Source organism: Onychostoma macrolepis, chromosome 23 (genome assembly GCF_012432095.1).
Source record: "Onychostoma macrolepis isolate SWU-2019 chromosome 23, ASM1243209v1, whole genome shotgun sequence".
NCBI classification, from domain to species: domain Eukaryota; kingdom Metazoa; phylum Chordata; class Actinopteri; order Cypriniformes; family Cyprinidae; genus Onychostoma; species Onychostoma macrolepis.
In genome coordinates this window covers 9,631,777-9,762,999 of record NC_081177.1, presented here as the reverse complement: position 1 = coordinate 9,762,999, position 131,223 = coordinate 9,631,777, and the positions used below count along the sequence as shown (strand labels likewise).

The window sequence follows — 131,223 nt, the reverse complement described above, 5'->3', positions numbered from 1 at the left end:
ATATATATAATATAATATAATATAATATATATATATATATATAATATGTTTGCTGTTATATCTAAAAAAATAATTGTAATATTTTTCCTACTGAGCCACAGTTTTTTTTTAAAGAGGAAAATGTGTATTTTCAGGGAGATCCAAGATGTGAATACTGCAGAATCTCAGCAGACGATGTACAGATATCTCCCAGCATTCCCTCCTCCAGCCCTTTTGGAGGTAAGTCATTATTATTACTTTAATAGAGTTTTACTGAAAGTTATGTGTACTTTTGAATTTCTAAGCCATTCAATTAGACTTTTAATCTTCACGATTACATGAAACAGCCAGTAAAAAAAATTCTGTTTCTGACATCGAATATGGGCAAACTTTACTCTAAACTTGCGATGATCAGTTTGTAAAACTATAAAAACAGCTGCTGATGAGTTTAAAGTTTTACATTTTTCAGGGCAACAGGTTTTGGAATATATAGCTATGACATTTGCATTTTTGTTTTTTTGTTTTACAGCATTATTTGATTCAACTGTTTTGGTTAATTTTTAAGAAATAAACAATTGTTTTTCAGTCAGTCAGTAAGTTTTTTTTTTTTTTTTTTTAAATCAGTCAAAACTGGACCAAACAAACGGACATTAATTTACTTTGCTTACATTTTGTGCCCTGAAGAATTACATACACTGCATCACTAAATGATAACATTTGGAGAAAAATGTTTAAATTTTCTTTCACAGCAGTCAGTGTTTAAACATACCAAAAGAATGACTTGTATTTGTCCATTTATTTAGAATTGTTTGTGACAGCACACACAGATTGCGTGATGTAGGATCATTACTCTCTCTGTTGGACTTGTACCTCCAGTTGTTCTGATAATTTCACTAAATAAAACAAGCTGTTGTGCAGTATAATCATTTGCAGCAGTTCTGGGAATCATTTTCATACCATTTTCTCGAGCCAAGCTATAAATTGTATATGTATGATTGTTCTTGTCAGCTGCTTTCCAAGAAGAGCTCATTATGATTCTCTGTTTTATGTTCGTTAAAGAGTCTGTCTGATGTTTTTGTCTGTTTTTAACTATGACTACATCTTCTCCAAGTCTTCTATATAAGCTGTACTAAATTACATGTGACTGTGAAATTGTTGTATTTGCGTTAGATACAAGCATCTACAATATTGCAAGTAGTGTTGTAAAAGCCATGCAAAATAACGTTCATTTAATTTACGCCTATAATGTCATTTACACTTATAATAGAGATTTACCCTTAAAGTTTTTTCCCCAAACCCTATAAAAGTATACAAGGGATTTCACTAGGTGTGAAAATAAATAGCTCATTAAGACAACAACAGCACATTTAGTGTTACTATATAGTAACTCCTCTCATTGGCCAGGTTGTGTACCTTGGCCTTGTCACTCTTTTGTAGGTCAGGAAACCCCAGAGGTTTGCCAGCATTATGTTCATGCACCGCATAATATTCAGATTGAGTTTGAAGCCAGTGAAGATCCAACATATGATGCCATTACTGTGTCATGGAACCCAAGCCAATACGGTAATGAAGACACATCTGTCTGTCTGTCTGTCTGTCTATCTATCATCTGTTTGATTCTCTCTATCTAATGTTTTATTTATAAATCTATTGTTCTATTTATCTAGCATTCTGTCTATCGTTCGGTCATTATATTAATCAAAATAAATCAGTTACAGAAACTCAATCGCAACAGGACACAGTGGCATTATTGGAAATGAACAAGCAGGCATAAAAGCACATAACAAATTGTGCACCGCAGCAAAATGGGCAAAATTGCTCCGGGTGTGTGTTCATGGTGTGTGTGTGTGTGTGTGTTTGCTACTCACTGCTGTGTGTGTGTTCACTTGGATGGGTTAAATGCAGAGCACAAATTCTGAGTATGGGTTACCATACTTGGCCACACTTCACTTTAATTGCTAAACAAGTTGTTGCAGAATGAATTAGTGAATGCCAAATACCACCCTCGGACATGAAGCTTTTAATCATCTAATGTATTAGAGAAATGGAGAAATCCTGTGGTTGGAAAAGATTCATCTACCCTCCTAAATCAAGGACTTATTAGACTGACTCATGGCTATTTATTGAAGGGTGAAGAAGCACCAAAACATCAATTCTATAGCTTGTCTATAAAGCATATACTTTTAGTCTGTCCAATTTTTAATGTTACAAGATGGCGATTTAAAAACAAAATTTTTTTAGGACGAACTTTTAAGGATTTATTTAAACTTTTACCGTTTTTATCAGTACATTTAAATAATCTTTTATAGATTTGTGCTTAATCTGGTCATTTTGTCGAATTTTATAAAATGTTCTTTTTGTTATATTGTATTTATGATATCATGTTGTTGAATGTTTAATTTGTATCTGCCATGTAATAGCTGATAAATAGGCAATAAATATAAATACGACCAACTATCATGCTGTCCATCTATCATTCTATCTGTCTGTCATTCTGTCTATCTCTGTCTAATAATTATCGGATTGATGTACACAGGTATCGAGTTCTTACGTGGATTTCAAGTAACCCTTCAGGCTCTTGGTGGATCTCAGATCTTATGTCAGCTCTTTCTCCTGGGTACCAATCTGTCACTCACACCTGCACATGCCCAGAGAGTAAGTAAAAAAAAAAAACTCTACAAATTAGGTAGCTTCTATTATTCCTGTTCAGGATTGTGTAATATTTCTCTAATTTCATGATGTACCACTTAATTTATCTAAATTATTAATTTATCTAAATGACCCCCCCCCCCACATCACCAAAAGATAAAGTTATTATTGTGTTAAATGAGAAAAACCTTTGAATAGATACAAAAAGTAGCTTTAGAAATAAATATTTTGATTCAGCATTGCATATATATATATATATATATATATATATATATATATATATATATATATATATATATATATATATTTAATATAAAATGAAACATGGATCTGGGCTGGGGTGCATTAATTGTGTTGTTAATTTTTCCAAAATTAATTGTACCAAATTAACGCATGAAATCGACAGCCCTACATCCTATACCTTTTACATGTTCAGCAACTTCGTGTGAGTCCTGTTTTTTCTTTATGGCTTTCAATTGCATGTGCCCAATGTCCAATTACTAAAGTCTTGAGATCATGTAACACATTTCCACAGGTGTATCGCTCAGATCCCTTCACGCATCTGTTTTTGGATAGAGAGTATGCCGTGACTGTCATGGCACTGCCTGTTCCCGAGCGGTGGGACCAGTTCTCTCGGAGGAAACCATTTTTCACACGCAGTGAGTTAAAAAAACAAACCCTGTAATTAATTGTATAGCTACTGCCACTGCTTGTTTAGGGAATCTGAGTTGTAATAAACCTGTCAAATTCTTCTTGTGTGTTTTCAGCATGTCCTGAAAAAAATGGTCTCGAAGAGTGTAAGAAAGGTGAGTGTTGTTATCACACATCCTCTGGGCTGGGGTTTTTTGTTGTTCTTGGCATCAGATGTGTGCATTCATGTATGTTCTATCAATCATTATAGACTGGTATCCCAGATACGTTGAGGTCCACCAGGAGAACCAGGGCGTTTATGTGACCTTTAACCTTGCACCTGAGAACTTCAAAGTCCGTCAGTATTTTTCATCATGTTTCGGAGGCGGCCTACGAAATTACACAAGCATTAAACCAGTAAGGTTTGTTAACAATATATACGTTTGTACAATATCTTTTGTAACATGTTAATTATTAAATCATGTCCTCCTAGGATTTCAGTCTCAATAAGACATATCACACATACCGACTGCAGAATCTCCAAGCGGGTACAAACTACACCTGCGAGGTGAGTCTTCATTTTGCTTTAGTGTACTCTGTTATTAAATCGTAAGTTATGTAATTGTATCCCTCATTCAGTCGCAACCATTTAGACAAACAGAAAACTCTGTGCCAATAGTCATTTTCTAAATATATATCTTCCAGCTGTTTTTTTTACAACAGCAATTTATTACGTGTTGAGTAGTTTTTGTACTTTTCTCTCTCCAGATTGCTGCTGATGTTGTGGATGCAGTCAGAAAAACATTCATTGTTGCAGTAAAACATAATTCTGAAGGTATGTTGAACCAGCAATCAAAAAATCGCAAAAAGCGATAAAGGCATGTTCAGTGACGAGGAGGAATAAACTCTCACATACACTGCTTTCAGCAAGTATAATAACTGCTTGTGGAGCAACATGCCAGGCAGCTTTGAAAGCGACAACACCCACTGAAACTATTACCTCAATGAAAAACAGTGTCATAATCGTTTTGGTATTTTTTCCCTCTCACGATCAGAGCCGCCGACCTCACACTTCATGGAGAGCTCTTCACTAATGGTGCTCTTGTCCATGGGAATCCTGCTTGCTGCTACAGCACTGCTCACCTTCATTGTTGTTTACAAGAAAAGACTCAAAACGAAAATGGTCCAGACCAAAATGAGACCAGGTTTGCATTTTATAATTGTACATCATACTGGTCATCGACAAAACTGTTTAGCAACGGTTCTTTGGGACTTTGTTTTCTACCCTTTATTTAGCCATATTGAAGATTTTGGGTTACACTTTATTTTAAGGTCCAATTCTTGCTATTAACAAACCATTAACTATGACTTTTGCCTAAATAAACTCCTAATTTGCTGCTTATTAACAGTTTAGGTTTAGTTTAAGTTTAGGTATTGGGTAGGAGTAGGGATGTAGAATATGGTTATGCAGAATGTGTGCTTTACAAGTACTAATAAACAGCCAATATGTTAATAATAAGCATGCTAATTAGCAACTAGTTAATAGTGAGAATTGGTCCCTATACTAAAGTGTTTCCAGATTTTTGTTTTCAAAGCAGGGCTATAATGAGGTGTTTTTTGAGAATTTCCAATAAAATGTCCATGTTGTTTTGTACTAATGGGGAATTGGGTTGTTTTTCTTATTTGTCAGTGATCATTGAACAGTACTATGACAAAAAACTGGATGAAGAACAGTGTGTTTTGCTGGACAGAACGACCCGTCCCCCTCGCCTCCTGATTTGCTACTCAAGTAATGATGGTCCTGCCCACGTCAGAGTCGTGCTTCAACTGGCTGCGTTTTTACAAAAGCATATGGGTACCCAAGTAAGTGTATCAAGATTAAATCAGACAAAACACACTCTTGAAAACAGTGATATATCACGCATTATTTTGAATATATAAGGAGAAAGTGGATATATTACCTTAAAGCTGCAGTCCGTAACTTTTCTTTGGTTAAAAATAATCCAAAATCAATATTTGAGCAAGTACATAACCAGCCAGTGTTCAAAACTATCGCCTTACTTTAGCCCGATTCACAACGGTTAATTTATAATAATGTTTTCTAATTTGAGTGTAATCATTGTAATCATTGACTGGTTCATTGTAATCCACAAAGGATTATGTGTTTATGAAACACATGTGAATGAAATCAAATTATATTCCAGTTTTAAATGTGCTTCTGATTACAGATAGCCTGGGATTACACAAGATTTGTATTTTAAAGAAAACCAGTTCAAAGGGAGCATAGTTTGCTTTTTGGGTTAAAAGAATTTCTTGGTATGAAATTCGAATGGCATGACAATTAGATATTAGACTGTACAGAAATTGAAATCTACACGTTAATACACACTATACTCATAGTCACGCAATGCTGATGTTGTTAACATTAATATTTTGAGAATAAAGTATAACAATAATAATAATTTGCACGGTTTGATGTGATATGAGCTAACTGATCGTTAGATTAAATCACCATTGGTAGCGCGATTTATTGTAATGCTTTTTTCCTCAGTTGGTCAGAACAAACGTGGCAGACTTGTTACTTGTTCAGATGACAGTATATGGTGAAAATTCTTATTTGGGTCATATATTCCAAGACGTAGGCTAGAATCTGTGATTACTAAATATAGGATTCACACCAGTGCGGTGACTGACAGCTACACATACTTCTCAAAAATTAGATTCATCCGCGCTGGAGCCGTGCCAGAGTACAATCCAGGCAATTAAGAAAATTCCGCAAGTAACTGCAATTCCAGGTTTTCAAACAGAGATGGCGACAAAGAGGCACAATTTACGGACTGCAGCTTAAAATAAAATAGTTTTACAAATGTTACACATTTAAAAATGTAATTAATGGAATCCATTAAAATGGTGTCTATACAAGGTTATTTACATTTATTGTTAATTCTTTTTTTTTTTCTGTTTAGGTGCATTTGGACTTGTGGGAGGCCTTGAGTATTATGGAGGAGGGGAGTATGGGGTGGCATTGCAGGAGATTGAATGAGTGTGACTTTGTGTTGGTCATCTGCTCACAAGGTCTCCTTCAGAACCAGAAGCAGCAGTCTGAGGACGAGGAACCATTAGAGAACACTCCTTTGGCAATGGTTTCCATGATTGGAGAGGAGCTGTGCCGTGCCAAAGCGATGGGTCGAGACCTCTCCAAATACATGGTGGCCACTTTTGAGTACTCACAAGAGTCTGATTTCCCCACAGCACTTGGTCTCGCTTCAAGATACACCTTGACTAAAGATCTGCCCTTGCTCTTCTCCCATCTTCACGCAGTGGCTTTGCAGAAGCCCGGAGTTTACCTACAGGTGGAGAACATTTCAGAAAGTGGGTACTGTAAACTCCCAGCTGGGGCTGCACTACAGCTGGCCATCCAGGAGGCCACAGCACAGTTCTCTGAGGAGCCGACTGAAGAGGAACATGTAGGAATTACAATCATTTCATAAGGACTTCAAAAACTGCATCAATTAATGGACTGATGAAACAAAGGGAAGTGTGCTATTTGAGAACAGTCCCTTAGATAGGTTAATTTATACTGATGGATTCCACCAGGACTTCGTTGTTTCTAGAACATGTCTAACTTTCCTGATTTACATCTTTTGAATGCCAGAATATAAAATGGGCAACAAAATCACCTTCTAGTTGTAGCTCAGTTGCATCTTGGGTGACTTTAGGTTATTGTGAAAAACATAACAGAGGGATTTTGAAGTATATTGAGGTAATCGAATGCTGTGAATGATTTTTTTCATATAAATGTGTATTTATTTTTATTTTTTGTTCTGTTGCTTATTTTCATGCATGTTAAACATCATGTTACGGTGAATATTCCTAGTAATTGCATGCACTTCCACTACAAATTATTGTAGTCTTTTTTTCTACAAAATGAAAAAAGCACACTTGATTTATTGCTGTGAATGTCTTTAAATTCTCTAGTTTGCCGACCTGAAATGTTATTTTTTTCAATTACATTTATTATATTGTATGTAAGGTCAGTTTCTCACAATTTTATTGTTTTGCAACAGTCTTTATTTGTATGACATGAAGGGAAATAACTACATTTTAATGTGACAAAATGCCTAAACAACAGTGCATGGTCCTACACTGTAATAATGCAAGGAAATTCAGCAATTAAAAACAACCATTTCTCAGTGAGTTGCAGGGCAGGAACATATCTCTGTATAAGCTAATGCATTAATCGTTAAATAAAATGTTTATGAAACTGTATGAATGCATGATATTTTACAAATAAACTTTCATTATTTTTGTAAAAATCTGGGGCTATTTTGTCCGACTGATATATGATGTTTTTGTATCGGTATACAATCTGAAACAGCTGGCTCGTCACAAACAAAATACCCCTATTAGAAAGCCTTGATTTATGAATATGAAACATCAAATTTATTGCATAAAATGTTTCTTGCATTTGATCATTGGCAAAGAATTCAAACACCACATCTTTCCACAATACAGTAAACCAGTAGTAAATTCCATTGCCACTAAATCTTGTTATATATTGCCAAAGCTGTTCAGAAACTTGGCAACACCAACAATGAAGAGCAAAGTTAAAGTTTCAGCGTTACACACACACACACACACAAACTGATGCAGATGTTATTTTTTAAACTTTCACCCTTATTGTATTGTAGAATAATACTTAAGGTCAATTTCAAATGAAATCTTTTACCTCGGGCTGCACTTTCTCAACTATTCCAGTCACAGGAGTCCCATTGGAGAAATAATCAGATTGTTTCTACAACAATATGCCAAGCTTATGGATCAATTTAAATTGGCAACAACATGGAACAATTAACATAAAAAACATCTTAACACAGATACTTTGCTGGTCTCATCTGGTCTCCAATCCTGGTCAGGCTGATTTGGCTGAACTAGGCCAAGCAGGGGTGCCTTTTCAAACTAAGTCCAGCAAATCACCTTAGGCTGGTTTTTGTATAGCAGAGATGGAAATTCTGTTTGAGAAACGGAAACTGGAAAATGATCAAAACATTCTTGATAACTACACATTGAACACCTTCAAAATGATCTTACCAACCAGAAGAATGTCATAGTCAAGCCATGTTTGAAGGAATATAGCTTTTCTTATAGAGCATGCCATCTATAGGCTATATTATATAAACACTTTCTTATAGACAGTGCTGGGTAACTGATGACATGAAATCTGGATTACGTAATCAGATTCCAAAAACTAAGTATACTTGTAATTGCATTATATTAAAATACTTTTTTATTGATTAAATGATTTAAACATTGACCAAAAAATTATTCATAATTTAGCTAATGATTCTCCCTAAATCTTCGATTTCATCTTTTAAATGTTACTTTATATATAAAATTATAAAATATTATACTGCTTATATACATAATTATATATTTATTCTTTTTAGTAAGTGTTTTATTTTGATTATGTTATTTTTTTTAATTAATTTTGCATTTTTATGATTTAAGTATTTAGCTTTTTATTAAACTCACAAACTTGACATTTGTTTTGTTTACTGCACCATGTTGTTAATAACAATGAATGGAATATATTTTCTTTTTTTGTTTCTTTTTTTATATCAACAAGGTTATACTAGTTTAATCAATGTGATAAACAAGTTAAGTTAAAAGTAGTAGATTATTTGACCTAAAATATGGTGGCTGAGAGAGCTCAACGCGCTGCAACTTAAGAAAACACATGCAAATAGAAAAAGCACCAGCAAAAAAAACATCTTCATCAATTTGACAGCAGGTGCTGCAAATGCTCACAACACAAACAAATAAAGAATTTTATTTGCAGCGCGTTTCTTTGTTTGGTTGTGTTGTGAGTATTTGCAGCACATGATGAAGTTGTTTTCTTAATTTGCAGGTGTTTTTTTCTATTTGCAGTGCGGTTTCTTTATTTGTTTGTGTTGAGGGCATTTGCAGCTAGTGTTTTGTAAAACTGACAAAGTTGTTTTCTTAATTTGCATGTATTTTTTTTATTTGCAGCACATTGAGATCTCTCAAAGTAATAAGATGTGTAATGGATGTAATGATTACTAAATACAATTCTTGTAATGTAAGTTGTAATCAGTAAAGGACTAGTTTGTAAGTAATCTGTGGTCATATGAAATATTTATGTAGGCTAAACCAAAACCAATCCAAACCTGTCAATAAAAAAGTGGCCTGTATTAATCATAACCTGTCAGCTTTATCTAGTAAAATACAACAAAATAATAAAATATCAATATTGACTCGTAGGAAGGTTTTAGTACCATGTTATTAGAGGCAGTAAATTGATGGCTGCTGAGCCAATTCACGAAAACCACTATGGTGAAAGCTTGGCTCATAAATATAAATGAATTTAGGCGTGCTGCTCCAGGAAGGTTACCAAGCAACGTCGGTTTAAAATACTTAATATTCATTAGCTTAGCGTACTTCGCCGCAGCAGCGTGATGAATATTCATTAGCAGCCGCTCTCTAGCGCCTCCCCTCCCATAGTCCTTCACACTTTCCATATTCCTTTCCCTCATTCATCAGCTCTGCACACCTCGTCCACAGGCATCATGGTGCTCGATTTAGACCTGTTTCGCACCGACAAAGGCGGCGATCCTGAAATCGTGCGGGAAACCCAGAGGAAACGGTTCAAAGATGTCTCTCTGGTGGATAAACTGATCGAGGCGGACACAGAATGGAGGAAATGTGAGTAGCGGCTAACGCTAATGCTATTGAAACACATGGCAGCCTGTGAATAAAAACAGATTGTGACACGTATACCAGATCTGTTCATTAACATTAAGCCTTTACAATGTAAAATATACGTTAATTGTACTATACCACATGATAAAGTTCAAATTAAAAGTGTATAAATGTTCAGAAACCGCATTACCGGTGTACTGGAGTAGCATTGACGCTAATAGTTATCACAGCTGTCATAGCGTGCTTAACCTTTTTTTTTTCTTCATTTAGTGAAACTAGTATGTGCTGTTGAGCCTAATATATGTTGATATGATATGTTATTTGGAGAGGTGTGAGTATGTATTGATTAAATGTGTCGCCGCAGGATCTGATGCAATCTCTGTGTCAGTGAAACGGGAGGAGCTGCTGACTGCCAGTGCTGGTGTGTCAGTGTTTTACCATGTTCTTGACTTTGCAACTAAAGCCAAAATATTAGAGAATGACAGGTTGCCAATTTCATTTAGTATTCATTTACATCCATCTAAAAGTCTAACAAGTAAGAGATTTGAGCTTGGTATGCTTTAACACGGATCACATAGAAGCAAGTGAGCCTTCAATGAATTGTTTTATTCTTTAGATAACTCTGGTTATAATGCTTTTGGGTGATTCTTGTGAAAGCTGGCAATAATGTGTCCAGGATAAAATCTAAATTATATTTTGAAGAAATTAAATGAATCCTTTACAGTTAATTGTTTGTGACATTATTTTTTTATGACAGTTAAGCATCCCACCAATTCTCTTTTTTGTAATATAGAGAAATAAGGAAATTGCAAATTATGAATACATAATTGTCATCTTTGTTTTATGATGGATTAGAATTATTTATATAATATTTTAAGAGTTTTAGTAATTTCAGTATTTTAACTTAAACTTATTTTAGTTAGTTGCCCAGGCAACATTTCTAATATTCATTTCAAGTCACCCTGAAATCACTTTTTTTTTTTTTTTTGGGAATATTGTATCTGTTATAAATGATTTTTTTTTTTTGTAATTCACGTGCCTTCGTAATCTTTAAATAAACATGTTTAATTTAATTTAATATTAAGCATTTAATAGTTATATTTAATCGAAATAACAATCCTCCCTCTCGCAACGACTTCTCTTATCTGGTGACATGTTTCTCATTTCTTTTTCAAGAAGCTGCTACACTCAGAGTCAGAAATGCATCACATTAGGGAAGAAAGACTATCGACTTTTAATTTAATATTCATGTTTTATTTCAAGTTTATTTCAGTTAATAAATTGTGTTGTTATACAATATACACCTTTTTGTTTTGTTTGGTGATGTTTTAGTTTTATATCTCTTAATGCTCTTTGTTGGTTGCTATTTCTGATGTTTTGGCTGTGCAGCACTTGTGGATTTTAAGGTGCTATATAAATAAACTTGACCTTGACCAATATATTATATTGTGTTCCTTATTCTACTAGTGAAAATATGCTAATACAATATATTGTAATACAGTTTGATTTTTATAAGTTGGTGCCAGACTCCAGAGTCATACTTGATGTTATGAGAAATACAACTACTGAAAAATAAACAAAATTAAATGCATTTGGCATAATTCCACATTTACTCTCTAAAGCAAATTTACTCATCCAAAGATCTTTCATCTTCTCCAGGTGATTTCAAAACTTCAGACAGTATAATTATATCAGTGACATGCATTGATGTTATAAATACTTCTCTTTTTTTTTCTTTTTTTGGCTCCAGGTCGCTTCACTGCAGATAATCTAAACAAGGCCAAGAATCTGTGCAGCAAAGCCATCGGGGAAAAGATGAAGGTATGTAAATCACCTGTTTTGATCTGTTATCACTGAGTAATATTCTGCTTGATGGTCTTATGGTGATTTACTGTTTTGCAGAAAAAAGAGCCAGTTGGTGATGATGACACTCTTCCAGAAGAAGCTCAGAATCTAGAAGACCTCACTGGAGAAACATTATCAGTGAGTCAAGCAATAGCGACACATTAAATTGATCAAAAGTGACAGTAAAGTCATGTGACACTGAAGACTGGATTAATGGCTGCTTTGCCATCTCAAGAATTAATTCCATTTTAAATTGTAATAATACTTCACAATATTACTATTTTGCTGTATTTTTGATCAAATAAATGCAGCTTTGGTGAGCATGAGAGAGATGTTTTTCTAAAGCATTAAAAATGTTTTGAATCTAAGTGCATTCATATTAAGTAAAACTCATCAAACTATCATCCACATCTGTCTCTGACCAATATTTCTCCATCCTGTCCCTGTTAGCCCCTCACGGTGACTCAGATAAAGAAGGTGAGGTTACTGGTGGACGAGGCCGTGCAAAAAACAGACAGTGATCGGTTAAAGCTGGAGGCGGAGCGCTTTGAGTACCTGAGAGAGATCGGCAACCTCCTGCATCCCTCTGTGCCCATCAGCAACGATGAGGTGAGATTCAATCATCAGTCACAGTGTGTGTTTTTATTTAAACAGTACGTTGGGCAGGTCCTGCAAACCTGCAACCACTTATAAACCTTCATGGAATTAGAACAGACAAATGAACCATATTATGTTGTTTAACCAATTCATCTGGAGACTAAGTGTTGTTTCTCTTTCCCAGGATGCTGATAATAAAGTGGAACGCACCTGTGGCGACTGTACGGTGCAGAAGAAGTACTCTCACGTGGACCTGGTTGTCATGGTGGATGGATATGAAGGGGAAAAAGGAGCCATAGTGGCTGGAAGCAGAGGATACTTCCTCAAGGTTTGTTTAACCCTCTGGTATTGTTAATTTGGGAGTCACACTTGTTGTTCATAGTCAAAACTGACCAGAGGCCATAATCGTGTAATAATAATAAAACTTTTTAATAATAATAAAAAACTAGAGTTTTTTTTTTTTTTTTAAATGAATATACTATATTTAATTTCAATGATGTTGTTTTTTAATATTACTAAATATTTATATTTAAATTATGGACTTTTCTGTATAAAATGTAAAAATCATTTTATATAATTTTTCAATTAATGCAGTATTTAATATGAAAATAGAGCAAAAGTATTTAAAATCTATTGAATTGAGGCAGATTTGTTCCACATTGTGGAAAGAAAATCATCTGTCATATCTAGGGCTGTGCAAATAATCGAATGCAATGATCACGTGCATCTAGTCAGTAAAGCCGGTTCTGTGATTACTAATAAATCTCCTTCATGTGCTTTCAGAGGGAGCGGCATTTAATAGACAGAGCCGTAGTTCACTGACAAGCTATGCAATTCGCTCTCATAATCGCAGATGAATCGCCTGCCATAATGAACGTTATATTGCGTAGCTTGTCAGCCTATTTCCCATTTCCTATGGCGGTCATTTTTGCCTGCGAACAATGCAAGTGCGACTATTTTTTGAAGTAGCGGTTTTTAAAATTTCACAACAATTTTTCTCTGCCTAAAATGACCAGAGGATTAAATTAAAATGACATTTGTGCATTGTTAAACAACGCAAGTATGTGAACCAAAGGAAAACTCCACTGCTAAACTCTCAATATTTAAACCAGTTCCACTGCCAGTTCTTCGAAACAAACTACCCAAAAAGCCCTAAACACCTTTTTGTAAGTATCATGGCTGATGTGTTCTATTTCAGGGGCCATTAGTTTTTTTGGAACAGGCTTTAATTAACTATGCGCTGCGGATCCTGTACAGCAAGAACTACAACATCCTGTACACACCCTTCTTCATGAGGAAAGAAGTCATGCAGGAGGTCGCTCAGCTCAGCCAGTTTGACGAGGAGCTCTACAAGGTTTGATCTGCATCTGTTACTTTATTTAGCCATTAATTTGACATTTTGATTCGATTTAATTATTTTTACCCAACAAAAGTATATAAATCTGATGTGAGCAATGGCAGAGTATTTCAAAATCTCACACCATCAAGCTAGAACCAGTTAATGCAATTATTAAAACCAAAAAAAATATATACAGATATTATTTTATATAGGATAACATAGGGCTGGACAATAATTCAATATCAATATATATCGCAATATTTTTTTTTTCAATAACGGTGATATGATTTTTAAACACATTTTCGATATTTCAATTTTTTTTTTTTTTTTTATATTTCGATATACATAACAGCATTTGTCACTGACTGACGTTAGGCGCGCAGCTGTCAGAAAGAGCAGAACACCATTGGCTACTTTCGTGATGACGTACACCGCAGAGTCACGCAACCAGTGCTCAGCACAGCAGTAGTAGGCTGATCTCCAACGCGGCAAATTTTAGCTACAAAATGAGCGCCCCTGACCGCAATACAAATGTGACTGAACGAGCTTCCACAAGTGAGGAGAAATCAGACGAAATGGTTGATAAGAGAGGAAAGACTAATTCAGTGGTATGGAAGTGGTTCGGCTATTTGAGATCTGATAAACTTCAGGTTTCAGCGTGCTGCAAAATGTGCCGGAGAGTAGTGCCGACTAGCAGCGGGAACACATCAAATCTGTTCCACCATCTGAAGCAGTTCCACCCGATAGAACATTCTGAGAGTCAGAAGATGAGGCACCATAAAAGTTTAAGCCAACAACCTGTCCCTCAAACAACACCACCATCATCATCCCCAACACCAGTTGTGTCAAAAGAGAAACCCATGCAGCAAACGATTGCTGCATTCATGCCTTATGACAAACAGTCTAAACGTCATAAAGACATTACAAAGGCTGTAATATAATCAGCCTGTTATTGTTTAAAGATAAATATATTAATAAGGTCAGTCTGAGAGTCTTATGTTTATTTCACTTTTCTTGTTCGTATAAAGGTTAAATACAAATAAAAGGTGAACGTTCATTTATTTGTACCGTTTTTATTTCTAAAATATTATGTAGTTTTATAGGAGGAGGTTTCATAGACTTGGCAAATTAATTTTAATTTATTATTTATTTATAATTTTATAATTAATTTAAAATGAATTAACCTCAGAAGATTGTAGGTACAGACATCCATTTTGGGCGTTATTGGCAGTTTTCTGAGGCTTTTATATTGTTCATATCGATATCGAAATTATCGTATCGACCGAAATTAAGAAATATATCGTGATATAAAATTTGGCCATATCGTCCAGCCCTAGGATAACATAATATTTAAAATATTATTTTGTACTTTATTTTATATATATCAATTTTATATTATGACAAAAACTAAAAAATATTTACAAATTATTTTAATTACATGTGACCCTGGACCACAAAACCAGTCTTAAGTCGCTGAGGTATATTTGTAGCAATAGCCAAAAATACATTGTATGGGTCAAAATGATCCATTTTCCTTTTATGCCAAAAATCATTAGTATATTAAGTAAAGATCATATTCCATGAAGATATTTTGTAAATTTATACTGTAAATATATCAAAATGTCATTTTTGATTAGTAATATGCATTGCTAAGAATTCATTTGGACAACTTTAAAGGTGATTTTCTCAATATTTAATTTTTTTTGCACCCTCAGATTCCAGATTTTCAAATAGCTGTATCTCGGCCAACTATTGTCCGATCCTAACAAACATACATCAATGGAAAGCTTATTTATTGATTTGTGATGTATAAATCTCAATTTCGAAAAATTGACACTTAAGACTTAAGTTTTGTGGTCCAGGGTCACATTAGGGGTGTCCCCGACTAAGGATTTTCATAGTCGAATCGAATTTTCGAATCATGCCGATAGTCGACTGATAGTCGAATCATATATTTGGGGGCGGGGCAAAATACATTACCCAGAGTCAAGTCAGACGTTCGACAGTCATAAATGCACGGGGAAAATGTGTAACGGACGCCTCGCAGATACAAACGGGGTAAATAATGTTTTGTTTTGATTAAAAGATAATTAACATTAAAGTCAGCGAAACCCTTAAGAATTCACAAGATTTTTTTTTACAATAGTGCTCTCATTATAACGTTATGTATATGATCGTAGTTATAAAGTTCTGCATTTCTGTTTTGAGCTGCACGCGCTGAAGATGACCAGTAGAATGAAGCATATGATAGCAGGTTTTAAATCAATGGGATTTAACTCATTTATCTCACATAGAATACGCTTCGTTATTTATATAACATAACGTTAATATTACAACTTAAAGGCTATCTGCACAAAATGCCCCGAATGCACATGAACGCGTCTGCGCGGCTCTGAATGAACTCCTTTTGTGGACGCGTTCTTCACGCAATAACATGCAGAAACACAACTAAACACTAAAAAAAAAAATTCACAGCGTTTTATTATAATAGTTTTCTCATTATAATATTATGTATATGACAGTGCCAGTCATAGTTATTAATATTCTGCATTGTTGTTCTGCTCGCACCGCGCGCTGAAGAGATAATCACCGTATGTATAGTAGGCTACTACAATGAAGTGCTTTACTGCAGCGTAACTCAAACAAATGCATTTTATACAAGATAAATAATATATATACACGGTATAAATAAACCGACTGAAACGTTTTGAAATCACTTGTTGTACCCTACCTGATCGAAAAAAAAAAAAAAGTCGTCTTCCACTCTGCCTGTGTCAATTTGTGTCTCTTGTTAAAGATTTAAATCCCTGCCGCCAAGAATGCTCCTCTGTCGGTGACGGATTAGAAAGCGAAACTTTAATCTATAGGGGAAGTTGGATTTATTCACGCATGTTAAAATATTTATTTAAAGCTTCTTTCTTTTAAGATTCTCATTTACAGCATTATCATAATAGGCTGTATATTAACTTATTGGGAGAAAACAGGTAGTTCGATGTGAAATCAGACACTGAGCACCCCCATATAGCCAAAATGGCATGATCATAACACCCCGCGAATATTTGACTGTGAGATTGGGAGTCGAATCAGGCTCATCGAATCGTCGACTATTCGGGGACACCCCTAGGTCACATATTACAAAGTAAATTTTGTTATCCTGTATATGTGTGTTAGATAAAGGTGCGGGAATCCTGTAACTGATACATTGAAATAAAGTGTTCAAACAAACAGATTCAATTAGATGAATCAGATAGTTGGCCAGCTGCTTTGAAAGATGCTCTACAGAGTCTTAATTCAAACCCACAAAGAATTACAGCGTTTCATGTAATGTGTTTGTTCAGGTGATCGGGAAGGGGAGCGAGAAGTCTGACGACAATACAGTTGATGAAAAGTATTTGATTGCCACATCGGAACAGCCAATCGCAGCCTTCCTGAGAGATGAGTGGCTGAAGCCAGAGGAGCTTCCCATCCGCTATGCCGGCATCTCCACCTGCTTCAGACAGGAAGTGGGCTCTCACGGCAGAGACACACGTGGGATCTTCAGGGTCCATCAGTTTGAGAAGGTCCGAGCTATTTTAATCACTGAATTAATGAATGAACAATGAAATATTAATGTGCATTTAGATGACTTGATTTCATTGCAAGAAAAAGAGACCACTAGCCAAATAAACATATTTTGAAGAAATTTCTAGTATTAATGAGAAGAACAAACTCTATAGTAACTAATTCACAACCTCTCTTCATCGCTTTCCAGATTGAGCAGTTTGTCTACGCCTCTCCTCATGAAGGCAAGTCCTGGGAGATGTTTGATGAGATGATTGGAACTGCTGAAGAGTTTTATCAGTCATTAGGAATCCCCTACCGCATTGTCAACATTGTGTCAGGTTGGTTCACTTTACCCTTTATATTCATTGAGAGCGCAATCAGGCGCCTTTTGTTGGAAAGCAATAAAAGCTTTTCACAGCTTCCCATAACAAAGCTTCAAATCTATTGTTTGCATTTATTTCACAGGTGCTTTGAACTATGCAGCTAGTAAAAAGCTGGATTTAGAGGCTTGGTTCCCAGGCTCCCAGGCTTTTAGAGAGCTTGTGTCATGCTCAAACTGCACAGACTACCAGGCTCGCCGCTTACGAATTCGCTACGGGCAGACCAAGAAAATGATGGACAAGGTACAGTGCTACTCCACAGTTCTGAGTAAGGATTCTGGGTAATCTGTATTCACTGTATCAAACTGGTTTCATTGGTCATTGTGTCTGTTCTCTTAAAGGCTGAGTTTGTGCACATGCTAAATGCCACCATGTGTGCGACCACTCGTGTTATCTGTGCTATCCTGGAGAACTATCAGACAGAGGAAGGCATCATTATTCCAGAACCCCTCAAGGCATTCATGCCTCCAGGTGAGTGTCACTAAATATGGATCTACTAATCTTGATTTGGTCAGGTTTGGCTCAATCTTATACTAAATGTATGAAAAAGTTCAGTGTTTGTATATTATGTTTTGTCTTATACGATATACCAGCTGTCTATCTCAATATTATGGTGTCTTTACTCAGGTTTAACAGAAATGATCAAGTTTGTGAAGCCAGCCCCCATTGACCAGGAAGTAACCAAGAAGCAGAAGAAACAGGAAGGAGGGAAGAAGAAGAAACAGCAGGGTGGTGATGCTAATCTAGAGAACAAAGTGGAGAGCATGTCAGTCAATGACTCCTAGACCTCCTTCAATCCCAGCCAATCATAATGGTTCTTTACAAGCCCTCTACTTTGTGTACCCTATTCACAATCATTGTCCACTGAAACTGTCATGTCCCTGCCTCAGTTTATTTCCTAATCCTTAAATAATCTTATCTCAAGTCATTCTCAAATCAATTTCCTACAGGGGGATCATTGAAATCTTCAATTAAAAATGTATGGTGACAGACATTTAGCCATTAGACTGAAATGCCTTTATGGCAGTGTAATTACCTGAGGCATTGTATTATAATTCTGCTTTTGAATTAAAGGGAACATGCATGGTCAACAGTTAGTACTAGGATTATTCTGCATCAGTGCCACATTAGAGGTGGGAGTTTTAGGACATTCTGAATGGAAATCGGTTATGGATAACAGACAGACCTCTTTCAATATCCTGTCTTACAATTAACATTTGCGCTATACTTAAAGGTAATTACTGATTACTGTGCACTTACTATTCACATTTTCACAAAAGTCAAAAATGCAGCTTCCTCTCATTCACGTCCATGTTTTTCTTCATAGAAACATTACTACTTGTGATTTGTCTGTAAAACAAGGGAATGTTATTATATGTACAGTACTTGCTTATTATGATGCCTTGTGTGTGGAGTATGATGGCATTTGAGAATAAATCAATACCTGAAGGACAACATTGTCTATCTGAATTATATTTTGTGTCATGCATTTGTTGAAAGCATTTGTTGTCATGCAAATATTGTGTTATGGGTGTTAAATGTAAAATGTTAATAATCTCTCATATCTGGTAATTATAGTAGATAGAAAACAAATGCACACTTGTATTTGAAGTGACAAAATTGGGAATGTAAGAACAAGAAGTCAACAATATACCAAATTAAGCATCTGATTACAAGCAGCCAACATTGATATTAGTGATTTAGAAAGCTTGTTTATTTATTGTGCCTACAAAATTGTTTATAAAGCAGTTTATATTGTGATAAAAACAATGCATTATCCTCTATACAGAGTTTGATTACAAGCAGCCAACATTGATATTAGTGATTTAGAAAGCTTGTTTATTTATTGTGCCTACAAAATTGTTTATAAAGCAGTTTATATTGTGATAAAAACAATGCATTATCCTCTATACAGAGTTGTAAAGAGACACTATATGCAGTTGCTATAAAATGTATTTTCCATTTAGCCTAGAGCATGGGGTCCATTTGTTATTGGTTGACTTTGTATTACACCAAGAATCAAAGTAAAACACTTTATTTTGTGTTTGTCTAGTTTATCTAGTCACTTTGTAAACAGGTAATAAAAAAAGAGATGTGACTACCTATCTGAAACATTTGTTTAATCTCTTGCAAGAAATATTACTCCCACCTGGGCTTTTGGAAGTGATTTCGATTAACAACTGAAGAATAGCCTCAGTCATTTAACTCAATATTTAGATAATATTAGACCTCTAGTTTTCACAATTAATGTGTTTGTTGATAGAGATAAACCTTGCAGGTCGTAATTTAAAACACTCCAAATAAACAAAGACATTTTAATATAAAGTACACTTCAAACCAATCTTATAGTAGGTTATTATTATTTTTTTAATTTTAATTATTATTTTTTTTATAGTAGGCTATTTGAGTGGATGAGTGCAGACTAACTTGCGCGCTAGTAAAAAGTTAGCCTTATTGACTACAACTCCCAGAAGCCTTTACTCCCGTCGCCGATATATCCTGAAATTCTATTGGCTTATTGCACTGTCGTTGGCCAATAATGTTTCAGGATACTGCCCCTCACAGACTATCAGTTCCCAACGGTAAGATGCAGATCTGTCAAACATATCGGCGTGTTTACACAATAATTTGTGTTCATTTCAATTAAAGCGTAAAACTATATATCTTATATTAAAGGTCCATTAACGGAGCAGTAGCAAAAAGCGATGGGATCCGGAGAAAGCACGAGCAGGAGAGTTTCTTTCGGCCTAGATGAGGATGACAGGGTGAGGATTCTGCGTGGAGTGAAGGTAATCCAACACATACTTACCACCTACCAATCATACTGGTTTACAATACGATAATATCTGTTTTCGTGGGACTTTTGTTGCGTGAATCTGCCGTCAAGTTAGCCAAATGTCCTTCAGTGAACGGGTCGTGTTTGGGAAAACAGGGTACAACATTGTTTCAGATGTCTGTCATTTCACTAAAACATGAATATAGACATTTTTGTCTGTAATTTAGACCACACATGATTGACAGACGGGCTGTGGTTAATGACAGTCGAGTCCTCGGGGTTTGAGAAACCCTCCTTTGGCAGTTGTGTGTTGGACTGGTACTTTGCTAATCTGTGCCCCTCAGGTGTGCAGAAGTGTAATTGAAACCAAGGGCAGGTGTATAGTCCTGTAACGTTAATCTTGTAGTACTCTTTAAAGAGAGTGGATTACAGACTGGAGAGTTTGATTCTTCGAGTGACTCGAATCTTTTTTTTAATTTTTTTTAGCTTGGTCACTTAAAGATTCGTTCAGTGGCTAATGCATTAGGTCAGTAGGTGAGGACAAATGAGTCTTTTAATTTTTATTTTTAAAAGTCATTAAATCATTCTACTAATTCGTTAGAAGAAACACTAAGTCAGTAGACTGAAACAAGTTATTTTTCTTTATTATATTTTGCATGTTTACAAATCTGCAAGGCTGCTCCAGAATGAACGATTAAGATTTATCCTTTCTATGTGTCATATTTTGTGTTATATTGAGTATGCATTTGCTGGTTCCTAATGGTGGGAAGAATTGTATGAAATATGAGCACTCTTATAAAACTTAATGGCCCGGTTTCACAAACGGGGCTTAGTTTAAGCCAGGACTAGGCCTTACAGTAGTTAAATTAAGATAAGCGACTTTTACAAAAATGCCTTAGAAGAAAACATTAAGGTGTGCATCTTGACACAGAACAATGACACTGACATATTTTAAGATATGTCAGAGTAAGATATTTTCAGTTGAGACAGCTCAAACATGCATTTTAGTCTGGGTCTAGCTTAAGCCTTGTCTGTGAAACCAGGGGTATAAGCTTGTTGAGGACGTCTGTATACCTTCTCCACTTTTTTGTCCTTAGCTGTCTGAAGACGTCCTACAGCGCATGAGGAATGCCAGTGCTGATCCAAGACCACCTGTCAACAATAACGAAAACCTAGGTATATGCTACAATATTTTCATAAATGTTTGCAGTTTATATGCCTATTGTGCGAGTTGCAATTAGTGAGATAATAATTTGTAATGCAGGTTGGGGATAATCAATTAAATTTTTCTGACCTTGCAGGCCAGCAGACTCGAACATCCAGCACGTCTGACCCACAATCTCCAAAAACACAGCCTAGGACGACTTTTCCTGACACTAAAGAAGAGCTCAGGAAGAGGTACTCTAGTCCAGCGTTTTCAAACTGGGGTCCAAGGATCCTCAGGGGGCCGGAAAAGAGTGCTAGGGGGTCATTGGAAAAGTTTAGAGCATTGTTCTCAAACTCAATTCCTGGAGGGCCACAGCTCTGCACAGTTTAGCTCTAACCAGCTCCAAATCACACCCGCTTGGAAGTTTCTAGTAATCCTGAAGACCTTGATTAGATGGATCAGGTGTGTTTGATTAGGGTTTGAGATAAACTGTGCAGAGCTGTAGGTCTCCAGGAATTGAGTTTGAGACCAATGGTTTAGAGAGAGAAAAAACCCCAGTGTAAAAATTAATATATAATAAAAAAATAAGTTAAGTTAATAGGAATTTTTTTTATTATTAAAAAAATTATATGAAAATGAATAATAAACTTTATTTATTTAAATAAATACAGATAATTAGATTAAAATAATCAGAAATATATTTTTATTTAAAATAATTAAATACAAATTAGATAAAAATAAGTAAGATTATAAATAGATAAAAGTATAAATAATAATTAACCAAATATTTTCTAAATATTATCCCAAATACTTTAATTTTGGTGTAGGATACTAATTTAAATCTAAAATTGGTCTTGTTCATGAAAACACATAGCTGCTTTATTAGTTCAAATTTTAGTATATAAAACTCCTGCTTTACTTTAGTATTTGGCATTGCACTTAGAGATTTAGGACTGAAAAACTATTTATATATCAACAATATATTAAAATCTCATAACACCGCGCCATTTTGAGCTGAGTCAACTGATCCAGTCAATTGGACACCACCAACATTATTTCCTAAACACAGATCCACATGACACACCCTTAGTTTTAGCTCTGAAGAGCCTTTCTAGCTCTTTCTGAATCACTCAATGTGTATTTTCAACCAATTCATCTTGCATTTTTCCCAATTAGGCTTATATGTATTGATGAAATATGACATGAATACTAAACATTGTAGCTCTCACAAGGGAAGAGACCTTAAATTAGAAGAGGAGTCATTTTTTCCTGGATGCTGTTCAAGTGTGAATCATACCGTTGAGGCAAGTTTAGGAGCAAAGGACAAAACACTGGCGCTCTGTGGTAGGATTGAGAACTGCAGTGAGTGAATCGTGGCTTGGCAACAGGCTTGCAAATAAAGCTGTATGTGTGTGTGTGTGCGCGCTTGTTCAGGTATGAGCAGCAGCAGGCCATTATTCAGGAGGAGTTGGCTCGCATCGCACGCAAAGAGAGAGAGGCAGCCCGGCAGGACATCACTCGAGCGGTGCAGAGAGAGCGAGTGCAGACACGGCAGGAGTCTGAGAAAGCCAAACAGCTGGTGAGACTCTTCTACAAACACTTCAGCACAGCACAATACTTAAGGACAGAAGTGTAAGGACGCATGCAAGTACACTCTAACTCCACTGTCCTCTAAGACGAGCAATGTAAATACTGTACAAAATGTAAATTTTTTTTTGTCAGTCATTGTGTCATGTAAGGACTTTCAGGGCAGTTCGGTAGCAATCATATTATCATAAAATTATCTTATGGCACCATGGTGATACTTTTTTTTTTAATGTGTGCCATGGTAATGCTATGTTTTTAGAAATGTTTTTTTACTGTTAGTGTTCATTACCATTCAAAAGTCAGTAAGATTTAAAAATAATAAATAAATTTAAAATTAGCAAGTGTGAATTACATTGATAAAAAAGTGGCACTGAGAAAATTTGAAAATGAAAATTTGAAATTGAAAAATTACATTTTAAAACGTATTAAAATAGAAAACAGTTATTTTAAATTGTAATAGTACTGTTTTGCTGTTATTTGTCTTTGTTGGACATAAGAGACTTCTTTTAAAACAAAATATTACCAATCACATACTTTTGGACTGTGTTGTCACAATATTTTTTCTAATGATTTTGATGACACTATGAAATTAAGCAATAATGTGTATATGCATTGACTTTAATATGCTTTGTATTTATCCATCAAGTTTTCTAAAGACAGTGTAATCAGGCTAATTTTGCAATTCTTCCTTGCCTGGAGGTGTGTTAAATGCATATTTTAATTTAAATAGCAACAGCATTACTTCATAATACTTCAAACATAATACAGCATAATGTTTCTTTGATTAATTTGTGAATCAGTTAATCATATCCAAATTCTGATTTAACAATTTGTTTGTGTTATCACTCAAGTATCGTGAGAGATTATGAGCTGGTTTTTCAGATATCTGCTGTTTTTTTTTCTTTTTCTTTTGAGTATTTAATAACATGCTTTATAAAACAGACAGGACTGACTCTAAATTTGGACTTTTTCACAACCATTTAAATGACTAAAAAGGAAAAAGGACACCCGTGACCCCAAATGTTAAAGGGGTTGTGAACTGAGAAACCAAAATTCCCTTTTGACATATAAGAGGTCATTGTACTATAAAAACATCCAACTTTCTTATTAGTCTAAAAGCATCTTATATTGAAGCCAATGTGCCAAAACGATAGCTTGTGAAATGTGCTGCTCTGTGTTGTAATAGAGTGGCTAAACACCGCCTCCGCAGAAGAAGATCAACGCCTGCTTCTACATCGCTGCCTTTTTAGCCCCACCCACTGATTTGCGCATGTGGCGTGTACGAGAGAGGCTAACGCGCAGTTCTAATGATAAAGATGCTCTGAAGACAACAAGACACTGTGCAGGGCCAAGTTGTGGGAAAACAGTATTTGCATTGCCTTCCTTCTGATCCCAACATTAGGAAAGTGTGGATTAACTTTATTTTTAATGAAGAACTCGGTCCTTTGTTCACTTAATTTTACCGTGGATTCGTTTACAAACAAGGCACAATTTGTCGCGGGATTTTTAGAAAGATTAAATCTAAAAGACAATGCTGTGCCGACTATATTGGATCTGACAGTAATGTCGCAACACACAAGTGTGAGTAACTGTTTTTATGCGTGATCACTATTACTTTCTGTTAAACAGATCGTTTGATATGAGTATTTATGCATTTTTAACTTAAATCACCACAGCGTCTATATGTGAAGGATGTATACTGTCAAACATACACAAGTGGTAGCCAATCATAGCGGTGGGCGTTTACTTCCGAGTCTACAATCCGCCATACCTATTCAAACGAAGCGTTCTGATGAGGGGGGGTCAAAAACAGGACAGAAAATAGCATATTACTTCTAAATTTACTTCTAAACTTCTTTATAACATTGTAAGTGGACCTCAGAGAACAGTACAAAATAAAAAAGCAGAGACAGCTCATTACCCCTTTAATGCATCGAGTTGCTTTTATAAAATGGTGGCGAAAAACCCCCCAACATATGTGTTCACAAATATACAAATATTTAAATAAATAAAAAATAATACTATATTAATTAAACTGAAGTCTTAAAATCATTTTAACACACAGCCTTTAGTGGCCTTTTGATTTTTTTTAGCTTTATCGAGCATTAATATGTGTTCAAACAGTCAAACTAGTTCACAATTCCACAATAAATAAATATAATTAAAAAAGAGCAAAAAAAACAAAAACAAACTCTATTCTTATCTTCCTTATTTTCCCAGTTTGAAAGTTTTTCTTTTAAATAAAGTCCCGCAGGGGAGGAACACTCTGCCTGGAACACGCTACTGCTCTCTTGACACGGGTGAAATTGGCTTCTTTGAATTCCACTCAGTTTTTTCTTTTGTCCCATCTTTCACTTCCTCTCATCCACTTATTCAGGTCATTTAGGGATTGTGTCCCTTCACTCTTGGGCCCCTGGAGGGGCCACCTTATCTAGTTTATATGAGTTATACATCATATGTCGTCGTCTTGTAGACACTGGATTGAAGGACTGTGTGTGTGATGTTGTACATGATGGTCTGTGCCCGAGGATCGTGTGGTACGTCTTGTTGGTATGTCTTATCTGAGCTCTGACATGTTCTGGACACTTAATAGAAAAGCTTCCCCTGGGCTCAAGCTTTGAAGAGTAAACGTGTGTGTCTATGTGTGTGTGGAGGCAGGTTGTGAAGGTAATTATGGCTCAATCCTCCTATTCATCCCTGAACATCTCTTTCGGTCTCTCTCTCTCTGTCTCTCTCTCAACCTCAGTGTCTTATTAGCAGATGTGTGAACATGGCCAGATGTCACCACAAGCCTCAGCTGTGATTCTGATGTTTGTGTAGAGTTTAGTATGGATTTTACACCAGGAAAAGGGTTTGGTTCACTACCAAATTTTGTATTTGACATTTTACTATTTCAGTGTTATTTATATACTTTAAAAATATTTATCAATATTTGAATTGGCTTTTATTTTGATTATTTATTTTAAGGTTTTAGTAGTTGTTACAGTAGTAGTTGTTTTTCATTTTTATTAGCTTGTGTGTTTTTTTTTAGATTTCTTTATTTCAGTTTTAGTTTGTGATTTTAGTGTTTCAACTTTAACTTCATTTAAACTTTAAACCTAATTTCAGTTAGTTGCAAAGATAACACTAATACTGTTATTCACCAAGGATGTATCAATTTGATCAAAAGTGATGGCAAAGACATGAATAATGTCTAACTCAAATAAATGCTGTTCTTTTGAACTTTGTATTCATCAGTAAAATCTTAAATGGAAAAATGTATTGTGGGTTCCACAAAAATATTGTTTTCAACGGTGAGAATATTAAGGAAAGTTCCTTTAGCAGCAAGTCGAAGAATTTCTGATCATGTGACATTGAAAGACTGAAAATTCAGGAATAAATAACATTTAAAACATTAAAATAGAAAACAGTTATTTTAAATTGTAATAATGTTTCACAATATTTAGTTTTCTACTGTATATTTGACTAAATTATTGTAAGCATAAGAGACTTTTTTTCCTTTTTTTTCCCCCAAAAACATTTAAAGCTATTTTACCAGCACCAAACTTTCGAATGATAGTGTAGGTCCAGATGTATGTAACATTATAAACATGACTGAGGAACATTTACAATGCATAAACAACAATACAATGCATAATATACAGCGGGTAAAATAAGTATTGAACACGTCAACATTTTTCTCAGTAAATATGTTTCTAAAGGTGCTGTTGGCATGAAATTTTCACCAGATGTCAGTAAGAATCCAAGTATTCCAAACATACGAAGAAAACAATTCAAATAAGTTCAGAAATTAAGTTCTGTGTAATAAAATGGAATGACCCAGGGAAAAAGTATTGAACACGCTCACTGAAATTGATTTAATACTTCGTACAAAAGCCTTTGTTGGTAATGACAGCTTCAAGGTATGGAGAAACTAGTCGTATGTATTGCTCAGGTGTGATTTTGGCCCATTCTTCAACACAAACAGTCTTCAAATCTTGAAGGGCTTCCATGGGCTTCTTCTATGAACTCTGATCTTTAGTTTTTTCCATAAATTTTCTATTGGATTCAAGTCAGGTGATTGGCTGGCCATTCTAGCAGCTTTACTTCCTTTCTCTGAAACCAGTTGAGAGTTTCCTTGGCTGTGTGTTTGGGATCATTGTCTCGCTGAAATGTCCACCCTCATTTCATCTTCATCCTCATCCTGGTAGATGGCAGCAGATTTTTTATCAAGAATGTCTCAGTACATTTTTCCATTCATTCTTCCTTCAACTATGTATTTTGCCAGTGCTACACCATGATGTTTCGGGTGATGTGCAGTGCCATTTGACCTCCAAACATGGTGTGTATTATGGCATCCAAAGAGTACAATTTATTTATTTTTTTTCTCATCTGACCAGACTATATTCTGCCAGTATTTCACAGGCTTGTCTAAATGTTGTGCAGCAAACATTAAACGAGCTTCAAATATGCTTTTTCTTTAGCAATAGAGCCTTGCATGGTGAGTGTGCATACAGGCCACGGCGGTCGAGTGCGTTACTTATTGTTTTCTTTTATACATTTAAAAAAAATTATACATGCTAATTCCAGGTCTTTCTGAAGCTCTCCACAAATGATCCTTGGCTCTTGGACAACTCTTCTGATAATTCTTTTCACTCCTCTGTCAGAAATACTGTGAGGAGCACCTGGTCATTGCCGGTTTATGGTGAAATGATGCTTTCCACTTCCAGATTATGGCCCCAACAGTGCTTACTGGTACATTCAGAAGTATAGAAATCCTTCTGGAACCAATGCCATCAGTATGTTTTGCAACAACAACGTTGCGAAGGTCTTGAGAAAGCTCTTTGCTTTTACCAATCATGAAATGTTTCTTGTGTGACACGTTGGTCATGAGACACCTTTTTATAGGCCATCAGTTGGGACTGAACCAACTAATATTAATTTCCACTGACTAGGGGCAGGATTGCTTTCTAATTACTGATAGGTTTCAGCTGGTGTCTTGGCTTTCCATGCCTTTTTGCACCTCCCTTTCTTCATGTGCTCAATACTTTTTCCCTGTGTCATTCCATTTTATTACACAGAACTTAATTTCTGAACTTATTTGTTTTGCTTTCTTTGTATGTATGGATCACTTGGATTGTTACTGACATCTGGTGAAAATTTCATGTCAACAGCACCTTTAGAAATATATTTACTGAGAAAAATGGTGATGTGTTCAATACTTATTTTGGCCAAATATTATATTACTAAGATTATTTAAATAGATTTTATTTAACAACAAATAGTATTCTGGAACAAAAGATTCTCCTCCCATTTGAAAATCGAAAAGCCCATTTATTTAGCCATTCTACTGATGCACTGTTATATGGTCGGTTGTATTTTATTATGTAAAGTGTATTATTTAAAAGTACAAACCTGCAACCCATCACTGTTTTACACCCTGTGTGTGGATCGTAAGATGCACACAGTGTCTCTGTCTGTGATGCCAGCCTCTGTGTGATGTAGATGTAATGGGAAGTCTTATCATTAATCAGAATAAAGCCGTAACGTGGCAACTCCTCTCTGTTCTGCTGATGCGTTTCAGAGCGCAACATCAAGATCTGTGCCTCTAAATATTCATGATTATCAATAATGTCCTGATCACTGGAGACCTCTCTTGTTAAACATGAGTCATGGTGAGATATCAGCTCAGCTGTCAGAGGAGGAATTGATCCTTTGCTATCTGTTTCATGCAAAAGGATGTTGAAATATTGATATGAAAGTGTTACCGTAATAAATATTAGAAGTAAATGTCTTCCAGTACATGATGACAGCATGAATACACCGTGATTTGGTATTTTTATTTGAAAACTGATTTGGCGTCTGTTTCAAAGTGAAGTTGAATTGAGTGTCAGTGTTATCTGTTGCTGTGTTGTAGTATATGATTAATCACCAGGCGTTTGAATAGGGTTTTCAGGTGTGATATTGGTGGAGTTGCATCTGTTCTTCCTGCTTATCATATAGTGTTTAGATTTGCAGTGGTTTATTTATGAAGTCACAGTGTTATAGTCCCAGGTTAGGAACAATTGAAGATGAGCCCTGTTTTACACAGAGCAAAACATTTACTTCAAAATTGAAAAATGTATTACTGTGAACCTATTCACTATGGCAGGGTTTCCCTGTGGCTTTGAACTTGAAGTGAACTGTAGGGGGTCTGTGAGTTAAAAGCAATCAAAATGAACCACTTACTAAAAATAATTGAAATGTTTGTTAACATGCATGTCACCATTAACCAACAGCGAAAAGTTTTTTTTTTTTTCTCCTAATTTAGTTTTTGTTCAATTCGACAGATTTGTTTTGCTCTTGATGGAATCGCTTTAAATTTAGGTAAGATAAAGCCTATTCAAACAAAAATTTTAGCGCAACGGCATTCCTAAGGAATCATTCACACTGAGGATGATAATTTGTCCATGGATTTTTTTTTTTTTAATTCTAATTTTTGTTTAGATTCAGTTCAGCGTTTATTCGGTTTGAATAGCTTTGCATTTGTGACACATTTTGTTTGTTTTGCTTTTTTGTTTTTGCTCTGTTTTGTTTCACTCTGTGAACACCTTTGTGATTTGTAGGGTCTTAGTTTATTTTTTATTGTTTCACTTTCAGGGGATAGCTTTGCATTTGCATTATCATTTTATCTTTTCATTACACTGATTTGTTTTGTTCTCTGTGAGAATACATTTGCGTATTGAATGAATGAACTGAACAAATTGTATAAATTGCTTTTCCATTTAACAGATTATTTGCTCTTAGTGTGAATGTTTTCCATTTTTTGATACATTTTGTTCTTTCATTCACCATTTATTTTTTATTTTTTAAGTGTGAACACCTTTACGTTTGTTTAGCTTTTTTGTTTCCCTCTCAGTGTGACAATCTTTGCATTTGTGATACCTTAAAAATTTTTTTTAGTCAGTGTGAATATTTTTGTAGTTTTGCCTTTCATAACACGTTTGTTTCACTACGTGAAATAGCCCTGTAAAGCTCCCACTTGTAGTGCTTTCGTAGCTGTTTTTGCATTCAATATTTGATAACTGCTTCACATCAAGAATTGCTGTTCTCTAAGAAATTGTCTTCCAGAAAGAGGACAGTACAAATGTATTAAAATGCAGTAATGTGTCACCTCCGCCCCTGCGCTCGCACTCAGACTACAGGAACACTCTTTCTGTGAAATGCACCATTCACGGTCTGTTCATCTCCTGCCTTACTTCCTCCATCCATCTGCCAGGGCCTGTGCGGATGCCCTCCATGAGCTCTCACTGTACATGACAAGCCTTCACAAGATTAATAAAAAATAACGTAGAGAGTTGGGGGATAAATGGAGAGAGAGGGGCGAACTGTGGGTAATTTTTTTTGCTCTTAAACGCATTAATGCCATTCCCTGGCCTGTTGGCGGGGAGAGGTGATAAGTTGCATTTGCATTTGGCACTCTCTTTCCACAGTTCCATTAAAAAGCTCGTCTCATTAACACCGCTTCACGCTCGCCGCCGAGCTGCCCGCCTGCTCCTCTAGCTCAGTTGTTACTTATGCATGAGAGATGCTAAAATAATCGGAGTGCTTCTATGCCTGGCTTATCTCTCTGTGATAAGGACTCTGATCCTTTTCCAACCTCTCGTATCTGATTTTGCGTCCGATGAATGATGTTTTTTAAATCTGCTTTTTGAGTGTACCTGTGATGGTGTGACATCATTGCACAAAGCTTCTCACTCGTGTGTGAATGGAGGCTCTGGGTGCTCACTTCCTGTTGTTCACTATAATCACTTTTACACTAGATTACCATAATTTATACATTCTCCTCATGAGTATTTTGGTGTTACACTAGTATTCCTTTGGTATCTTTAAATGTTGGTTTCTTTTCTTTGAAGATAATTCAGTGCATATAATAAAATAGTGTAAATTCAGTTGTTAGACACTAGATGGCGGAAAAAGTCTTTAACAAAATGTCAGTGTTTTAATGTCTGCCAAATCTCACTACAACGCCCAAGAGGTCTTCAGTGCTAATTGGTAATGTAAAATGTTTCTGGTACATTTATTACAGTATTTAAATTTGGAATAGTAGTCAATGTTTTTGTTACCACTATCTATCTTGAAGTGAGAAAACGGTGTGGTTTTAGCTCATGAGAGTAAATTGAAGCAAGACACACTTACAGCTGTCAGGTGTTGATTCATTTGGTTTGCCTGAGACTCTGTTAACATGAGTAGCTGCGCTAGATTTATAGGATCAGTTTTTGCCATTTATTTTCTTCATTTCTGATCTGGTCTGCTGTATAAAAAATATATATATTTACAATTTCCAATACAAGTTTTCTATTTGAACATTTTTAAAAATCTAGTTCATTCCTGTGACGACACAGCTGAATTTTCAGCACCATTACTCCAGCCTTTAGTGTCACGTGATCTTTCAGAAATCATTTGAATATGCTGATTTGGTGCTTAAGAAACATTTATTATTATCAATATTATGTTATACTTGCATATTTTTGTGGAAACCTTGATACTCTACCATTGAAAGGTTTAATAAAAAAAATAAAGTTGATACTTTTATTCAACAAGGATGCGTTACATTGATTAAAAGTGCCAGTAAAGGCATTTATAATGTTCGAAAAGTTGTCATTTCAAATAAATGCAGTTCATTTTAACTTTCCGATCATCAGAGTATCCTAAAAAAAATTGTAGCACAGTTTCTCGCACCAAATATCAGCAATTTAAATTCATTCAGAAAAGTTCATAAATTTCAGTTACATACAGTTCTTTATGTATTCATGTGTGTGTGCATTTACATGAGTTGTGATTTCCATTGTAAACGAAAGCTTTATCGCTTCATCATAGCTGTGAAACTCCAGCCTCGTGACACAACTCATCACAGACATCAACATTTCCCCCTCAACCTCCAACAGAAGATAACAATAAGCACACGCCGCACCTTGTGAACAATTCATTTCTTCGTTTATTTATTTACCTACTTTCATCTCCCCTCACCGTGCAGTTTATCAGAGAAGCTCAGTGTGAGTAATCCGGTGCGGCGGGAGAGAGAGAAGAGAGTCGGTCTGGTAGCAGAGTCCTATCAGTAATTGTAATCTCAGGCCTGACATCTTCCTGCATGCAAAGCCATTAAGACTCCCGCGCTCTCTGAGCTCAAGCCAGACCAGAGCTCAGGTAATTGCCAGCGGGGCCCGCGGCAGGCAGGTGGAGTGGATAGATTTTATCCCGTGCTCCTTGCACCGTTTCTTCCGTTCTAGCGCCGCTGTTGGAGCAGGAGTCTGGGATAAGAGGGAATTAGGTGCAGGATTAGGTCTTGTGTTGTCTCTGTATTTGTAAGTGTTTACTTATCACTCTGTCGGAAGGGCTGTTTTTGAGTGTGTCACAGGTTTTTCTGGTAAGCGTCTTTGTGTCAGTGGAGAATGATTTTCTTGTTTCCATGTCAACCTCAAAATGCCAGTGTTTATGACAAAAGTATGAACAATTTGTTATTTTGAACTTATTTTTTTAACTTTTTGTGACTTTTAATTGACCACAAAGTTATTTGTTGAAACAAATGGAACAAAACAAGGCTCAATACAGTCGTGTTTCCTAGGCATGAATATTGAGCATTTTACTATCTGTTTTTGGACTTTATTGACAAGAGGAAGAGGCTAGAAGTTATCTGGCAATATACAAATAATTTTAGCTGCATACAAACCTGTATGAGCACCAAAGCTCAACATGTATGAAATGTTTTTTTTCCTTCTAGATGGCCTGAAGAAGAAATAGAAAATTTGTGTGGAAGAGAAAATTTGAATGGATTGGATTTGAACTTTAATTTCGTATATGAGCACCAAAACATGTTTACACCACTAGCCATGTCTGACTTTCTTAAGGTTATTTTGAACATTTTAAGATAATTTTTTTTTTCTTTCTTTTTGTACTTTTTTGTCACTTTTATTGACCTCAGAATTTGAAATAGGAGTTTGTCTATCTGGACTAATTTTCCATACTTTAATTTCACAGTGAAATTAAAGAGGAGACAGGAAGTTATTTGGCAAGAGCCAAATAACTTTTGCTGCATTCAAACCTGTGTTTCCTGTATGAGCATCAAGGCTTAACATGTCCGAAACGTGCTTACCACTGACTAGGCTGCAACCAGGCTGCCAGGTGGAGTTCTAGAAAATTAGTTTGGAAGAGAAAGTTTGTCACTTTTATTGACTGCAAATTTAGAAAGGAAATAGGGCTGGAATTATTTGAGTAGAGGAAATGGGATTGAGAATATATTTGAACCTTCGTTTTCTATATGAACAAAGTTGAGTTTCTTTTTTTGGACATATTGCCGCTTTAGTTGACCTTTAGAAATGGGAGTTTGTCTGTTATTTTTGTTTTTTACTTAATTTGCCATCTTTATGAACCGTGAAATTAAAGACTGGCAAAAGTCATCTAAGTTTGTCTGCATTCAAACCTGTGTTTCCTGTTTGAGCACCAAGGCTCAACAAGTCTGAAACGTGTGCCACTAGGCTACAACCTTTTTTCCCAGGCTGCCTTGTAGTTTGAAAGATAAAGTTTATTTTTGGACTTTCTTTCACTTTTATTGACTAAGATTAGAAAGGAGACAGGTCAGGAAATTATTTGAGCAGAGAGAGGAAATAAGATTGTAACTGGATTTAAACCTTCATTTCCCATATGAGCACCAAAATTGCACCACATGTGATAACCACTAGCCCACATCTCAAGGTTTTACAGGTTCTTTTGAGAATTTTAAGAGAAGTTCAACTTTTTTGTTATTTTTATTGACCTCAAAATTTGAAATGGGGCAGGAAATTATTTTGGGAGAGAGAGGAGATAGAACTGGGACTAAACCTACATGTGTTAACTTGCTAGGCAACAGTGTTTCTTGAGCATTTTTAGAACAAAAAAGTACATCTGTGATTAGATGATGGAGAACAGTATCATTTATGGGCAGGTGACCCCTGAAGGCAGTTGGAATTATGAGTGCTAGCTGTACGCTTTACCCGCCATTCAATAAAGGAAGATGAGCATATTAAATTTTTATACCTCATGAGCACTTGACCGTTCCGGGCTGATTCCTGTGTCTCTCCCTCTGGTGCCGAACGAATCCCGACCCTCTGTCAAATAGTTCCTCTAGATTTGTCTTGTTGCTCTAATCTCTTTTCCCTCATGTCATCAATATCACGTTCGGGACCCTGCTCGAAAATGACATCGGCTCTCTCTGACACGGTGGTCGGATCGGGCTCAGATAAGAGGCGAAACGCCGGCAGAGAAATTATTCATGGCAACGGCACGAGAGAAGCAAGTAGCCCTTCCTTCTTCTCCCCAGACGACCACAGCGGCGTGCACTCTGGGTAGTCAGTTTGAATATTAAGTGCTAATTTATTGCGTAGCCGGGAGCTACGTGTTAAATAAACGCAGACGAGTAAATAGATGAGGAAAGCGGGAGGGGAGCTGTGCCCAGATATCAGATGGTAACACAGCACATCCAACCTAGAGGGGATGACGGAGTATAAACGCACACCGCAGGACACAACAGATGCAGCGTGTGTGTGTGTGTTTGTGCAAGAGACGAATCTGAGAATATGCGACAACTGTTACTCATGGCGAGTTTCAGTCACATTGCCTTGAAATTAAATTAAATTAAATGAACCTGAATCAGTTTTTCATATGACACAGGTTAATCAATAGCCGTCTGGTAAGACCATTATCTGGACGTTTCATACGGGGAGAGCATTTAATTGCGGATTATCATTACCAGAGGTAGTAATGAATAGAAACGAGCTGCTTTAATTATGTTTTCTAACGTGGTGACGGACTGAAACATTTTAACAACTAAATCTCATTTTCGTTCTGGAAACACGTACTGAAACTTTAAAGGAATAGTTCACCCAAAAATGAAAATTTGATGTTTATCTTCTTACCTCCAGGGCATCCAAGATGTAGGTGACTTTGTTTCTTCAGTAGAACACAAACAAAGATTTTTAACTCAAACCGTTGCAGTCTGTCAGTCATATAATGTCAGTCAATGGGACTCAGTCAAAAAAACATACACAGACAAAACCAAATGAAACCCTGTGGATCGTGATGATACATTGAGGTCTATAGACACAAAACGATCGGTCTGTGCAAGTCTGACTCCACAGGCCCTGAATGTTCACAGGAATAATCAAAGACCTCACGACTTCTCCAGATTTTTACTGCATAAGGATTGAGAATAAGGATTGAAAATAGTTTTCTACCCAAAGGTTGGCATGACTAAAAATGTAAATTCATTGTAAAAATGCCAATGAAGTTAGAAGTTTTTATTCATTTACATGACTTTTCCAGCTTTAGAAATCCCACTTCTCAGATTAGACTACCTCATATATCCAGGTTTTTCTAGACTGTGTAAATCCTGGCTCTTTAAAGAAACAAACAAAAAATATTTTTAACCAGGGTTATTATAGTTAACTAAAACCATAAAAAAACAAAAACATGTTTGATACTTGAAATAAAATAAACTTTAACCTAAATAAAATGAAATATTAAATTAAATCTACTACTGTTGAACTATTATACATACTTCAACTAGTTGCCAAGGCAGTATTTCTCTTTTCCATTTAGCGTAACTTGATGTACTAGAATAACTAAAATAAAAATTAATAAAAAACAATGTAGACATTTAATACACTAATAAAAATTTTACATTTGACATTTTTTCCTTTGTTGTGAAAAGATATTTAAGATTAAGATATTTAGACGGGAAGCGAAGTGGGAGAGAGAGGGTGGATGGGATTGGGAAAGGCCCGCAAGCTGGGACTCAAACTCGGGACGCCTGAAGCACAGCGGTGCTATATGTCGGCACGCTGCCCACGAGGTTACTGGCGCCGACTGAAAACGCAACAAAATTACTACAATTTTAAAATTAAAATGAACAAACTTAATTAAAAATATTAATAAAAGCCATAATAGTATCTCAGTGATACTAAAATAACACTCAAACAATCAAATATATGTTGATGTTTATTTATTTATTTTTGGTTTAAGTTGCTTTCAAACAACTGCTTTCAAAAAGCTTATATATGTATTTTTCTTCTCTGAAACGCACAAAGTCATTGGGGTCAAAAAACCCAGATATTTTTCCAAACATCAACCTTTGTGTTCCACAGATTAATTTTGTAAGCAATATTATTATGATTTACTCAAATATGTTTTTTTTGTTATGTTATTTGAGCTGTAGAGCAACTCCGTTCGAACTACATGCTGAAACTTTAGGTGTGATGGAGAACCGTGATAACACATTATAGCTGAGGTAATGTGTTCAGCAGCCTTCAGTTCATCATTCCTGCAGTCTCCTCACTTCTTCTTGAGCGTACGCCCTGTCACTTTGCATCTATCCTGGCCTGGATGCTGAGTTACAGCCTAACGCACACGCATGCACCATTGTTTACGGTAAACCAACTCCGAGCAGGGCTCATTTCTAGACTTATCAGTGTAATTCATGCTTGCCTGAGTATTATCAGCCTGCTCCAGATCCCAAACAGAGCGTTACATGAGTGCAGCACGCCCATCAGATTGGCTTTGTCACCACAGAGAATTTAAAGAGGATAAATAAAGAAATGACAAGGCGTGTGTGTAGTCAGGAGCTCTGTGTGTATGTGTGTGTGTGTGTGGCTCTCAACAGGCTCTGAGAGTTCTTTGAGACAGAGTGATGAGTTTGCCGTCATCAGACCAGCAGGGAGCAAACTCTTGATTTTTCAGCTAAGAGTTGTCATAGAGTCACTTTAAGTTCCTCGAGAGGCTATTTTAGGCTGTCTGCAGTCTGTTGGCTTCATGGTAACAACCTTTGTAGCTTTGCAAATGGCATTTTATAAATAGCTACCTATAAATGATTTTATTTAATAAAAATAAAAATAAAATGTCAATCTCCGGCATTAAACTCTTCCTGGTTGAGCAGCATTTAAAAGTAGCTTATTTCAAGCTACCTTTGTATTTCATATTTCAAAATAGCCAATATATTCACCCCTGTGACCACAAATCAGTTGAAATCTATATTAATGTTCCAATTTATATTAATAGCCAACAGGTAGGCTGACAAACTATATAAATTGACAGAAAAAGTGTTTATTGTTATGAATACATTAAATTATTTATTAAACATGAGTGTATTTTATCATATCACTGTTATCCTGTATTATGAAATCAGTAAATGCGCATTTTAGACATCTGCATAAAATGGTATGCAAACAGCAAGTCACCTTGACCTTAAAAACATCAACCTTAGATTAGTTTGCATATAGATGATGATGTGATTGCCTCAATTAATGTGCAATTAATTCTCATCAGTGATAATTTTAATATTATTTATATAGTATTTACCAATATGTTTATTGTTTTTGTAAATATATTGTCAGTTTTTATTTTAAATTTCAGTTTTTTGCTTTTGTCTTTTTAAAAAATTTTTTTTTAATAAATTATATTTCTGTTTAGCTTTAATTTATATTTATTTCAGCTTTAGTTTTTGCAATTGTAGTACTTCAACTTTAACTTAAATTAAGTCGGTCTAATTTTAATATTTGTTTTTATTTTAGCTTTATTTCAGTTAAGGAAACTTAAGTCTTAATTTTAGTTATCAACGCAGATTTTCATGAATGCAACAAAGAACAGAAAATGAATGATTAATTAATTTTGAGCTGATTTCTGTTAACAACATGTGCAAAATGAACCTTATTTGTAGGTCTCCTCTGATGCTCAGCTCTTGGTTTTAACTCAGCCTTTCCTTTTGCTTATCGCTGTAGATCCATGCGAGCCCTGGCAGTGTTGAGCACTTGGCTGCAGCAAGCAGACCAGATTACCCTCTCCTCCATGTTCATTAAATACGTGTGAAACGCCCTGCTGCTGCTCCTATAATGAGGAGTGAATTCCATACCACATAATACATTTGTTAGCACCCAATTTACAGTTGCAATTTCGGATCCCTTGGAGATTTGTGCTTAGCCTTTTACAGTCTCCTTTTCATGTTTGATATTTAACTGGTCAAGCACGAGAAGTAGATGTAAGATGTAGACAGTTTGTTGAAGTTGTCAGAGAATATTCTGTCCTATTTTAACTAAATTTTCTACAAAAAAAAAAACATTGCTTAAAGTCAACATTAAATCAAAACTGACCCCATTTACTTTCTTAATTAATGTCCTTGGGCATATTGAGCATGATTCATCAGTGCGTGTTGTTCTAAAAGTGTTTTCATTGCCTGAAAATGTCTTTTCTTTTTTGGTGATGTAACCAGATGAAATTCATCACTCATAAAAGTAGTATTTGGGCAAAATTAATTCTCGGTTTTAGCCGGAAATGAGTTTTCGGTTTTGGCTGAAACAGTTTTGAAGGGCTAAAATTATTAACTGAAACGTTGATGTTTAAGTAGTTATCAGCTGAATTAAAATTTTAATTTTGGTATTTCTGTAAAAAAAACAAAAACATTTTGGTGCATCATTAGTTTTAGACCCCTGACCTTAGTTCTAAGCAATAATAATGCAAAATTTGCCTGCCAACATTTTGACTGGCCCCACCAAAAAAAGTTTATTTTTAGCAGTGTATTTTCATGTAATTTCTTTCATAGGCAAGCACGTTGCTCTCCCATCAAGTCTCAATATGGTGCAATAGTCCTGCACCATAGTATTTCCCATTGAAAATGTAGTTTTCCCTAAATTAGCTCGTGTTTTTGCGAAAATGTGAAATTGAAATGCCCCACAGATGTGTTTTCATGTCGTCTTTAAACCTAACAATTCAAATATGGATGTAAATTTGTTTCAGACATGTCTTAATATGTTGAGGAACCATTTCCAGCCTAATTTTTCCTGTAGCTAAGTGTTAAATGATGTTTTCCTTCTTTCTTCCTTCTCTCTCATTCTCTTTTTCTCAAGCCTGCCTCCGAACTGGATGCCTGGGTAAGCATGGCCTATTCCACAGTCATTGTTACATTTCTCTCATTCACTCGTTCTTCCTTCCTATCTCTCCGCGTCTTGTTTCCTCCTCGTTTAAACATGGTGTTTTGGTTTTCATGCATTAAGCCCCGATTGTGAGCATGCAAACCGTGTCGGCCGCCGTGGCGGTTTCGGAGCTACCCAGCTAGAAAATTGCATATGATGCTCGTGCTGATGGAGGTGATTTACTGCTCGCTCGAGACAGGAGGCAGAGGGAAGGGGGTGATTATGTATGCCCGTAATTTGGGGTTGTGCTTTGTTGTGCACTGTTGTCTGGCTGCTACAGTACATGCGCCTCTCTCTCGGTCAGCGCCACGGGGCGTCTCTCCACCACAGCGTTCGTGCACGTGTGTCTATGTGAGAAAGCACGACTGTGTGAATGCTGTACCCCGCTGGGCTTAATGTATCTGTGCCTCGTACATAGTTGCGGAATGAAGGAAGCTAATTACAGGGGGGGATTGCGTGCATGTGTGCGAGCATGCCGCTTTCTGCGTTCCCTTGTTGAATATTGTTTGAATACTTGGTCTTTTTGCAGCTTTGAACTCATTTTTGTATGTTTGCTTGTGCTTGTATATCCCTCAATGCTGTGTTAAGTAATCGCTGCTATTGCTTTTCAATGGCACAGATGTTTGCATGCTAACAGATAGTCCATATCATCTCAGACAGTCAATCCCCCCCTGCTTTGTGCATGCAGAATTGGTGCCAAACGAGCCGATCGCATTCAGTTATTGCACACCTGTTTGAGCGTCACATGCATGGACGAAATCACCTACAAACTTGTGTACGTCGTTATCTTGCGTTCTCACTTTCTTTGTTTATTTTTGGAATCACTCCGTGTTGTAAATCCTCCTCAATGCTTTATTCGAGGGCTGAAAATCTTAGACCAGCTGTCCTTTTCCTAAAGTCTCTGGCAGAGTCGGCAGATCGGTTTTAAGAGCTTTTGGTCCATGCTGTTTGAGCGAAGCTGCGCTGTGCAACGTCCTGCGTCCGGCCTCTCTCGAGTATGGTCAACAGTTTTGGACCAGTAGGGACATATGCTGCCGAAAGCATTTGCTAATTCGCTGCCCAAAAATCGGAAAACCTTGACGAATCTTTTGGAAATGCCAACAAATAGTGAAATTCCAAAAAATGACAGTTGGACTTTCTATGTCCTAAGCTTATAAGCCTTATGGTATAAAAATGTTTTTGAATTTAATATCACCAACTAGATCACAGGGCTCGAGTCTGGGCAGTGTGTCATTTTCTGTTTTGCCACACATTTATTTTTAAGGAAGTTTATCATTAGTTTTTGGGCTCTAACGGTATTTATTTATTTATTTTTTTCTTGCTGGTTCAGTCAGGCAAGTAGTTAGTAGTTTTATATTTTTAAGATTTTTTTTTTTTTACTTTTTATGTACGTGTATTTATTTATTTTGCTAGAAATATTAAAATGTTAACATTTTTGTTCACTAAATTAATTAATTTTTTTTAGATTTTTTTTTTCTTTACAAAACAAATTTGCAATAAGCCTCTTAATTTTTGGAATTGGTCAATATTCAAGAACAATTGAATGACCACCCACTGAATAAAAATTATTTTTTATTTTTAGCAGTTTTTATTTGCTGGAAGTATAAAGCACATTACTTTTACTTTTCATAGGTTTTTTGTACTAAATTGTTTATTTAATTATTTGTTTATTTATTTTCATTTATTGCAACTGCTCTAGAATTGTGTGAGAAAGATGATCAATTTAATGACACGAAACTCTTCATTTACTTCATTGCAGGGGAAACAGCTGGATAAGAAAGAAGCGGAGCTGAAGGCGCTGGAGGCTTTCTACAAGGAACAGATCACACAACTAGAGAAGAAGGTTGGTGTCTTCCTGTCAGTTTACCCCAATTTATCTCTGTTATTTTTCTAATTTCATGACATTTTTTTTAAACATGCTAAATGCTGATAGGTTGAAATAGCTCTCAGATACTAATGCTTTTAGCGTGTAAATGCTCAAATACCATAGTACGGCATCTGTGGCATTTCTCGGAAAAGCTTTGAAATGTCTGGCTTTTAAGTTCTCTCTTCCCGTATAATTTTCACAGCTGATCCCTGACATTTTCGAGAAATAAAAGTTATGACGCAGAACATCAAAGAAAGGTATGCATAAGCAGAAGGCAGCCTCGAGATCAGTGGGTGGTTAAGAACTTGTTTCCACGCTGTTGTCAGTTTTTCCGCTTCACGCAAGGCTACAGTTGTTGAAGACAAGACGCCTCTGTTTGTACACAACTCTCGTTACGCCGTAATATTTGAGGATGAAAGCACCAGTTATCCTCTACTGCTGCGTTCAGTCACTTTCAGAGAGAGATAATGCCCAAACGGGCCATTTTCCACTGCCCTACCTTCAGCCATCTATGCTTCGTAAATGACTGGACCGAGATCATAATGGTTCATACAGCACTGAAGTGGGAATCTGAAGTGCGTTGGCTCCATTTGGATGGGCAGCAACGCCGACCGCCTTTATCCGCTGGGTTCACACCTTGATTGACCCCCATTGGTGTAAAAAAAAAGAATAAAGTTACGTTAAATGGAAAGGGCTTGCTCGGTGCGGCGAGGGGCAATGGTGCAGAAAGTGCTTTAGCCAAAGCCTCAAAACCATTCAGCTATTGGCAAATGAAGTCAGAGTCGCTCTCCAAGATTTGTGATTTTACTCAGTCCCCCTTCTCATTCGTTTTCTCTCTTTTGCCCTCCCTCCACCATTTTTCCTACGCTCTCTCTCTCTGAGGTCTTATCGACTGCATGCAGCAGGCAAAAAAAGCGAGATTTGCTTCTTTCCCCTCTTTACCAACATGCTGTAGGAAAGCAGCCCAGCGTGTAACAGTGGCCGTGTTGTATGGAAGTGGGTGTCCATAAAAAAGGCATTTTTTGCGTGGTTGAGTTACCTTATTTCCCAGAATGCAAAGCAGAATTCGAACAACTACCAACAAAGAAACATAGTGTAATAATGTCAAATGAATTTTGTTGACTTCAGTGGTGGAGTCACCTTATTTCCCAGAATGCAAAGCAATATTTGAAGTATCTCTGATAAAGCAACATTGTAACTAGTTGCTTAGTGACGTTAGACGAGTTGAATCCATTAAACAAATTTGACAGTCTATGGTTGTTGAGTCACTTTGTTTCCCAGAATGCACAGCAATACTTGAAGAGCCGCTGCCAATGAAATGTTTAACTTATTTGGTTGTTTACAGTAGTTAAATACATTTTCCAGAATGCAAAACATTGTTGCGTAGTTGTGTAGTAATGCTAAATGAATTTGGTTGACTACGGTATTTCAAATATTGCCTGTGCATTCTGGGAAATAAAAATGACTTGACCACTGAAGGCAACCAAATTCATTTGAAGTTACTAAACAATTAGGTTACAGTGTTCCTTTATCAGAGACTCTTCAAATAACGCTGTTCATTCTGGGAGGATTTTATAATAAAGCAATATTGTGTTGATTCAACTTATTGTCCAGCAATATTTAAAGAATGACTGTCAAAGAAAATATTTAAACTCGGTGCATAGTAAAATCAAATAAATTTGGGTACTGTGGTTGAATCATCGTATTTCCCAGAATGCAAAGTATTATTTTTTTGTTACCTGGTTGCTATTAGTGTCAGATGAGTTTGGTTGGATATATTAAACAAATTTGATTGTGTACTGTGGTTGAGTACTAGTAAATAGAAAACATATTTTGAATAGTATGTGCTAAATAATATTTATGACAGGTCAGCCCAGACAGAAGCTACAAGAGTTTACATTGATTTCAATGCTAGATACAGTTTATTGTGTAACAACAATACCAATATTACCCAGGAAGAAAAGAAAATCGTAATGTGGGACTTTAAATTAGAAACAAATCTGAAATACTCAAGGATTCTTATTTTGAAATGTATACTGTATAGTAGAAATGTCTAGTAGTTGAAATGTCTGCTACTATAAATGTCTACTATGCTTTGCTTTATAAACATCATTAAGTTGATATTGTCATCATAATTCATCAACAGTTGGTCATAAGCATCTGGCGTAAGTGCGCACTATTAATTGATTGTGAACTTTTCTGAAACCGCAAGCCTGTAGAACGTGCAACAGCGCCACATTTTGAAACGTGCAGCACTTGTATCCCCATATTTAAGTCATCTTAAAATGATAATGCATCTATTTGTTATGCAATTTTATATAATTAGGACTTAAGGACCTGCAGGGATTTGTTTTATTCACACACGCTCCTAAATACATTGTACAATTCACACGCTTCTATTTTTAATCACAAATGTGAGTGAAATGCTCACACTTTAGAGCCTTGTTGAATCACCTTATTTCCCAGAATTCACAGCAATGCTTGGAGAACTACTTCCAAAAAACATTATAACCTAGTTGCTTAGTAATGTTAAATAAATTTGGTTGTCGATAGTGATTGAGTCCTATTACTTTCTGGAGTCCAAATCAAATTCATTGGATGTTACTAAATAAATGGGTCACAGTTGTTCTTTTTAGGAGATTCTTTAAATACTGCTGTGCACTCTGGGACGAATCTCTGGTGAAAAAACATTGTAACGTACCAATATTGCGTTGAGTCACCATATTTCCCAGAATGCACAGCAATATTTAAAGAATGACTATCAAGGAAACATTTCATCCTAGTTGCGTAGTAACACCACATGAATTTGGTTGACTGCTGTGGTTGAGTCACCTTATTTCCCAGAATGCACAGTAATAATTGAAGCACCTCAGTCAAAGAAACATTATAATCTAGTTACGGAGTAACGTCAAACAAATTTGGTTGAATACAGTGTTTGGAACAAAACATTTCCTCCATTAATATTAATGTGAGGTGTCGTTTTTATATTCTGTGACTAAAGAAAGTCGCATTAGATGCAATATTTGTATTCTCTCTATCAAACGCTGTATTCAGAACAAGAGAATAACCCAGCCACCTTGACAGCTTTAGAGAGATAATTCCTCTCTATTTGACTCCCTCACTTTGTTCAGCTCCTCTTGCTTTGTTCATATAAGCTGTACTAAGAGGGTTGCTCACTCACTGGCTTGAAGAATTGCCTTTTTGTTTATTCACTTTGGGCCCAGTGATTCGGGGGAAGGAGATGGAGATGAATGTTTTTGGTACATGCTTCATTATGATGCGAAAACAAAGGATTGCAAAGGGAAATATTAACACTGGGACAGCATCCATGGTGGCTTTGCCGGGCTGATAATTTAACGCTTGTGTCTCTCAAAAGAGGGGATTTGTTCCACGGTGTACAGTTAACGTTGTTCGCACGCAGCAGATTTACACCCCATGGTCTTTCAGACTTAATTTACGTTTTATTTTGAGCCGAAGACAGATTTATAATACACTTCCAAGCAGCGTTTTCCATTTGTCCGTTTATATTAAATCTATGTTACTAATATTTCACTGGATGTTAACTGAGTCCTTGTATGGGAGGGTTTGGTGTGAAAACTGTTCATTTTGAATGAATACGGAGTTGTGTAGTAGTTAGAGCACATGATCAGGTAATGCATTCTGGGAAGTGAAGGGAAGTATCGTTCTATCCATCTGTCATTTTATCCATTATCTATCTTTCTGTTTTTCTATCCATTCTGTCATTTTGTTCCGTCATTCTATCTACTGTACGATAGATAGTTCTCTCTCTATCCACCTTATTTTTCCCATGGAAGCATGCATGGGCATTTTAACTTGAATGTGTCGAGACTTCCAGTCGAATCCACCTCCATTAATTTTTTTAGCTGTACAAAACTGATTGTTGTGCTGTTTTATATTGCAAATTGGTATTTCTTGTTATATTATTTTAATGTATTGCTGTAATTATGAACAGACTGGTTTGTGGCACCAAATGGTTTACTGCTATTTGTTATTCTTCTAGTTATTTTCCTATAGTGGCTAATGAATTTTTCACAGAAAAGAGCTTTCTTCCACACTGCAAAATAAGGGGGATTGTCCGTCCATCCTTCTATCCGTTGTTTGTTATGTCTATTACTGTGTCTGTCTATCGTTCTGTCTAGCATTCTATCTATTGTTCTGCCATTCTGTCTATCATACTGTCTGTCTACTATTATGCCTGTCTATCATTCTATCTGTGTTCTGTCTGTCTGTGGTTTTGCCTGTCGTTCTTTGTCTGTTCTGTCTATTGTTCTATCTTTCTGTCTGTCTATCATTCTATCTATTGTTCTGTCTTTTGTTCTCTGTCTATGGATTTGTCTGTCTATCATTCTGTCTGTCTTTTGTTCGCTCTGTGTATGGTTTTGTCTTTCCGTCATTCAGTCTCTCATTCTGTGTCTGTTGTTCTGACTATAATTCTATCTATCATTCTGTCTGTTTTGTCTATCTATAATTCTGTTTGTCTGTCTGTGGTTCTGTATGATTTTGTCTGTCTATCGTTCTCTTTGTCTCTGTCTAGCATTGTATGTGTTGTTCTTTCCGTCTTTCTGTTGTTCTATCATTAATTTATTTATTCATGTCTGTCTATCAGTCAATTTGTCTGGCTGTCTGCGGTTCTTTTTATCTGTCTGTCCATCTATTGTTCTCTCTGACTGTCTGCTGTTCCATTTATCGGTCTACCTATAGTTCTGTTTGTGTGTCTAATATTGTCTTAAGTTGTTTTTCTCATTTAAAAATGAGTTATAGGAAACTCTTTGCATTTCAGTTATTTGTAATTCTGCTTCCTTTCGTTCAAATTCGAATTACAGTCCTGCTGCTTGTTTGCTGCCTCAATTCAAAATCAATTCAAATTCAGGATGAATGGCGCACAGCCCTGACTTACAGTCTAACATTCGCTCTCAGACGGGCGGTATGGAAGCGGTTAACTAAATTTATGCCGCAAGTATTCCGTCAGGGCATGAGGGGGTGGTCCGCATTGTGTCAATCTCCGTCGCTGGCTCAGGGCAGACACAGGCTGTGAGGATTAATGGCGACCCAGTGCTAATTACTGTGCGATCATCATAAATAAACATTCTACATTGGGGGCCCCCCTCCCACCTGTACACACATACATACACACTGCTATCTCGCACGCATTGAGGTTACAGACGAGCTATCTTCTGTCTAATAGCAAATAGGATCAACCCAGTGTGTCAGATGCCCCAGTATTTATATTTACCTCATTACAAGGAAGCACCGTTTGCCAAAGGGATCAGAAGCTGGCAATAAAAGGCGCACAGAGTGTTTGCAGTCAGGCTTTACTTGCCGTATGACACAGTCAGACCACGGGAGTGGGATAATGCAGGCAGTTGGCATGTCTGCTCAGACTGCTGTTACCCCAGCAGGGGGGTTGGGATGGGTTCGGAAGGGGGGTATCTTCATGACAGACCTCTTAGAGGTGTGGCGTATCCATCCCGCTTCTCCCGTTTCCCGTCGATGGCAGGTGCGGCTGAAGAAGTCTATCTCGGCAGTGCAGACGAGCCACCGCAGGAACGTTCTCCACGCCGCAAGTGGCGAGCGCTTTTATCGCAGCAAACGTTGCATTTTTTTCCCTCCCTTCTTTTTGAAGGTAGCACACATAATCGCCTAACATCCATAAATTCTTCCAAAGACGGTGAGTTAGCGCCAATGAAAGCAAAAGCTGTAAACAGCAGCATTCCGCCACCGTTTTGAATTAGCGCTGGTGCTCCCTAATCCCGCTAAAGCTTCTCCACTCATGTCTGCGTCCCGCTTTTAGCTGCTTCGCACTCTCTAGACAAGATTTTTTTTATTGCCCTGCCGTTTTAGCCCCCCCCCCCTCGCTTCGCTCTTTCTCCCTTGTCACTAGTTGCAAAGCACTTTGAAGCACTTGAGCGTGGGTACGAGATAATAATCCTCCTGGAAACCTGGCAGCCGGGCTGACGTGCTGTCAACGGGAGCCCTCATTCTAGAAATTCCCTAAACGGATGCAGCAGGCTTCACCTGGACAGTGAGGAGAGTGGCAGATATCTTGCCCTCTCTGGCCTTGGGCACTAGCACTGGCGAATGTGAAATTAATTTACTTCAGAGTATTTAAAATTTCATTTTTTATTTTTTTTTAAAGCAGAATTATCCTTTTTTTTTATTTTTCATGCTGTGTTGGGTGTACGTTGATGTCAGGGGCTGCAGGGGTGTAATAGCTCGTTGACTCTGTAATGGCGAGAAGCAGGGAGGTGGAGCAGCATTACAATCAAGATGAGGACTTTTTTGCATGCATTTTTGCTGTGTTGCATCTTGGTATGGTAATGCACAAAGTAAGCGCTGATGCGTTGAAGAAACGTCTGATTATGTTGCGCCTGCTTATTCAGCCTTATCAAATTTTCATATTTATGTTTCTTGCTTGATTCGGTTATTTAATCGCCCACAGGAAGTCTGGACTTGGTTTTTAAGTTGTAAAAAAGGCCTTTCTGACAAATCAGTTTTTTGCTGTTCTAAGAGAAGACTGTCTCCTACACATTTGCAGGAGGGTCAAACAGATTCTGGCAGTGTTTTTAGTGTTTCCTATAGACTAGCACACTTATTTGTGGCTGCATATATATGCAAATTCATTCTCTGCCAGCAGGAGGCGCTTAGAGTGGGAGAAAGCAAATGTTTCCCCGGTAACGCTGTACACAAAGCAGAGCTCCGCTCAAAAATGCTGCTTTATCAGACATTACATGCAAGATGAAATGAAAATGAGATCCAAAATTTTCTGAAGAAATGCAGTGATATAAAAACACCCGTACCGGGTTTTGATTTTGAAAGGTGCAGTCAGTGCTTGTGTTTATTCGACGAAGACAAAGCCTTTTGGAAGATCTATTTGTGGCGGTCAGCTTTGATATTGTGGCGGGCCGCCACAAATAAATCAATGTATGGGAAACACTGTATTCAATTTTGTTACCAATCAGTTGCACACATTGTTTAAAACAGGGTTGCATTGCTGTTCATTAAGAACTTACTTAAAGTAGGACAAAGTTTATTTATACCATTTTAAACTTTTGGCGTTTGTAAGATTTTTCAGTATTTTCAAAAGTCTCTTTTGCTCACCAAGATTGCAATTTTTTGCAGTTATTTTTAGAAATATTAATGCAATTTAAAGTAACTATTTTATATTTTAAAAAGTAAAATTTGCATATTAGGGATGTAAATTTTCAATCATTTCCATGATCGACCGTCATTTACAATAACGACCAATTAATCGATGAACCGTTTACCTTAATACTGCGAAATGCATCTATTGTAGTGGCATATATTCACCGGCATGACCGGATGAACAAATGCCACTCAAAACACAGGCTTTCTCACCCGAATTAAAGGGGTTTTAGTCTAAATAAAAGGTTAGCAGCTGGACTGTAAAATTAATAGATGTGATTATGATCATTTGATAAAATGAAGAGAGAGCGCCGTAGTATGGATCATTTTACTTTGCTGGCTGTTTCAGATCCCGTCATTGAGGCCGCTGAACGCGCTTCTTTAAATGGTTTCATTGTTCTCGTTGTTGTGTTTTAAAACACAATCACAGTGTTTGCAATTGACATTATTGGCATTTAAAATTAAATTGTCCCACACGTAACTGCGGCTCGTGGGGCTGCGCCGCGTGGTCAGAGGACCGCTTCCACCGGCGGTGCTACGGAAAACACTGCTGCTCACATGAAACATTTTAATGTGAGTATGACACAAGTGAGGTACAAAGCTTTGTTTATAAGAGAAATAATGGGTTAGCAGGCAAATGTTACACCGTGACTGCGTTTGCATTCATGCTGTTCAATACTTGTACATTTAAAGCCATACGCGGCTTAATGTTATGTTTTGCCGGTTGGTCACAAGTTTCCAGGAATTTAATATTTATTGTTTCTTTTCCCAAATCCTCACCGTCTCACCCTCTAATTTCGCAGGTTTATTTTATTGTCGTTCACTTTAATCACTGTTTTCGCATCTCTTACTGTGGTAAACATGCGGGGGGAAATGAAAGATTTTGTGGCCATGAATTAAGAATTCGTTCATTTGACTTAATTCGTTCCCTTATTTTAGTTAAATCATGGGTTTTCTAGGGAGCAAATTAATGAAACAGACAGTGCCCAGAAATTAAGTCGAACGTAGAACGTCTTGTGTCCCGCAGCCCTGTCGAAGCGCAGAGCCTGGTATGAAACAATTATGTCTGGGGCAATTATAATTAAACATGACTTAGTTACTACATTTCAATACAAAATTAATTTATATTGTTTCTGTTTTAATGTACTTTTAAAGTTTGGATCACATTAAAAGCGTAATTGGTACGTTAGCGTATTATTTTTGCCTAAGATCCAGCTCCGTCACGTCACTCACAGCCGCTTGCATGTTTTGCGCACCCCAAAATTAAACTGCTTAATCGACCATCCATAGCTTTAATCGATTGCATCTCTTATCGACGATTAATCGATCGTCGATTGCTTGTTGACATCCCTAATATACATATATGTAGATATGTATGTGTATTTGTACAGTAACACAGGTTACAGTCTAGCATAATGGATGGTTAATGCTTTGGGTCCATTGACTCCCCAGTGCTGATCCCTGTCTGTCACAGGAAGTGCTCGTCCTTGGGAGGAAGTCTTGCAGCAAATGCACCCTGCAGTGAAGCATAGCTGCCCGATACAGATTAAAATGCTGATTGGATTAGAAATGCAGCGGCTGTGACTGAAAGGCGAGGGTGTCACTGACGGGCAGTGCCAGGCAAAGAGGAGAATGACAAAGCAGGTGCCAGCTGCGTGATTATAACGAACAAATCCCTTCCTGCTGCGAAGCTACAGGAAGGGCCGCTGGGCTGTAATGCATGCGAGGATGCAAGAAGGGTTATTCATTTCTGTAACCCTTATCTTTCCTCTCTATGATCTCATTTAGAGTCACTTGTTCATTTCTAGCATAAATCCATCCGGTGTCAACTGCTGAATAGTGGCTGTGATGATGGTCAGATATAATTTATCTTGCAATGAAGTCTTGGAAAATGTCATAAAGGCTTTGAAAGTATTCAAAGGCCCCATGCAAATCTCAACAGTTGCTTGAGATTTGTCTGTAAGTGTTTTTCATTTACAAAATTAGGGTCCTAAGCTCACTGGCCCTGACAGGAGAGCGCTTGTTATAGAGGATTAGTTTTGTTTTACAGCATTAAGTGTTTCCCGCTGGCATGAAAATGACCCTGAATTGAAGATCTGTCAGGGATTGCTCCATGAAAGGATAAAGGGATTCAGGAAATGTATTTGGGTCAGTATGTCGGTAATCTTGCTAGACTGCGTCATACTCAGAACAGTTTTCACTCTTTATTTTGCATATGATAATGGATCCTCCCACATGCTATTTAACACTTTATACAGAGTCCAGATGCACATAGAATGAGATTCAGTCCTTTTATGTTGCTGTTGATGTAGAAATTTTATGAATACATTACCGCATGACCGCCCACATTTACACATCAACAATGCTTATTCGATGTCCAAAAAAGTAGGCCCACCCATAGTGAATCGGTGGCTTGACGAATGCAGTTCTCTTTCTGGTGTTATTGTATTTCCTGTTGAAATGGGAAGTCAGGGTGGGACAGTTTTTACAGTTAATTCTGTTAACTTACTCACCCTCGGGCCATCCAAGATGTAGGTGACTTTTTTTAGTAGAGTAGAACAGTAAAGATGATTTTTAGCTGAAACCGTGGTTCTTGATGATTCATACAATCTAAAAATGCTGGTTTAAATACAACCCAGTGCTGGGTAAATATTGGACAGAACACCTGCTGGGTTGTTTTCAACCAACAGTTGAGATTAAATGTTTAACCCAACGTTCTGGCAGTAACCCAAGCGCTGCGTTCGTCCATATTTTACCCAATGCTGGGTTGTATTTAACCCAGCATTTTTTAGAGTATATAATGCAAGTCAGTGGCTGCATGCTTTTAAGAAAAAAAGCACATCAAGGAACACAAAATGAATACCCGTTGCTCCTAATGATATATTGAGGTCTTATGAAAGTTATATCACAGCCATGAAGCCAGATCAAGCTATTAGTCAGTTGCAGGTAAGTGGCTTTCTCATTCTAGAAACATTTGATTTGAACAAAAATTTCTAATGTGCAGGAAGAGTTATCAATAATTTTGTTCCTGTAAAAGACTGTAAATTAAATTTCTGTAAGCCTCATATGTGAAAGTACCGTTTACGTAGAGTTAAATGGTTCTTTTTGCTGCTATGCTGCTGTTCCTTCAATACAAAGAATCAGAGAGAGCATGCAAAATGATAAGTAAATGACGAAATAATGACTACTTTGGAGAAAAATACAGATGACTTCTTCAATACATGTTTAGTTTCTTGCAGGTATTGTAAATGGTTTTGTTTACGCATTGCATCACAATCTAAAACAGCTGTCTCCCACATTTGCTCTATAATACTGGTGCTTAACCCCTCATTGAAAACCTTTTAACTTTTTAATAGTAGTTATCATCTTGATCACTCTTAAAGGGATAGTTCAGCCAAAAATGAAAATTCTGTCATCGTTTACTCTCCCTCAAGTAGTTCCAAACCTGTATGAATGTCTTTGTTCTGCCGAACACAAAGGAAGATATTTTGAAGAACGTTTGTAACCAGGCTGTTTTGGGGCACCATTGACTTCCATAGTAGGAAAAATAATAATAATATGCAAGTCAATGGTGCCCCAGAACTGCTCTGTTTCCCACATTCTTCAGAATATCTTCCTTTGTGTTCAGCAGAACAAAGACATTCATACAGGTTTGGAACTACATGAGGGAGAGTAAACGATGACAGAATTTTCATTTTTGGGTGAACTATCCCTTTAAACTGCCAAACATTCTTCTACTGTAAGAGAATTAGAAAGTCGAAAAAGATTAACTGAATTTAAATAATTCAAGATACAGACTTGCTCAACTTTATTATTCATTATTTGGCTCTTTTCTGTTTCATTTTTGTCTTGAAGAGGGGAAATCAGAAATGTATACAAGAGTGTTCAGTGTCTTGATGTGACTCACACTTAACTGAATGATTTTTAAAAAAATGGTTATAGAGCACTGAGATCTTGGTAAGTGCACATATCAAACATGAAAAGACAGATTAAATTGATGCAACTTCAAATGTGCCATAATTGTCTTCTAATGATGCATTTTTCCTCTCTACAGCATTTTAAAAATACTTACACTACAAATCTTTTTTTTTTTTTTTATACAAAAATCACTTTGAAATCTATGTATTTCTGAAAGAAGTTGATGCTTTTGTACACTAAAGTGTACAACATGAGGTTGCCAATAATTGTAAATAATGGTCCATTCTATTCTATTCTAGAGCTCTGTGGTCATCAATCCTCTACTTGCATTCTAGAAGCCTGTTTATTGAGAGATTCATTTGAAAGTTTGTTATTGTTTGTGTTTCAGAATGAGGAACGCTTCAAAATGTCTGCTGAACAGTTCCACACCGCTGCAACCAGGAGTGAAGCCAATATCAAGTAAGAAGAGATTACAGAATTATCACTTATTTTAAATCTTAAAAATGTTTGAATTATAATTGAGCGCTAGCAACATCTACTTGTGTTCAAGGCAGGATGTAGCATTAAAGAAGAACAAGCAAATTATCCTACAACTGTTTTTTTTTTTTGTTTAATGATTAGCTAGAAAAATTGGTTACCTGAATTTGAAGACTTGGAAGAGATTTCATTAGTAAAAAGTGAGCTGAGTTTCAGGTTCCAAGTTCAAAAAGTTGATGCAAACATTTACTAAACAAACACGCCTGAAAATAAAAGTGGTTATTTTGTTCCGGTTGACAACAGCCTCCTAATAACCTTGACTTTCTTGAATAGAGATGAGATTTTTTAGTGCCTTGAAGATGTTTCATTAAATTAATGATCATGTTGGCGGCAAGGTAAGCCTTTCTGTGGTCTTCTAGTTTACTCCCTGAAATAGTCTATAATTGATGATAGGGTCAAAAGCGAGGCACCGTCATAGCCTTGCTCCGTTGCTTTCAAAGGAAGATGGCCTGGTTTCTATGGAGATAGGTCATTTCTGTCCCTTCTCTGCAAATGGTAGAATGAAAGTAAGTGCATGTGAAAGGAACAGAACATGTCAGGATGGACGGCCAGATTCTCATTAACGTAAATGCAACATCCGAGAAGCCATCCCCACAAACATTGATTATAATTCTTTGCTATCAACTTCATGTTGTAGTCGCTATCTGTCTTTCTCCCACCTCTGTGAAGCAGGTTGTAGAATTGGTGAGGTTGAATTGCATTTGAGATTCATTAAAGCCAATTTATTTTCTCCTATGCAGAAGAAACAGGCGTTTTGTTCTCTCTGGGTTCGAATGAATCTCCAGCTGCTGTAATTAATGCAGATTGTTTGTAGCTCACCATGACCCCATCGCCGCCCAGAGCTGCTCGCCATTCACTGAGGCTTAGGAACTTTAAATTTTTTTTTTAAATCGCGTCTCTCTCCTTCCCCCTTTTTCTTCTGTCTCCACCACAGTACTCTGTCTCTACCTCTTTCTGGCCACTCTAACAGTGTCTGTTCACATTTCAGCCGTCTGCTTTCTGGATGTATTTTTCCCTTTTTTTTTTTTTCCTTAGGCATTTTAGAAGATTCATTGAACAAATTTTATCTATTCCATTGTCACGATTTTTTTTTTAAGAAAAAGGTAAAACAAAGGTTTGAGACTGCATATTTAACATTTTTTCCAAAAAACAAGAGTTCAGCTAAATGTTTCCTTTTTTGTTCAGGGGTAGAAAAATGAATAGCTTGAATATTTGATTTCTATATGTGGGCGGCAATAAAACACCCCTTTCTGCTGTTCGGTCAGATGAAGATCAAACTGTGCCATTATCAGTTCTTGCTCAGTTCAGCACAGCAGAATAATAGTCTTCTGCTGCTGCAGTTGTACGGATTGTAAACGCGTTTATTGCAACTACATTTCATCTTTTTCTCAACAACAACCAGATAAATGAATGGCTTGACACAACTCGTACCGGGGTAGAGCCTAAACAGGGCTTTTTTTCTGTGTAAATTCTATGCTTTGCATCAGCTGAACATGGTAAGGTATGATATGACAGCTGTCATAGCCTACCCTGGTCCCCCAGTAAGTTTGTTTGTTTGTTTAATTAATTAATTACTTTTAAATTAAATATTTTAAACACTAATACAAAAAGGAAAGAATAATGCATTGACTTGGGTATATAATATGTCTGTAACATTCACGCAAGAACTGTCATTCTGACCATCTCTATTAAATATTAAATATTATAGATATTAAAATACACACTCTTCTGAGTTTTCTAATGTAGTCTTTTGTTTTATTAAAATTAATTGTAATTGATATCTCAAAAGGATATGCACTTCTACTGCTGCGCACTCGCACACAAAACTGCAATGCAAGATTTTCATAAATGTAATAACTTGCCATTTCGGTTTGTTTCTCACCAAACCTTACAGTATACTCGTACTGACCAACTTTTAAATAGTAGTGCATACTCTATCATTTTATTTATATATATAATTTAAAAAAAAAATTTTTTATAAATACTATTAATAAAAATATTTTTTTCAAGTGGTTTTACTGCCATAACATCCTTGCTTAATAAAACATTTGACTTAAGAATACACAGCAATTTTAAACCGCTGCAGCCTCTGCATTACCAAGGGTAGATGCATTTTTTTTTTCTTTTTTTTTTTTCCTTTTTAACCACAACATGCTTAAAGGAAAACGCCACCGGTTTTCCATATTCTAATATGTTCTTCCTTCAACTTAGACGAGTTGATGCGTACCTCTCCCGTCTCAGTGCGTGCACTTAATCGCTCTAGCGCATGGCGCAACTATGTTAGCGTTTAGCTCAGCACCATTCATTCCTTAGGATCCAAAAAGGAATGAATTTAGAAGCCACCAAACACTTCCATGTTTTCCCTATTTAAAGATGGTTACATGAGTAGTTACACGAGTAAGTATGGTGACACAAAATAAAACGTGGCGATTTTCTAAGCGGATAAAAAATGATAACTATAATGTATGGCGGAAGAGCATGTCGCAGTACTTCGACCTCGGCGCAGTAATATCATCATGCGCTGAGGTCGAAGTGCTGCGACGTGCTCACTTGAGTGATGATATTACTGCGCCGAGGTCAAGTACTTAGGTACTTCTAAGTACACACACACACACAACACACATACATACATACATACATACATACATACATACATACATATATATATATATATATATATATATATATATATATATATATATATATATATATATATATATATATATATATATATATATATATATATATATATATATATATAATATAATATAATATAATATTAGTGCTGTCAATCGATTAAAACATTTAATTGCGTTAATGAAAGTCATGGACTGTGATTAATCGCAAATTTAAAATACTAGGATTTACCTGTAAATGTTTAAGGAAACAGAACCTTTCACACTTCTGCCAGGTATGAGACATAATACTTATTCTTCAGTAAGGGTAAGATCTTTGCGTGGCAGAGGCAGCTGCCACTTAACCTGCCACCGCCAATTGCGCCTGCCACTGTTCTTTTGTTTTTATTCAGCCATTATCAGCCTTTATACTGGCAGTAAAACGTTTACCAAGCCACATCGCTTCAATCCCAGTATACATTTACCCAACTATTATCAAAAGTATTTCTAAATAAATACAAAAAAACATTTTCTTGCGACCTTACGTGAAGTATTATGACAAAATGCGTTATGAAGAAGAATTGGACCTGTTCTGTATGTGCATTATAGCTAATATTAGCATCATGCTACATAAGACAATTTATGAGATTAATAGTACACTTTTACTCAAAACTCACTTCAAACCACCATCGAGTGTTCGTAATAACTTCCTTTTGCGGTCACATGTGGAATTTGGTCTTTTACTGTTGTTAAAATATGCTATTTATAGCCTTTTATATCGCTGCACAAATTAGCATTTCAGATGTACACATTCATGTCAAGAAAATCACATACAAATATCCTATTGTAATCGTGTGTTTATTATCTAATATAATCTATAGTGGCTGTTGTCATGTTTATTTCTGCTGTGTAAAAGCGTTAACATGTATGCTCTGGCTGAAACTCACATTGTTTGTAATGTTAACTGCCTCTCCGTTCTTAAGTTGCCAGGGATACATTCCAAGTATAATACACATTAGTAAAAGGATCTATTTTAATTTTTATTTGTCTATATACACCTTGGGCGGCCATGGTACATTATAAAAGTAGCCCAAAAACAGCAACCCACGGCTCTGTAATTTTTCCCACGACTGTATTTTCAAAATAGCCCACTTGTGCCGTGACCCTGGTAACACTGGTTTGCTGTACTCTCATCACTCAATGATAGATAACCTTCTATCATTGCGGTTGGTCTGTTTTGAATGGTTTTTACGTAAAAATAATTTGGTCTATGGATATTTTTGAAAGCCATTTTCTTTTGGAACCCTTCTGTTAAGTCTGGCTGTTCATCCAAACCCCCCACAGAACAAAGAACTGTGGGTACTTTTGTGCGTTAGCTAATTTTTTTCAGTAAGGGCAATCATTCAAAACATTACAATCCTGAATTCACCAGACGACTCTTAAAAATACATTTATGTTTGACAATACAAAAATAACACTTTTGACCGTTAAACCTGCAGATGGCTTGTGACTAATTCTCTCCCAGCATGCTTTGTGCTAGATTTAAAGAGGGATTTGAAACCATAATCTCACAAGGCCGTCCCAGTGTGTGAGGTATCGTGTAGCGCGGCAACACGCCATTGAGCTCAGATCGTCAGATCGAGTGTGCGTGATTTACGTGTGTAAGTGTTTGTGTTAGCTCGTTTCCTCTTCTGTCCCTCTTGAGTCTCACAGGTTTTGTACCAGCTGTCGGTGAGTGCCAGTCGTAGGTGTAATGATGGCAAAGAGGCAAGTGCTTTGAGGTTATACAAACGATGTTGGCACCTGCGTAATGAGCTTCCCCCTAGGGACGTCTCATCTGCCAATCAGAGCACAGAAGAACATCTGTACATGACTACTTGAGTTTTGTGTGTCTTTGTTGGTAGTGTATGACCTTGTTCTTTTACTAAAACAGCCGAGCTGAAAGCAGACTAAAGCATCTCTTTAAAGTCGACATGAAATGGTGTTCGCAACCCTTTTTACTTTTGTAATGAGATGTTTTTTTTTTTGAGTGAAACGAGAGGAAAAAAGTGGGCGTTTCGTGACAGAATAGAGCCAGATGGCTGGAATTGAAAGGTTGACACACAAGGAGTCCAATGGAAAGTTGTTGCAGATTTTTTGATGAGAGATTCAGAAGTCTAAAAGTTTCAAAATAACCGAATCAAATCAATCCTGTGGTTGGTGAAAAATGTTAGGTCCATTTTGAAAATTGCTGGAACCGTATTATCTCCACCCGCTGTCAAATAGGCCACTCCAGACTCGCCCACAAGTTTTTATCAATGGGTGAAGATCCTCCTTTATGACCCTTATGTCAGAGTTCATTATCTGTAAAGTATATTTTGATGGACTGTGATGTCTTGAACTTTTTCTTTACTTCTTAACTTATCTTTACTTTTCAATTGACTTTTATGAAAATAATTTCAGTCAGACCAGCTTTTAAATGGATAGTCCACCCAAAATGTAAATTCTGTCAATAATTACTTTCCCTCGTGTTGTTCCAGACCTGTAAGACCTTCATTCATCTTCAGAACGCAAATTAAGATAATTTTTGATGAAATCCGAGAGCTTTCTAACCCTGCATAGACAGCAATGTAACTACCAAATTCAAGGCCCAGAAATGTAGTAAGGACGTTTTTAAAATAGTCCATGTGACCTCAGTGGTTCAACCGTAATTTTATGTGACTACGAGATAACTTTTTGTGCGCAAAGAAAACAAAAATAACGACTTCATTCAACAATTTCTTCTCTTCCATGTTAGTCTTCGACACTCATTCACGAGAGTACCATGACCACGACATAGACAGTTTGCTGTTTTTTGAGGGTCAGAAAGCTAAAAAATATCTTAATTTGTGTTCCAAAGATGAATGAAGGTCTTACGGGTTTGAAATAATGTGAGGGTGAGTAATTAATGACAGAATTTTCATTTTTGGGTGAACTATCCCTTTAAAGTTTTCATTGAAGACACACTTTAAAAAACTTTTATAAATGTTTTTTTTTTTTTTTTTACTTTGTTGTTTTATAATGTTTATTTATTCATTACTTGTTACTTATTTATTACTTTAGAATTAATGTTTCTATTTTTCACTTGGTTCTCACCATGAATATAGCTGTAATACCTGGCATGGCGCTAAATTATAATCCATCAATAGAAATAACATACACTGATGAATTGTACACAGAAAGACCAGAGAAGGAAAATTGGATCAGTTTTGATTTCCAGTTGAGTTAAAATTTGAAAGATTAGAAATTGCTAATCCCTTCTTTCCTAGTTTTTTCACTAGCTTACATACAGTTTGTTCTGTTCATCCAATCCACTTGTTGGCAGTTATATTTCGTAGAGCTTAAGCAAGCGTTTTTGCTTTTCTACCTGCGTGAAGCTGATGTTTTAATCCTGGTTTTAATCCCTGAGGGTACGGCAGCCTCCAGACCCCCGACTTGTGGAGCATGACAAGGCCGGCATTTAATCCCCACCCGCCTCATGAGCCTCGAGCGGTTCAGGATCCCTCTGTCGTTCGCCTCTCCAACACACGGAGCTGTGAGACAGCCACGGCCCCGCGGCCATCCTGCCCCATTCCCAAGCGAGGAGTGCAGTGGATCTGATAACTCAAATTGAAAACGCCTGCTGAGGAACTGCAATCCAGCCAAGGCGAACTACCGAACCTACAGGGCTGTTAAGAAACTCAGCTGGACCTGTCAGTCAGGAATATAGACTAGGCAGCGTAGATGAGGAGGGGTGGATTGGGTGCACCACAAGATGTTTGCTAATGCTGAGGTTCACTGCATGAAATTGTTGGTTATTCAAAGAGAAAACAAAATCAAAACAAAAATATATTATATTAATGTGTATGTATGTGTGTGTATGTGTGTATATATATGCACACACACTCACTGCACTTTGTTTGGTATACCTGTTCAACTGCTCGTTAATGAAAATACCTAATCAGCCAATCGCATGGCAGCAACTCAATGCATTTAGGCATGTGGTCATGGTCAAGGTGATCTGCTGAAGTTCAAACCAAGCATCAGGATGCTGAAGAAAGGTAATTTAAGTGCTAGTGAAAAGACTTTGATCGCGTCATGGTTGTTGGTGCCAGACTAGTCTCGCATAGTCAGACCTTCTGACTGACGGCTGAAGGTCTGGAATCCATGGCAGCTTTCATTTGCCATGGCCAGCCCGTGAGGCCGTTTGACCGACATGTCAAACAACCAATCACAGTTAATTTCGTTCAACGTCACGTTTCGGGGCATGGAAATGTCTCAAAATAATAGACTCTGTAAAACTCTCTGAACTATTTTAAAAATTCTATGCTGCGAACTTTAAATATCTCGCATACTTTTGAAAATCCAGCGTTTAGTTGATCCTGATAAGTGCTCATCATCACAGTTGGTTTCCAGGCGGAACATGTAAGGGATAATCAATGGCTAGCTGTGCATTAAATGTTCTTTTTAATGCACAGCTAGCCGTTGATTATCCCGTTTATGCCATGGTCACTTGCCAGCATTCACATATTAAAGATGTTAATAATATTTGCACTGCAATATTTGACCGGAACGATAAAAATGACGGTTACTTTCGTCTGTAACTTATTTTTCAACTGTAACTGTATGTTACTATGGTTACCAATGTTTATAGGAAGCGCATTAATATAGAACGTGATTAAACTGACCTGGAACTACCTGTGCAGTTCAACGAATTTAATCAACACCTGCCAGCCAATCAGAATCGAGTATTCAGACAGACCATGGCATAATAAAGAACACGACACACGTCTTCCAGAAATCCTGTATAATTCAACCAATCCGATGACGACTTCAAAACTCCTGAAGGGTTTCCACTTTTGTGTGCCATATGCATCAGACGCTCAGCCAGCGGTCCGTGGGCGTGACGTCTGAGGCTGAGACTAGTGCCAGACGGACTCGTCTGAATATTTTAGAAACCGCTGATCTACAGGGAATTTCACGCACAGCTACTAGGGTTTACAGAGAATGGTCCAAAAAACAAATATCCATGTGTTAATAACATTTTTATTAACACATAAAAATGTCTTCTTGATGCCACAGGTCAGAGGAGAATGGCCAGACTGGGTCGAGTTGATAGAAAGGCAACAGTAACTCAAATAACTACTTGTTATAACCAAGACATGTAGAAGAGCATCTCTGAAAGCACAAGATGTCAAACCTTGTCAGCAGCTGAAGACCTAACTGGGTGGTAGGGGTTGAATGAATTCAGATTTTTTAAATTCAACATTTATGTGATGAAATTCGAGTCGAAGTTGATTAGTCACTGATGACTTCATTAATGAACAAATAAGCCTGAACCTGCCCACATAGCTATTGCTCATATAACAGCTCCTTTTTATCAGTTCTTTTGTCTTTGGGTCGTTATATTTCTCACAGATTTCTGCTCGTTCTAAATCAGATACAAATAAAGATTACATTTACAGTATGCGATTGCGAGTGTGAATTCATTCGACCTGGCGGCGTCTTTGTACTAATAGTGAAGCTGTGGAATTTGGTTACTAAGAAATATATGCTAGAACTTTTCAGTTTCTAAGCTATTGAGAAATCATAGAACAGTGTTGACAATACATTTCCACGCTACTGAATGATTCTGTGTGCACGTGTTAAAATGCAGCAGTGCATTAGATTAGAACGACGATTTAACTTACCTGTACAATAAGCTGTTTAAAACCGTACATTCTCCGGTTCAATTTCGAACATCCAGATGGTACAATCACATGTCTTGTGGAGTGCTTTAGGAGTAGGCATTTATTTGTCATTTTAACTGTCTGGAAACGGAGCGTAAATGTGGACTTCAAAGATTTCTTATCCTGTTGCACCCTTTATAGGACCAGCGACTAGTCGACCTCAAGCTTAAAGCGTCATGGCAGAGCATTAAAGTCGACTAGTTGGTACAACCCCTACTGGGTGCCACTTCTGTCAGCTAAAAACAGGAAACTGAAGCTACAATTTGTACAGGCTCACTGAAATTGAGGACAGAAGATTGGAAAAAGGTTGCCTGGTCTAATGGCTCTAAATTTCTGCTGTGACATTTGGACGGTAGGGTCGGAATTTGGCGTAAACTACATGAAAGCATGGATCCATCCTACCTTGTTTCAACGTTTTAGGCTGCTGCTGGAGGTGTAATGGTATGGGAGATATTTCCTTGGCCCACTTTGTACCAATTAAGCATTGTTTGAACACCTACCTGAATATTGTTTATCACTGATTCATTCTGGAATGCTTCTGCTGCATGTGGCTCATAGACATGTAACAGTTAATCACGTTGTGGCTTTGTTTTAAATCTTATTTAATATATGAGATAAAATGGATAACCAGCCACAATTGCTATGAGCTGCAAGAGCTGTTCTTGAATTCCTCAGTTTTTGTGTTCCACCAAAAAAAATTGCATACAGTTTCGGAACAACATGAGGGTGAGTAAATAGTAACACAGTTTTTATTTTTGGGTGAACTACCTCTTTAAGAGAATGAAGCAAAGAAAAAGAAGAGTAGGAAATGCATCTGGTCAGCGTCATGGTTGATCTCCCTTCCCAGTAAACCTCCCTGCTCTATGGCAGCCAATTATATAGCCTTAGCCAAGCATTTGTTGTTGTTCTTTTTTTTTCTTTTGCGATGGATGTTGTTTGCGGTCTCTCAGAGGAAAGGCCCTCATTAGAGGAGCTGTTGGCTGGAAGGGTGGAAGTGTGGGATGACTAGACTCTGTGGGTCATGAGTTTTGCTTTAGCACAGCCACAGTACAGTACAGTATAAGTCTTGTGCAACCCAAATAATAGTAAAAACCAGCAGGGTATTTTTCCCCACAAGAAATATTTTTTCACACGTTCCATAGGTTTCTGGTTTGAATTTTGATGATAATTATCTTGTGGCATTCTCTTCTCACCATGCTCTCATCGCTTCATTTATTCAGATGAATGATGAACTTTATTTGACCATGATGAGTCATCGTCATCATGGGTAATTTATGTACTTTTTGCAGTTGCTTTGCTTTGAGAGTTATGCATAGGAATTTTAGAGTTTATCTTAACTTTTTCTTCTGTAATTGGGGGTGATGTGGCCTAGTAAGATCTGGGCTTTAACTGAAAGGTACCATCCCAAGAAAGAAAGTTTGTGAACGAATGTACATAGTGAAAATTGCTGCTTTGTAACCATGTTTTCAGTATATTCTTATTGCCGTACAGAGGTTTTAATGTTGACTTGTTTTTAGTTCCCGTTATTCTCAGTGGTGATTGGCATTACCAAAAAAAACAAAAAAACACTAGTACTTTTCCCCAATTTAAATAAGCATAAATCAACCACTGTAATGTAGAATGCTAGGGCTGTCAGTTTAAAGGGATACTCCACCCCAAAATGAAAATTTTGTCATTAATCACTTACCCCCATGTCGCTCCAAACCCGTAAAAGCTTAGTTTGTCTTTGGAACGCAATTTAAGATATTTTAGATGAAAACCGGGAGGCTTGTGACTGTCCCATTGACTGCCAAGTAAATTACACTGTCAAGGTCCAGAAAAGTATGAAAGACATCGTCAGAATACTCCATCTGCCATCAGTGGTTCAACCCTAACGTTATGAAGTGACGAGAATACTTTTTGTACGGAAATAAAACAACAATTCGGCACCGTAACGTCACCATAGCATTACCGTAGCGCCATTTTGGAAGAGTATGGCAGCACGCAAAATGCGTACACTCTTTCGTGTCAACGCGTACGCATTTTGCATGCAGCGATACTCTCCAAAATGGCGCTGCGGTGACGGTACGGTGCGGAATTGTTGAATAAAGTCGTTATTTTTGTTTTATTTCCATACAAAAAGTGTTCTTGTTGCTTCATAACGTTACGGTTGAACCACTGATGGCAGATGGAGTATTCTGACTATGTTTTTCATACTTTTCTGGACCTTTACCGTGTAATTTACTTGGCAGTCAATGAGTCACAAGCCTCCCGGTTTTCATCTAAAATATCTTAATTTGTGTTCTGAAGACGAACAAAGCTTTTACGGGTTTGGAACGACATGGGGGTAAGTGATTAATGACAAAATTTTCATTTTGGGGTGGAGTATCCCTTTAACCCTGTATTTTGTAAGACTTATATTAACATTAATATTAAGATACCAACATAAACTGCTTTATATATACGTGTGTGTGTATATATATATATATATGGCTCTCATCCTCTTTTCAGCCAGTTTTAGCCCTTGAAGTCAGGTAGACGTTATAGAGTTCCCCTAGCAAATAAAAATGTGTTTAAGAGGTCCTTCATCCCCAATGCAATTAAAATAATTAATTCAGCAACTTTTTAATCAAGCAGTGTGTAAGGCATGAACTGTATCCTTTAATTTTTTTTTATGTTATGTGTGTAACGTGACTAGTTATTGTGATTTTATTTTACTATGTATGTTGTTATTAATCTTGTTGTGTTGGTGATAGGGATGCAACGATACCATTTTTTCAGATCCGATCCAGAAAATTCTGAGTATCGGCCAATTCCGATCTGATACCAGCGCAGTGTTTTTTGTTTTTTTTTTGTTTGTTTTTTTAAATCAATGTAGAATTTCTATACTTCTGTTTTAGTCTTTTGTGTGTTAAACACAATCTATTAGACAACTTAATTTTAATGAAAAAATAACATGAAAAAATATATAGGGGCTGTGTAAAACATTTGGTCATGCGTTTTGTAATATAAATCCGATCGCTCAAACCACTTTAGGAGGTGGTCTGGGCCGCATTCCAGACGAAACTGGACATGTGTAAATGCATCTGGTTGTTGAAACCACATATGTAAATTTTACTCCTCCCAAATTGTAAAAAATAATAAACGTGTGAGACCGTGTTACAGGCTGTGACATTATCTGTATAGTCAGGTAATGCAACACACATCGTGTTGTTCACGGGACGAGTAGCTGAATATCTCTTCAAGCAGACGCGCAAACTGCTGCAAATGAAACTGAAAGTAAGACGCAGACGCTCAACACAATCAACTTCGTTAAAAGTAGTAAGACAAACTTATCTTTCCAGTGCTGATGCCGCACGCTCTCCTATTGCAGTCTTTGATCTTGAAATGAGCTGATAATTAATAAAATGCAGCGCTTATCTTTTGATTTCGTTGACGTGAACTTCGTTAAATTTAAATATAGCACGGGAATTGAAGATTTGGCCAAGTGTAAATGGAAACATTTTAACAAATCATATTGATATCCGATCAGCGAAAACGTGCATGAAATGACCAGGTGTAAACAGGCCATTCATAATCTATGACAAAAATACTATTATAAACTAGGTTAGGGGATAATTTAGCACCAAAAGTTATTCTAGAAAAATCATGAGTGCGCCGAATGATGCGCTTGAAGCAGCACGGATTCACAGCGTGCAGCTCCGGATAGAGAAGTTCAAAGCACAAAGGAAAGAGATATTGATGCGTAGCTTATTAAATCTGTGCGATTTAGTTTGAGCCTTTTCTTTTAACAGTTTTAAATTTTAGTTATTGTGCGCTCTTGGAGAGAGTTTTGTAGTCTTGTCTTAACCGAACGTGACACAGTTTAAATGCTGAACGGAGGATGACAGACAGACGCAGCGGAGAGAAGAGTTTACGTGACCTTGAGTTTAATGACTTCAATATTCATCTGTACCTCACATTAAACTATGGAGTGGCTTCAGAACACTTGGACTTTGACTTTATGGTGCTTTATAATGTTTTTGTGCTTTCGTGGGGCTTAAAAATAACACAATAGTATACACACAATATCAGATTTGGATCTGTCTCGTCTGACCGATACCCGATCCGCAGAAAATGCCAGTATCGGAGACGATACCGATCCTGATTATCGGATCGATGCATCCCTAGTTGGTGAGCCAAAGACAATTTTCCACTTAGGTGGGCAATAAAGTTATACTATACTATACTATATTAATAAAGACTGCAACAAAAGCTAGCTTGTATTATCATCATTTTTTTTTATTATTAAATATTTATTATTCATTACTTTTAATCTGAAATATCATCCTTTTGGACCTTTTATTACCAAATATTGATAAATGCAATTAGTAAGATTAGTTTATTTGTTTATCATGCAATGAAGTCAAGTAAACTATGGTCATCATTTGACATTACTTGTACAAACACACACACACACACATACACACACATATATACATTTATGAGTAGGAGCGGCTAATGGGGAATTCCAGTTGTATTGAAAGTTGGATTAAAGTGCAGATGTGTGATGATTTTATGTATTTTTTTTATTTAATTTTTTATTTTTTTCTGCACTGTTACTTTGTGACCTCCTGCCTTGAGGACATGTCAGACAGCTCCTGCACTCAACAACCCCTCACCTTGTCACACCAGAGTAACATCTCCTCTCTACACCTGTCTCCACGCAGCGGGCCGAAGGTTACAGAAGCGCACATGACTGTTGAGCTCCACACGCTGATTGACTAGAGGCGAGAGAAGTGACTCCTCAGCACTTCAGAGACCGTTACCCCGGAGAGAGGTGCAGAACTCTGGCCCGCCGGTCTAGCAAACGCGGACCCCGGCCACGGGAGTAATTATCAGCTTTGTCAGATCCCTCCGAGCACTTCTTTCCTCTTCTCTCTCTTTATCTCTTTCTTCCCCCCATCCTCCTCTCACCCTGTCAAGTTTAAGTGGGGCCCATCGCTACGAAAAAAACGCCGGCCCCTACAGGTGAGATTGGACAGGAGGGTGGAGGGATGTGGTCGAGGAGGAGAGGAAGCCCGTGCTCAGTCAATTGAAAAGCTGTCAGAGTGCGAGCGAGCACCTGGAAGGAGAGTCGACGAGATAAGACGAGGTTCTCATCTGCCAGCTGAGCTCGAGCGAGGTCAAGGCAACGGCGCTCTAATCTAGTTAATTTTAGACCCTCGGTTCGGAAAACATGTCGAGCCGAACTCTGAGCTGATAAAGCCTCGTGACCTACGTGTTATATCAAGTTTGATTTTGTGTTTTGTGTTCTCCTCTAGCTATTATTTGTTTATCTCGCTTTCTCAAGCATTCAGACGGTAATCCGAGTTGGAGTCGCAGCTCGCAGAGATTTCTGTAGTGCGGTAATTCCAAAGTCTTGTTTTCTCTTATCAACGAGAGCTGATTGGAAATAATTAATGAGCGAGCGGAAGCTAAACCTCGGCGCTGTCTTTGGTATCTACCAATTTTCAGCTAGCGCGGCTCCTTACCATCAGAATAATGAGCTTGTCTCTTCAAGTTACGAGCACATGCTCCTACTCACAGAATGTGTTTTAAGCTAATTTAATCTTTTGTAGTTGCTTTTTTCTTTGCATTTCATTTCCATATTTTTGAATTGCGCTTTGTGCGTTTCCGCCTCGGAAAGGTTTCTGAAGTCGCGCTTTGTTCTGTAGCACTCTGCTCCGTTAAGGAGATTACAAATAATAGACGAAATTCTGGTAATTAACATTTAATCTTTAAGCGCGGTGTTATTTATTTACAGATGTGAAATGAGGAAATGAGCGTCCCTTAAACAGGCACGGCTTGTGCTCTTCAAAGCAGAGCAGTTCGTAAGCAGCTCAGCTAATATTTTTATTAAAGACCTCACCTTCAATTTGGTTCAATTCAGTTCAGCCCGGGTTTGAGCAAGCCAATTTTCTGCTTCAGACTGCTTTAATAAACCCTCTGCTCTATCAGAAGCCTTTGCCGTTCCTGATGAAGGCAGTTTATTTTAAATTAAAGGAGAGTTTCTTATCTGCAGGAGCAAAGAATGTGACTACAGTAGTCGTTCTTCCTTTCGCAGGGTAATTAAAACAAAAAACGGTTTTGGCGGCTGATAAAAAAAAAAATACAGGATCTGATACGTAGCAGGCCTCTAACTTGTGCAGATGTGCTGTTGATGGAAGTTTATTTCCTTCGCTCTTCTCCGTCTGGTTTTCCCGAATGACGATAAGATGTACAACCCTGCTTGAAAAGGGATCGACGGATTGGCGTATCTCTACTCTGCGTCAGAATGATGGCAATCGTTGATGATTTAATTGAACTTGCAAGTGAAACCTAAGCCAGATTGAGCCTTTAAATCGCCTTTCAATTAAGCAGGATGTCAGTCGATCGTCTGAAAGCCGCAGTTGCGGTGAAGCTGGAGGTGGATACGTGGATTCACTTTGCTTAATCAGTCCAGTGATATTCGACATGACACCTGACTTTTCCAAGCTTTCGTCAGCTTGACGGCCAAAGTAATTAGCTTGATTGGATAAATTGCACTATAAAGCCCTGTTTTGTTGGTTTAGGATATGTTTTGAACAAAGATGCAGTACTTTTCCACAAACATTATCCATTTTATCAGTCAAGTCATCAGTAGTCAATGCATTTTTGTGGTTTGACGGCTAAGTAGCTCACTCTTTTTAAGTGTATATTTAATGGTATTGCTTTAGATTATGTTTACACTGAATGCACCACATTATTAGAGCTATCCGACCTACTGTGTGAATAACTTGATTGAGTAATCAAAATAATGAAAATGAAAGCAAATTTTATTTATTTTTTTTAAATTGTTTTAGATTATGCTTTTTAGTAAAGGTACAAAATTGTTGCACAAAATAAAATAATTTTGTATACAGTTTTATTTTATTGGTTTAGAGTATGTACTGAATATACATTATCAGTCAATCATTTAACATTTTAACAAAAGCAGAATGATTACATGTTATTAGTTTGGTGTGACGTAGTTAGAGCTATTGTAAATTTGGGAGTTAGTTTGACTATAAATCCAAAATTTTACTTTTAACAGATTATTTTATTTATTTATTTTTACTATTTTTTATTTTATTTTATTACACCACATATATTATCTGATTCAGTAATTGTAATAATCAGTTCTGCAATAGCTGTTTGGTTGTGCATTATTAGTTTGATGTGAGAACTAGCTAGTTAATCTTTTGTTAACTTGACAACCAGATTGATTAGCTAGATGGATATATCTTTTTATTAAACCTTTTGTGGTTGCTGTTTTATTTTATTAGTTTAAAATACATTTTGATTGGCACATACATTATCCAAACCCAAACTTGTATTAAAAAAATATGACAATAGCTTTCAAATTGACTCGCATGATACTTAATTAGCATGATATTGCTAAACATGCATTTTTGGCTTGTAGTACAAATTTCTTTGTACTCAGCGCATTCATTATTTGAGTCAATAACCGTCATTTAAACAGTCGTTTCAACAATGGCCGTTCGGATTTTGCATTATTAGTTTGAGTGAAGGTGTTTGTCTGAAGTGAGGATGAATGACAGGTTATTTGCGGCTCTTTTTTGCCTGCAGGGTCTACTGTACAGATGTACCGAGGAGTTTGTTGGGTCTGTTCACCCCCTCCACCTCCTTCCCGCTCGCTGGGTTATTTATCATAGTTGTTCTAGTCACTGCCACTCTTGACACTGGTGTTATTAATGAATATCCACTCTGCCGGTGATTCAGTTTAACCTGTCTCCCCGTATTCATTCATTCTACTAAACCATCCACAGGAAGAGCGGAATTGAGGGAGGGTTGAGAGAGAGAGAGAGAGAGAGAGAGAGAGGGAGGGAGGAAAGGAAATGAGTGAGTCATGCGACTGTATTTTACAGCTGAGTCTGTTATTTGGTTGCGCTTCATATAAAATATTTACTGTAACTGCATGCAGGATGTGCACAACAATATCCCTCTGCTTTTGCAGTTAGATGAAGTTGGATAAACACTTTTGCCTGCATGGTTCCCTCTCACTGACCTTTGACCTTTTTCACAGGCCACGTAACGTGGAGCCGGTGTGTTCAAACCTGCAAGCTCAGATCCTGAACTGCTATAGAGAGAACCGTGAGCAGACGCTTCAGTGCTCAGATCTGGCCAAAGAGTACATGCAGTGCATCAATGCAGCTAAGAAGGTAAGAAACCATAAGATTTAGGGGTAACGTTTTTGTTTAGAAGCATTTGTGACCTCAGTTAAACTCTTAGGAGCGCAGTCAAATTTCATTTATGTACTGTAATGTTAAAATGTCAGTTCAACATACTTGTCAGATATAGGCATTGAAAACTGATTTAAAATGAGTAAATATATATTTAAAAAAATAAATAAATCTTATAGTATGAAATACTAATAAAAATAAATATAAATATAGCACTAACATGCATTATAATTACTTTAGTTTACAAATGTAATCTAGTTATATGAAAATGTAATCAATTATGTATTGAAATGTGAATGTTAATTATTAATGTTCAAATGTTCATGATATTCACAATTATTTAAATCCATTTTGATCTATTAAGTATTATATAATGTTTGTCAATTTTTAGCTGAACTTAATAGTAATATAAAAAATATAATGTAAATATACTAATAAAATCTAATAAGGATGCATTTTAAAAATACTGTATAATAACTTTTGGTTATTTAAAAAAATATGATGCTTAACAGATCAATGTTTTGTTAAGTATTATAATATTTGGTTTTGTTCATTTCATCAAATTATTATGTGTTAACAAAATAAACTAATGAGAGTTTGTGTGCTCTAATGTTAAAAAAGTTGTATGAATTTGAATATTATTAATGAATATTAATTATGTTTATACAGTAACAAAAAAAAGCTTTCGGTGCTAGTAGGCATTCCTGAAGCCCAATTGGTTCGAGCACGGTGCTAGAAACACCAAGATCATGGATTTAATTCATTGGGGACACAAAAACTGATGAAATTTATCCCTTGAATGCACTGCAAGTCGCTTTGGATAAATGCGTCTGCCAAATGCATAAATAAAAATGTAAATGGCCATTGGCATCCACATTGAATTGCAGTGCATTTGCATAGAGTTGATCTCTCGCCAATGGTCTGTAGCTCATGTTGCCTCAAACCTCCTTGAAAGTGAGTCACTTTCTAGTTATTTTATTGTTATAAATCGCTGTCAGTGTGAACGCCTCCTAAACTTCAGAAAGAGAGGCTGGAAAATTTTAATTGCTACTGACACAGAATCATTGATTAACATAAAATGTGGACTTAAAGGTACAGTTCAACAAAATTTGGAATTATTTACTATCGTGTTGTTCCAAACCTGCATGGTTTTTTTCTTCTGTGGAACACAAAAGAAGATATTTTGAAAAATATTATTATTGTTTTTCAATGGAATCCAGTGTTGATTGGACCAGAATATTCTTTAAAGCAGGTGTAGGCAACGTCGGTCCTGGAGTGCCGCTGTCCAGCAGAGTTTAGCGCCAACCCTAATCAAACACACCTGAACAAGCTAATCAAGGTCTTCAGAATTACTAGGGCTACAGGCAGGTGAGGTTTTTTTCAGGGTTGGAGCTAAACTCTGCAGGACATCGGCACTCCAGGACCGACGTTGCCTACCCCTGCTTTAAAGTATATTAATTTTCACAACCTTCATTTTTGTATGTTCTACAATAGAACAAAACCATACAGATTTGGAATGAAGACATCAGGGTGTCGATGTCATGGGTGAACTATCCTGTTAAAAATAAAAACCTGGGTTCCAGTCGCTGGTCTTTTCTCAGACTTTACGATCGCTGCAGTGTTTCTTGTTGGTCCGCGCGCCCTCGCTGCAGCGCTATAGGTAAAGGTGTTAATTCTCCAGGAGTTTTACTTTTAATGTTCAGTTGTAGCCAGGCAACAGCAGAATAATGGCTCCACTCCATCACACCCCCAGTCTCAAGGAGAGAGAGAGAGAGAGAGAGAGAGAGAAAGAGAGTGTGTGTGGATGGCTTGCTGGCTCACTAGTACACACTGCACTCAGGGAGTGTGTGATAATCACTGCTATGGCAACGGCTCCCAGTACCAGGATGTGGATCTGGCATGCCGCGTGCTGCTGCCGGCGGGTTATCGCTCTCACTTCCTCATTCCCCTCACCTCCACTCATCCGTGCTGTATTGTAACTGTTGAATGCAAGTGTCGACTGTTGATTTGAACTCTGTTTAATTGCTATTACTTAGCAGCACTGGTACTCAATACGAGTTGAAAATGTCCTTGATGTTTGGCCAGTTTTTTGTTTTTTCTCGCCTTGAGTCTTTCTGAATTGAGAATGTTGATAAAAGGGTTTTCAATGCAGTTTGATCAAGCAATTTTGTGTGTGTGCAGTTTCATGCTGCGTCTTTGTCCAACTTTTCACATAAGCAGGGAATAGCTGTTGCTACAAAAGCAGGAGGTGGTAAACACAAAATCCAGATCAATGGTATTCGTTTGGCTAATCGAACATCGTTCTCTGTGTGCACAAAGCCTCAGGATATTTGTTCACTTTGTGGGCCAGAGGCAAGAGTGTACGGTATGTCTACATCTGCTGGAAAGAGAGTTTGGCTTTTAATGTGGCTTTCCCTTTTTTAAAAATTGGGTGAGCATGAAATCAAAATTGACCATAAAAAAGTGTGAGGTTATGGAAGTGAGCCGTTGACCAAAATTGGAAATTTATTTACTCCCCTTCATGTTCCAAACATGTTACCTGCATGACTTTTTTTATTTTTTTATTTATTTATTTTTTTGTTGTTGTCAAACACAAATATAGTTTAGCAAAATGTTATTGTTCTTTTTCATACAGTTCTACAGCAGAGGAGAATATTTTCAGTGATTTTAATGACTTCAATTCAGTCTTTTCCTCACAGAAAGCTTCGGTATGATATCATTGCATTCTGTGTATAAAAACATAAAATATCGTCGTATCTTATGTTTAAAGAAAATGCGAAATAGAACAGGTTATTAATAACACAAAGGTGAGTATATGATGACAGAGGTTTCTCTTTTTGAGTGAATAATTCCTTTAAATGACAGACATGTCAGTTTATATTATTAGTAACACTTGCTGAGGTGAGTCACCTCTAGATAATATTTTTTCTTAGCACAACACTTGTTACCTGTCAGTACTATTGAACAGAAGTTGCTTGCTAGAAGTGTGAAATATAACGCAGTCAACCTTGTTATAATCGAGCTGCATTTAATTAGACTCCAGCAATTAAACCGCAATTAAATTCTTGCTCTTGTGTGTGTTTTGAGGTTTTATGCACTATGGACACATTAAATTGATTAAAAAATTTACAGTAAAAACATTTAGAATTTTACAAAAGATTCTTATTTCTTAACCGTAGAACTACGGTTTTTAAGTCTTGATTGCAAGAAAAAAGTTATAGCTAAATATAAAATGTTTGTTTATAATATATACATATGTTTAAAGTAAATAAGCATCTGTAGCACATGAACCCGAATAGTGTACATCTGCAAAGTTCACTACTAAATGTCAGTTTAAGTTCAGTCTGTTTTTGTTGTTCTTATTTCATTTAAAAATAATATTTTTCCTATATTAAGTGGTAATGAACCTGCCTAATTTTCCAGTGCTTAAAAATGCCGAATGTGATTAGCCGACTAGATTTCCAGGCAACCCACCAGCTAGTCAATTTTGTAAATATGTAGTTTTGCTCATCCCAATTTTAAGCATAGATCAAAGCCGAGTCTTCTCATCATAACAGTTCCCAGACAGCTGTTTGAAGCTATAGAAGCCCTTATTCGAGAAACTCTCTCTTGCGCTTGACACACTTCACTTTGGGAAGGCTGCATGCCCTGGAATGAAGGGAGAGAAGGAGCGGGAGTCGGGCGATCCATTTGTGCCGGGAGCGAACCCTGCGCTCTGTCTTAGGGGGGCACCTACGCTTCTCTGGGCATTGTCTGGGATAATGACTCCAAGATTGGCTGATTCCTCCGTCCTGCACGCTCCACCCTGCTCCGGGATCTTCCGCTCATTTACGGCCAGGGCCAGACGCACCGACTTTGATGGTGATTGATGTTTTGAGCTCCCTTGCATTTAACACAGAGGAGAAGAAGAAGAGAGAGAGAGGCTCGTGGGCGACTGCTGAAGGAGAGATGGAGGGGAGGAGATATAGAAGGGATAAAAAAAAAAGAAAAAAAACACTACGATGGAGGGGAAGAGAGAGAGAGAGAGAGAGAGAGCGAGAGAGTGGGAGAAGGAGAAGGGAATAGGTTAGTTAGCCCTGCGTGTCTGGCGCTGGATTGATGCTGTGGGGCGGCAGGGGCTGTTGTGTCAAGGCTGAACTTTTTGAGAGGCTGCCCAAAACTTTTAATGCGGTTTCTCCCAGCGCTAAATTTGCCCCCAAAGCCCCAGCTCTGCCATCAGCATCAGTGCAGGCTCAAGGGCTAATGCCCCGTGTGTGTGTTGAGTACGACAGTTCAGGCTAGTGCGTGCTCTTGTAACATGTTTCAGAGCGCCTGTCCACGTATAGAATTACATCAGTACTCATATGAGCTCTGAGATATACTATAAATAATGTGAATATAGGTAGGGGAGTGCGAGAGTTTGCAGGGTGCTCTGCTCAATAATTGTTGCAGCTGCACCATAATGTAAATTATTTTCATGCAAGTTATTCATTCTTGATCAGGACTTCTAGAGACTTGTTTTAGACTTCTACCCTATAATTCTATTCTTTTTTGCAAATTATAATTTATAACAAACTAACTCTAACCCAAACCATGATGCAGTTTGCCCTAATACAATTTGAAGGTGTTATTTTTCAATTATTATTATTGTTGTCATTGTTATAACTTATTATATTTAATAATAATTATAATAAAATATAAACCACTAATGTTTAAATTAGTGCTGTCAATCGATTAAAAAAATTAACTAATTAATCTCACATTTTTCTGAAATTAATTGTGATTAATCCCACCTAACATTAAAGTTTTTAAATATACTTTTATATTGCAATAATTTCACATTCAATCTTCAAAGTAATGTACAAACAACATAAAGACAGTATATATTTTTTTTATATTTGTTTAATGGCATCTTTTTTTTGGACTGAAGGCCAGTATAACTGATACCAGTACTCATTTCTCTATAAAATTTACCCCCATATTTAACCATTGACTATAGCCATTCAACATTACAGTATAATTGAGAGCTATTTATTAAAATTATTAAAATTTATTAGACTTTAAAAAAAATAAAAATTCTAATTTAAGTGAACTTAAAACAATCTTCACATAAACCCATTATAATAAATGTCATATTTACCTGTGCCCTTCAGCGGAAATATACAGAAATTGAAATTGAAGTTATCAAACACTAAATTCTAAATGAATCCTTAAAGCTATAAAAGTAATTTTTTCCTCTTTTTTTTCTTTTCTTCTTTGTCCTTTGTTTAATAGACATCACAGCAGCTGGTTATTAGGTTGACAGAAGCAGCAGTTGTGAGTGGGGTGGCCAACCTTAGGCCTCGTCCCTGCATTAATGCGCTAATTTTGACACCACTAATTATTATAATTTTTAAATTAAAACACAAATTTAATAACAAAAATAAATAAAACTACTACTGATTAAATAATGTTATTGTTGTTGTTGTTATTATTATTATTATTATTACATCAAATTATTTGAACATTGGTTTATCATTGCTTTTGCCGTTTTATTAAAGCAATATGCTACTCAAGGCTGCTTTGTGTTGTACCTCCTTAATTGTGGTAAAAATCATTGTAATGCAAATTGATTTGCACATCATGTAGCTTCTTTCTTTATTTATTTTATTTTTTTCTCAAAAGCAGACTCTTGGCTAACTTCAGGGAACATTTCTAAGCAGATTTTCCCCAAAGGTATAGCTAGGTTAGAAACGTGCATAAACACACTTTCAGCCCCTAAAAAAAACGCGCCCCATCCTGTCTCTGCCATTCATCACCACACACTTGAGTCAGATCACAGAGTGTACATTTCTGTACATTTGTGTACAGCAACATTTCTCCAGTGAGGCCCAGAGATGGAACCTCTTTTCATTCGATTGGCTGAATGGAACTGGCTGGCAGGTGCTCCGAGGCCTTCCCATGACCCCCGCTGTTCCAACTCAGCTGTGTGTGTTAACGTTCTCAGATCAAGTGCTGCTGGAATATTGCATGACAGCTTGTTATTTATTTGGATGTAGAGCAAGACACAAATGCAGCGACTGGCGTTGACTCCAGGGTCCACAAACAAATCATCAATACAAGCATCACCAAAGAGGACGTTCAAATAAATAGTGCATTAAATTAGACTGCAGCAGACATTTCAAATAATATGAGATGTTTCTATTGTGTGTGTGATCTGTGCAGACCAATACATTGTCTGTTTAGCTCTTTCAATGAAACAAACTTGAAAAGCTGAGAACTAGAGACAAACTGGGTCAAGGTAGGAGGGCAGCCGCTCTGAACATTTATCAGCTTTGCTGAGAATAGTGTTTTGTTAGGACAATGAAGTTGTATCGTTTTCTGTACTGAATCATTGAGCAGTCCATTGTCACTGACCATGGTTATGTTCTAAAAAACACCCCAGATACAGAACACATCGGCCAAACAAAAAAAACGTATAGGCTGATGCTGATATTTGAAAAAAAGGTCTTGGCGATATATCGGTCGACCATAGACATGAGGGTGAGTAACTGATGAGTTTTAGTAAAGAATTTTTTGGGAATTACTTTTGGGAAAGACCAGGAACATTTATTAAGAAAATAAATAGCATGAATTTTGATGTTTGATGAAGTCTGATTGTTGTTACAGCTGCAAGGTCTGTTAGTGAAGCGGTGCTCCCTATGGACCGTCTCTTCCTCCAAAGCCCTTTTTACAGAATGTGAGAATCCGTGCACAGCAACCTGTTAATCACCCGTCACAACTCCGCCGCGGCTTATTGAATCACGACCGATGGCGTGAAGAGCTCCTCGTAGCCTAATTCAAATCCCTCAAGCTAAAGGCAGGTAGCTCAGATGTGACCATCTTAGGCTTTGACTGGAGTTTCCCCTTTTGTGCATGTTACACAACTGCACAAAAATATAACAGTTTGTGAATTGAATTTGTTCCTCATTTTAGTGCATTTGGAAAGAACTTAAAATTTCGGGAGAAAATGGAATTTAATATTTATACATTTAATAATAATTAAATGAATACATTTAAATGAATAAATTAGTAGCTTAATTGATTTGCGATTAATCTGTTTTTCCATAGTTACAAGTTTATTTATTCAATTTCATTATTCAATAATGCAAACAAGTTCACTTTTGTGTTAAATGTTTTAAAAAAAAATTATTCTTTTGAGAATTGATTGAGAATAACTTTTGTGTGTAAGCATTTTCTCCTATTATTCAGAGAAATCACACACAATATTTTTTTGTCAATAAAATAAGTAGAAAATTTCATGATGGTAAACCTGTTTAACTAATCGCATACGTTGACTTCTGCAGTCCTGCTAAAAATATATATTTTAGTGATCGACGGCAGGCACAAGGCTTATCATTCTCGATCTCTGCCTTTCATTTTTTTTTTTTTGCCCCTTTCTCATGTAAGACCAGACGCCTCGAGCCTGCATCCATCCATTCTTCACAGTGGGATTATTGATTTCATTTTCATATTGCTGCAGGTCCTTCGTTGTAAACAACCTTCCCCTCTTTTCAAAAAGTGAATTGATCCTCGGTCCGCCTGTGTTAGAAGGAACCAATCAAAGCGAACACCATTATCTTTCTTTTTTGCAGCCGCTTCCCTTTCTCTCCTCCTTTTGTGTCCTGAAATAATAGAGCTTGCATTGGCAAACAACATCAAGTATAATGGCGAGTTTGTTGGCGGCACAGATTTGGAAAGTTTTCCGAAAGTACCATGCTAAAGTGGTTTGAGTTCAGAACAAACTTATTGTTCCAGCAGCACATTTACACAATATAATAGATGGCGAGGATTATCTTGTTTGCGGTAATGGCTCGAAAAGCTTCACGCGGCCACGCTGAGAAAGACCTTGAGGGAAATGGATGGGCTTTTTCTTTATTTCATTTTTATTACGTGTCTATAGAAACGTGTGTGTGTGTGGGGAAAACTGTGATTTGCGCTGTATTGTAATATATACGACAGAGACCATTGCCTTGCTGTTTCTGAAAGCCTTTACATTAAAAAGGTGCACTGCTGCGGGGACCCAATTACACGTGTTAATGTATTCGGCTCTGGAGACGCAACATATATGCGTGGAGTTACGGCTTTCGTTCATTTAAGGCATTCTGCCTTTATCAAAGCTGTAGGAAGGAGTACATTAAAATTCATTGTAATCTTTCGTCTTGTGGGGAAACTAACTAAGATAAGTGGCTGTGTTGTTGATTAGCTGAACATGTGGATCTAGGCTGAAGACACACTCAAATGGGTTTTAGAAGCTGCTGTGCTTTACTGGCTGCTGTCTGTTGGCTAAAAGGATTATGACTACATTACTGCTTCTTACCCATGATGATCAAGGATACACAAAAGCAGAAAGGTTTATTTTACTGTCTGTTTTGCCATTTCTTTCCGTCATAGAACCCGAGGTGTTTATTTTAACATGACCTCAAAATTGACCCTGTTCACTTTATAAAGGTATAGTTCACCAAAAAATCATTTACTCACTCTCATGTCATTTTTCTACTGTGGAATGTAAATGAAAGTCAGTGGGGTTCAAAGAAAGTCATAAAGGTTTGGAATGACATGAGGGTGAGTAAATAATAACATTTTTCATTTTGGGATATTCTTGGTCTTATTGTGCATGTTTCTTCAGCAATAATGTGATGGCTCTATTAGAAACTCTATTCTTTTATGCTGGGGTCATCAAGAACACTTAATAATTTCCCCCAAAAATGAAAAATCATCAATGCACAAACATGTTATTCCAAACTAGTGTTATTTTTGTGTGTATAACAAATTTTTTTTTTTTTATGCATCAAAATGAATGAGGAGTTTTTAAAGGGTTAGTTCATCCAGACAGTGAAAATTCAATCAATTACCCGCATGAAACCTGAGGGATTTCTCTCTCTGTCATACCAAAACTTTGACGTGTCAAAAAGTTCATTAAAAAATCCATATGAATCAAGTGGTGTAATTCATGGCTGATTTATTTTCACTTTTGGCTGAGCTGTCCATTTAAACTTCAAAATGGACTCAAAAATCATCAATGTCAAAGTCTTTTGAAGTCTTGATAGGTTTGGGTGAGAAACACTGAAATTTGAAGGTTTTACTGATCATACCATCTTGTGAGCTGTTAACCACTGTGATTAAATGTTTGAGTTTAATTTAAGAATGGATTCAGTCTAATCTGATTCAGAACTGATTCAGTCTGAACAAATCATTCAGATTACTTTAACTGGATCAAATGATTAATTGAGAAAAGTTAAACTCGGAATGATTCTGCACTTGTGAAAAATAAAAAACTAATGTATTTTAACTACATTTATTTTGTGCTTAGTATACTACAAATACATTTACATATTTATGTGCTTAATAAAAAAATACCCTGCAACTGTACTAAACTGGTATAATTAAATCCTGCTAAATTGGAACAACTAATTTTGTGCTCAATGCACTTTAATTGTGCGGAAGTAGTGCTGAAGTCCAACTAAAGATAAACTGAAGTATATTTGATTGTGCTAAAGTGGAACTATTGCAAGTATATTTCAGGTACACTTTAAATATCTTGCATTTAAAGATTGATATAATACAATCCTTATTAATAGTGATATTAAAACACATTTTAGGCATACTATTAAGAAATGTGCACTGTGCAATAAAAAAAACTTTTATATCAGTAAGTCTTAAGTGATAAGTCAATAAATATGTTAAAGGATTTGAAGTATACTTATTATGAAATAAACATTTTAAATAAAATATGGCATGGTTGTTGTTTTTTTTTTTTTTTAAATTTTAACTTGGGTGATGGAAGGGTGGATGGAAGATTTTTAGCAACAACCTAAATTTCAGTCTGTTCTCACACAAAGCTATTGTATGACTTCAGAAGACTTTGGAATGTAGCTCGCAAGTTGTATGGACCAATTTTATGATAGTTTTCGGTACTTATGTGTCTTTTTTGAAGTTTGAAAGCTTCAGACCCCATTCAGTGTAATTGCATAAATCAAAATCTTTGATAGGGTTTATATCTTAGAGTTAAATCTTTACAGCAGTTTGTGTGTTGTTAGGCCTTTGTTGCGAAAATAGATTCAATTTGCGCCTACAGTAGCTCTTTTTGCGGTAGAGGGATATTGGAACCAAATGAGACAATACGCGGTGCTTGTAATACAAAAAGATCAAATCAAGAAAGGCTGACTACATGCTTGGCACACCGCTCTTTGTAGCCGTAATTCTCCATTCATCTTTCAATCTGTACCTCTTCTCTTGTGTCTTGCTTCTGTGCTTCCCCCTCCAATCGTTCTATCGCTATTGTCTGCACTTTGCGCTATCAAACAGCATATCAAACCTATTCTGAAGACTTCATTTTGGCTCAGGCGTGCCACATGGCCTATGAACATCCTCACAAAGCCCTGAAGCTGCAGTCAGCGGGGAACCTGAGGCCAAGAGCCTGAAACACAATGGCTGATGTGACCTTTCTGCAGCGGAGCCACAGTTACACCACTGTGCCTTCCTTCTGATAACCCTGAGTCCACCGACTGGACAGACATTGTTCTGCTAAAAAGTAGCTTCAAGACTTGAACTATACAATCTCTCTTTTTTTTTTGTGCATGGATTTCACTGAGTAACACTGCAGTCGACTCTCTTTTTTTCAACACTCTCCAGGTGTGATAAAAGTGCATTAGGAATGGCTTTCTTGCTTTGTTACCCCAAAAGCATCCGTGTGCTGTTTCCCATTTGGCAGTGGAACAAGGCGGTTCACTTTGTCTGTCTGGTCTCCAAAAGCTCTTTCCTCTGTTTTATTCTATTGAAGCTGTTAGGAGGAACGGCAAATACTGTTTGGACCGGCCATCACTCCATCCACAAAGGCAGGTTTGAAGTACCTCCACGGACTGACTTCAAAGACATCTATTTTTTCACAGTTGTCATCAGACATCACAAGGAGAGCAACCAAATTGTGGGTTTCTTTACCTACAACAAATAGGGGTTTGTTTGCTTTTTTGTTTTCAGAATAAGCTTATTGTGTTCCAGACCATTCGTACGGAAGAAATGGCTTCTCGTTTGAAAAAGCATTTTGTGAAAAGTGAATGCTCCCATCATCCAACTAGTGCAGGGATATTTTGTTTTTGCTGTTTTTTTTCTTGTTTCACCCCTCCTTTCTACAACCGGCGGTAAGAAAATTGTTCCTTGAGTACCAGATTGCCTGTCAAGCGACTGATATGATGGATCTCCAATTCAGACAAACCAAATGCAGATGGCGGGGAGCTGAAATCTATACTACACAAATTTAACTATTGTGTTCCCAGAATACATTTTTATTCGTTTACTTACTTAATTATTTTTAGATATTTATTTTGATTATTTTTAATTATAATTATTATATATAGCACATTTAATTAATTTTATTCTATTTATTTTATTTTTAATATTTTATTTTGCAACCTGTGCATAAACCGTAAAAGAGGTGTTTCCTTATTTATGGGTTCTTTTATGTCATAATTTAGTTTTTCTAATCTAACGTATTTCACTTTTTTGTTACATGACGGTCACATTAAAACCTTTTTAACGTGCCTTCGTAATTTGTTTTTGCTTATTTTCAAAAGTGTCAGTGAAGAGCAGGCTTGGGAAAAATCAAGGTAAATATCACATGTAAATTTAATGAATTTTGTATATTTAGGATTAGTTTTGGGGAGTTACTTTTAGAAGTATTGCATTATAACAGTGTTGGGGGTAACACATTACAAGTTACGCAAGTTGGGTAATCTTTTTTCATGTGACTAGTAAAGTAACGCATTACTTTTTCAATTTAGAAGGAAATATCTGAGTTACTTTTACAAATAAGTAATGCCAGTAACTTTGTTTTCCCATATATGGACTGACAACTCTCGCTTTCCTCATGTTGAGAGAAAGAAATCAGGAGTAAGTGCAGAGGCGTTGTGTGCGCTGTGTGAACATGATGTTAGTGTAGTTCTTGACTAAATGTCAAAATGCATTTACTCATCTCACCTGCACAAAAACAGATTCAGTGTTCCTAAAAATGAATAAAAATATGTAAATACGTTAAATAAAACAAATGTCATTTATGTATTTAATCCCATTTTATTGACCAATGTCTTTGCTACTGACCTTCGATGATCCAATTCAACCATACTAATAAGAAAAATGACACATTTGTGTTTCATTTTTTGTTATTGCTGAATAGTGTTGAACTTTCTTCTCCTGCGTCAGGTTCGCCCCCTCTATGGTACAGACGTGAATTAACATTTCCTTCAGCCTCAGGCGTATTCATTTCACTTTTGGGGTGAAAGAGCTTTTACATTTGTAAAAAAATAACTTTTTTATATTAAAAACAAACAAACAAGCAAGCCCTGCCCAGATTTAAAATGTAACACAAAAGTAATGTAACACATTACTTTCCATGAAGTAGCTAAAACATAAGTAACATAATTAGGGCTGCAACTAACGATTATTTTAATAATCGATTAATCTGTCGATTATTTTTTCGATTAATCGATGAAAAAAATTAAATAATTTAACAACGCTGCGTCGTTAGCGTTGGTATTGTATCAGACACCTGCACTTAACATTATATGAAAATCAAGCTCAAATGGAGTTAATAATGTTTTTGACCAGAGAATGACGGAGATGGAGTGTTTTGTCTGTCGTTAGAACGGCTGTAACTGTTATGCAGTGCATAAGTGCATTAAGTGCATTATGCTTTCATCAACTTTTACAGGTTATATAACTTTGATTGTAGCTATATGGGCGCTTAGTTTTTTCTTGTTGTTTAATACACTTGGCCAAAATCTCAAATTAAGCGCTTATGCACATAATGCACAGGATATTTAAAACGTATATAGACAGCAAATAACTAATTCTTCTCCACTCTTCAAACACACAAAACATTATCCTTTACTGACATAGTGTTTGAGTAAAGAAAACGCTGTACTATTCAAACACCAATTATTTATTCACCCTTGCATTGCGAAAAAGCAGAGATCTCATCTTCTCCAGGCTGTGCGCGCGCGTCAATCTGAACGGAGGCGGGTGAAGTTACGAGGTCTCGCTGAGAGCTCGATGATCCAATGGCGTTACAGTTTTACTGACAAGTTATTTTAATGCTTATCATTGGTTTACTATTTTTAAAACTCTCTGATTTAAAATAATAAAAACGAATTATAAGCGACTCAAGTTTGGATAATTTTTCACAGCACCTGACTGGGCTAGGGTATGGCAACTGCCATACTCTGCCATACGCAAACGCCGCCCCTGCTCCCACACCTTGGATGACTTGGGTCGCACGGATTTCTCTGCCTCCGCCATGTATCTTTCCTCTACCTCCGCTCGTTTTTTTTTTTTTTTTTTACTTTTTTTTTTATTTATGAGGCGCCAAAATCTGCTAGCATCCGTGCGCGAGAGAGACCGAGTGTGTTCACTCCGCTCCGCGCTCAACTAAAGTTTTTTTTTTTTTTTTTTTTTAATAATCAAACGTCTCCGCGTCGCGCGACACAACGAATCGATTATGAAATTCGTTGCCAACGCTTTTAGTAATCGATTTTTATCGATTTAATCGATTCGTTGTTGCAGCCCTAAACATAATTAGTTACTTAATATTGTAATGCATTACTTTTAAAAGTAACTTTCCCCAACACTGCATTACAATATTGCATTATGCCATAAAAAAGTAACTAAAAGCGTTACTTAGTTACTTTTTTATGGAAAGTAATGTGATATGTTACTTTTGCGTTACTGGGCTGGGCTTGATTATTTGTTTTTAATAACGAATAACCCAAACTTACTTGTCTGAAAAAGTAACTCCGATATTTCTTTGTATATTTAAAAGTAATGCATTACTTCACTAGTTACTTGAAGAGGAAAAATGACTTTGTAGCCTTACTTGTAATGGTACCCCAAACACAGTTTAGGATACATAACATATTAGCTTTAGCAAAACAGGAGTTGGTCATTTCATTCCAGACATGTTTAAAGTGTAATTTGCACCATAGAAATTTTTTAAGTATAATACATCATTTGACATGTGATGGAAATTACACAGTGGTGAAAATGGTCATGAAAAAAAAAAAAAAAATGGCAGAATTCCCTTTTGATTCATATGTCCACTGTGAAATTATTGGTAATGAAAGTAAATGTGTAAAAAGTCTGTTTAAAGAGAGTTTACTTTCTAAAAGTTCACAGGTCCATATGTGCTCATAGTTGAAGAAACACTTAAATACAGATCTTTGTTATTCAATAAAGAAGAAGGATTTGACTTATCTAAAAATAATTCATTTATATATATATACTCATATAGTCCTTGTGCCATACATCTTGTTTATTGAATGAATTGATATTGGATCAGTGCTGCAGGCTGAAAATTTAATATAGAGTTTCCTCTTGCACCTCATAGTTATGTTGTAAACTCAGTGTATTTTTGGGAGATTTTGGAAGTGTGTTTTGTTCTGTTTAGATGTGGCTTTTTTTTTGGATGACGATGATGTCATTAGATCAAAGGGCATTTCTAGCTTTATGTCCAGAGATGAAAAGGGCAGAGGTCATGCATATATTCGTTCTTCCTCACAATGTCCTGTCACACCAGACATGATGTAGTGGTCAGGGAGCTTGGGGTCATGAAACCCGCCTGACCTTTGCGAAAGAAAGTAACTGACATTGTGCTCGTGTTTGAAAGATAAAGTGTGAGTCTGTGTTTCTGGCTTCCACATGTTCTGATGTTCTGAAGAGTGCAATTTGTTTCATTGTCAGCTTCAGTTGTATGAACAACCGTTAAGGCCTATTCACACCAAGCATGGAACAAATGTTTGTTGTGAACAAGATTTAGAACAGAAACAGTGGGCATAAACCGAAGCATTGGTAAAATATCTTTTATACCAAGGTCTAAAGGTTTTGGGTCAGTAAGATAATTTTATGTATTTTTTTTTTTTTTTAAAGATGTCTCTTATGCTCTCCAAGACTGCATTTATTTGCTCATAAATGCAGTAGCAGCAGTAATATCATGAAACATTATTACAATTTACAATAAGTGTTTACTATTTTAATATATTTTAAAATTTAATGTATTCCTGTGATGCAAATCTGAATTTTCAGCACTATTACTCTAGTCTTCAGTGTCACATTATTCTTCAGAAATCATTCTGATTTACTGATTTGCTGTTCAAGAAACATTTCTTATTATCAATGTTGAAAACAGTTGTGCGGCTTAATACTTTTGTGGAAACTGAGATGCATTTCTTTGTTGATTAGCACCACCTATTTTCATGAGAGATAATTTAGTTTTAATGTAGCCTGATGAATATTCGTTACGCTTTTGATGTGAATAGACCTTTTGTTGGCTATTCGTTTTGCATTATAGTTTCACATTCGGTTTGAATAGGCCTTTAAAGTATTTTGTCCAGGTTGGCTCTTTTTTTGAGAAAAAATGACATACCTCAATGACACTTCCTGCCTAATGAAAGGTGAAGTGAGAAGGAGGTAGATCAGCTCTTATCAGGCTCATTAAATGCCTTATTCAGGACGTGCTTTATGCCAGATGTGTTGTGGAGTACTTCCTCTCGCATATTTGATTACCCGTGTCTGTGTGATTTATCTGATGCTGAAATGAAAGGAGCAGACAGATCAGAGAGCAGCACATCTGAAGTTGGTGAAGTTAAAATCAGCAGAACTTGCTCCTAGATTGAACTCACTGTCGCTGCTGGCGATTTCTTTCCCCTTTTTTCCCCTCATGTGCTCTGCTCATTGCAGAGTTCAGAGTCGAGCTCCCTCTCGGCCTTGTTTGTTTGTCTTGTTTGATCGTTCTTCTTCATCTGCTTCTCTCTTGTTTGCCATCGTAGCGACAGCAGCTGTCTCTCTCTGCCCTTAATGGAAAGGGGAGTTTAGACAAGACCTCAGAGAGCAGAACGAGACACTGGAAGCAGCTCACATCAGCCTGACTGTTTCTCTAGGTTACATCACTTTCTTTGGTGGACATCCAATTTGCTATATAGGTTTATAAAGGTACACAATGCTAGCCTGACTATGTCAGACTTCGTACTTCAGCTCAATTTCAGTTCGCTTTTGTACTCGGCAAAGCGAAAAAGCAGAGTTTGGTATTACCAGGCTAACACAATGCCCCAACAAACACCAATTACATTCACATTTGGGTTTTGTTGGATCAGTTTGTTAAACCTGAAACTAAATTCATACTGTAATCAAATGGGATATATATATATATATATATATATATATATATATATATATATATATATATATATATATATATATATATATATATATATATATAATATATATATATATATATATATATATATATATATATATATATATATATATATATATATATACACATATATATATATATATATATATATATATATATACATATATATATATACAGTGGTATGCCAAAGTTTTATATAGATAGATATTTGTATTGTGCTTTAAAGTCAAGCTAAAATTAATATATAATTTAATTTAATAGGCTTTATAATGATATACTTTATATGTTCATTACTTACTACTATTATGCTTTATAATTATAATATACTAATTATTATAATATACTTTCATTATGCTATATATAGCATGCACACACACACACACACACATATATATACACACAATGTTTTTACATTTGAAGTGTGTGTATGTATGTGTGTGTATGTGTGTGTATGTATATATATATATATATATATATATATATATATATATATATATATATATAATAAAATAATTTAATATTAAATTATAGTATATTTATTATAAATATTAGATATATTTGTATTATATTTTAAATATTTATTATAGATTTGTTTACATTTGAATTGGTTTCAAATTTAAAATGTAATTTATATAATTTTATATATATTTAGTCAAATTAGTCAAAAATAAGAGAAATCTATAATAAAATGTGTTTGTGTGTGTGTATATAAATTTTTTTAGAAAAAAATATATAATTTAATAATTTAATATAAATATAATTTTAAAAAATGTAATAAAAAAAAAAGTTTTCCACATATTACAGAGTCTTCCTTTGTGCAAAAAAACCCCCAGCAATATGATGCCACAAATAAAATCAATCTTACTCTGTAACTCTTGACTCATTTACACTCAAACACTCTTTCTTTCTTGCCAGCATTCGTCCTTCATGCATTGTGAGGAATCCTTCACAGCTGTGATATTGATCTATCAGCTGTCTTATTTGTGTTATCCGTTTCTTAGCTCTCAACCTTTTTTATGACACCCACTCCTCACCACACCGCCATCAACCACAAGTCAATACAGCACACTGGCACAGTTGGTGCGGTCGGTGTTCCTCAGGTCTCAGTGTTGGGCCTATTGTAATTATCTCTATATCCCACAATCTTAGTTCAGCCTCCCCTCCACCACCAGTTAGTTCCCTGTTTTGATCCAGGAGGTCCTCAGGAGGGTTATCAGAATTTGATTCTCTGCACAAACACTGGCTTTGGCTGCTTTCGACCACAGGGAAAGACAGTTCAATCGATAAGGGACTGAAACATATACAAGCCTGCTGAGCTGACAGTGGCCATGTGGAAGCTGTGGAAGGTGACCGCTGTGCAGCTTCTTTGTGATACTCCGTTATGTAGGTTGTGTTACTTATAGAGAGTGTGCTTTAGTGAATTAAAAGTATCTCTCTTCTTTTATGTAGCCTGTATTTAAGGGGTTTTATGTCCGGGGGGTTGAACTGATTCCCCCCCTCACACTTTTTCTTTTTGTTACATGAAGGTCACATTAAAACATCTTGGAAATGTTTCACCATGCCTTTTTTCCCCCCTACATTTCATGTGCTTTAATGCGTATATTTTATTATTTTATCGTAAAATATTGTTACATTTAAAAATGATGCTTATATACATATAAAATAAATATAATATTATATAATAATTATAAATTAAGTTTATTTGCAAAAACAGATAACTCAGTTTTTTTTTTAATTTTCAAAAATCGTGTTTTTGTTGTGTTTTATTGTTAGTTTTTTTTTTTTGTTTGTTTGTTTCTTTTGTTATTTTTAACCTAGTCAAAATAACCCGACTGCATTTTGATTGAGATTAATTGGAATCCACAATGAAAAAACAAGATTCAACAAAATAAGATTTGAGAATTGTTAAAAACGGAGTTATCTGTTTTTGCAAATGAACTCTTCAAATATATACTTTATATACATTAAATATGTACATTAAAGGAATCACCTTTAAAGTTGTCCAAATGAAGTCCTTAGCAATGCATATTACTAATCAAAATTAAGTTTATATATATTCACGGTAGGACATTTACAAAATATCTTAATGGATCATGATCTTTACTTAATATCCTAATGATTTTTGGCATAAAAGAAAAGTTGATAATTTTGACCCATATTTTTGGCTATGGTTACAAATATACCCGTGCTGCTTATGACTGCTTTTTTGGTCCAGGGTCACATATGTATGTAAAGCTGCTTTGCAACCATTCAGAATTGTGAAAAGCACTATTTGAAGTGTGGTTAAATAATTGAAAAGGTAAAGTTCATAACTATACAAAGTACTGCATCATTATGAATTATTATTATAATTATTTGCAACTCAAAACATTTCTTTTTATCAAAATAATTTTTATACTCAACTAGTAGAACTCAAATACAGTGTGTTGTATTGTACATTTAATCATAACCGGTCAACTGAAGTAAAATACAACTAAAATAAATTACTAAAATATTACTTCAATATTTAACAAATTAAATTGTTTTATTTGCAAATACACCATTGTTATATTTGTGCTGTAAGCAAAAGTTGTGTTTGGAAACTCTGCGCTTACAGCACCTGGTAGCAGAAACATACTGGATTTCAATTCATACCTCACATTTTCTTTGGTTTGCCCAAAAAGAAAATCTCATCTTAAAAAAAAAAAATTACTTTAAAATAATTTCATCATTCTCATATTTGAAATACATGGTGAGACTTGTCTTTAGCTGTAATGAGTTTCTAGACTCTAAAGATTTCTTCTGAAAAATGTACCAAGCCTGCAACACAGATTCCCAATAGAGTGCACTCTACCGAATTAAGATGTTTAGCAAAAGTACAGCAATACCGATTGTTGGTGAATTTCAGAGCTCATGAAAGTATAAGGTGAGGAGAGACGGACTTATCAAGCCCCCTTCACTGAACATACTGTAGCCTATATTTAGGCCGATGTTAAAATCACATTAGTAAAATACTTAAGACACTTTTAAGGGGTGAAGGAACAAACAAGTATCAACACACAGAATGTGATGTTGTCTCTCGTGCCATAGTCTTGGGTGAGAATACATACAGCGGCCTTGTTTACTTTAATGATATGACAAGATACAATACAAACAATCCCCACAGACATACATTATATGGCCTTCATACAGCTACAGGATCATAAGATGAGTTGCTTCATTCATCTCTTATCGACACTAGTTGTTGGGCTGAGTGAGCATGCACATGTCATTGGGTTTATGAAGTGGCGTCCTCTTTCAAAGGTTTCGTCGGTAACACTTTACAATAAGGTGTCATTTGTTAACATTAGTTAATGTATTAACTAACATGAACAAACAATGATCAATACATTTAGTACACTATTTATTCATCTTTGTTAACGTTAGTTAATAAAAACACAGTTGTTCATTGTTAGTTCACAGTGCATTAACTAATGTTAAAAAACGCAACTTGAGATTTTAATGATGCATTAGTAAATGCTGAAATTAACATTAACTAAGATTAATAAATGCTGTAGAAGTATTGTTCATTCTTAGTTCATGTTAACTAATGTTGTTAACTAATGTTAACTAATGAACCTTATTGTAAAGTGTTGCCGTTTCGTCCAGTTAGTTTATATGGGTATATATGTGTGAAAATCATTAACAAGTTTCAAACATGTTGTAGATGGAATTAAGAACCTAACTAGTGTACTTTCTTAAAGATGAATGTATCATCCTTCCCCAAATGCTTTTGTAAAAAGTATAGTATTTTACAAATTAATTTATAGTGCACTAAGTTTTTGCTTGATGAAAGCATGAAATAACTGCATTTAGAATGTATTTTCAGTTAGTATAGACATGTCAATCTATTTTTAGTATACTTATTATGTAACAAATATATTTTCATATGTGTATGTGTATATCTAAGGGATAATCAACGGCTAGCTGTGCATTGAACGATTTGAATGCACGACGTGGAGGCGAAGAACCACCCGACGCGCAGCGGAGTGCCTCCGCGAAGTGCATTCAAATCGTTTAATGCACAGCTAGCCGTTGATTATCCCGTTTATGCCATGGTCATTTCCCAGCATTCACATATTAAAGATGTTAATAATATTTGCGCTGCAATATTTGACCGGAACGATAAAAATGACGGTTATTTTCGTCTGTATTACTATTCAACTGTAACTGTATGTTACTATGGTTACCAATGTTTATAGGAAGCGCATTAATATAGAACGTGATTAAACTGACCTGGAACTACCTGTGCACTTAAACAAATTTAATCAACACCTGCCAGCCAATCAGAATCGAGTATTCAGACAGACTATGGCATAAATGTATTATGTATATGTATATATGTATGTATGTATATACAGGTGCTGGTCATATAATTAGAATATCATCAAAAAGTTGATTTATTTCACTAATTCCATTCAAAAAGTGAAACTTGTATATTACATTCATTCATTACACACAGACTGATATATTTCAAATGTTTATTTCTTTTCATTTTGATGATTAGAGCTTACAGCTCATGAAAGTCAAAAATCTGTATCTCAAAATATTAGAATATTACTTAAGACCAATACAAAGAAAGGATTTTTAGAAATCTTGGCCAACTGAAAAGTATGAAAATGAAAAGTATGAGCATGTACAGCACTCAATACTTAGTTGGGGCTCCTTTTGCCTGAATTACTGCAGCAATGCGGCGTGGCATGGAGTCGATCAGTCTGTGGCACTGCTCAGGTGTTATGAGAGCCCAGGTTGCTCTGATAGTGGCCTTCAGCTCTTCTGCATTGTTGGGTCTGGTGTCTCTCATCTTCCTCTTCACAATACCCCACAGATTCTCTATGGGGTTCAGGTCAGGCAAGTTTGCTGGCCAATCAAGCCCAGTAACACTATGGTCATTGAACCAGCTTTTGGTACCTTTGGCAGTGTGGGCAGGTGCCAAATCCTGCTGGAAAATGAAATCAGCATCTCCATAAAGCTTGTCAACAGAAGGAAGCATGAAGTGCTCTAAAATCTCTTGGTAGATGGCTGCGTTGACTGTGGACATCAGAAAACACAGTGGACCAACACCAGCAGACGACATGGCAGCCCAAATCATCACTGATTGTGGAAACTTCACACTGGACTTCAAGCAACATGAATTCTGTGCCTCTCCACTCTTCCTTCAGACCTTGATTTCCAAATGAAATGTAAAATTTACTTTCATCTGAAAAGAGGACTTTGGACCACTGAGCAACAGTCCAGTTCTTTTTCTCCACAGCCCAGGTAAGATGCTTCTGACGTTGTCTCTGGTTCAGAAGTGGCTTGGTAGCCCTTTTCCTGAAAACGTCTGAGCGTGGTGACTCTTGATGCACTGACTCCAGCTTCAGTTCTCTCCTTGTGAAGCTCTCACAAGTGTTTGAATCGGCTTTGCTTGACTGTATTCTCATGTTTGCGGTCATCCCTGTTGCTTGTGCACCTTTTCCTACCCAAATTCTTCCTTCCAGTCAACTTTGCATTTAATATGCTTTGATACAGCACTCTGTAAACAGCCACACCTTTCAGTAATGACCCTCTGTGACTTACCCTGTTTGTGGAGGGCGTCAATGTTCATCTTCTGGATCATTGCCAAGTCAGCAGTCTTCCCCATTATTTTGGGTTCAAAGAACAAGAGATACCCAGAATTTATACTGTAGGGATGGTCATTTATTCAAACTCAAATGTAAATATTCTAATATTTTGAGATACTGATTTTTTACTTTCATGAGCTGTAAGCTCTAATCATCAAAATGAAAAGAAATAAACATTTGAAATATATCAGTCTGTGTGTAATGAATGAATATAATATACAAGTTTCACTTTTTGAATGGAATTAGGGAAATAAATCAACTTTTTGATGATATTCTAATTATATGACCAGCACCTGTATATGTGTGTGTGTGTATATATGTGTGTATGTATATGTGTATGTATGCATGTATGTATGGTGTGAAAAAGTGCTTGCCCCCTAAATCTAATAACTGGTTGTGCTACCAATCAAGCGTTTGCGATAACTGGCAATGAGTCTGGGCCAAAATTCCTCCACAGCGCTGTGTTAACTCTTCTTTGCAGAATTGTTTTAATTCAGCCACATTGGAGGGTTTTCGAGCATGAATGGACTGTTTAAGGTCATGCCACAGCATTTCAATTGGATTTAAGTCCAGACTTTGATTTGGCCACTCCAAAACCTTAATTTTGTTTTTCTTGAGACATTCAGAGGTGGACTTGCTGCTGTGTTTGGAATCATTGTTCTGCTGCAGAACCCAAGTGCGCTTGAGCTTGAGGTCACAAACTGATGACCGGACATTCTCCTTCAGGATTTTCTGATAGAGTGCAGAATTCATGGTTCCATCAATTATGGCAAGTCATCCAGGTTCTGAAGCTGCAAAGCAGCCTCAGACCATCACACTACCACCACAATGTTTGACTGTTGGTATGATGTTCTTTGTATGAAATGCTGTGTTGGTTTTACGCCAGATGTAACGGGACACACACCTTCCAAAAAGTTCAACTTTTGTCGCATCAGTCCACAGAATATTTGCCCGAAAGTCTTGGGGATAATCAAGATATGTTTTGGCAAATGTGAGACGAGCCTTTGTGTTCTTTTTGGTCAGCAATGGCTTTTGCCTTGGAACTCTCCCATGGATGCTGTTTTTGCCCAGTCTCTTTCTTATTGTTGAATCATGAACACTGACCTTAATTGAGGCAAGTGAGGCCTGCAGTTCTTTAGATGTTGTTCTGGGTTCTTTTATGACCTCCTGGATGAGTCGTCTTTGTGCTCTTGGAGTAATTTTGGTAGGCCGGCCACTCCTGGGAAGGTTCACCACTGTTCCAAGTTTTCTTTGTTTGTGGATAATGGCTCTGACCATGGTTTGCTGGAGTCCCAAAGCCTTAGAAATGGCTTTATAACCCTTTCCAGACTGATACATGTAAACTATTTTGTTTCTCATCTGTTTATGAATTTCTTAAGATCGCGGAATGATGTGCTGCTCTTTAAACATGCTTCACTTTGTCAGACAGGTTCTATTTAAGTGATTTCTTGATTCAACAGGTTTGGCAGTAATCAGGCCTGGGTTTGGCTAGTGAAATTTAACTCCGCTTTCTAAAATAATGTGGTTAATCGCAGATCTTTCGTGATTTAATAGGAGGGGGCAATTAATTTTTCACATAGGGCCAGGTAGGTTTGGACAGCTTTTTTCCCTTAATAAATGAAACCATCATTTAAAAACTGCATTTTGTATTTACTTGCATTATCTTTGTGTAATAATATTAAAATTAGTTTGATCTGATATATGCAAAAAAAGTAAAAATCAGGAAGGGACATTCCATAGGCGTAATGGTTTTTATAGTGTACTTACTGTATGTGCTATTGTCCTACACCAACCCTACACCTAAACCTACCCCTTACAGGAGACTGTGCATGTCAACTTTCCCCCCAAAAAACTCATTCTGAGTGATTTATAAGCGTTTTGAAAAGTGGGGACATGGGTCAATGTCCTGAGATGTCACCTTCACCTTGTAATACCTATGTCATACCTTTGTCATTATACAAATCTATGTCCTGACTTTTCACAAAACACACACACACGCACACACACACACACACACACACATACAAACACACACACACAAAATATGTATACATTTTATTGTAGATTTGTGCTTTATTTTTTACTTATGTTTGAATTAAAAACACTATAATATTGCTACATTTATTAATTAGTTACTTTTTTCGTAAATATAATTTGTGAATGGAATATTTTTTTATTTTGCTTATTTTATTGAAACTTTTTTTTTTTTTTTTTAATTATGCAAAAATACGAAAACATTTAACTTCGGATTTAGGATACAAAAATTATTAGCTGTGACATTAAAACTTCAGCAAGGTGCCATTTTATTTAAAAAATATTTGAAATGTCATGCATAATTTGTAGATGTGACGTTGTGCAGCAAATGTTTATGACTTTAAGAAAAAATGTCAGCATTCTCCTGTAATCCTGTGTGTCTAGTGTTGGACTTTGTTAGTAGACAAGTTAAACTTGTGAGATTGTGGTGGAAGTGAGTTCACAGGGCCAAAAGTGTCCATAGTTGAAGAAACACCCATTGATGTGTGTAGGTTACATCTTTTTCATGATCTCTTCTTTTACTAAAACCCTTAACCCTCCCAGAAAGCCAATTTTACATTTGTTTGAATCTCTTCGAGGACCATGCACAGTAATTGGTATCAATGCTGCAGATTTCCTGACCCAGGCTGATTTGTACCTCTGGGTTGAAAAACATAAATCCTCTGAGGTTAAACTGGCCCTTGGTGTTGCTGACAGGTTGCGTTAATTAACTTCCACCCTCTTTGAGTGCAGCATCTTTGCTTTGTCTACATGGTATGCCAAGGAGCTTCAGAGGTCAAGGCCAGGATTCAGAAATAATAGTTGTGCGCGTTGCTTTGAATCTGAGTGATGTCATTGCAACGTCCTCCCTTTTGCCTGATTCTCTTTGTTTCTCTCTTCATCTCCCTCCTCTTCTCATGCCCTGTCCTCCCTCCATCTCCTCCTGCCCTCCTCTCTGGCACACACCCGCTGTAATGTATGGAGCACCTCTGAATGACTGGAATTAAGGGCCCTGACCTTTAGTGGGTGATGATTACAATGTAGTCCACCCCCTCGCTCGTGTGGACCCCGGTCCCACAGGCAGTGATGGCAGTGACTGTTGATTTTTTTTTTTTAAATGTAAACTTTTGCTTTTGCTTTTAAATAAACTGTGGAGGCTACATTGTGGTTTTAGCCTTATAATTAAGATATGTGAATATTAATGTTTTCCATTGTGCTCTATTTTATTCTAAAATGTGAAAGAAAAAAAAATTGTATGTATGTGTGTGTGTGTATATATATATATATATATATATATATATATATATATATATATATATATATATATATATATATATATATATATATATATATATATATATATATATATATATATATATATATATATATATATATATATATATATATATATATATATATATAATAAATTGTAAAACTAAAACACATTTATCTAATTTTTCAAATATTAATTTGGATGAATGTTACATAAATAAATACATAAATAAAAGTGAACTTAATAAAACTTAATCCAAACTTAATTTTTACGAAAACTAAAACTTTTGATGTTCCATTTTCATGGTAATGCAATGTCTGATTTTAAAATGCTTTTCAAAGGATGAATTTAGAGATTTTAAGTTTTCAATTGATATATAATTTCTCATGGTTTCTAAAGTGTGATAGAGAAAAAGGCAACGAAGAAGACTTTTTGCGACAAAGGTCAGAACTCCTGTTATGATGTAGATTTTTCAGGTGCACTCTTGCACACTAATGACTAGTGGGCCCACCGGTGGGCCAGTGACAGTTAACAGGTTGGACAGGACAGTAGAGAGATGACAGGAAAGCATTAGGAAGAGAGAGGGGAGTGGGATCAGCAAAGGACTTCGAGACGGTAATCGAACTCAGGTCGCTGTGAGCACAAATGCACTATATGTCAACACACTAACCATGAGGCTGTCGGCGGCAACGAAAATTTATATAGGATTTCAGTAATTACAATTAATGAATTTATTTTTAATTTTATTTTCTAAATGTGTGTGCATAACTTTGACAATGCATTGTAGTTTTTAAAGTATTAATTGTATTATTGTAATATTATTAATGTACATTTGACTATAAAATTTCTTTGTCTCTCCCTTTTTTTGTCAATCTCACCCTTTCTGAACAGAATCTGTTGGTGAATCACGGATAGAGAGCCGCTCATCTGTGTGTTGGGTTTCAGGGGCCGCTTCATCTTTAGCCTCTCCATCCAATTACATCTGATCCTGGGACTCAGAGTCGCACTCCAGTGTACTGAACAAGCTGCATATTACAGGCCACTATGAGTATTTCATTATCTGTAAAAGTGCTGAGAATGGGATCATAGACATGCAAGGCTTGATTTTTACAAGAGTACGCTCAGGAAATCCTGATACTTTTATTTGTCGGGATTTTATTTATGCATTGTATTTTGGCAAAAGCATATCTACATAAATGGATAACTGCCCAAAGCTGGTCCTGCCTTTGTCTTTTATTTTCCTTTTTCAAATACTTGAGATCATAGCCGCGGGAACATATTTTATCTGGGGGGTGCTGGGGGGTGCTGGGGGATTTTGACAAAATCCTATAAACAGCCCAAACTCTTATAGATTAACATACATATGAAGATGTAGCCTATATGCGAACCAATATACTTTTGTAATTTTAGTTCAAGAATTTTTTCTTTAATATTTCTATTATTTAAGGGGATTTTATTAAATATTAACATCGCTGATACGCAAAAGTTTTGGTCAATGCACTTTATCGAATTCTCTCATCACAAACAACAAAGTGCAGATGTAGCCTACCTACGTGCAATGTAAGAGATTAATTCATCATACACTGCAGACAACATCAGCGATTATAGCTTGTTTTTTTTAGAGTGCTACTCATGCTTCAGTAATATTCTTTGATAATGTAAATGTTCTTTGTTCGCTGTATAATTTGTTCGTTGTTTGAATAATAGTGGACATGCGCGTTATAATTAAACTTAATGTTTTTTTATTAAACGTGATCAGTTAAAATTCAAATTCAGTCTTATTAAAATATTTTGTCATAATATGGATAGCTTACTTGCCTAAAACGTTATGATGTGCGTAGTTAATTGATTACATTAGGCTACAGATTAGACTAGCAGTGGTTTGAGCGCGTTTGACCAGAGACTAGAGCGCAATTAAAGAGCAGTGCTTATTGACGGTGGCCGCCTCGAGAAGCAAGAAAGCTTCGGAAAACAGCTCATAAAAATGACGAGGACGTGAATGGTTTTTACAAGTCGGAATGTAAAATTACGGTAATATCGCATGAACATTCACGTGAAATTCAGTCAGTGTGAGGGGGAGATGTAGGGACGAAAATACAGCCGCACTAGGCTATATATTTCTGGTCAGTTTAATAAATAATTACAAAAATTAAGTATTTTGGGGATGATCGAGGGGCAAAAGGAAAATCTCAGACCCAGTCCTGCGGCAGGGGGTGCTGCAGCTAGTTCCCGCGGCCATGCTTGAGATCCATTTTGACCGTGTCTGAAACTAAATCAGTCTCTTAGTAAATTCAGTTCTGGTTTGTTATACATTGCCTGTCTGACGTTGCCAGTTAAAGGCATAGTTCAGCAAAAAAATAACATTCTGTAATTTTTATTCATCCTTGTTTTTCCAAACCCATGTACTGTTTTTTTTTGTTTGTTTTGTTTTTTAATATTATTATGGAAAACAGAAGGAGAATTAAAAGTAACTGTTTGCAGTTCTTGTATTTTCAACAACAGTTGTAAAGCTTCTAAAAAGTAAAAAAATAACCATAACACTGATAATAATAATAATACTAATAATAATAATTATTATTATTAATAATGTTGTTGTTGTTACATTTTTAATCAAGGAAATATTCCTTAGTTACGCAAAGACAGGAAAACCTTCAAACAGCTGGGGAGTCAATAGTCAGCAGTCATAGTCAATAAAATGTATTATTATTATTATATATAATATGATTAATATAAACAATACAATAACAATTACTACAATATGTAATAACAATTATAATATTTTAAATACTGTTTAATGTTAGAGCTGATATTTAAACTATTCAACTATATTATATTATAACATTGATATTATTATTATTATTATTATTATTATTATTGCATTTTTAATCACAGAAATAGGGACAGTTACACAAAGATAGGAAAACCTTGAAACAACCGGGGACAGCAACAGCAATAAAAAAAAATAGTGATGATGATGAAAATAATAATAATGTTATTAATATTATTATTTGTAATGTGATTATTTATTATATGATTAATGTAATAATATAAGTTACTACAGTGTCATAACACTTAAATACTGTTTCATGTAATAGTTGATATTAAAACTATTAAACTATAAAACTATTATATCATATCATGAATAAATCATACCATAACATTGATAATAATAATAATAAAAATTATTATTAGTATTATTATTTCTATTGTTGTTGTTGTTGTTACGTTACATTTTTAATCAAGGAAATAGGGACAGTTACACAAAGAAGGAAAACCTTGAAAGAACTGGGGACAGCAGCATAGTCAATAAAATATAATACTAATACTAATACTAATAATAATAATTGTTGTTGTTTGTAATATGATTAATATTTATTATATGATTAATGTAATATTAACATAATTATTCATCTTAATTATTACTATATATGTCATAATTATAATATTTTAAATGCTGTTTAATGTTATGTGATATTAAAACTATTTTATTATATTATGTTATATTATATTATAAAATGATTAAATCTTCATTTATGGATGAACTATGCCTTTAGTCAAATCAAATTTTATTCAAAGTTGACAAAATGTTGCGGTATGATTGAATGTAACCTATTTTTGAAATAGGATGAAATTATTTGCAGCAAGAAGAGATGAAGACTTGATTGATCTGTGAGTGGTGACACGGTTTCGGTGTCATACACACACACACACAGACACACTAGCTCAATTTGTTGCTTTTGACATGGTCGGGTCTCCCATGTGAGCTCAGGCAATTATGGTGAGATGGCATCACACACACAACCCTCAATTATCCAGCTGACACACACTGCATCTCCACACACGCTTCAGATGCGCACACACACTCCATGTCAGAATACACACACCTCTCTGTCAAGACTAATAAGGTTCTCAATCCATGCTAGCAGGATTGACTTGGGAATTACCTTGTTAAGAATACAGCCGAGCCAAGGCGGGTTTTGCGGGCCTTTGGTAGTGTGGAGGGCAAACAAGGATACGGTGTTTGGGGGCAACTCATGTTTAAATCTGTGCTGTAGTCTAAGAAGTCAACCTGAAATCCAAACTCATCTTTTCTTAACCGTTGGAGGAAGGTGTTGGAACTTATTTTTGCTTTACTTATTTACTTATTTTTGGCCCATCTTCCCACAGCCGGTTCAATGCACCATCATTTATCTACTGAGATAAACAGAAACACTTTGACATGCTGTAATGCTTTAGAAAAATAAACAGCATGTAATAAGACGGGGTGCTAAAGCATACAAATGTGCGAAAACCTCTACCACAGGCTCTTCAGACAGCGGTCACTCAGAAGTGCGTTGCGCTGTGCGCTGAGGACAAGATGGCAGGCGATAGCAGAAGCGAGGGAAAGGCCAAAGGTTAACATAAGAAGTCCTCTATCATACAGCAATGAGGTCTGACAGCTCAGCCATACACAGCTCACATTAGAGCAGCTGCACTTACCACTGTGCACCTCTGACACAGACTTTCTCATCTCTCATACTGTCTCAAATGCACTGATCAGCGCAAACAAAAACTATTGAACAGAAAACGTGGTACTTTGTGTATGTCGATGTAAGTTTGCAAGAACTGGTTGTAACTAGACCTTTCAGTATAGAATGTGCCTCTAATTTTTTATTTATTTATTTTTTTTTTTAATAGCATAATGTGTTTTGATGCATGCAGATCTTCCTTTAAAAAAATGCAAAAAAAAATTTAGCCACCAGTGGGCTTTTCATTAATGGTATTTTATTTGTGGGAGATACTGTATTTTCGTTTTCTATTTTTCCTCTCTCTCTCTCTCTCTCTCTCTCTCTCTCTCTTTTAAATAATAATAAAATAAAAAAAAACATTTTGACAAAATTAAAGCTTTTTTTGGCAATAAATAATTAAAAATAAAAGAATTGAAGGCTTCACAGAAGAAATCAATGGATTAGCAATAAATTATAATAATAATAATTATATTTAATTTATATTTATTTTTTGGGTTGCAAATTTTTTTTATATTAAAATGTTTTGAAATTGATTTGTCTTTTAAACTTTATTCAAATGGTTAATATCTTTTTTGCAGATCAATGAAAATTATAATTATTTAGATTTTTATTTTATTTATGCTAGTAGGGGATATTGTACTTTTATTGAGCATCACTAATAATGATAATTATTTTTATTTGTTTGTATTCTTTTTGAGCTTTTTGAGCTGCTTGTAGTGGACATTGTATTTTTTTTAACCTTTCATTTTTGCTCGTAGAAAATATTGTATTCCTTTTGCACATGAATGATGATAATTTATTTCTGCTTTTTTTAATTGTTAATTTTTTGTTTTATTTTTGCTTGTGGTGAGCAAGTATTACTTTTATGCATCAATTATTATGGCTTTTAGGGGTTACGGAAGTCTATTTAAGCTACAACTGTAATTACATTATTGTTCTTAGGTGATCTGTTCTTTTTGAGTCAATAATAATGTAATTATTTTAGTTTATTTTGCCTTTTCTTTTTATCATTTTATTTTCTTTTTCTTTGTAGTGGATATTGTGTTCTTTTCGAGCATCAATAATGCTAATTATTTTGGAAGGGAAAATGTGTTCTTTTTAATGTTATTATTCATTCAACTTTCAAGCCATTATTATCCATTTTAGGTAAGTGTATTTATACCATTTCTATGCATTAAATACTTTTTTTGAGAGATAAATAGCACTTTGAAAATGGCCTTTGAGTACCTCTGCTGCTGCCCTTCCAAATTAAATTATTCTGAAATGAAATCACACAAAACTGAATCTGCATTAAAAAACACAAGAGCACTGAGCATGTTTAATCAACCACAGAAGTGAACATGCAACCTTTTGTCAATCCTAGCGGAAAGAATACCATTTCTGTCCTGAGATCCCCTCAGTGTCCATCTGATCTCTGTTGATCCACTCTCTCTGCCTGCCAGCTCAATCTCCGTCCTTCCCGAGCATGTGCCCCTGACATTTGGATTGTGCTAACGGCCAGCCCCGTTGGGCAAACACAGTCTGGCTGAGGCTGTAGAGTGCGCTGTTATTACCATCATGTTATGTGCGCTGTCGCTGAGCCGCTCTCCCTCCTCTAGGGCCCGACCTGCACCGACGCACATGGGCTCCCTGCACTGGAGCCGCAGCACAACACTGATTTAGAGAAATATATAAACACACCTAGCTGACATTACATTACCATACACACTCCGTCTGTCTCTCACGTGCGCACACGCGCTCTCAGCTGACATTTATCTTCAAATACCATGACACTCTTCCTCTTTTATTAGATCCCCTCACTGTGCAAAGATGAGAGTAATTAGAGAGGAACAGCCCCCGCTCTCTTCCTTCCCTTTTTATTGCTTTTCACTCGTCTCCTTTCTTCGAGAGTAAGAGATCTCGTGCCATTGGATGCTATAATGTCCCCACAGGAGTACTGCTGGGACTGGAAGAGAGGGGACGCGTTTCACACTGTGAACCGGTTACAGTTGCCAGGCTTTTAGATTTTCAACCCAAGTGAAGGGCAACTTTTGCCACGACTCTTTTTAAAACTAGCAAGAGACATTTGGACTTTTGATGCTGGATTTCCTCATAAAAATTACAGCAGGATCCAGAAGTCTGAGACCATATTGAAAGTGGGATTCAAAATCTAATTTAAACCTGAAAATATTAAGAAATGTTTAGGATTTGAAATGCTTAAAAAGTAAAGAAACATGACACAAAAATTAATAATGAAGGTAGGTGTCTGTGTACACTGAAATGAGTTATCATAAAATTTATATAAAAAATAAAGCAAGTAAGCTAATATATATATATATATATATAAAGCTCAAATATACAGTATATGAAGAGAGGAGAGCTTAAAAATGAACTAGAACATAATTACAAACAAAAAAGTTAAAAACTTTGAATTTTGAATAAAAATGAAAACTAAAAGAATTTCAAATCACATGAGCCAATATTTTATTCACAATAGAACATAGATAACAACATAAATGTTTAAACTGAGAAATTTTACAATTTTATGCACAAAATGAGCTCATTTCAAATTTGATGCCTGCTACAGGTCTCAAAATAGTTGGGACGGGGGCATGTATACCATGGTGTAGCATCTCCTCTTCTTTTCAAAACAGTTTGAAGACATCTGGTCATCGAGGTTATGAGTTTCTGAAGTTCTGGTGTTGGAATTTGGTCCCATTCTTGCCTGATATACGTAGGTTTCCAGCTGCTGAAGAGTTCGTAGTTGTCTTTGACGTATTTTTCGTTTAATGATCCGCCAAATATTCTCGATAGGTGAAAGATCTGGACTGCAGGCAGGCCGATTGAGCACCCGGACTCTTCTACTACGAAGCCATGCTGTTGTAATAGCTACAGTATGTGGGTTTGCAGGGGGAGCATATGTGACCCTGGACGACAAAACCAGTCTTAAGTATCAATTTTGACAAAGCTGAATAAATAAGCTTTCCATTGATGTATGGTTTGTTAGGATCGGACAATATTTGGCTGAGATACAACTATTTGAAAATCTGGAATCAGAGGGTGCAAAAAAATCTAAATATTGAGAAAATCTCCTTTAAAGTTGTCCAAATGAAGTTCTTAGCAATGCATATTACTAATCAAAAATTAAGTTTTGCTACATTTATGTTAAGAAATTTACAAAATATCTTCATGGAACATGATCTTTACTTTTTAATGATTTTTGGCATGAAAGAAAAATCGATAATTTTGACCCGTACAATGTATTTTTGGCTATTGCTACAAATATACCCCAGCGACTTAAGACTGGTTTTGTGGTCCAGGGTCACATATGTTACTCTAAAACCTTTATACCTTTCAGCATTCATGGTGCCTTCCAAAATATGCAAGCTGCCCATACTGTATGCACTTATGCACCCCCTTACCATCAGAGATGCTGGCTTTTCAACTGAACGCTGATGACACGCTGGAAGGTCTCCCTTCTCTTTAGCCCGAAGGACACGGCGTCCGTGATTTCCAACAAGAATGTCAAATTTGGACTCGTCTGACCATATAACACTTTTCCACTTTGAAACAGTCCATTTTAAATGAGCCTTGGCCCACAGGAGTCGATGGCGCTTCTGGACCATGTTCACATATGGCTTCCTTTTTGCATGATAGAGCTTTAGTTGGCATCTGCAGATGGCACGGCGGATTGTTTACCGACAGTGGTTTCTGGAAGTATTCCTGGGCCCATTTAGTAATGTCAATGACAGAATCATGCCGATGAGTGATGCACTGTCGTCTGAGGGCCCAAAGACCACGGGCATCCAACAAAGGTCTTCGACCTTGTCCCTTACGCACAGAGATTTCTCCAGGTTCTCTGAATCTTTTGGTGATGTTATGCTCTGTAGATGATGAGATTTGCAAAGCCTTTGCAATTTGACGTTGAGGAACGTTGTTTTTAAAGTATTCCACAATCTTTTGACGCACTCTTTCACAGATTGGAGAGGCTCTGCCCATCTTTACTTCTGAGAGACTCTGCCTCTCTAAGACATCCCTTTTATAGCTATGTTCATGTTACAGACCTGATGTCAATTAACTTAATTAGTTGCTATATGTTCTCAAAGCTGAATCTTTTCAAAATTTCTAACTTTTTCAGCCCTTTGTTGCCCCTGTGCCAACTTTTTTGTGTAAAATTTCTCTGTTCTCTATGTTCTATTGTGAATAAAATATTGGCTCATGTGATTTGAAAGTCTTTTAGTTTTCATTTTATTCAAATTAAAAAAACGTCCCAAACATTTCCGGAATTCGGGTTTTATACATATATATAATATTATGCAAGCAAACACAAATGAAAACACTTCCAATGAAAACATTTTCAATTGTGGTTTCAGACTTTTGAACTTACTGTATTTGCATTGATAAGGCAATGCTTTTATTGTTTTCTTTGTTTCATGACCTCAAAGACCTACATTTCTTATGTTTTCTATAACTACCTGCAGTTTTAGGGGTAAAAAGTTAGAAGTAACATATTTCATGTTTTTAAAGTACTGCATCATTTTTGAAGTTGCATCGTAATACCTGACTTCTCAAATGAGTAACATGCATTGTTATGTTTATTCAGGAGTTTATTGACAAATGTAAATGTGAAAATCTCCCTACTGGAGTCACAAGCTTGCATAATGTGCAAAATCAGCATGAGATCCATAGTTTGCTGTTAAGTTTAAACTAAGTCTCTGTGCCACCTCCAAATTTGTAAAATGTAATCCAGAATAAAACCTGCACTAAAACTTACACTTCTAGTTTCAGGAGCAGTTCTGATGTGATGTTGTTGTGAGAACCTTTTTTTTTTTTTTTCAATCAACAAACAAGGTAGGGTTTATCCAGTCTATAACATAAGAGCCCATGGTTCACTTTTCAGACGTTGCCGTGTAAATACTGCTCCAGAGTAATACTTGTTATGTGACACTGATTATTTAGACGGTGTTTTGCTGTTGTATATCAAGATCAGTTGTTGTTATTTCACCATAAAGGCATTAACTGTTGTCAGCACATTGACTAACACCCCATAAAACATCACTGACAACTGCAGCTCTCGTTCTAAATTAACTTAGCATTTCAGATACTCATATGTTTGGATTACATCTCTAAGAGCCTCATTTGTGTTCCCAAAGCAATGAGTCACAGGTTGGTAGTTTCAGTGCCTGCCTGTTCCAATGATATCAGAGCTGTCCTGTCAGATTGGCCTGTTAAGTGGGCTTTTGCTCCTAATGCCCCTCTTACTGCCTTCATCACCATGCTACAGTGGCTTTATTTGCTCTGCTAAACTTCCACATGGTCTTTTAATGGCAGCAGAATTTATTATTAACTGCTGTGACCATTGAAGGCTCTCCAGAGCTCGGGTGCAGAGGATTGTCAACCATGTGTTGTAGACTCTTGAGTAAGACCTGAGGTAAATCAATGGTCATATATTGTGGTAGGTTGTAATAATTTAGAAGGGCCTAGTGCATTGGCAGCTGAAAGGTTGTGGGTTCAAACCTGGAAGTCATTTAATTTATCATTATCATCACGACCAGGAACATGATCAGGATACAACCAGTTTTATGCCTGTAATATGACATTTCTGAGGGAAACAATGAAGGGAGTTTTTATTCTATCTGGAATTTTGTTGGATTGTGAAAAGTAAGCTTTCCATACCAGGGTCTTCTCAATGCTAAACACAACACAGTTGCTTCCACTCAGAATGAAGTGCCACAGAAATTAGCTCAAAAAGAGTTAGAAAGAACTTTTTTAACAGTCATGAAGTAAGTTTCAAACCTCCTAGACAGAATGTGATTTTGAAAACAATAAATGGGTGAATGCCTGAAATAAGTTCTGTGGTTTACACAAGCTCAAGATATTTTCACGCTTCATTCTACAAGATAAAAAACACTGGCAATGTGTGATTTTACTTATTTATTTATTTTGATTTAGCTCAAACTTTACAACTTGTAGATTTTCAATAAAGACTGTCAGTAGCTTAATCATGCTACACTGAAGTCATGAGATTGTGATGTAGTTTGTCTATAGCCTAACTTAAGCTTTTCACTTCTGGCAATTTAAGGTTCATTTGAAAAGATTATCATGATGAATAAAAGAATCATAAACTTTTGTCGGTCACAATTACCCAAAAGTCATTGAACAGCAAAACACCATCTAAACAATCAGTGCCACATATCAAGTATTACTCTAGAGCAGTATTTACACGGCAACATCTGAAAGATGAAAAATATCAAAATATCAAAAGGTGACTGTTCGACATGGCCATAGGCTATATAAGTTTGGCATTACTAATGTGTGGAGGATCAATTAATCTTAAGTTGCAACATTTAATGCAAGATTATAAAAAAATAAGGTGGATAGGGTTTGTACAGCGTGTCGATAGTTTCCCCTTAAAGAACTAAACTTAGAAACTTTAAGTCTGAACTTCATAAAAGCAATGAATTCAGTCCCACGTTGACATCCTATGGCACCCGGTGTAATAGGATGTTTGACAGGCAGGTTTCAATTAGCGTGACTGCACGTCTTGTATCTTTTAATAGGAAATCCGCCGCTGCTGTGCTGTGAGGGAGAAAGCTCCAGTGCTCTCTGCTGCATCTTAATAAATATATAAAAAAAAGAGAGAAGAGGAACTGGGTTTCCACAGCAACTGGCACCTGAGTAACGGCGGAGACGAGCTTGAAGGCATCAGGTTAGAAAATGACATCTTTGCATCCTGACGTGTCCGCATTGATCCCGTGTCATACCCAATTACAGCGCGTGCTGTCGTACAGACGTTTTCTATTCAGCACAAGAGCGCTTCTCAAACGACCACAGGCTGTCGCACTTCTCCTCAGACATCTCAGGAAGTGGATTTAATGAATACCTGCCCCCCACCCCGCTTCTTTACCACCTTTCCATACACTTCTCGTTTTTACCTCAGCGACAAAACGCAGCGACGCCGCACTCGCTTGGAATTCGGGAAGCGGCGCTATGATTGGCAGCGTGCGATACTGAGAAATCTCTCAGTAATCTTTAATTATACAACGTAGTTATCTTTCATCGTCACAGGGAAATGATCAATACTCCCTCCAGATCTGATTCCTGATCCTAGTTCAACACTTTGAGGGTTATTTTTTCATGTTTCATGCCTGATTTGGTATATTTATAATCATAGCTCATGAGGAATCAATATTGTCTTTTCTTCTGAGAGAAAACTGAATATGGAAGCTCTCGTGAGGATTCACTGCAATCTTTCATTCTTATGTTGACTGTCTTGTCCCAATGGATGCACTTGTTTCTATAGCTGCAGCCAGCACTGAAGTGCTCTACAGAACATCTTTGATGCACTCGTAAACTCTGGCCGCATGTCAAATGCTTATACGCTGCACACGTTTCGACCTGACGGAAACAACCCATGAAATCTCAGGTAGGTGCTTGATTCTGCCTGAAATGTGTACTTAGCCCTTACACGTTGGAGAGATGCATTTGAGCACCACACAGTCAGCTCCTCTTTTACTCAGCCCCTTTCAACTGCCTGAACCCATTTTCTGCTTGTTTCGTTCCAGAGTCTCCTCACCGGGGGGAACACGGCCGACAATAGGCCCTAATTAAAGCATGCTGTGGGCTGACAGAGCCCATTCTTCTAGACTGTGTCCCGTTTAAACTGGGCCTCCCTTCCTGTGCCATCCACACCCACCTTACTTCACTAATTTCAAGTGGAACCGTGAAGGCTTAATGGAAGACCTTGGATGACAGGAAGCAAATGCGACCTGGTGGGTCTCTTGGATAGTTTCTTTTGTGCTTTTTTTTGCTCCTGTGTAGTTAGTTTAATCTTGCATTCGATATTTGTGATTTAGAGTGGTGGTCAGATAGCGTTTGAGGTACTGAAATCTCAGAAACAAGCACCGGTTTTCCAACAGTTCTTGTTATCAGTTTGCATTTCTCTGAATCAAATGCAGTAAAATAATCCTTGATAACTGGGAAAAAAGATTGAATTTCCATCACACAACATATATTCATTTTGTCAGGCCGTATTTCACGAGCAAAACAAGCAGCTGGATTTGGAAACTCAGTTTGTAATCAAACTGGACAAAACAAACATCTTATCCTTAATGAAAAGAGTGGGAGGGATGCCAGCTAGACGATTATCAAACCTCTGCCGAAGCCCTTACAAGTACTTCACAAAATGGTCTGACAGATGGGCTACAGCTCAGTACCAACCCACAAAGCCACCTTAGATATATTGGTCAGGCACAAACCCTACCGCATAAACAATGTGACGATCACAGCCGGACCACATCAAATATCTAAGCCTGTTGTCAGGTGGTGGCCAAATGTCCAGTCCATGGATATTACCTAATGGACACTTCCATCCCACCTCAAACCTGGGAGGATTTCCAGCAGCTTTGGCTATGCTGTGACTCAGGGGTAATGCTGGGTATATGGGGAATATATATATAATTAAAATTACATTTATCATTTTAATTTTTTATATAAAAATACAAACATGTATATATTTTATATTTTTAAATAGATATTAAAATAGATATTAAATAAAGAATTTAATTTAATATCTATCTATCTGTGTGTCTGTCTGTCTATCTATCTTTAATAACAGAAGAATAATTTCTGAAGCATATGTTTCACAGAAGAAAAAACATGGTTTTGCCACAAAGACTGAGAGAGGAAACACAGACAGTATTAATAAAGCTGTCAAAGCTCTGAAGAAACCATCAAAACTTTAGTAATAATTAGACATGTTGGAAGCTTGTTCTTAGATGTTATTTGATTTTTTTATTACTGTTATTATCTTTTGTCAATGATAAATTTTTTTGCATTCTGGTAGATCGAAGGTGAATAAACGCACACTTGTTAAATTCAGGGAGAGATATTAGCACAGCTTGGTTTGTTCTGATCAACACAGACCCAAGAGTACAAGTGAGGCTGGATTTGTCTGGAAACTCACTGCAGGACAACTAGAAATCCAGCGTTCCTTGCACTGGTATTATAACAGCTTGAGACTGTGTATCTATACACTGGTAAAGCTCATTTCAAACACTCAGAGTCGCTGGAAAATGACCCGGCACCTCCTGGTAACTCTTCACATGAATGAAAACATCTGTCAGAGCCTTCTTGCTGTGCAGAGACAGAAAATCGCCTGTAGGGTTTTTCTAAAGGCCTTGAGGCTAGATATCTAGACAACCAGCATCAACATGCTGCTCCACAGATGTAGTTTACTTCGAAGGCCTTCAAAAGATCGCTTGAGTAATGAATGCGTGGAAATGTTGAACCTGTGGCAGCCCTCGTTTGATATCTTTGAAGACTCTAGTCAATAAATATCTTCCCTAGGGTAGATAATCAGAGCTTTTGGAAGCTACTCGTAAGTTTTCCGAAACCTAGGAGCTGCCTACCTAGACAGCTTCATAGAAATGCTATTCCAGAAGCTAGACAGAAATGTCTTGTTGCCTTCTAAATTCATCCAAGACCAAAGTCTAAAGGAGCATGGCATTTGCAATGTTACAATTCAAAATAACTCTTTTCTGTTTTAAATGTATATTAAAATGTAATTTATTCCTATGATGCAAAGCTGAATTTTCAGCATTGCTACTCCAGTCTTCAGTGTCACAACATGATCCTTCAGAAATCATTCTAATGCTCATTTGGTGCTCTAGAAGCATTTCTTATTACCAAAGCTGAAGCCGAAGAACAGAATATGTTGCAAACCGGACTCAAACTTGTAACTTACACATGAGTACCACAACTCATGTGTCAGACCACATACACAGTACTGCTGCTCCCTATTCGCAGAGTACGCAGTTTGCGTAGGGCACCAACTCCCTGGGGGGGCACCATCCCAGTTGCTCAAAAAAAAAAGTTACACGCCATTCCCGAAACCGCGCCCGCTCGCACCTCATGTTTGTGGCTGAAAGCAAATGATCATAATTGATGGACAACTATGCCTGTGAAAAGACATCAGCAATCCAGCGCAGAGAAAAGAAAAAGAAAAAAGTTGAAAACTAAGCCCGTGTGTCACTTTCAGGTAGGCTACATTCATAATCCATTGAAACTTTTTTGGGTGTTGAGGTTAATAACGTGTCTAATATTCACCAACGCATCTAATATTCTCTCCGAGTTTCCATGTTCCCTTACGAAAGTTAGCCATGGTTTTAACACAAATAAAACATCATGGTTCTTGAAGCCATGGTCACCGCGAATTAACTGTGGTTTTGTTACTTCAAATAATAATATACAAAGAAGTATTAATATACTATCTTTTTGTGGTTATAAAAAACAAACTAAGCCAACAAAAGCCTTTAAAATGACTTGCATTTACATAAAAACAATGAGGCAACCCTGCTGAAAAAAACAATAGAACCATCACAGAAAATTCTAATACCATCACAAATAAAATTACAAATACCATTACAAACATTACAAACCATCAACTTTTAACCATTAAAACCAATAAAAAATGGTTTTCTGTAGTGTGTTTTGGGACATATTCCATTAGGATTTATTGGTTTTAACAAGCCACCAATAGAAGGTGACCAATTACCAGTTGAGACCCACAGGGCCCATTACAGTTTCAATTAAAACCAATACAAGTTCCATTATAACCAGTAAAACCATTACAAATTTTGTCATGGTGTCTATTTTTTTTTTTTTTCGACATTACATTACAGGACGGCCATATCCTTGTTTAATAGGCTATTGACCAAACATTTAATTCAAATATCCACTAAATCTTTCATTTTTGGCCACCTTTTTGCTATAAATGGCACAGCCTCTATAATTTCTTCAACAAAAAAAAAAAACATGTGAACGTTACAACCCTTACAAAAATTAACCATGGTTTTATCGTAGTAAAACTGCTTAATTTTCTTTTGTGTGATTTCTGAATGCTCGAGACCATAAAATCAATCAGACAACTGTATTAATCAAATAATAGCCATAGGTAACTGTCAAGAGCTGCTTTTTAAAATTTTTTTTACTTCCATAATATTTGAGGGAGGGGGCACAACAATACAATCCTGCTTAGGGCACCCATTTGCCCAGCACATACATGTCACAAGTTTGACGTTATTGTCTTATGTTTTGAATTTATAATGAGCTGACTGAAACACTTCTCTTGTCACAACATTTGACCTGTTGATACGATATGTATGGCCCAGTGATTTCCATTTCCTGTGCATTTCTTAATGACATTGTGCTCACAATCAAAGGACTGTGGACTGTTAGTTCAGGGCCAAATATTCTGGTTAAATGGAGCATAATGAATAGCAATGTTCTGACAGGATGCTTGTTGCTGTGAGCAGGTCAGTGAGGAGATGTGTAAGGGCAGATCAGTTTCCAGACAGCTGCTATTTGATTGGTTAAATACTTCTCATAATTTGGAAATTTGATTTCTGGAACATGCACACACAGACATAAGCTATGCTAACAAATTCAGGAAATGTGACATGTTTGTAAACTGCAGATATCATGTAGATGACTTTTTCTTTTTCTGTAATTTATGCAATAATTCAGTTAATCTTAAATGAATGCCTGTACTTTTTTAAATGATGTGTGCCACCGCAATGTGGCACATTTATTTGATGAAAAATGCAGTAAAACAATGATATTGTGAAATATTACAAATTAATAATACAATTTTTTATTTTGACATTTTATTTATTTTCTGTGATGGCAAAGCTGTAATATTGAATTTTACAATAGTTCAAATAATAATAAAAAAATTCATCTGTAATGTAAAGCTGTAACTCAAGTCTTCTGTTTCACATGATCCTTCAGAAATCATGCTAATATGCAGATTTTGTGTTCAAGAAACATTTCTTATTATTATCAATGCTGAAAAAACTGTGCAGCTTAATATATCTGTGAAAACCATGATGTATTTCAGAATTCTTAGTTAAAGAGAAAGTTCAAAAGAACGTTATTTATTTGAAACAGAATTCTTCTGTATCACTGTAAATGTCCTTACTGTCACTTTTAATAAATTTGATGCATACTTGCAGAAATTAGTACATAATAGTTTGAATGTGCAATGTGAGACACTTTAAATCAAATTGTCTTTAAATAAATACTTTTATTAAAATGCTAAAAAATAAAATATAAATGTAAACTATATCTTATATTATATCCTAAGCTGGATTTCCCAGGCCAGTTACACAAGCCGTCTAGAAGAAAAAGGAAGTTAGAAAATACTCAGACAAGAAGGCAGTCTAATGTTAAGAAAAAAGGATTCTGCATTACTGTAGTTTACACACATTCTCATCTGCTGATTTGTTCAGTCCATGATATTTCATATCCTCCATCCTTTCTCTTGATTCCTTTTTTTTTTAAGTCTGTTTCTCTGTGCTGGCGTACAGCTCAGTTACACATGCTTCACCTGGTACTTCAACAGCAGTAGGCTCTCATGTGAAGTACCTCTGTCATTTATGTGTGTGTGTGTGTGTGTGTCAGGCCCACTGCCTGAGTCCGGGCTGCGCGTATGCCTAGTCACACCTACTCTCGGTGGACTGAGAACCCCATCAAATTCTGTCTTTCTCATCTCATCTATTCATCATACTCATCTCCTCTGAGTCTGTTCTCTGTGTTAATCCGTAGTAGAGGAGGGAAACAGAGAATGAATGAATCACATTATCTATCAAGGCCATCGTGTAGGTCATTACTTTATGATAAACTCAAGCCAGTTATGATTACAGGCGGTGCAAATTAAAAGGCTGTCATCCAAACCATGAAGCTGCCCCATGATAAAGTACCTCAATCTTATACGTTTGAGACCCTAAAGGAATATTGCAGACTCTTGTCAACTCATCCCATATCATTACAAACCTGTATGACTTTCGCTCTTCTACTATTTTTTTGTCCAAAAATCATAAAAATACACAAATAGTCCTTTTGTGGTGCTTTTTCATTTTTGGAGCTTAGAGAAATAGTTCACCCAAAAAGGACAATTTGCTAAAAAAATGTACTCACCCTCAGGCCATCCAAGATTTAAATAAGTTGATGGATCCTCTGCAGTGAATGGGTGCCGTGAAAATGGGTGAGTCCAAAAAACTGATAAAAACAAAACAATAATCCACAAGTAATCAACATGACTCCAGTCCATCAGTTAACATCTTGTGAAGTGAAAAGCTGCATGTTTGCAAGAAACAAATCCATCATCATGGTTTGTGCAAATTTCTGAATCAAGCTGACTGTTTCACTGAAGAAAGAGATATTATTGATGCATGCCATGTATTTTAGGTAGAAGCCATGGTTTAAATTTAAAAAAGATCTTGTTGATGGATTTGTTTCTTACAAACATGCAGATTTTCACTTCACAAGACATTAATTGATGGACTGGAGTCGTGTGGATTGCTTGTGGATTATTGTGATGTTTTTATCAGCTGTTTGAACTCTCATTCTGACGGCACCCATTCACTGCAGAGGATCCATTGATGAGCAAGTGATGTAATGATACACTTCTCCACTTCCATTCCAATGAAGAAACAAACTCATCTACATCTTGGATGGCCTAAGGGTGAGTAAATTGAATTTTTTAGGTACATGACAGGGATTTTTGGAACCAGTGCTAATTTTTTGTGTTTTTTTTATTATCAAAAATTCTTGTTTTTCAAACTATACCTTGAAATTCCCTGATTACGGAAACATTAACAGAGTGAAATGCCTGATTATGAATGCCTAATATTTCCAAAACTATCACTGACTATTAAAACACTTTTTAGCAGTGCCAGGAAGCGTGTGTTTCATTGAGAGTACTTTACACACTAAAGGGACCTTATTAAATTAGCTAATGGAAAACATTGCACCGAGGATTTCATACGAAGAGCTGTTTCAGTCATAGAAGGCAAGGGATTGTGTCCATGTGTGATAGATTTCAATTTTGAATGTGTTTCAAGTGCAAGGGAAAGGCTGTTGAGTTTGCTTGTCTATGTCTAAACATTGAAACAAGATGTGCTCAAATATGTCTCAGATTTCAGAAAAAAAATGGATGAGCAATGTAGGACAACTGTAAACAATTTTAATAGATAACATGCACAACATGGCATAAATGAATACATTATCAGGGTCAGTAAGATTTATCATTATTTGAAAGAAATGAATACTTTGATTCAGCGAGAAATCATTAAATTGATCAAAAGTGACAGTAAAGACATTTATATTTCAAATAAATGCTGTTCTTTTGAACATCATCAAAGAATCCTGAAAAACTGTATCATGATTTCAACAAAAATATTAAGCAGTTTTCAACATCATAATAAGAATAAGATAATACAAAATAAAATCAGCATATTAGAAAGATATCAGAAGGCTGGAGTAATGATGCTGAAAATTCAGCTTTGCATCACAGGAATAAATTACATTTTAAAATGAATGCCATTGCATTAGATACATTTAAATACTTTTCTAAGCCATTCTCATTTCATTACCATCTGGTGATTTTTAGTACATAAGGAATGTACATAGACATTCATTTTTAAGTAAATGTGTTATTAGAAAAGGTAAATATAAGTAGATAGAAGATGATAAAAACTGTTTCGAAAATGTCTGCAGAGACAAAACTAATGCTGGGGTCGCATAGCATCATTTATCCACTGCAGTTGGTTTGGTTGGAGATTTATTTATTGACAAGTGAACAACTGCAATGCAGTCGGTAACCAGTTTGTTTCAGTGTACGTCATCTTCTGCGTCAGGTGTTGAAACACCTTTATGGTCTAAAGTTGAAGATTCAAAGCATCTAAATCATGTCTACTAGAATCAGGTATTCTGTCTTCTTGAATATGTAATTAATGAAATGAATATCTAATTTGTATACATGGACTGCCATTGCTGACATGCATTAGCCTGGTTGCGCTGGGAGAAATCGATCAGCCATTCAAATGTGTTTTATCACCTCTTTCATCACATTACTCAGCAAAAGCGACGTCCGCTGATACTCTTCGGGAGCCGAGCGGCATTCCCCGTCTCCATTGCTCCCCGGGATAAAGAGATTGCCCTCCTTCTAATGGAATTACAGAGCTGGAGAACATTGAGACAGAGAAGAGAGAGAACTGTGGAAAGGACAGGCCAGTTAACCTTCTCATCTCGAGACCAGACGAGGAGCTCACAACCTTAATCCCTCCATAGTCCTGTGGATTAGGCCATCCTCTTATCGCGGCTTTAATGCGGCGAGCTGCATTGTCATCTCCCTTTCTTTGCCGCGTAATTATCCCTGCTAGCAGCTTCCAGACTCATTATTTTTATCATGCCACTTCCTGTACGGCCAGTGGGGGGGCCAGTGATTCAGGCCCCTATCAAAGACGTCTTGGATCTGTTCCTTACAATGAGCTCATGCACAGAATTCCATGTTTATTGGCTTAAAGAGATAGTCCATCATTTGCTCACCTAAACTTGCTTGACTTACTTTCTTCCGTGGAACGCAACAGGTAAGCATGTAACCTGGTTTTCTAGATCACTCCCTATGGCCCGGCCATGCGCTCTGTTTACTTGTTTAGCGCAGCAGACCTGAAGGAAGCTGGAGCCGCGATGCCGTCACGGATGAAAGCCGCTGTCTGGGGAACGCTGTCATTGAGGTGAATGACAGATTCACTCCTCCATACTGTCACAGCTGACAGGGATTCATCCCTCCCAAATAAAAGCTTTCAGGAGCTCCATTGTTTGTTACATCATTTCTTTTTTTCGCCCACACAGGCGCACAGTCACAAATAATTCATGGTTTGTTTTGTTTTATTATGTCATGCTCTGAACAACTTGAATTAGAGCTCTCTTACAAATGGGAAATATTTACATAAAAACAATAATCTTTGTTCAACTTGCCAGCGTGGCCCAGCCCATCCAGATTTGAGCAACAATGTATCTTACTCTATTCTGCTTCCTTATTTTGGTATTTTTTTCCTCTCTCTATCTCTCTCTTTAATTTTTTTTAAGAAAACTGATGTACAGTATGCCAAAGGAAGTTGTAGCCTATTTGCTATCTGAGCTCAAGCTTTAGTGTGGTGTAGCATATAACAGATCAACTTTTGAATTTTTTTTTTCTTATTTCAGCACAAAATTAAAAATCAGAGGGGAAAAAAAGATTAACATTTCTTCCCAAAGTTTTCATTATTGTAATGTGATCAATAAATGTAAAAATGTAATGTAAAAAAGTTAGATTGTAAAGTATGAATCATGCTTGTTGCTTCCTTTTAGTCTTAGAATTAGTACACACACACACACACACACAATATTTTATATGAATACACCAGTACTTTAATTATTATTTTATTTATTATTTTTATTAATATTAATCAAAGTTTTACATAAAATAATTAATTACTGTGATGAGGATTTAAAATAATATAAAAATAATTATTTTAATAATAATAATACAAATAATATTACAGTGCAAAAATCTTAATGGTCTACATTTCTCCCTATTTTTTTACAATTTTGGGATATGACCAAAACATTGACAAGTTAGGACTATTGCTATTAATCTTCTATTTTTTAAGTAATTTACATTAAAGTGTAAATGATTGAAGTACGTGTGCAGTGTTTGCAGGCACATGCTGTTAAATATTGTGCTACTGTGCTACCACTCTATATTTTCCCCTTACATGTAAGTGGTAAAAGGCCAAAAATAAATAGCAAAAACCTTACAAAGCTCTGCACACAGTCAGTCTAGTGTTTGTAAGTGTATGTTTAGGTGTTATAGTGTTAAACGCAGTACTCGTACTTTCACAAACCTCTGCTCTATTAAGTTAAAGTAACCGGTTCTTCTGTGAGTTTTGGCTGTGCTTTGCTCTAACAAAATTCACAGAAATTTCTGTGGCTTCAGTGGAGCTGGATAATAAAGGCCGAAATACTGTAGAAGTGCCAACTCATGCACATTTTCTATCTTCGCAACTGAAAAGTAACCTTCATACCTAGTTTCAGCCAATGTTCTCCACTCTAACAATAGATGGCAGTCTTGCATCCGTAGTTCTTTGGCTGCGTCTGGGTCTCAGTCTGAGTTCAGTTTCAGTGATTTATGGGTAGTGTGTGCAGGGGACTTCAGGCCTTTTGTTTGTTCTCACAGACAATAGTGAGAGAGGTCACAGCATTGAAGAGCGGGGTTGTGTAAATGCAGCCCCTGTGGGTTTTCAGAGCACAGAATTCTTTTCCAGAATAAAAGACACTATGTATTTTCATAGCATTGAAAATGCAAATGTTTTGTTCTCTTTTATAATATGTTATTTGCATAAAACGCACACATCCTTTTGGAGACTGATGGATGAAAAACGTGACCTAAGGTGCATGATGAACAGTGACTGCATCAGTACGGCCATTCAGAATCTGCAGACTTTCACACATCTTATGCACTGATTCTGAAAGAAAAGATGTGGAATTCTGCTGAGGTAAGATATGTTAAACTGAGCTTAGAGGACTAAATATTTTTGATAGCTAAAAGACACTTATTCCAAACTATTTTTAAAGGAAAATTCTGTGAAGAAACACTGATGTTGTCAAAACACTTACCAAATGTGTTTGATGGATGAATGGATGAATGAATGAAAGAAAGGATGGAAAAAAGGACAGATGGATTGATTGATAGAAGGATGGATGAATGGATGGATCTATAGAAGGATGGGTGTATGCATGCATGCAGGAGCAGATGGATAGATGAATGGAAGGATGCATGGAACTATAGAAGGATGGATACATGCATGCAGGAATAGATGGATAGATGAAAGGAAGGATGGATGAATGCATGCAGGAATAGATGGGTAGAAGGGTGGATGAATGGATGGATCTATAGAAGGATAGATGGATGGATGTATGAAAGGATGAATGTATGCAAGAATAGTTGGATAGATGAATGACAGGATGGAGGGAAACATGGAAAGAAGGATAGATAGATGAAGAATGTTAAGATTCATGGAGGGAACGACAGATAGAAGAATAGATGCTGGAATAGATACACTATATGGACAAACATATTGGGACACCCCTTCAAATTAACAGATTTGACTACTTTTGTAATTTCCATGAGTACAAAAAGCATATAATGATATTCTAGGGAATTGTGTGCTTCTAATTTTAAAGCAACAGTTTGGACAGGACCCTTTTCTATTCTAACATGACAATGCCTCTGTGTATAAGGCAAGATTCAAAAAGAAATGATTGATTCATTCAGTGTGGAAGAACTTGACTGGTCTGCAGAAAGCCAAGTCCTAATCCCAGCTGAACACCTCTGGTGTGACATTAAATGCAGACATTGAGAAAAAAACTCATCACCAAACACCAGTGACTTGTACATATGGGTCATTTTAGTCACTTCCAAAACTGTTGCAACGATTTGCAAACAATGAAAATACAATTTTACAGTTTTTCTCAGTCGCTTTGGTGCATTTCTCGAATCGTCCTTAATATTTGCAAAAAAGTATGTGCATTTCTCAAAACAATTCATACAAACAGCACCATACAATGGATTACCTGCAAAAGCCTGTAACTTACTCAAAATCTTTAGTTCATCTCTCAAAAGTATTTATGTCAATGAACATATCAGTGCCATCAGAATAAAAGGTCCTTGTGTCATTGTTCACAAACAAGATAGTAAAAATGCTTAGTCATGTTGTCAATATAACAGTGCACTCTGTTAGTATTACCTGATGTAAACTATGACAACAGTTTGGATGACATTACTGTACTGAAATGCAGAAGGCTGCACTTCTGATGTATGCCTTATATCCATTTCAAAAGTACAAATTTACACATTGTGGGATATTGATGGAAAGAGGCTGTTTTGAAATGTTTGAATTACTGAGGATATTGTCGATCTCCCAATATTTAGCTGCACACTTCAGCCTCAAGGCCATGATTGATAACGTGGTCCACAATTGTGGCCTTTATTTCATTTGATATGTGCCTTTTCCTTGGCCTCCTCTGCTTCTTCCTCTGTTTTGCCTCTGTATCCTTCCACCATGCATCCTTACTCCTCTTCTTCCTCTCAGCTGTTGACCCTGATCGTTTCCTGGATGTTCATCCATCGTCAGCATTTGTAAATCTTGTGTTGTCCTCTGTCTATATATGCTTTCCAATTGAAGGTTCATGAGATGCACCTTTGAGCTATTTCAGAGAACTGGTTTATAATTGGTTGATCTATATTCTCTTCATTAGTGAAAGTCAAGATTCACTTGTACAATTCATGACAAATTTACAAAAAGTCTAATAGAAATGTGTAGAAAATAAAATATGCTTGACAGTTTATGACAACTAGAATGACTTATACGATGAACTAATGACTAGATGTTTTGAGGGGTAAGACTAGCACAGAGAACTATATAATAGATTTTGAGCAACATGATATTAGCAACTGATAATGTAGGAAACCGCAGACAAATGTACATAATCAGTTGCATGAATGCACCAAAACAAACGCAACTTGTTCAAAAGAATGAGAAACCGCTTTTATGATGTGTACAATTGACTAGATGATGTGGAGGTTGAACAAGTAGTTTTGAAAATGTCATTTCTGATCTGAGAAATGCACCAAAGCGACTGAGAAAACTGTAAATACATGAATTATGTTTCCATTTTTGTTGCCACCGTTTTGGAAGTACCTTTTTCTGTTCTTAAGAATGGGGTGTCCTAATAATTTTGTCCATATAGTGTAGATAGCTGGATAGATGGATGGATAGAAGGAAGGATGGATCTATAGAAGGATAGATGGATGGATAGATTGATGAATGGATGGATAGAAGAAAGGATGGAAAAAAGGAAGATAGGATAGATAGATGGAAAGATGGCTAGATAGATAGATTTACATTTTCAGTTCTGAATATTAAGGAATACAGCAATATTAACCATGCTAAAGGAATGTCTATCTATCTATCTATCTATCTATCTATCTATCTATCTATCTATCTATCTATCTATCTATCTATCTATCTATCTATCTATCTATCTATCTATCTATCTATCTATCTATATATATATATATATATATATATATATATATTTGAGATGTCTTATTCCAGCTCTGACTCTACATACCAACATATTTTCAAGCTATTAAACAGGGTGGTTTATTACTGTAGTGCCGTGGGAAAAATTGCAGCTTTGTAATTAATTAACCTTAGTATGCAACTGTTTGGTGCTATGTGAATGGACATATCCAGTGCAACATAAGTGCCAATCACTTCTTTGCATTCCACCAGGCATTCAGTATTGTTGTTATTTTAATTTATGGATGGAGTCACTTTTTCCCATTGTTTGTTTGTTGTAGTCATGCCAAGATTGGGAGAGGCAGGTTTTTATATAGCGGCGAGTGGTTACCCTTGACTGCTGGCAGGAGCTAATGAGTAACATAAAGCTGTGAATATGAATATTTTTATGGGGAGCTTCACTGCGGACTGCCAACCCTGATTATGACCTCTGTGTTACTTCAACCTCTTAGGAACAAAAGTGACGTGATCCTTTTATTAAACAAAGGAGCAATGGAAATCAAGCAACCAATCAATGTCTTTAAACTCTCCCGTGACTGAGCTGAAGACAACAGCCTGTGCAACGAGTATCTTTGCGAAGTTTTTTTGTAAGGTTGGTATTTTTGGAATTCATTTCAAGAAATGCATTCATTTGGACAAGAAATAAAAAGTTTGTAATATAAATGTGTAAATATGTTGTTCTACAGGTAAGCTGTAGAAAAATGTACTAAAATGGATCATTTACTCAACTTCGTATAATTCTAAACCTTTGTAACGTATCCCCCCTTTGCAGAACACAAGGAAAAGACTCTTTTTCCATGCAGTTACAATGAACTGAAACATTTAAGGCTCCAAACGGATGCAAAAGCGCAATAAAAGTATCATAAAAGTAGTATGTAGTAGTATGTCTCACACATTAGCTTTTAGGTTGTTATTCACTCAAAATATTGACACTTATAAATATTTAGGGGTTGGTAGTGACATCCGATCTGTGGACAAATCATGGTTATGATTCACAACTGACTGCATAATTTCTTAAACTGCACTGGAAAAAAAGCGACCAGTCCTGTACATAATTTTTTGTTTCTTGTTTTGTGCTCAACAGAAGAAAATCAAACATTTCTGGAACAACTCAAGGTGAGTAAATGATTTTCAGATGAACTGTTCCTTTAAATTTGATTCCTTTATTTTTCTGTGAACATTTTTTTAGGGGCTTGGATGCACTCACATGTCTCAGGAGATCTTTAAATGAGGTTAAGAACTCTTATAAGCTCATAAAAACGATCTTCTCCCTGCTTTGTCGGTCTTGACACAGTTGACACAGTTTTCTACTTACAGACGAAACTCGATAGAATGGTGAATTATGTAGACAAGACACCATTTACAGAGGTTAACAAAGGGTTCTCACACAGCTCTGTACCTGAGAGATCCACTCAAGAGAAATTATTCATCTGTTATGGTAGCAGATCCACAAAGGGAGTTACAAAGTGTTAAAGCGTTTCATGTTATCATAATTTACAGTATTCAAAAGTGAGTTATTGTAATCCACATAAAGCATATTTTAGTGCCATTTGCTCATTACTATTACTTATACTTTAAAATCAGTTAAAGTACTGTTAACCATTTGTGTTAAAAGCTTGAATAATATCTCAAATTATGCAGTTTGTTGAGAAAAGGTGTATTATTACTTTTCGAAGCAGTCTGAATTGTGATTTTTACCTGGAAGATGATAAAATGGGTGAGAAGTTTCATAGACCATGAAACAAACCAGCCTTGTAGGACCAGAATATATTTTTGAAGTGGGCTCATTTTAATTCGATCACTATTTAACCACCTAGTTACCATGAAGAACATCCTCAAAAACAGCATCCAAAACAACATGCGTGCTAGTCATATGAACATGGATGTCCTATGTTCATATGACTAGCACGCATGTTGTTTTGGATGCTGGATCCGGGAATTTTGGCTTTATAAAATGAAGAAAAAATAAAACTTGTTCGAGACATCTAATAGTAGTATTTACACAACATGCTCAGCCATCATCATGCGACACACTATACCAGTGTGACAGAGTTTTCTTGTATGGCACAGGTGTGGATTCGTGACATTTAAAACCTGGCCTCACGACAAGCAATTAGTCATGCAGAGCTTTCCGAACAGATACATTCCTACTCAATTCCACGTCAAAACCCTGTCAATCTGTAAACTGTCTATAAAATGTCTATCCAGTGAGGATGTTGATCAAGTGTTTTGCAGTTTGCAGGTTGTCATTAATACATCAGACAGCATGAATAAACCAGCAAACCCAGCAGTGGCTGGCCTGTGCTGCTCCTGGAACAGCTGGGACTAGAGCCATGAATCATGTCATCTGGTCGGGCTTATGAAAAGAGCTCTGCGTCTGTGTGCGCTGCTCAGACAGACAGAGAGCAGAGCGGGCGGTACTAAATCATACAGCTCATCACTCCCAATACATTTGCCCAGCAAGACACGTTCTGGATTTATGGGGTACCAATGCTACTGGTCACTGATCTGAATACACTGTTTATCTATTTTCACACTGACCGGGGCTGCCTTGTGCTAACCCATTTCATGATGTTTAACCTCAATTGCAGGCTTTTGAGAATGAGGAGCTTTGGGAGAGAGGCTATGGGCAAAGGTCAGTGGAAGAGGATTTTTCTTCTTTTTTTTTGTCATTGTCCACACAAAAAAAAAAAAAAAGAAAAAAAAAAAGGGAAGCATTAACTGAACGTGAATTGGCTTTCACATTTACTTTTACTCCCATAATCTGATGTACTTCCAAAAAATATTTTTTTTAATCGGTATTTTTTCCACAATATTTATGTGGAAAGCTAAATTGTGCAGGATGTAAAGCATAACTTAAATAAAAAAATAATTTTTTTGTAGTGTTAATATATGTAAATTATGTACTGTTTTATTATGTGTAATTTCATATTTTAAGTATATTAAATATATGTATTATAAATGTATATTTATAATAGAATATTTTATGAATATTCATATTTTTTAGAACTACATTGTGTAAGATTCTGTCAAGACTTCATGAAACAAATATAACAAATGTAAAAAATTTGTATATATATATATATATATATGTGTGTGTGTGTGTATTGATTGATTGTTTCGGTGGACAGGTGTCTTTTATACAGGTAACAAACTGAGATTAGGAGCAGTCCCTTTAAGAGAGTTCTCCTAATCTCAGCTCCTTAACTGTATAAAAGACACCTGGGAGCCAGAAATGTTGCTGATTGATAGGGGATCAAATACTTATTTCACTCATTAAAATGCAAATCAATTTATAACTTTTTTGAAATGCGTTTTTCTGGATTTTTTGTTGTTGTAATTCTGTCTCTCACTGTTCAAATAAACCTACCATTAAAATTATAGACTGATCATTTCTTTGTCAGTGGGCAAACGTACAAAATCAGCAGGGGATCAAATAATTCCCCCCCCCCCCCACTGAATGTATATATGAATATATATATATATATATATATATATATATGAATATATAGGAGTCGGACTTGTAACCCAAAGGTCGCGGGTTCGAGTCTCAGGTCCGGCAGGGATTGTAGGTGGGGGAAGTGAATGTCCACCTCTCTCCACCCTCAATACCATGACTGAGGTGACATCCTTGAGCAAGGCATCGAACCCCAAACTGCTCCCGGGCGCCCACTGCTCTGGGTGCGTGTTCACGGTGTGTGTGTTTGTTGTCACTTGGATGGGTTAAATGCAGAGCATAAATTCCAAGTATGGGTCACCATACTTGGCCACACGTCACGTCCTTTCCTATATATATATATATATATATATATATACACATACATACATACGTGTGTGTGTGTGTGTGTGTGTGTGTGTGTATATTAGTAGTGACAGGAGGAGCCAACGACAGACACAGTGGGTGTGGCGTCAGGCCTCGGAGAGGCTTTTATTAAACAAAAACAATAAAATAAAGTGTCCAAGGGGAAAAAGTGTCCAAAAGAAACAGGGGGTCTGGTGTCCTCGTCGTGCTGCGGTGCTTGTGAAGGAGGGCAGTGTTCTGGAAGGGAGGGTCCAGGTAAGGGGCGGAGTCCGGCGACCGTCCACGGGTTCGGCGGCTCACGTCTCCGGTGGCGCGGAAGTCCCGCTACGCTCCCTTCCTGGACCCACGAGGACACCAGCGTGCGTGCGTGCGTGCATGCACGGGGAGGAAGAGACTGGTCTCTCGAGGAGAGGCGCGCTTGGCATTTAAACAGCGGCGGTGATGAGGTTTCATTCATTTCAGCTGTGCCTCATCACACGCCGCTAGCTCGCTGTTTCCACGCCCCTCCTCTCTCACACACCCACTCCCGTCGGGAGCCTGGTGTAGGGCGGCGAATAAGGGACGGGGTGGTGATGACAATAAGGGGGAGGGCAACCGACTCGTCACAATATATATATATATATATATATATATATATATACACACACTCTCAGAAATAAAGGTACAAAAGCTGTCACTGGGGCGGTACCTTTTCAAAAGGTACACTTTTGTACCTATTAGCTTCTAATATGTACACTTTAAGTACTAATATGTACCTTTAAGGTACCAAATGGACTCTTTAGGTACAAACATGTACCTTTTGAAAAGGTACCGCCCAGTGACAGCTTTTGTACCTTTATTTCTGAGTGCATAATGCAATTTTATATGAGCATAAATTGTCAATTTATTTTAATTATTCATTTTAATATTCACATTTTGCTTCTCAGCTTTATTTTTCTTGTATTTAGGATGTTTAAATATTTTTACTAAAAAAATAATTCATTTGCAATGAACAAATGTAGAATGAGTGTTGATTTTATCCATCAGGAATGTATTGGATCATGGAAAGTGGACATTACTAAAGATTCCCCCACTGATGAATCATATTCACAAGAAGACCTGGGAATGTGTTTGAAAAGCCGTGCTGAAAATACCCAATCAGGCCTGACTGGCGAAAGTGCCCATCTGGCCATTCTGAAGGGGTGGTTGCCCTCTGAGTTGCATGTCCACCAAGCTGCAAAACTTGGTCTGACGCTGTCATGTAAGCCACAAACCGTATCCACCTCTCCCAACCAGTCTCCATCACTGAGTGTATGCGTAGTGTGCTGCTCCAGGTGGTCCATGGTCTGCCTCTTCGGCTTATCCATGCTTATTCAAGCTCAACGAAGCTCAAGAGGCTGAGACTTACTTTGCGTGGCCCCCCTGCCGTGGTGGAGGGGACAGCACTAAGCTGTGTGTTTTGGGCAGAGCAGAGAGGATTGCAGTGAGATGAATGGTAATAGAGGGAGAGACAATGTAGCTACTCGCCTGTGACCGAGCACAACTGCTTCACAGTACCTCTCTCAACAGGAGAATAGCAGGAGGGAGGGGGAGTGCGAAGGAAAGAGTGAGTAAAAAACTGAAAGAGAGATATCGAGACCTGGCTTGGGGTTTGCCATGCTGAGCAGGTCCACCAGCTTGAGCATCAAACCAGTGACTGTCCAAGATTTGGACACTTTAGCTTCTTTCACTTCAGCACTTCAGGCCTTCAGAGATGAAAAGTGGGTGTCGTGCCTCAGTTAGAGATCAATCATACACAACACACATGGATTAACATTTGACTGTGTAATCTGCATGAAAATGCTGCCAATCGATCACTGGAAATGTTTATTGATGTTCCTTTCAGCATGAGACTGCGGCCTGGCTAAACAAGTCAGTGCATTAATCATCTGAAGTGAAGAGAAGAGAACATTACACCACGAGACATACTGCGAAGTGCCTTCGGTTTTGCAAAGGCCATCAGATCGCATTCAGCTAATCAGGTACAGCAATATTGGTTAATAAGCTAAAAGCTGACAGTTGAAATAGTCTATAGTACCAATTTCTTTCATGTCTTGGCTGTATGACTTCCTTTTTCTGTACAACACAAAAGAAGATACTTTGAAGAATAAAGAATGTGTTTTTCATCCACATTCTTAAAAATAAAGGTTTCAAAAGAGGTTTTTCATAGTGGTGGCATTTTGTTTCCCGAAAGAGCCTTTCACTGAAAAGTTATTTTCTTGTGTGAAGAATTTAGTAATCCACAATTTAAAAAAAAGATAATATATATTTTTTTTAATCAGCATTGATGGTTACATGAAGAACCTTTCTATTGCATAATTGGTAAAAGGTTCTTTAGATTATTACAATGTTCTGCACATTAAGAAAATATTTTTTAGAAGAACTGCTCAGTGAAAGTTTCCAAAAATGGTTGCTCTATAGCATTGCTGTGAAAACCCTATTTAGAGTGTAAAGAACCTTTTTCACTAACCTTTTTGCACAAAGGCAAGGTTATATAGTTGTTAAAGGCAGAGATGGCAAACGTACACACATCATTCACTGACGTAGACGTACAGATACTCATGTTTAAAAATACTTTGGTAAAAGTAGAAGTACTGGCTACACTTTTTTACTCAAGTTAAAGTAAAGAAGTATTGGCTTTGACATTTACTTAAGTAAAAAGTACCCATTACTACTACCTGTTTTAGTGTCACGTCATATTTACTCATTAATGCAAAATAACTTACATTTAATATTTTGTTAGCTAATGAATGTATCATGGCTGAACCAACCACCATGTAGAACAGGGCAGGACTGGGACAAAGTTTCAGGCAAGGAAATCTCACACTCATCCAGGCCATCCCCTACACCCATAACAAATTCTGAAACCACAAATAACCCTTTTTTTTTTTTTTTTTTTGTATGGCCATCACATTTAAAAAAAGGTTTAAAACCTTAGGCTGGGACCATGCAAAATAATTAAAGGTGCTCCATTGAAATGTACCTTCACTTCCATTTTCCTTTTCAGTCTCTTCATTTTCCATGATATCTCTCTCTTACTTTGTGTGTGTGTTTACTTTTTTCCACTAATTTTCTTGTACCTGTCAATTTTCCCATCAGCCATCTGCTGTTATGAACAGAACTGTCTTCACCTTGTTGCAAAACAACCACCTCATTGTATTCTGTTTTCAACAACATAACTTTTTTTAGTTCAATTTAAAGTATCGCATTTATGACCATGTGTTGTTGTTGTTCTGTCTTATAATGACTTAAATACTATAGATTTAGCGAAACTATACTTTTAAATTGCCTAAATGTCAAAATTAGTACAATAATAATTACATCATGACAATATATTTAAAGAAAAATCCTAATACTGTACATGTTATTGCATTATCATGAGTCATATTTTTCTCTTACCAAAGTTAACCATGGTTTATTACAGTAAAAGTACAGTAACCATGTTTTTTTTTTTTTTGGCAGATTGATTACAATCTGTTTTAATTTACAACCATAATTTTACTACACATTTCATAGTTAGACTATAGTTAGTGTAGCAAAACCATGGTTAATTTGTGGTTACCATGGTTTAGTAACCATGGTTTTTGTTTTGAATTTTTAGTAAGGGTTGTGTTGTTATCTGCCCTAGCTCTCTCCTCTAAACGTATTACAAAACAATTTTTTATAACATTTGTTTGCTAAATTACTACTGTAACTTTACAGTAGAAAATAATGATGTGCTTTATCATTCAGTATTTTGAGTGATGATAGTAATTTAGTTTAGTTTACAGTATGCTAAGTATATAGTATAATTAAGCATCTGGCTGCTACTGCTAAGCGTTGCTAGCAGTTTAATTCTTAACTAAGTAAACAAACACAAAACTATAGCCTATTTACAGATGAAACTGACCTGCACTTGAAGTCATGAACAGGTCAGTAGTTTTGCCTCTCTGATCCACTCCATTCTCAAGTCTCTTGCATTGATTACTCTGATAGAAACCGATAGAAACCGTTTGGCGCGGAGCGCGCGAGCCAAATCGCGTTGCCAGTCAAGATAACCGATTCATGATTTATTATAGATTTGTTATGGAATGGTGATCGACCAAAACGTGTAACGAGTAATGAGCCTGGTTTGAAAATGTAAGAAGTAGAAAGTACAGATATTTGTGTAAAAATGTAAGGAATAAAAGTATTTTATAAAAGTAAAAATAAAAAGTAGTCAGAAAAATAAATAGTACTGATACCAGAAAAATCTACTTAAGTACAGTAATGAAGTATTTGTACTTCGTTACTTCCCATCTCTGGTTAAAGGTTTTTATTTATGGAACCATATAAGATGCAAATAAAGAATCTTTATTTGTAACACTGATGCAATTAAATTCAGTGGGGCCCAAAATTTTGCCCCTTACTGACTTTCATTCTATGGACAAACAGTTGAAACATTCTTCAAACATGTTATTTTATTGTTCTGCAGAAAATAATAAGTCACACGGGTTTGGAATGACACGTGGGTGAGTAAATGATGACAGAATTTACATTTTTTGTGTCAACTACCCCTTTAAGTCAGATGTCCTATATAGAGCGGGAGTCGCATGAACCACGTTTATGATATTTTCATGGTGCTTTTGTTTATTTTTTTCCAGTTCCAGTTACTACATTTAATAATTGTGTGACAACCTCAAGTCAGTAATTGAGGTTTGGAATGACACAAGGGCGAGTAAATAATTTTAATTTGGGGTGAACCCAACAGTTAGTGGTGTAAACCAGCCCGGAGAAACACAACCATCCTGGGCTGCTAATTACATACAAATGACTTGTGATGGGACCAGGACGATGGGTGGTCAAAGTTCAATGGCTTTGGTTCAAGTTTAATGGCGCTCAAATCACCAGGGTTTCTTCTCCGAGGGCCCGCGATCGGCTAATGGCCGTGACCGAGAGTGTGAGGGTCGCATCTGGATCATTTCCATGACAATCAGGGTGGCGTTGAAGTAGGCGGGGCAAACGAGGATCCTCTCTGAGATATAGTAGTTGGATGTGTGGTATGGCATCTGTCCACCCTCGTTGAGATTCTTGATCTCTTTGACCAGTCAGTGTTGTATTATTAAAATCGCCCTCCGGTCATGGGATTAGGGAGGGGTAGGAGCCAGTCAAAATGATATCCCGAAATGCACTACTGCAGGGTGGCATTGAACAGCTCAGCATGACAACAGCACAGGGGGCTGGAAATGCAGCAATTAGTCCTGTCTGTCTCTCCGTGCGCTATAATCAAAGGCTCTAGGGATGCCGAACATGCTGGGGTGATCACATGATTCAGGTCTTGCCTCATTATGCATCTTCACATGGCGGACAGGTTAGATCTGGGCTTTGAGAACAATGGAATGTACTTGAAGTTAAAGTGAATCAAAAGCATCAAACTCGGTTTGGTATGCATGCTTTTCCTTAAATGATATTATATTACATTTCATTTTGTGGGTACCTTGTATCACTTGACTATATTAATTATTATATTATATTATATTATATTATATTATATTATATTATATTATATTATATTATATTATATTATATTATATTATATTATTATATTATATTATATTATATTATATTATATTATATTATATATTATATTATATTATCACCTAGTATCACTTGACTCCTATGCTTTCCAGGAGACACATCTGAGACAGCTGATACTTGAAGGTATAGTCCATCCAAAAATTAAAATTCTGCTATCATTTACTCACCCTCAAGCTGTTCTGAACCTGTATGAATTTCTTTATTCTGATGAACACAAAAGAAGATATTTTGAAGAATGTTGGTAACCAAACAGTTGCTGGTAGCCACTGACTTCTAAAGTATGGGGGAAAAAAAATACAATACAGTCATTGGCTACCGTTCAGTTACCCATGTGCAGATTCTTCAAAATATTTTGTGTTCAGCAGAAGAAAGAAATACGTAAAGGTTTGGAACAACTTGAGGGTGAGTAAATAATGACAGGATTTTCATTTTGGGTGAACTATCCCTTTAATAAACTCCTTTACTTCTACAGAGCTACAGCATGAAAGCACAACCTTTGAGATTCTGAAAAAAAAGGGCTTTTTCTTAATCAGTGTTTTTGTCTTAAATTCCAATAAATCCCCCCTTGAAACAAGAAAATTAAATTGAGCAGTAAGCTTGTGTTAATAAGGCTTGTTTTCAGAGAATGTAATTATTTCTTTTTCATGCACAATCTTTTTAGATTTATGCTTAGAAGAAAAAAACAAAAACTGTCAATGGGGTAAGAAAAGTAAACTTAATTCAAGTTATATTCTCAGAAAACAAGTCCTAATGACTTATTCAATTATAAAATATTTAGATATTGTAAGTGGAAAACAAAACAAAATGACTGATTATGAAAATGATCTTTTGCAATGCATATTTTTATGCACAAATATTATGCCCAAACAATGCTTTAAAAAATAAAAAAATAATCTAACAATGGGGTAAGAAAAATAAACTATTTAAGATGTATTTTCTAAAAACATGCCTAGTTTTATTAAATTCCTAAAGGATGTTTTAACTGGAAAACAAGACAAAAATACTGATTATGAATTTTTTGCATTGCATTGCATTGCATTGCATTACAGTTTTTTCCTCTGGGAAAAACATACAGTCCAAGGGCTGACTGTAGAAACGCTGTCTCACATCATCTTCGGTTACACGTCATTGAGTTTGCTCCTCAAAGGTAGCGCATGAAGGAGAACAGCGGGGAGGAAGGTTTATCGAAAGCAAAATGGTGATGCATGTGTTGTTATTGCCTTCAGGCCCCGCTGATGCTTTCTTTGAAGAACCTAATAATATGAGTTCTTGTTTGGTCATGCAGCAGCTGTGTTGGAGTTGGCAGGTGGTTAAACGGGTGACCAGGGGACTGGATGGTTGGCTGCAGTGTCTCGGCGTCTCTCTCCCCCTGAGTACAGGTCTCTGGCTGGAACACGGTGACCTATAGCTGCTCTTGGCAGGGCCGTGGGGTTACCAGAAGGGCAGAACCACTCTCCGAATCTGGCATCTGTGAGTTATTCGCCCTCATACTGATTGGTGTTGGAGTCTTTTGGCCATGTTCTTCTGATTTAGCATTCCCCACTGTATAAATTCCCACACAAACAATCACACACATTATAAAGGTCCTTTCACACAATTTAGTTTCCCAAGACTGTAAAAAATTAGTTTTTTTCTTTTTTAAATTGTAAAACTATATAAAACCCTCAAAACAATATACATTCACTTTAGATTCACTACCGTTCGAAAGTTTGGGGTCAGTGAGATTCTTTAAAGGAACTAATACTTTTATTAAGAATGGAAAGGATGCATTGATGTGACAGAAAAAAAACAAAAAAACATTTGTAATGATAAAATATATCTTGGTTTCCACAAAAATATTAAGCAGCATAACTGTTCTCTGAAGGATCATGTGACACTGAAGACTGGAGTAACGGCTGCTGAACATTTAGCATTGTCATCACAGGATTAAATTACAAAAAATATTTATTAAAAAAATATATACATATATTAAAATAGAAAACAGCTATAGATAACAATATTTCACAATATTACTCTTTTTTTACTGCATTTTTGCAGATCAAAGAATGTTACTGATCCCAAATACTTAAAACAATAGTAATAGTTCTTTGAAAACAGGGATTCATATTTTATGCATAAATTTATAAATACTTAAGAATTTCATTTTTTTTCAGTCAGTGCACTGAACGAAGTGCCTACAGTAACTTACAGGTCAAGCGTTGTAATGTGTCGCTCAAAGTTCAAACAATTTCAATTTTAACCCTAGTTGCTGCTGACCTTTTGGGGCGCAACCGATGATAACTGTACGTTTTTTATTATTTACTGTGCACACTTCCGGCTTTCCTGTTATCTAGCATCCTGTTAAAATTGCACTTTTCATGCGGAGGTCATAGAGGCGTAAGCTTGTGTTGAAACAAAGTATGTTGAAGTCCTGACGTGAAGCACTCTCAGATCGCAGCATGAAACTTGCGTTAAACCCATGGGCACTGTAAGAAAACAAAGAGAATTCACTTTTTGCTCTGTCTCTCTCTTTCTTTCTCTCTTCCCATCACCCATTTGTTATGCATTTGTCTCAGCTCATGTTAGCCAAACATCCATCCCGCGTGTCCCCTGCTGCTAACAGCACAAAGACACATGCCACAGTGGGGCTGTCCATATCTTGATATATTCAGCTGTTTACTCATTCACACAGCGTGCTGGCTTTTATCCTGCTCGCTAAAGGAAGCCATTGTGGTGAAGTGGCATTAAAAGGCTTACAGTTATAAAGTAGCTTGTGCTCTCGCACTCTTCCGCACATGAGCTGGTCAGGATGTGACACGCTTAGCCATTAAGCTTATTAACCAACTCACAGTTGCTTTTCCACTAAGTCAACTTTTAAGCACCGATACACTTGAAACGGCAGTCCGGGAGAAGGAAAAGAGAGTTTATGCTTGGTTTCAATAATATGTGTTTGGGGATGACTAAGTATAATAGTGAATCTACTTGCTATTTTTTTTTCATTAGATGGAAATGAGACAAAATTGCTATATTTGCTTTCCTATGTTTTGTTAAAAAAGTATCGCACATGCTGGTTTACAGCTAAAATCAATGATGCGACTATCATTATATAGCTGCTCATAAATAAATTTTAAAA

At 36.4% G+C, this 131,223-nt stretch overlaps 3 protein-coding genes and 2 long non-coding RNA genes across 6 annotated transcripts in view; all 5 read left to right on the top strand.

Annotated features, from left to right (window-relative positions):
* si:ch211-207e14.4 (interleukin-17 receptor D) overlaps positions 1-7,522 on the top strand; it is a 12,768-nt gene extending 5,246 nt beyond the window's left edge. Inside the window, exons 2-12 of the mRNA XM_058763950.1 lie at positions 135-219; positions 1,384-1,542; positions 2,516-2,634; positions 3,164-3,287; positions 3,396-3,434; positions 3,530-3,675; positions 3,752-3,826; positions 4,027-4,093; positions 4,314-4,463; positions 4,949-5,121; positions 6,225-7,522. Of these exons, the coding sequence (XP_058619933.1) occupies positions 135-219; positions 1,384-1,542; positions 2,516-2,634; positions 3,164-3,287; positions 3,396-3,434; positions 3,530-3,675; positions 3,752-3,826; positions 4,027-4,093; positions 4,314-4,463; positions 4,949-5,121; positions 6,225-6,749 (1,662 nt within the window). The 3' untranslated portion in view covers positions 6,750-7,522. The remainder of the gene's footprint in view (positions 1-134; positions 220-1,383; positions 1,543-2,515; positions 2,635-3,163; positions 3,288-3,395; positions 3,435-3,529; positions 3,676-3,751; positions 3,827-4,026; positions 4,094-4,313; positions 4,464-4,948; positions 5,122-6,224) is intronic.
* A 2,237-nt stretch (positions 7,523-9,759) lies between these two features.
* Positions 9,760-19,155, top strand: sars1 (seryl-tRNA synthetase 1). Its single transcript, XM_058764336.1, has 11 exons — positions 9,760-9,981; positions 11,729-11,799; positions 11,881-11,961; positions 12,274-12,432; positions 12,605-12,748; positions 13,619-13,774; positions 17,098-17,319; positions 17,511-17,640; positions 17,768-17,925; positions 18,024-18,153; positions 18,310-19,155. Exons 1-11 carry the CDS (start codon positions 9,846-9,848, stop codon positions 18,465-18,467), a joined length of 1,545 nt encoding a protein of 514 aa, XP_058620319.1. The 5' UTR covers positions 9,760-9,845; the 3' UTR covers positions 18,468-19,155.
* Positions 19,156-20,157: 1,002 nt separating this feature from the next.
* chchd6a (coiled-coil-helix-coiled-coil-helix domain containing 6a) lies at positions 20,158-95,492 on the top strand. Of its 2 annotated transcripts, XM_058764337.1 has the most exons (10): positions 20,158-20,264; positions 20,359-20,471; positions 21,556-21,634; positions 21,760-21,856; positions 23,040-23,184; positions 39,080-39,103; positions 40,905-40,988; positions 52,483-52,553; positions 69,017-69,152; positions 95,170-95,492. In XM_058764337.1, the coding sequence occupies exons 2-10, from the start codon at positions 20,388-20,390 to the stop codon at positions 95,191-95,193; spliced, it is 744 nt and encodes a 247-aa protein (XP_058620320.1). In that variant the 5' UTR covers positions 20,158-20,264; positions 20,359-20,387; the 3' UTR covers positions 95,194-95,492. The 2 variants fall into 2 exon arrangements, with proteins under 2 accessions (XP_058620320.1, XP_058620321.1); XM_058764338.1 differs by lacking the exon at positions 39,080-39,103.
* Positions 95,493-105,404: 9,912 nt separating this feature from the next.
* On the top strand, positions 105,405-107,160 carry LOC131532566 (uncharacterized). Its single transcript, XR_009268922.1, has 3 exons — positions 105,405-105,474; positions 106,069-106,191; positions 106,331-107,160. It is a non-coding gene; the product is annotated as an uncharacterized LOC131532566 (long non-coding RNA).
* An 11,870-nt stretch (positions 107,161-119,030) lies between these two features.
* On the top strand, positions 119,031-121,568 carry LOC131532565 (uncharacterized). Its single transcript, XR_009268921.1, has 3 exons — positions 119,031-119,327; positions 119,820-119,851; positions 120,971-121,568. It is a non-coding gene; the product is annotated as an uncharacterized LOC131532565 (long non-coding RNA).
* The last annotated feature ends 9,655 nt before the right edge of the window (positions 121,569-131,223 follow it).

Excerpts from the sequence above, each read along its gene's own strand:
- sars1 (XM_058764336.1), top strand. The coding sequence starts at position 9,846 with ATGGTGCTCGATTTAGACCTGTTTCGCACCGACAAAGGCGGCGATCCT. Across the intron at positions 13,775-17,097 it reads TTGACGAGGAGCTCTACAAG|GTGATCGGGAAGGGGAGCGA; the intron begins GTTTGATCTGCA and ends GTGTTTGTTCAG. Across the intron at positions 17,641-17,767 it reads CATTGTCAACATTGTGTCAG|GTGCTTTGAACTATGCAGCT; the intron begins GTTGGTTCACTT and ends TTTATTTCACAG.
- chchd6a (XM_058764337.1), top strand. The coding sequence starts at position 20,388 with ATGGGATCCGGAGAAAGCACGAGCAGGAGAGTTTCTTTCGGCCTAGAT. Across the intron at positions 39,104-40,904 it reads CCTCCGAACTGGATGCCTGG|GGGAAACAGCTGGATAAGAA; the intron begins GTAAGCATGGCC and ends ACTTCATTGCAG. Across the intron at positions 69,153-95,169 it reads GCATCAATGCAGCTAAGAAG|AATCTGTTGGTGAATCACGG; the intron begins GTAAGAAACCAT and ends CTTTCTGAACAG.